Consider the following 144,179-nt stretch of genomic DNA (forward strand, 5'->3'; position numbering starts at 1 on the left):
TTTGTTTTGGTCCAGATGATACGTTTCATTAAATACATGGCTGCCATCAAACTGCATGTTGAATTTCCCCTTCCCCCTCTCCAATGTAGGGTGAAGGGAAATTTCCCCCTTCTAGGGTAATTTATCTACCTTCTATATCTGTGTTTTGCATTCTCATTCCCCTGTCCCACCAAATTGGTTACTGCTGGTCAGAGAATGGGAAATGTGCAATGCCAGGATCAGGGGTGTGACTACACTTAGGCAGGGGGAGGCCGTTGTCTCAGGGGCCCCCACCTGGGGGGGGGCCCTCAGAGGCTCTCCCCCACCCGATCTTCATTTTGAAGTCATTAAAAAAAAATTCTCCTCCTTGTTCTGGCACTATTTCCTTGTTGTTTGTCTCCGCGAGTCCACCCTTGGAGGGGCCCCTCAGAGGCTCTCCCCAAGGTGTTATCTATACCTTGCAACTAGTTGGGATAGTTAGCAGAGACATCGGGCCAGAGGAAGGAGAGGTAAGCGGTGACGGGGGGGGGCATTTAAGAATCTTGTCTCAGGGCCCACTCCAACCTAGTTACGCCCCTGGCCAGGATATTGTTGGGGCATATCCAAGAGATTATGGAAGGAAGGAGAGAAGGTTATTATTCAAGGTGTTTAACTACTTAATTACTTAAAAGCACATCTGTCTTTTAACCAATTCATCAGCTAAAATCTTAATCAATTCAGCTCAAATGTGCATATTACAAATGCTTTTTTGAAAGAGCTTATAGTTTAATAAACAAAAGCTGCTACGTGTTGGATGGAAAGGACATCTTTGGTATTATCTGTTTCATTCTCTGTTACAGTAACATGCCAGAACTGAAAAAGCCTCAGAAAAGGCAAGTGCCCTTAGTGTTGGCTGTCAAAAGGATTAAATTCTGTTCTTGACAATTAAATTTGGCCTCCATTGATTAATCAACTAAAGTTTTGATTAATCTACCAATTAAAACTTCAGCCCTAATTTGTATTATGCTCAAAGGCTTTACGATGTTATAATCAGCCTTTTAAATTAATGTATTATTTCTAGGCAGATTAATAATCCAGTGGCAGAATTTGGGACTGTATTTTAATACTCTATAAATGGTTTGAAAAACTGATGTCCACAAGATAAAGGCCTTCAATGATGGCCTAAAATCATCCATCCCATTTCCCTGTACTCTGGGAAAACTTGGGACCTCATGTACTCAAAGCATATTCTTGATGGAGCTTAGTAGCCGCTAAAAATCCCAAAGCATCCAGTAATCTCAGTCCAGGTGAGAAGAAGACGGCTGGTTTGTAGGCCTGTGTAGAAACTTGACTTGTTTTTGTCCAGGTTTACAGCATGGTCAGCGACAAAAGAAATGAGCCTGGGTTTATTTATGCCCCACAGCCATTCTAGTTTTAACGTAGCTTTTCAAGTGTCTCTTGTTGTAAAGAGAATGAGAATAATCTACCAAGGGAGTTTGATGCAAACCAAAACACTTCATAACTTTTATTGTCTTTGTCGTCCATGCCTTTTCAGCCCAGTTCATCATTGTCATCCAGAAACATTTCCCATTCAGTGAGAATAATGAAGTAACTTACTTTAATTGACATGATGCATTGTAAGTCCAGTTTTTAATTGTGTCTGCCTGTAAATCTTCCAAATATGGAAACAGAAATACCTCCGCTAAAAATGGTGAGGAACTTGGAAAAACAAAATATCCTGGAACAGAAAAGTATAAGCTGGCCTCAGGAAAAGCTTGAGGAGCAACTCTTGACTTATATTTTTTTTGGGAAAGGCACTTTTGGGAGGGGAAAATATGTTTTGGGAATTGATGATATGGGGTTATTTGGTTTTGAGAGGGAAGAAATTCAGTAATATCAAGGGGGGAACTCAAATATCTAGAAGGGAACTGCACCCCTGGTTGGCCTTATTCAATGGACAAAATAGGTTAGATCAGGCTCTGTCTCTCTGTGCGTGTAGCTTTACCAATTAAAGGAAGTAAAATTCATTAGGATGAGATAACCTTCTACTCATTTCAAGTACTTGGTGGTGTAGTGGTTAGAGTGCTGGACTAGGACCGGGGAGACCCGAGTTCAAATCCCCATTCAGCCATGAGACTTGCTGGGTGACTCTGGGCCAGTCACTTCTCTCTCAGCCTAACCTACTTCACAGGGTTGTTGTGAGGAGAAACATAAGTATGGGCTCCTTGGAGGAAGAGCAGGATATAAAATGTAACAAACAAACAAACAAACTGCAATACCAGCAAGCTATCAGGCATCTCTTTCACTTAGAGAGATGGCTTATGCAATCCAACTGGCAGTCAGGCATGGCTCTCCCCAACAAAACAATATCTCCCTTTCCCAGCAATGAAGTATTCATGGGAAAGGCAGTGAGCAACTGGAAATGTTGGATTGTGACCATTGGGTTCCAGGAATAAGGCAGAGAGAACAAATAAGGTTTTTGTTTTGAACTTCCCTTGTGTATGCGCATAAGTTAAATGCACAATGTTCCACCTTCTGAGTTTTGGGTCCATATTTTAATATTGGGTTTTACTAAACTTTTACTAAACTAAACTTTCACAACTCTGATGGTAGCTGTGAGCTTTCTGCTTAAGGCTTATTTTTTTAGGACTGCTTTACACAGTGCAAGTTATCTCCTTTTAAGTGGGAGGGTGACAATGTATAAAGGACAAAATAGAAATTGTCACAGAAGTATCTATTTTTCTCAGAGTATGCATGCTGAGAGGGAACCCACTACCTTGGTTGACTTTGCTACATGTCTGATAGACATGCCTGTTGCCTTTTCTACATTGCTACTGATGTGCTTTTCCAACTTCACATGTTGGTGCTTGTGTAACACTGCCTCCCCTCTCCCTGGAAGAAGTTGTTAATGTCAGGACCAGCTCCAGTTCTGAGGGGGCCCTTAGCAAGGTCACCTCTGGTTGCCCCTCCTACCTGAGTGTGCCCTCCTACCCATATCATGGCAGTACACATGGGTTTCTTTCACGAATACGGGAGGGGCCTCATGGGCCTCCGTGGGGTGCTGAGAGTAGTCCTTAGCTACTAATCTGGCTTTGTAGTGCTCCGTGTCTCCTGCATTGTATTTCGTTTTGAAGACCCATTTGCATCCTACTGACTTTCTTCCAGCAGGTAGTTCCACAAGTATCCAAGTTTTATTTTTGTGTATTTTTGCATCTCTTCTGCAGCTTTTCTTCAACTTTTAGCTTCATATTTCGGCAGTCCTTCAATGTCTTCCCATGTGTAGGGTCCTTGGGTCTCTTCCTTTCTGGCCATGTAGGAGAGTCCCCTGGGTGGAACCCCTTTGTTAGGTCTTTGTGAGCATTTCACTTCTGGCTCAGCTGCTGTTTCCCCTTCTGGTTCTGGTTTGCTGGTTAACTTCAGGCTTATGGGAAATTTTTCTTCTCTTGGTTCCTTTTGCAACTGGCTCTCTGGTCCAATTTCTGGCACTTCACTTGTGATTGACCTTTGTCTTCAATCAAAGTATACTACATTGCATATTCTTACTGTTCCAGTGGCCACATTAAGGATTCTGTATCCTTTCCCTCCTAGCATATATCCAGAGAGTATTCCTTCTTCACATTTGCCATTCAGTTTATTTCTTTTCTTTTTAGGAAAAGCATGTATATGCTTTTGTTCCAAACACTCTGATATGTCCTAAGTTGGGTTTGTTCCCACGCCATAATTCAAAAGGTGTTGTATCTGTCACTTTTTGGCAGTCTGCTTTCTAGGTAACTGGCAGCTGTGACTGCTTTAACCCAAAATTTGCTTGCCAGTCCTGCATCCTGCAACATGCACCTTATCATCTGTAGTAGGGAAAAATTCTTCCTTTTTCCTATGCCATTCTGTTGTGGGAAGTAAGGGACTGTTAGTTCATGTTGGATGCCTTGTTCCTTTAGGAAGCAGAGTAGAGAAAGCGTAGTCAGAGAGGTATTCCCTTGTTCACTGTCTCTAACCCTAGTGCCCCTGATTCATCAGCCAGCGTGAAATAACCCACAACAGCTTCCTGTCACAACACTCACTTCCTGTACAGTACAACCTAGCCATTTCCAAATGCCAACAAAAAAGCCATGTCTAAACATAAAGACTACCATGTAGGGCCCAAATGGACCTCCAACAGAAGGCATTCCACACTATCAGTGATGGTACCACCACTGAGAATGGCCTACTCTGTGTAGATGGTGGTTACAGTAGGTACTTCTCTTATTTCTGATGGGATGGACACCTGCAGCAGAGCCTCCAATGACAGCTGAAGTGTATTGAACAATACTCGTGATTACTTCTTTGCATGCAGTAGAGAGTTTCAAACCAGATTATCTCCAAGAAACTGAGTGTACATCTGAGCCTAAATACATGGGAGTATACATGGGAGTGTTAGGTCCCAATCTCATGATATCCCTGGTAGTGTCAGAGATGGGGCTAATGTGCCAGTGAGTGGAAAGGTAACATGTACTCTTGCTCTCCAGTGTCCCTAGGAGGATTTCCCCCAGACTTTTACTGAGCATGCCCTTTTATCCAGGTCCAGGTTGTGTGCGTGCTTGGGCTGCAGGCAGATGCCTAGAGCACCCAGCTTGAGGGGAAATCTCTCAATGCACTGAACTCCTCACACAGTGCATTGAGGGAGATCTGGAGGATGGACTTCATTTTCCTGGCCTACAGAATGCCAAGCTGCTCAGAGCAGCATGGATCATGTGGGTGCATGAGCCACATGGCACACAGAAGATTATTGATCATCTCGGGAAAGGTATGTTTGATCCTGCCTCCTTGCCCCCAAGTAATGGTTGTGTGAATGACCTTATAGAGTTATCTGATCTGGTGCTAGCACATTCAGGGAAAAGGTTTCAATCAATTAATCACTTTATTTGCTTAGCCATAGCCATAACAAAGATATTTGACTCAAAAATTAAGTAATTAAAACAATTTTAAAAAATTGCAGGACACTTAAAAACACGGGGCCTGGTATTGGTTAATAAAAAATTTGCACAGAACCCCAAAGATATCCCAGGATATCTCCATCGACATCCTCTTTCAGTTTAACATATAATATGGCTCTAGTTTTAAGCAAGAATTAGCTACGTGCATATGTGAAGGCAGTGCTTGGATTCCAGGTGGAGGAGAAGGAACTATGTGGTTAACAATTTTTTTAAAAGCCTTGATATTTTGTGTTTATAATAGAGAACACCTGTAGACAATTAATTAACGGGCATGAAGAAAGAGACAATGAGACAGTTGCCATAAAATTTCCAGCACAATAATGGTAAATGAATCACCTTTTTTCTGGCGTTAATTGAACATAAGGACATAAGAAAAGCCCTGCTGGGTCAGGCCCAAGGTCCATCTAGTCCAGCATCCTGCTTCACACAGTGGCCCACCAGATGCCTCTGGGGAACCCACAGGCAAGAGGTGAGGGCATGCCCTCTCTCCTATGGCTACTCCGCTGCAATTGGTATTTAGAGGCATCTGGCCTCTAAGGCTGGAGGTGGTCCACAGCCACCAGACCAGCAGCCACTGATAGACCTGTCCTCCATGAATTTATTGAAACCCCCTCTTAAAGCCATCCAGGCTGTTGGCTGTTGCCACATTATGTGGCAGAGATGTGGTGATTTCTCCCCTCTCATTTGTAAAGGGACAGCAAATACAACATGCATTCTGGACAAAGAGTGCATGGTAAAAAAATATGCTAATAACACTGCGCTTCATTAGCAGAGATTAGTTATGAATGTTATATACTGCAAAATGGTACTGTATACTTCTTTGAGCACTTTTTTTTTAAATTAGAGAAGCAACAGATAACCGTTTAATTCATAACATGTTTAATGCATTACATTCACGGGGCATATTATAGACAACATGGCAAATAATGGATCCTATATAGTTTTGTAGCTACCTAATGGTGCAGTGGGGAAGCAACCTGCCTAGAGAGCAGGGGGCTGTTGGTTCGAATCCCCACTGGTGTGTTTCCCAGAATATGGGAAACTCCTATATCGGGGAGCAGCAATATAGGAAGGTGCTGAAAGGCATCATCTCATACTGTGCGGGAGAAGGCAATGGTAAACCACTCCTGTATTCTACCAAGAAAACCACATGGTTCTGTGGTCACCAGGAGTCGACACTGACTTGACAGCACAATATAGTCGTGTGCAGATGACCTTAATTTTGGGGATAATCAGTGGGTGAATTGTGGCACAGGATTGTGCTTGCTAGGCCTGCCCCAGATCTCCAAATGTTTGTTTGTTTATTACATTTCTATACCGCCCTATCCATCCAAAGGCACTGGACCTTTGATTGGGTCTTCTGCACAGAGACTTCATGCCTACTAATTATGCAACTGAACACGCTCTTTATGCAATCTGGACTGTGCATTTTTGAAAGGTACAGCCTGAGCCTCTGCTTGTGTTATATGTGCGCAGGCTCTTATACAGAAGTCTAGATCAAGTACGTGGGAGTCTAGAGTGGAGCCAGTGGATGTGATTCCAATCCCCCCCCCACCCCTATTCACCTTTCAGTTAAGGCAGTCTGCACAGGGCTTGAGATGGGCACTTACAGCTATAGCAAAAGTACTGCAGTTGTATATTGGAAGTAGCACCAGCTGACGGCTGAGTTTTTGCAATCACCGGGAGAAATCTAAGCAGTAAAGGGTTGTTGTTTTTCTTCAAAGGGGTATCATTTGAGTAAAACTCCCAACAATGTCAAAAGGGATTTGATTTCCTTATCAAAAGGAACGAAGACTGTCTGTCTTTTCTATCCATACTGACTTTATAGTGTCTTTATACAGGTGAAACTCAGAAAATTAGACTATCGTGCAAAAGTCCATTAATTTCAGTAATGCAAATTAAAAGGTGAAACTGATATATGAGACAGACGCATTACATGCAAAGCGAGATAAGTCAAGCCTTAATTTGTTATAATTGTGATGATCATGGCGTACAGCTCATGAAAACCCCAAATCCACAATCTCAGAAAATTAGAATATTACATGGAACCAAGAAGACAAGGATTGAAGAATAGAACAATATCAGATCTCTGAAAAGTATACAGTGTATTGTGCTTGATTGGCCAGCAAACTCGCCTGACCTGACCCTAGAGAGAATCTATGGGGCATTGCCAAGAGAAGGATGAGAGACATGAGACCAAACAATGCAGAATTGCTGAAGGCCGCTAATGAAGCATCCTGGTCTTCCATAATACCTCATCAGTGCCACAGGCTGATAGCATCCATGCCACGCCGCATTGAGGCAGTAATTGCTGCAAAACGGGCCCAAACCAAGTACTGAATACATATGCATGCTTATACTTTTAAGAGGTCCGATATTGTTCTATTCTTCAATCCTTGTCTTCTTGGTTCCATGTAATATTCTAATTTTCTGAGATTGTGGATCTGGGGTTTTCATGAGCTGTACGCCATGATCATCACAATTATAACAAATTAAGGCTTGACTTATCTCGCTTTGCATGTAATGCGTCTGTCTCATATATCAGTTTCACCTTTTAATTGGCATTACTGAAATTAATGGACTTTTGCACGATATTCTAATTTTCCGAGTTTTACCTGTATATAGTTTCTCTCTCTATAGAGTTTCTATATATAGTTTCTCTTTATATATAGTTTCTACCCCCACCATCTATCTTCTAGGTGGCAGAAGAAGGCTATCAAGGCTTGTGTCCCCCCCACCCCCCTCTGTAAGTCCAAAGTTCAATGCCCTGCAATTTCCCAGATGCTGACTGTGACATAAGACATCCGGCTCAGAGGGTTTCATCACAGTACACACCACAGAGGGGAAAAAGAAAACAGAAAGTTCTTCCAAACTACGGGAAACCCATACAAGGCCCTGAGTGTTGGCCTTTTTTGCAAGCGTGGACTTTCATTCAGCCTCTCAGTGTTTAGAGAAACCAGGGGAGTGGGGTGGCGGGGAGAATTAATTTATGTCATTTTTAATTCACTGCCAAATTCAAATTCATTGAAACATATTGAGCTTGCAAAAGAGTTGAGTGATGTAAAAGCCTTGCCTCTGTGTTCTCTGATCAGTGATGACCATTCCACATATGCAAATAATCAATTAATATTATAATAATTACATAATAAATGTGCACATATGAATTCCTCCTAATTCTGTAGCATTTTATAAACAACAAAATGAGCTCAGTTCTGGTACCCAGAGTGAAATATTAATCATCTTTCATACACTGATGATTTATGTAAGACTTGTTCAAATTAACTGACCAGAATTCCAAACTTATTTTTAGAAACGATTAAACTGGTAATACCTTGGCATCATATATATGTTTACATTTCCACTGAAGATAAAACTACACATTATTTGAAACTCCATAATTCTTTCCTTTGCAGTCATTTTTTTTAAAAATAAAACATATAAAAGAGCAGAGGGAGGATAGGCAGGGAGAAACTGCTTAACTCTTTCCCCTCTGGTCATTTTCCTGCTCAAAATTACCCTCCCCAGTAATCTTTTGTCTTTTTCACCCATTAGGGGAAAGATATAGGGAAGCTATGGAGACCCTGTGTCTCTTCCCCAAATCGTGAAAAAGCAGTTTCAGGAAGGGTGTGTCTGAGCTAAAAAAAGGAGCAGAGGGGAGTTATTCATTCTCTTTCCATATGTCCTCCCTCATAATGGGGATATTCCAGAGCTCCACATCCCATGTAGTTTGGGCCTCAATGATTCCAGATAATTCTTACTTTGTGGTATGACTTCTTTAGAAGTTCATTCTCCTTGTTAGGTCTGGGCAAGGGCATGGCTGGGCAGGAAGGAGATCACAACCCAAATGCTATGAAGAATTACGGTGATTGCGAGCTTGCTAGGGATACCCTTGGTGCGGAACTATGCTTTACACTGGACACAAGCTGCCTCTGAAATTAGCATATCCATGTTGAATTTCTTCCCTCTGCCATGTAAGACCTCTTGTTCTTTGTTGAATCATCATTATGTTGAGAACTTTCCTACTGTCATTTCATGTTATTGCCTGGCAGGTGCAGGAAAACACATGTGAAGACAGAGGGTAAATGATCCTATGTATTCAAAGGGAGACAGGGCAAACTGGACACAGGGATGCCATTTCCAGCAGCAGACCTGTGTTGAATGCAATGTGATGGGCCTTGACTGTCGACTGTCTTCCACTGTGAGGCTACACCTAGATGGCAGCTAACTCAACAACTGTAGCTCTAAACAGGAAGTGGGGGAAAGGGTGGTAGAACAAACAAAGATAGGGAAACAAGAATACTAAAGTGACCCCATCACAACTCATAGTGCTTTAGGCAAACTGGAAGTTTGGGAGAATTTTGTTTTTCTTGTTCATCTTATGCAACTTTCTTCTCTTCTCTTCTTTGCTACTACTTTGGGTCCAGAAAAGGCATGGCCCAAGGCATTCTTGCTCAAGTCACTACCAATCAGGAAGCTGATTTTGGGGTTTGTCTGAAAAACAAATTGGCCCGATGGGAAACCCCTTTTCTAGACCTGTTTTGGTCCTCTTCCAAATGAAAATAATAATTAGGCACAACATTGCATGGGTCAAGCCAGATTAACAAGAAAAACATGCCTAGGCTGTAATAAAAAAACATCCTAACTAAAACTATATTAGTAAAAAACATTCTTTGCCCTGTCTACAAGGCTAAACAATGAAGACAATTTGACAATGGCCTCTGAGAAGGATGGTAGCTGGCTGGTTGACTTTAACATTTTTTTTTAAAGCCAGAATTTCCATTCCAGAAAAAGTTGTTACTGGGCCTGAAGGAAGACTTCTGTGTGGTGTTCTTTGTCTATCTAGGTTATTGCATTTTAACCAGTGTGGGATTATCTTTTAAAGAGATGATGGGGCTATAAGGGAGTGTTCAGAACATGTTAGAACTTTGTTCTTTGCAATGAAAGTGCCTAAGGAAGGACAAACATGCCTTGAATAATATTCATTTCTATGATCTTTATCTTGCTAAGATTCTTGTAAGGTCCTCACTGCTGCAGTCTCTGAGCACCTTAAAACTATTACCCTGTTCATTCTCACAACACCCCTTTGTATGGTAAGGAAGTGATGTCAAGCTCCCCCCAGTCCGACTGCCAATATACCGCAGATGCTGGATGAAGAAATTAGATTCCATGCCCAAAGCCACAGTGAAAATGGCACAGCAGGAAACGTGAACGGAAACTTCTCTGCCTTACATTGTTCACTGCTGCAGCCTCACTCCAATTGAACTTTGTCAGTTTGATCCACACAGAGTGTTTCAGGATCTTCCCCTGCCCTTTTTCTTTCTGTAGAATTAATAGTACATCATTAATAGTACATCAAGCTGGGTAATGAAATTATGTTTGTGATTTCCCACCCACCATTCTTTTTCTTTCCTTCTTTCTTTGGCCAATGTCCTGATGAAAGCTGTGCATGATGTGCCGCGAAAAAAGGCAGCACTAGCACATCTGCTTCAGAAGCACAAGGGCTTGAGTGCATGGGGCTGGTTTTTGCTGATCCCCCTTCTCCTGGAAGCGCTCTGGGTGACCCAAAAGTAGGTTTCTGAAGGGAGCATGACTCCCAGTGGTCAGTTCTGGGGGAAGGTGGATTAACGAATAATTCAGTGTGCGTGAATGCCTGAACTTCAGAACCAGGAACACTAGCGCTGCAGGTGTGCCTTTTTCAGCTGCACGCACACAGCATTAGCATGTTGGGCACCCTTTTACAAAAGATCTATGTTAGCTGTAGCCTATCATAGTTTTTTGCAATAGTGAATCAGGACATTTCACTGGTGGCTTTATTGCAACCAGAACAGCAAAACTGGGATATTAATATAACTGAACCCTGTTGTCATATTTGGGGTCTTGCCAGGTGCTGGTTTATTCCAATATGACCATGGATTCTTATGGGTGATTTTATAGAGGATCCAGAGACAATGTTTTGCACATCCCATACTTTCCTTGTGTGATCTGCCTACAGTGTCTTTATTATGACATTTTTTTCTAACTTGATCATGGAAAGGGGAAAATGTACAAGGTGCAGACAGACCACAGTGCAACCTGTGGTGGAGTGGCTACCTGTGTAGGTGGTGGTGTCTGGAAGGGTTGACTCCCTAGGCTCCACGCCCACACTGCTCCTCACTTCTTCAACTAAGCATGCTTTTCTCCTGGATCTCCTCCTCCTCCTCCTCCTCCATCATTTTTAACCAAGCCCAGTTGATTTATATTATGATCAGGGATCCACAAATTTAGGCATAGCTCACTAGCCAGCCATAATTTGTGGTCACCACCAGTCCCCTTTCTTTCCTCAGGTCCTTCTCTGGCACACAGGCAGAGGTCTTAGGAAAGAAGCAGGTCTTCTGTTATTTGCACTGGAAACTGAGATGGTAAGAAACACTGGGAGTCCTACTGTTTCAGAAAGAATTCCTGCTGTTTTTTTTACCTTCTGAAAATAGCAGTGGGAATGAGACCTCTGGTGAGGAGATCAGTGGTGCTGGGTGTCCTGCTTACCAGAGAGCTGGGGACACTCACCACTGATGAGCTGCCAAATGGATTTGTAGATACCTGATTATGATCTTCCAGCCCCCTTTAGTTATTTATAATTTTTAATTGCCTTTTCTGCCCCATCCCCCACCCCAATTGTGCTGGGTTTAAGCTAAAGTTGTTTATTCAGTTTTACAAGTTGATTGAACACAACTATCATGGTTGTTGATACAAAAACCATAATCCATAGAATGGTAGTTAGAGTTAAGGGCAACTGGCAGATCTCTGGCCCTACAGAACTACCGTTCAGAGGTAATGGCCATTCCTGTGAGGAGCCATGCAATTTAAACCAATTTTTTTTTTCAAATTTAGCCAAAATTATGGTTCTATGGAGAAGGGAGAAAATGAATTTCTGTGAATTTTTATTTATTCTGAGAATTTTTATTTATTTTGAGAATTTTTATTTATTGTTATATTTGTATACCACCTTTCATTAAAACAATCCCAAGGCAGTTCACATAAAAATTAAAAACAAGACTATAAAAATGACATGGTTAAAATATTAAGCTAAAATATAAAAACAAATCTGACTAAAAAGATTTAAAATACAAGCATAAGAACTGTACAAAATACAATGGCAAATTGGTTTCAAATATATTTAAATATACTAAATATAAGGCTACGGAGCTCTAACAATGGTTGTAGCTTCACAAGACTATAATTCCCACAATTCATTGGGAAGCCACAAGAATTAAAACTAGTTTCAAGCCAGTTTATATATTTGGGCTGAAACAGATGGTATATTCCCTCCACTTCCACCAAAGACTTGGAAGCAGCATGACATAGCTATTATTCTCCTGTGGAGATACTAATTTCTTTTGTCCCACTATTGTCTCTAGTCAATGGTGCTTCTCAAACTGGCAAAACTTGTTTGCACAGATACTGCCTTGGAGCAAAAGAAATGAGTATGTGAACAACATGAGCAATGATGGCTTCCACAGCATCTTTAATTCTTTGTAAAGGCCAGCCTTACAGTACAAACACAAACTATTTAGAGACAAAGTGAGATGAGCCATCTGGCTTCTTCATTTTCAAGGTACTGCCTCTGTCTCTGTGTGTGTGTATGTGTATTAAAAATACATATAGTTTCTGCTTGTTTCCCATACTCAAATGGGTTCCAGCTCTGTGAGCCTCACTCATTTGGGGAGGAATGACCCAAATTGGAATCGACATTCTAGGAGTGAGTTCACATCTACATGGACACTGCTTGCCTGAAGCATCAAGAGGTGATGTGTGTATGAAGTGGCCACCACAAATGAAAGGACCCAGACAGAGCTTCCACACAGTACCCTCAAGCACATGGCTTTTCAATAGTTTATATCAGGCATCCCCAAACTGTGGCCCTCCAGATGTTGCTGAACTACAACTTCCAGCATACCCAGCCACAAAAAATTGTGTCTAGGGATGCTAGGAGTTGTAGTTCAGCAACATCTGGAGGGCCGCAGTTTGGGGATGCCTGGTTTATATGTTCTGCTTTGAATCATCAAGTGAAAACAACAACAGAATGTCATGTTATTGAGTGACATACATGCATATGCCCAACAGGCTTAGCTAAATTGTCAATATAATGTCTGGGCTTATCTCTATTTCTCTGTTAAGCTACATGTCTAATTCCACCGGTGTGGGTTTCCCCCATTTTGATAATGCTGTTGCTCATAAGCGTCTGGTCAGCGTCTAGTTTTCTTGGAATGAAGCCAGAGCTGGAGGGCCAAGACTTCTCCAAGGGGGCTTGCTGGCAAGTCCCATTGCAGGTCACCACACTACTACTTCTGTACCACTGGCAACTCAGGGGGCCTGCCAGTATCTTTGAGGGTGGAGGTTGTGCTGTCCAGAGACCATCAGTAACTGATCCCTCTCTTAAACACTTTTAAATTTTTGAACTTACTGCAGGATGGATGGTTTGAAGTTATCCTGCAAGCTCATTCTTTAATCAAAATCTCCTCTCTGCAAATGGACACTAACAGTAGCTGCTCCAACTGAAGCAATGTGGGATGGTATTACTTAGTCAATAATTGTGCTGATATTGAGGGGGTAAAAACAGGCAGTGATTAAGAACTTCCTGGCTGAATGGGAAATACAGGTTGCACACATTACACATCTGAAGACTTCATGACCACATGGCTGTGACAGAGAATGACAGAGAAGGCTGTTCTAGTTCAAGCCGACGGAGACGTGGATGGATGCCGTCAAATCCGATGACCCTGCAAACACAAAGGTTTGTTTTTCAGTGACTGATCTTTCTAGACCACGTCTGCTCTTAATCATCTCTTGGTATGCCCAACGGACTGTTTCAGTGTCTTCGGTCAGAAACAGCCTGAGTGATTACTCTCAGGAATTTCCTGCTTCCCATTAAGAATATCCTGATGGAGTTGAGAATTTGATAACTCCAAGTAATCTCTGTCTTTGTCGTCCTGCTCAATACAAGCAAGGGTATTTTTGTTGTTGTTGTTTTGTTTTTTGCAATGCTGTATGATAAGTGTACCTAACTGAGCTCACAGTTGCTATATACCTTTTGTGGTAATCCCTGTATAAAATTAGGAGGAATTGGTTTCATTGGCTCAGATAAGCACAGTGAGGGTAGGTAAGTCTTGAACTGCAGGATCAGGATGAAAATAAGGCTTCTCCCATGGTTTAAGACAACAGCGGTGCTGGTTTAGCAAAATTCTTAACACTCTTGAATTAGCTGAATCGACTTCGTGACCTATGGGGCTGGGAATGATAAAAATACTTCAGTTCCCTTCCCTGATTCACTGGAGTACCTTGAGTTTGAATTTGCTGTTTTCAAAGCATGTGCTTTGATAAAGCAGCGCACCAAAGGTTTCCATTATTTTTCCAGGGTGAGCAGTCTGATGAGGCTTTAAAGCCTTATAAGCTTGAGAGTGTGTGGTGGGTTCCTGCACCTATCTAACACACACCAGTAATCACTGCCTGAGTGTATGCCATGCATTATACATAGAATCATAGCTGGAGGAACTTAAGAGATATTCTACGGGAATCTGCTACAGTATCCCAGATGCTGCTGAAGAGCCGTCTCTGTTCATTGCACATTGTATCCATTGTCTCTGCAATAGCTTGGCCTCCACTGGTTTCTGAGGCAGGCTGTATCAGTAATTTATTTATTTATTTATTTATTTATTTATTTATTTATTTACACAGTCAGACAGGTGTTATTGACTGGTTCGTTTTATCCAGACATCGAGTCCTTCCCAAGGACCTGGGATGCCAGGATTTTATTGTCAGTGTTGTTGTTGTTGTTATAGATATCGTCGCAGAATATAGGCTGTTCCTAGTAAAGCTGCTTTTTGTAATTGGCTGGTGGTGATTTCTGTGGCCCCCATGGTGTTGAGGTGCTCTTCAAGGTCTTTTGGGACTGCACCCAGGGCGCCAATGACCACTGGGATTATTTTGGTCTTTTTCTGCCACAGCCTTTCAATTTCAATTTGTAGATCTTTCTATTTGGTGATTTTTTTCTATTTCTTTTTCTTCTATTCTGCTATCCTGTGGTATTGCTATGTTGATTATTTTAACTTGTTTTTCTTTCTTCTCGACTACAGTTCTATCTGGTGCTTTGTGTGGCAGATGTCTTTGTGTGGCAGATGTCTATCTGGTGCTTGTGTAGTCGGAAGTCCCATAATAGTCGGAAGTCCCGTTGTTGTTGTTGTTGTTGTTGTTGTTGTTATCCTTCCTTTCACTCTGTTTCCATTTTATGAGTGTTTTAATTATTCTGTCTATCTATCTATCTATCTATCTATCTATCTATCTATCTATCTATCTATCAAATTTGTATACCTCCCCAAACTTCCATCTCTGGGCACTTTAAAGGTTAAGTTGTGTTGTCAAGTCAGTGTCGATTCCCGGCAACCACAGAGCCATGTGGTTTTCTGTGGTAATTTACAACAACTTAGAACAAGTTAAAACACAAAAGTAAAAACCTTAAAACAATTTAAAACCACAGTTGAATTAAAAAACTTGGGTGAAAAGATAAGTCTTCATTTATTTATTTATCATATTTCTATACTGCCTAATATAAAAATCGCTAGGTGGTGTACAAAATTTAAAACAATATTTAAAAATCAGCACTGATTAAAATACACAAAATAATTAAAAGAGTAGCATAAAACAGAAATAAAAAGAGGAGCATAAAACAATTAATAAAACAAATCATTAAAAATTAATTCTAATTAAAAGCCTGTGAGAACAGGTGAGCCTTGAGGGTCTTCCTGAAAACAAACAGAGAAGGACATGCTCTTATTTCAGCAGGGAGCATGTTCCAAAGCTCCAGGGCAGCTACAGAGAAAGCCCGGTCCTGGGTCTCCACCAAACGAGCCAATGGCAACCATAACCAGACCTCTCCAGAAGATCATAACAGGCAGCAGGGTTCATGGCAAAGGAGGTGCTCTCTTAAATACCCTGGATCCAAGCTGTTAAGGGCTTTATAGGTAATAACCAGCACTTTGTATTTCACCCGGAACCATATCGGCAGCCAGTGCAGTTCCCTTAAAACTGGTGTTATGTGGCCCCTTTCAGTTGTCCCAGAGACCAATCTGGCTGCTGCATTCTGTACCAATTGTAGTTTCTGGACTACATACAAAGGCAGCTCCATGTAGAATGCATTACAGTAGTCAATTCTGGAGGTTACCAGGATATGTACCACTGTTTTAAGGTAATTTTAAGGTACATCTGCTGGTAACTTCCAGACTGGATTACTGCAATGCGCTCTATTTGGGGCTGCCCTTGTATGTAGTCTGGAAACTACAGTTGGTCCAGAATGTGGTAGCCAGGTTGGTCTCTGGGTCATCTAGGAGAGACCATATTATTCCTGTGTTGAAGGAGCTACACTGGCTGCCAATACGTTTCCAGGCAAAATGCAAAGTGTTGGTTATAACCTATAAGGCCCTAAACAGCTTGGGCCCTGCGTATTTAAGAGAATGTCTTCTTCGTCATTAATTCCACCGCCCATTGAGATCATCAGGAGAGGTCTGTCTGCAGTTGTCACCGGCTCATCTGGCAGCTACACAGGGACGGGCCTTCTCCGCTGCTGCTCCGAGGCTTTGGAATGTGCTCCCTAGTGAAATAAGAGCCTCCCCACCTCTGACAGCTTTTAAAAAGTCTTTAAAGACACATCTGTTCACCCAGGCTTTTAATTAATATTGTTTTAATGGTTTTAATGCTGTTTTAAAATATCATTTTTAAAATTTAAATTGTTGTAATGTTTTAAACTTTCTGTTTTTGTTTTAATGAATATTTTACTTTTTCTGTTTTTATTTTGTTGTAAACCACCCAGAGACATAAGTTTTGGGCGGTATAAAAATATGTTAAATAAATAAATGCTTCCAGAAATGAACGTAGCTGTCATATCAGCCAAAGATGATAAAAAGTGCTCCTGGCCACTGCCTCAACCTGAGAAGCCAGGGAGAGCTTTGGGTCCAGGAGCACTCCCAAGCTACGTACTTGTTCTTTCAGGCAGAGTGGAACCCCATTCAGAACAGGCAGATGTAAACCATCGCTTGGGTCCTGGCCCCCACCAGTCAGTACCTCCGTCTTATTTGGATTCAACCAGTTTGTTATCCCTAATCCAGCCCATTACTGCCTCCAAGCTGCCATTTAGAGAAGATATGCCATTTCCTGGTGAGACTGACATGGGGAAATAGATCTGGGCATCATCAGCTTATTGATAATGCTGAGCAACAAACCTCCTGATAATTGCTCCCAGAGGTTTCATGTGTATGATAAAAAGCATTGGAGACCGTATGGAGCCTTGTGGAACTCCACACTTTAGTTCTCGCTTTGCAGAACAGCAGTCTCCAAGCAACACCATCTGGAATCTACCAGAGAGGTAAGAATGGAACCACTGTATAACAGTACCACCCAATCCCACCTCTCTCAGGACTTTTAAAAAGTTGTCTGAGATGGGGAAGCTCTTATCTTAACACGGAGTGTATTCCAGAATCTCAGGGCAGCAATGGAGAAGGCCCATCCCTGCGTAGCCACCAGATGGGCTGGTGGGAGCTGCAGACTGACCTCTCCGGATGATCTCAGTGGTCAATGGGGCTCATGGTAAAGATGTTCTCTTAAATTTTATATCTTAACCTTTGATTTTCTAAAGTACAAGAATCCAAAGGAGCTCAGGCACAAGAAAAAATGTGCAGTCTAAAAAAAGAGATTTGTATACTTTTTGACATTGCAAATGGACACTTCCAATGCATGAGTCAACTCATGCTAACTCTGGCAACTGTTGTATTCTGCTATGGATTTGAGCCAATGACAACAAAATAACAAATATCACAAGCTCCTGGGCGTCCTGATACTTCTCAGTGCAGGTGACATTAGAAAGAAACTTGTTGATGTGCCTAATGTATTTGAAAATGATTTGGGGATGTTCATGAAGTTTTCTTGCACTGTGCCAATGTCGACCCTCTTTTGTATGCAAAGGATGTTTCCTTTCAGCTACTAAAGAGAATGGTGTGATTTAAAAGGCAGAGGAAATGCAAAACATGGTAGGAAAGTCAATATTGAAAAAGCCACTGGGATTAATCTTCAAAGAATGTGATAAACAGGAGAGCAGGGTTCTTAGCAGTAACTATCATGATAGGATCTTTTCTTGTATTTTACTGTATGCTGTCACATTAAGATAATGCAGAGGTCTTTTACTGCCATAAACAAGGTGGAAGAGAATACTATTGTCGGCACTTCCTAACCAGGCAGTTTTATTCACTTCCCATATGAATATATCTCATGTTGCATTATTATGTCCTCGAGTACTGAAATGCAGTGTACACTGGGATGTCTTCAAAGAGGACTTGGAAAGAAGCTACAGCTGGAGCAGAATGGCATTTATTATCTCATGATGAATATATTCAACTAGTCCTGCGGTAACAGTAGTAGTAGGGTTGCCAATTCTGACTGAAGCTAGTGGTGTAGATTCCACCCCACTCCCTGCTCACAATATATTTCACAATATCAAGCCGTTAATATCGATATCAATCTCTCCAAGATTGCTTTCAATATTATCTGGACAGATGCTGAGGCTGTTCTCATGAGCAGCCAAGCTTGGCTAGGGCAGCTAAGCCCAAACATGGCTGCCCGTGACAACCGGTGGGAGCCAAGTGGCTCCAGCCGGTGCCACGGCAGCAAACCCACCGATGGAGCTCACCGGTTAGATGAAGTTAAGGGTGCGAGCGCACCCTTAACTTGGGCTAACAGCTTGTGTGCAAATGCTGGCTGATCTCAGCTGGTGCTGGCACAGGAGTGGGCTCCTGGCTGTCGCTGGGGGGATGCCCACAATGCACTTCACACTTATGCGGTGCACTGTGGGATTTCTGGGGACTGGGACCACACGTCCCAACCCCCACACCTCTGCACTGCCGGAGGTAGCAGCAAGATTGTGTGTACCTCTCACACAATCGTGATAAAAGGGCTCACTGAGTTTTCAGGAATCAGCATCAACCACCAGGGGGTTTTACAGACAGAGGTCCCCCCCCCCCCCCGCAATCCACTCCTGATTGGAGCATGCCAGTCTACATATATTCACTGGATTTAACCCAACCTCCCTGCAGGCTATCGGGACCAGGACAGACAGGGCTTTGTTTTCCCCTGAAGGGAGGCTGTGAATTCTGGCTTAGCCCAAGGTATGTCTGACTTAAAATAATCCTCTATTTCCAGCAGCTTTTGGAAAAAAACCTCTATGTTTCTGCTAAGCTGCGACGCTTGTCTTTGATGTTCGTAGGGGAGCAGCTGAGGGCTATGTGAATGCTCCACCTAATCCCCTGCATTCAACTGTCTCGAATCTGCTGCGAAGTAGATTCGCTTCTCGGATACCCCACAGCATAAAGCCCTGTCTGTAAAACCTCCAGGTGACTATTGAAAGTAATTTTAGAGATCTCAGTGACTTGATATTGTGAAGAGAATTGGGGACAAAGCTCTCCACAAAGAGCTTCAGTGAGAGCTGTGGAGGTTCTAGGCCAGTTCTGGAGGGTTGAAAATTCAAGCTGCCTACCTGTTAGCTTTTGGGCCCAAGGAAATGCTGGTGCTTATCTTTTAAAGCGAGGCTACACAACTTTGGCCCTCCAGCTGTTATTGGACTACAATTCACATCATCACCAGCCACATTGGCCCATAGTATGGGATTATGGGAGCTGTAGTCCAACTACAGGAGGGCTGAAATTGTGCAACCCTGTTTTAAAGCCTGAGACTGATGGAGACTGTCTTTCTTCCTGTGAGTTCTGCTCCAGTTACAATGAGCTGGTCGGGCATTGCTTTGCATACTCTTAATATGTGAGGTAAGAACTTCAACTGCAAAAAGGGGGGGGCCTTTACTAGTGCCCCAAGGCTTGGAATGACATCCTCAGTAAGGTAAGAAACTGCTCTGCTCTTTCAGAGAGGCTGTACAGTACAGCCTATGTATTTCAAAAGATTTTGGCTGGTGAGGCAATCTGTAGACTGCTCAAATGATTTGATGACCATTGCATTTTGATGAACCTTTTTGTTTCCTGGTTTTTGTTGCTGTTGTTAAAACTGTTTGTAGTAAACTGCTTTTAGCTAGGAAAAGCAGCTTCTAAATATTTAATAGACACATCACTCAGGACTAACAACGGGATTTTCTAGGTCTTTGAGACACAGCCTCCAGATAGGAACATTGGAAGCTGCCATATACGGAGTCAGACCATTGGTCTGTCTAGCTCAGTATTGTCTTCACAGACTGGCAGCGGCTGCTCCAAGGTTGCAGGCAGTCTCTCTCAGCCCTATCTTGGAGAAGCCAGGGAGGGAACTTGAAACCTTCTGCTCTTCCCAGAGTGGCTTCATCCTCTGAGGGGAATATCTTGCAGTGCTCACACATCAAGTCTCCCATTCATATGCAACCAGGGCAGACCCTGCTTAGCTAAGGGGACAAGTCATGCTTGCTACCACAAGACCAGCTCTCCTCTCAAAATAGATGAGCTATATGGCCTCTGATGAGCTATCTCATCCCTTCTCTGTGAGTATGACTGATCTCTCACTTGCTCCATAGTAGCTATGTTGCCCAAATTATCTCATGGGCACCTTCATGGCCAACTCCCGCTGTGTAACTAATGGAAATGATCTCCACCCCTTATCTGTGTGGCCTTTCCTACTTCAGAAAGATGAGACTTTTCTGGTGGAGCTTTCTTATTTTATTGTTAAATTTATATACTGCCTTTCATTAAAACAATCCCAAGGCTGTTCACAGAATTTTTTTAAAAAAGACTATAAAAATACACAATTAAAATATTAAGCTAAAATATAAAAACCTGAATCTAAAGATTTAAAATACAAGCATAAAATAACCATACAAAATATAATATAAAAGAAGCAGCAGTAGAGACAATAATTTAAAACCCTGGATAAAAAGCCAAGATTTAACACGCTTTCTAAAAACTGTGATGGAGACTGAGGAGTGAATGGCCACTGGGAAAGCATTCCAGAGTCTGGGGGCAGCAACAGAGAAGGCCCTGTCCCAAGTGCATGACAGCTGAGCCTTCCTCACTGTCGACACCCAGAGCAGAGCCCCCTCAGATGATCTTGTCAAGCAGGCAGCAACCCTTGGGAGTGTCAGTCCCTCAGGTATCCAGGGCCCAAACTGTTAAGGGCTTTAAAGGTCAAAACCAGCACCTTGAATTGGACCCAGAAACAAATTGGCAGCCAATGCAGCTCTTTCAAAATGGGTGTGATGTGATCCCAGCGGGCAGCTCCAGATAAAATCCTAGTGGCCGCATTTTGCACTGGCTGCAGTTTCTGAATATTCTTCAAAGGCCACCCCATGTAGAGCGTGTTACAGTAATCCAGCCATGACGTGACTAAGGCATGGGTAACTATGGCCAGATCTGCCTTCTCGAGAAAGGGATGCAGCTGGTGCACTAACCAAAGCTGTGCAAAGGCACCCCTGGACACTGCCTCCACCTGAGCTTCCAAAAGCAGAGTGCTTCCAAACCCATGAATGGAGCTCCCATATTTATTTAAACCTAAGTTAAAGCAGTCACGGGGCAAATTAGATCAGAGCCACAGCACGGGCAGAGAGGTGTTTGACCCTTTCTTCATGCCATTTTCTTGATTGATCTGGCTCCTATGGAGCTCCTACTTGCCTCATGGGACAAAACATGTATGGGTTTTGTATGTTTTCCCCTGTAGCACAAACCACAACTTTGTGTATGAGGAGGACAGATTTAGATTGGGGAGAATGGCATTGGGAAAGGGTTGAAAAAACTCTCCCCCCAGTACAGTGTCCTGAGTCCTATGCCCACCCCCACCCCCGCAGCGGCTGCTTTTAATTTAAAATCATTCAAAGTGGGGGAATCTGATCACAGATTTCCAACCATCCAATCTAGTTCTTTAATGAAATTTGAGCAGAAGCTGGGCTGCAAAACCCAGGATGCTTTGTTGCTCTGAGTGTCTCCTGGTAGGACAGAATAGAAAATCAGAACTGTTATTGGCCCTTCTGTTTGTTTGCATAGATATTTATGAATACTGAAACATCAATATGCTATGTCCTTCTTGTTGCAGAGTGATGCCTTGATTTATAAGGAATTAAACAAGAGGCTTAACTTCAGTTGCAGAAACAACATCTTAATTATTTATTCTGATAGGCACCATCTCACACTGTGTGGGAGGAGGCAATGGTAAACCCCTCCTCCTGTATTCTACCCAACAAAAACACATGGCTCTGTGGTTGCCAGGAGTCAACACACTGACTCGAGGGCACAACTTTATCTTTAACGCTAGCTATCAAGGTAACAGTAATTTCTCTACGAGGGGAAATTTCTCTCCTCCCACACAGTGTGAGATGGTGCCTTTCAGAAGCAAAACCAACTGAACTGATGAAACAACCAATCAACAGAATGGAAGACGGACTCCACCCCAAGGACCCAACATAGACACAAACATACAGAGGTGATTATGCCTTAGGCATGAGGAGAGAGAATACTTAGTTTCACAATAAAACTCCAACACTTCTGACTCATAAGCCTCTTTACCAATGTAAGGGGAGCACATCATTGAAATAACATTCGCTTTTTCAGGCTGAGTTTGTTCATTTAAATTGTTACCAGGGACGCACCAAGATGATTTAGGCCCCCCAAATCTCCTTTGGGGGGCCTGCCCCGCCCAACCTCCATTTTTAAAAAAAACCCCTTCCTTACCATGGCCGAGGGGTGCCTGCAGTGGGGAGCAGAGCAGGCCTTCCTTCCCCCAAGGCCCTCCGGCCATTTGGAGGCTCCCCTCAGACCTTGGAGGACTGGACCGGGTCCCCAAGGTCTAGGGGTTAGTGTGCCTCTGATTATTACCATTGTTACTTCCACTCATCTACCTCTTTTATTAAATGTCTTGGAATATAAAGAGTTTTAGTCATAACTGCTGCATGATTAGCACTTCTTGTGATTTTTTATTTTTTTTAACATTTTATATCCCGCTCTTCCTCCAAGGAGCCCAGAGCTAGGGGCAGAGCCACCATTGAGCAAAAGGGTTCAAAGAACCTAGGCCGCCAATGGGGAAAAGCCTCCGAGAGAGCCCTGCCCTGTGTGGCTTGGGCTCCATAGGAGCCCAGAGCGAACTCCCCCCTCCCACGCTGGGGCCGCCGAGAGCCCTGGCGAACACTTCACCAATTACTTCAGGCAGCTCCGACTGCCCAGTAGAATGTTTTTCCCTTCCTCTCCCTCTCTGTAGGGAGAGAAAGGGGGAAACATCCTATTAGGCAGCCAACCCTGCCTGAACTGACGCGCCGAGTGCTTGTTCGGGTTCTCGGCAGCCCAGGCCACGCCCCCTTGCACACGACAAAGTCACGTGACAAGGGGGCGTGGCCTGGGCTGCCGAGAGCCCGAACGAGCTCTCGGTGCATCATTTCAGGCAGGGGCGGCTGCCTAATAGGATGTTTTCCCCTTCTCTCCCTCCATGCTGGTGGGTCATCTCCCAGCTGCCCCCGTGCAAAGCTGGCACGGCAATGGCCTTCTGAATCATGTTTTGTGTATATCCCTACTTCTGTCTTCCTTCCTACTGTGACTTAACTCTGTGTTAAGTTGCAGAGCAGGGTCCTCAAATAGTTTTTTATAGTTCCACCTGCTGGCCAGCTCTTGCTTTCTGAGAAGAATCAGCCTTTCCCCGCAAATCCCCATTCCTCAGTTCTTCTCCTCTTTCTCATAACAGTAATCTGCACTTCTCCTCCGCCTCTTCCTTGCTGTATTCTGCCACCTGCTTGTTCAAAAGGAGGAGGGAAGTTGGAGCATCAGGATGTATCTTTCATCACTTCCTGCTGCTCCAAATTCTCTGCCTTTTGAATAGGCAGTGTGTGGGATGCAACAGGGAGGGAGGAGAGGAGGGTGGCAGTGGCAGCAGTGGCGGGCACATGTGAACATCTCCCAAATGTTTTGGGTGGCAGTAGTGGTGGAAGTCACAGGCCGGATGAATCAGTTAGAGGAGGCAGCGGTGCAAGGCAGAGGCAGGCAGTTTTCTGCCTGTGCAAATCTACTACCTAAGGGTGCCCACTTGCCCCACTTGCCCCTGACCACATCAAACTAACATGAGAATCAAGAGGTAGTGATGACTAAACTTTCACTTTTTATCGGGATGTCAGCTGTCCTAAACACTGATGGATTTTATTGCCTGTTTAAGGAAAATGCACATGACAGTGCAAGCTCAGCTCATACAGACATGCACATCACATGATTATGCAGCACTTGGTGACTTGCAGGAGAATGTGTGGACTGACTGCATTGAGAAGCATTATATTTGATATGGTGTGCTATGGCGTGAAAGTTCTCTCTTAGCTGTTAGATCTGTGATGGAGTGTTCAACTGAGTAAGTCACTCCTTGATGTGGCAGTCATCATTTGATTAATATGTTTAGATGAACTGGCCTAAGTTAATTATGGCTGTAGCCCTCCTATATTGGGACTAAGACCCACAGAACTAAAAGGCACTTCCTTCTAATTAAAGAAGCATAGACTTATACTGCATACCCATTTGTGTACAGTGAGGGTTACCACTTCCTGGCCCCCTCCTCCTAGCAAAGCTTAATGGCTTTCAGGTTATCCACATGTGAAAGGAAGGAGATCATTTCTGGAGGAGAAATCAAAGCCTTGGGGCGGGGGAGAAATCATTTTTATTTTATTTAGTATATTTGTACACCGTCCCAGACTCACATCTCTGGGCGGTTTACAACAAACTGCCCCAAACATGTGACTTGGCACTTTACAGAACAGCCTTTGCATGTTAGGCAAACAGCCTCTGAGTACAAGTAGGAGGTGTTGAAGTCACAGACTAGAAAGAGCAGGAGAGATAAATCTGTTTCTAGGGCATCAGCTGAAACTTGGGAAACAAAACATGAAGACATGTGCTAAGCTTCTCATTTGGCAGCGCATGTCAGTGGAAGTAAACCTGGGGTGAAGCAGGGATTTAGGAGCAACAGGAGATAAAACTGGGAGTGTACACCGTGTGCAGTGTAAACATAAATGCGTGCTGTAGCAACAGATGTAAATATAGGAGTGCAGCGTTCAGGAAAAGGAAGGGTTCTGGTAAGACCATGAGGTGCGTGAGTGAGAAAACAAGTGCCGCATTTCTGCTGGGAGAGCTGCTGAGGGGATGTGAATCTCCCCCGACATGGAAATCCTCCTCCCTCATCCCAGAGTGAAGTGGAGGGCTGCCTGTGAGGCCTTCCGTGGTGAGGCTGCACACGTCAAGGCCCAGCCCTGGCAGCGGAAACTTGTTCACAGGCCGAACCCTGGCACAAAACTGAAGACTTCATGATTGACAGAAAACTGTAAGAGTAGGATTGGCTCACCATGTGGCTTAATCAGAACGAACAATGGCAAAAATGAATGGCTCAGATCTATAAAAGGAAGGTTAAGTCAATTCCCCTGCCTATAAACATGGAATTATACGATGGAAATGATGGAAACTGCCTGCCTCATGGAGTTACTGGCACTGACTGTTGAAGCGAGGGCGTGTGGGACTTGAAGCAGTAGGGTTTTACTGTTGTGGGTAGGAACTGCTGCTCCCTTGGGAATGAGGTGAAACCTTTACAGAGCTCCCTTTCTTCCTCACAGTCAGTGGACAGAACAGGTCAGGTGAAGCCAAAGAAGAAACTGACAGATCATGGGCAGTGTAGAGTTGCCATCCCCCCCGCTGGAATTTTAGGTTTCACCCAGATTTTAAGCATCTCACCCAGATTGCTTAGCCCACCCAGATTTGCCTGGATTTCCAGCTTTCATTTAAAAACAAAAAGCTAAGCTCTAGCCCTCCTAGAAGGGGAGTTATGGAGCAAAATGTGCAGTCACTACTCTGCTTAAAAAAAGATTTTCAAGCCAGTTTTACATAATATGCAAGTTAGGCACCCAGATTTGGAAAGCCAGAATATGGCAACCCTAGGGCAGTGACCGCTTCAGTCTGGGCATCTGGGGTGGTGGTGCCAGCAGTGCTTTTTTTTACAAAGGGTGCAGATTTACCTTACACGCACACACACACACACACACACACACACGTTTTTGCATTTAGAAGGCTGTGGGGGCCATGATATGGGAAGAACAGGAGGGAATGAGGGTGTGGCTTGTGGATTTTATCAAGCTCCTCCTCTTTACCCCATAATTCAAGCACTGTGTGCCAAGATGGAATTTGAAGGATCAAGGATGGAGCCAGTACAGACTCTGATGGATTATGGATAATGTTTGATCAAATATTAACTTTTCAGACCATCGTACTGTTTATCTAACAGAACACAGTTGGACCAGTAGAACCAGCAGTGCAGCAAAAGGGGGGACAAATAGGAGCAGTGCAGGGGCGTAGCAAGGTTGGAGTGGGCCCAGAGACAAGATTTTAAAATGTCCCCCCCGAAGCTCAGATCATGAAGTAAAGAAAACAAAAAGCAGAGTACACACACACACACACACACACACACACACACACACACACACACACCCTTATGTGCCACAATAGAACAACATCCTAAATTATTTTTTTTAAGGTTTTGGAAATTGTGGACGATGCAAGTCATTTAATGGTACTAGAGAAAGACATGCGGTTCTGGTAGCTCCAGGTCTTAACACTCACATCAGTTTCGGAGGATAAATGCAACTGAAGGAAGCCCGGGCGGGTGCGCAGCTGGGGGAGTCAGTCATGTGACTTGCCTCTGGGGGGCCCCCCAAGGCAGTGGGCCCCCAGACAACTGTCTCCCCTTGCCCTATTATAGTTATGCCTCTGGCAAGAGGTCTTGAGACAGTTATTTAGTACTGAAGAACTACAATGATTTCTTTAAAGAAAAGATTACAGACAAATTTGGAAAAGCCTGCAGCCTATTTCAGCTGTAGCTCATGGCAGAAGAGAGAGACCAAAACAAACAGCCCTCTCTGGAGAGACAAAATGGAGACTATCACTGGAAGAACAAAGAGGGGAGGAGTCTAACACTTTTATCCATTACCCTACAGCCCCCCCCCCACCAGTGGTCACTATGAGACATTGCAGCTGAGAGCTGATGCTGCTAGGGTTTTAGCTCAACAGGTGGAACCACTGCAAAGCAGTGCCTGCCACCCCAAACCCCTCAATATCTAAATAATCTTCAAAGGCACATTACAATAATCTAATCCAATATATATATCATGGTTCCTAAATTCAAGGGACCAACAGCATATCCAGCAAAATCCATTCTGCCACAGCTTTGACACATCTATCAAGTTTGTCAAAGATCAGCCACACTTCCATCAAAACTGGGTCAATGGCCCAAGAAGTGAACCTGTTCCTTCAGCTGGAGTGTAACCCATCCAGAAGTGGCTAAGCAAAGGGTTGTTGGGGTGGTGGGACTCTCAGGCAGTTGGTAAGAGCCTAGCGCCTTCAGAGGGCATACAGCCAATCCCTGGAGTGCCCAGCTCCAGGCCTCACCCACTTTTGTGTGGCAGCAGTGCTAATGCAGCTTTCTTATTTGAGAGAAGTAATGCAATTACTCTCTCCAGCATGATGGCACTGAATGAATATGATGGTGGTGGAGAACAGTGTTCCCTCATCCAGATGTTGTTGACTACAACTCCCTGCATCCCCAACTGCAATAGCCTTTGCTTGGGGATTATGGGAGTTGTAGTCAATGACATCTGGGAATCCCTGTTAGAGGGAACACTGGTGGAGACACATGCAGTGGCACACCTAGGTGATTTTGGCGCCCAGTAAGAATGGGGGGGGGGGGGTTAAGAGCGCTTCTGACCAGTGTTCCCTCTAACAGGGATTCCCAGATGTTGTTGACTACAGGTCCCAGAATTCCCAGCTGCAATGGCTTTTGCTTGGGGTTTAAGGGGAGTTGTAGGCAACAACATCTGGGAATCTCTGTTAGAGGGAAGACTGCTTCTGACCCCCGCCCCCCAAGCATTTAACCCTTCCTCTCCCACACTGTCATCCTTGCAACACGTACAATCTTTCTGGGCACTTTACTAGGAGTCGTGAATAAACCCACTTGGACCCACTTTGGGGGTGGCTCTGCCTTGGATCCAGTCACACCTGGCGGCAATCCTGAATCCACAGTTGCCCAGGCTGAAGTGCCCATAAGTGCTCTCGCTGCTCTCCGTCTCGCCTCACCCTCCAACCCTGCATCAGTAGCCAAATCAGGAAAATGCCAGGGAGTTGAGCACGGTGGTGGAGGCGGGGATGGAGCAAGGCGGGGGGGGAGGGGAGGACCACTCTGCCATGGGCAGGGGGACCTGGGGAGGGGGGGAGGATGAGGAGATGGGCCTGGTGGAAGAGTGCCCAGGGCACGAGAAGGGGCCCAGGAAGGCCAGCCATGGCTCTCCTCCAGGACATGGGGGCAGGTGAGTGACTGGGACCCTGGTGATGAGAGCCAGGAAGAAGGGAAGGGGCTGGGAGGGAGGGAAGGAGGATGGAGCAGTGCCAGCCAGATGCAAGAAGAGCAGGAGGAGGAGAAGGTATGGGCAGGTATGGAGGGCAGCAAAGAGAGGAGGAGGAGGAGGAGGAGGAGGAGGAAAGAAAGCGGCAATGGGAACAGATGAGGAAATGCTAGAAAGAGTGCCCAGGGAGGGCTGTTGCAATGCAATTCAGTTTAATTGCATGCTCTTCCTAGCAGGGCAGTGGTGGATGGGTGCATAGCAGCGGGGCGGGGTGGTGGCAGGAGGTCCCCTAGGATACTTGGTGGCCCCCCTGGACTCAGGACGCCATGGACTGGTGCCCCAAGGTCCGGGGGTGAGAGCGCCACTGGACACATGAGGGTCTTGCCACCATCTCTGGCATCGCATAAGTTCCAAAATTATCTCTAGCCTATGTCTTTGCTCACTGCTGTTCTTCAGCAGCAAAAATACCATGAGGGCATTGTATGAAACAAAGGTTTATCCTCATCCACATTAAGACTTATTTTCCATACCTTTAACCCTGAAAAGTATTGTTCCAGGCAGCTACCTAATAGTAACATTCTTTCTGGTGATTTCATTATTGGCAAAAGTGAAAATATTGACTGATTAATGTGACTGAGTGACAGGATGATAATTAGCACACAGGAAGTCTGAAGCCATTCAAGTGAAAGGGCTACATTTCCAGATATGCTTTATTGAGCGATGTGCTCACAGTGGTTTCTCAATACTTTTGTGGGCAGATTATTTACATCTTCCTAGCACTCCAAATGCAATTGAGTAGTACTGGGGAAAATGTAACTTTGGTGTTTGTGTGTAGTGGTTGTACAAAATGAGATATAAGCTTTAAAAAAAAGGTGTAGGGGAGTGCTCCTGTACACGGGTGTAGCTATAATTGAGTGGATGGGCTCAAAGAACCCGGGGGGCCCAGCTCCACCCCTCCTTATTTTCTTTATTATCTCCCTCACTCTGAGGGGCTGCTGGGCGAACAGGTTCCCCCTCTCCCCTAGCTATGCCCCTGCTCTTGTAACAACTCCACTCATATCCAAGCCCAAATCCTACCCCGAGTTTCAGCCCTGGAGCAAACTCCTGCCATTTGGGCAATATTTCCCCTTCTTGTTCACATGTAGCAATAATTCTCACAGCCAGCAATTAAAAAATAGAAAAGAAGCCCTGCTCAGCAGGGATCAGCAGAGGCGTAACTATAGGGGGGGCAGGGGGGGCACGTGCCCCAGGCGCCATCTTTTCTGGTCACGTGGGGGGCGCCGCCATGACCAAATTCTTTTTTAAAAAAATTTAATTTTTTGTTAATACAAATGTTTCCTGCTCAGTGCAGCAGCGCTGCAGCAGTCAAGGGAGCGCGTCGGTGCCCCCTTCCCCACGAGCGGTCCCTTCTGCGCCGCCTGCGCCCCCCCCATTGCTTTGCTGGCGCCTGGCGGCCAGTCAGTGGCCTGGCTTGGCGGCGGCGGCAGGCGCTTGTGAGGAAAAACCTAAGTATAATGTAGTATGTTGGGGGGGCGGTGGGGGGGCGCCATTTCAGTGCTTGCCCCGGGCGCCGTTTTCCCTAGTTACGCCTCTGGGGATCAGGGATCACCCTCCGTGGGGCGAGGTGAGGCGGTGGCCACCAGTGGAAGGCTATTGGGATACAAGTGGATCGGCAAAATGCACCTCCCTGCTGCCATGGGAGCAGCTCTTCAGGGCCAATCTGACCCTTGCAAGCCTTGCAAGGGCTGCCTCTCCTCACACTCTTTCCAAAGCTTGCAAGAAGCACGAGGAGAGGAGAGGAGGCTGCAGGCAGCTTCCCCTCCTCTCTGCCCCCTGTGCCACTTGCAAAGCTTGCAGTGATTGGTTTTGAAAGGAAGCTGGTCCTCACCAAGGTCATGGGGCAAAGCAGCGTTTGGCACCTCATCTCAGGCGTGGGCCGTGCCTGCTGGTCAGCAAGAGAAATCCTTGCATTTATTATTTATTTGATTGATTAACATCTTTTTATACCGCCCCAAACTTGCGTCTCTGGGCGGTTTACAACAAAAAATAACAGAAAATTTAAAACATTAGTTAAAACACATAAATGACAACAACAAAAATGAAAACATTAGTTAAAATGAATGACAGCAAAAAGTTAAAGAATTGCAACAATTAAAAGTTTTACAACAATATTTTAAAACAATATTAAAACTATTAGTATGGTATTTCATTAAAAGCCTGGGTGAATAGATGTGTCTTTAATTTTAAAAAAATAATCTTTGGGAGACTGCATGTAAGTAGTCTCCCATGCATGCTGCTAATACCAATGCATATCTAGGTAAGAACATATGAAGAGCCCTTCTGGCTCATTCCATCCAGTCCAGCATCTGTTTCCAACAGTAGCAAGCAAATGCCTCCATGAAGTCCACAAGTAGGGTATGAAGGCAATAGCCCTTCTTTGGATGCATATAGACCAGTCAACATCTTTGATGCAAACGGGGATGCACATCCATCTCCAAGAACATCAGTTGCACCTGACGTGACCATCTGGTTAGGACCAAAGATTTGCAAGTATGTCCTGCTGCCCAGTCAGCAATGCTATCTCTGTTGTGCAGAATGGCTTAGCTGTCAATGGTAACTTAAGAAGAAAACCTTTTAAATGGTAAGAGGAAGAAATCCTCCTAGCTTTAAATACTTGGTTGACAATAATGTCATAGCCCAAACAGATTTGGACAGAGAGTTCCATCATACTGGACAATGGTTTTGCTTAGAGTTAGGAACTGCAACTGAAGTCTTCAAGATGAGCAAGGAGTATGATAACATGCTAATACATGGAAATAGAGTTCACAGAAATATTCATTATCCACTTAATATATTACTGTTGTAAATTTTCTTTGCCCTGTGCTGTGTAGATTTTTTAAATTTGCAATTACAGCCAATAAAGCACATTTTGGCAAAAATAGGCTGAATTAGAAATAGAGGTAAAGTTCCACCTAACAACTAGTACCCACTGCTTTGTACACTGCATTTGATACTCTTCTAAATATTTTTTTAACATTGTGTTTTACAACTTGCTCAAGAAGACTATTATACTATCGTAGTGGATTAAAGCCTGTCTCAGAGCAAGCTCACGTGAGGGGCATAAAAATGCTGGATCATCCTGGCTGAGCGTTTGGGCAAGGTTTCTCCTAAAACTTTCCTGTAAATTTTTTTGGTAGGTTCTAAAGGCTGCCAGCACCACCCGTTTATCGACAGTGCTTAACACCCACTCCCCACCCCCCTCGCCAGGCTTGGGGTGGGATCCCAGGGAAACTCTCTCTCTTGTTATTGGAAAAGTATACAAAAATCCTCCATGTTCAAGCCGACACATGGTGAGAAAACTGGTAGCTGCTGAATGTCTGAGGACGTGCTTCCACCAGAGTAAGACCCCCTTTCAACCCCCTTTTCTCCTGAGTTAAAAATCCACTCAGAGAGGCTTGTAAAAGAAAAGAACAAAAAGAAAAACAGTTTTATTCAAATGCTACAGACTGCTTCCATCTGAGGCTCTCTTAGTTTTTAGTTACAGGTAAAAATACTCAGTAGGTTACCCAGTTTCAAGGAACAGGTATGTAGGAAAATACAAAAGCACCTTTAAAAGCTTACAGAGTCTTTTGCAATGCCCTGGCAGGATGGGCAAAGGCTAGTGTTTCTTAGTTTAGTTATGTTACAGGTGAACAATCATAGAACAGTTTCAGGGATATACAAACCACACACAAAAAAAACAGAAAGTCTAACTCCAAGTCTGACTAAGCAAACTTTCTCCTAGGCTAAACTTCCCAAAGCCCAAAGCCCGGGCTTCCTTTCCTTGAACTCACCCACTCTGGTTGAGAATTCAAGCCCCTGCAGCTCTATCTTCCAAGAGCAGCAGTCATTCTCTTGCAGCCATCCTCTAATGGTCACATTTGTTCTTCTACACTTCTAGTCCACTTCTCCCAATAAAGAAACTCTTCTTCCTCCCAACGGCTCTCTAAGTCCCACCCACCTGATGTGCTGATTGGCTGAGCTCTGGAGTTCGCCAGCCTGTCAGTCAGGACAGGGTTCACTTCCAGTTAACTCTTTAGGGGAGGGGTGGCTGATCACTACAGCTACAGAAAAATGTTGCATAGAGTATAGAATAAATTTAATTTACAGTTTCAGTATGTAGAATATATTGCTAGCTTGACTTTGAAGTTAACATTATATTCTCAATGAAGTTAATATTAGGGTCTCCCTCAAATAGTACTAAACATCTAGCAGCTGCAAGATGGAGATGAGAAACCTCCACCTATACCAGACTAGTTTGAAAAAACCTGAAAAATTATGCTGCTTGACAAAATTTCAGCTCAGATTAAATGCAATAGGAATATAAAATACAGATAGGTTTTTGGGAGAAATTCCTCCCCTTTTATTAACTTCACAGATTCTCAGAAACATACATAAACTTATATATCTATCTGTCTCCAAGAATTGAGATTGCTTGTTGGTCACCTTTGAAGATAAACTATCAATAAATATTGATGAAAAAATAAAAACATAAAATAAAAAGCTTTTTATAAAATTAACAGAAGAAGAAAACAAAGCTCATAATGAATAAATAAAACTGTTTCCCAGCAGCACTGAAAATGTTAACTCCTCTAGATCAAATAAAGTACAGCTGTTATCACACTGACTACTCACTCTCCCTTGAATTCATCTGCCATTATGCGATACATGGGAATGAGAAAGTATTGAACAAGTTCTTGAATATGGTGTGTGATTTCTTCTTTCAATGTTGGCTACAAAGTTGTAGCTGAATCAGGGGACTGAACAGGAATGTAAGACACACTGGTGGGCTATTGTTTAAATACAGTACTTGTATGTATTTTCTGTGGAATGAGAGAGATGTCACAATTTCTGGAGTCAGGAAAAAACCTAAAGAGATCTGAATAAAGAGCTGTTTGTGCATTCAGGAAGGTGAAATGCTATCTGAGATTAAAAGTGGCCAAGATAACCAAAACAGACCCATCATCAGAGGTTTCCCAAATGGGCCCAAAGGAAAGATTGCAACATGTTAGATGAGTTGAAGTCTGCAAAAGGCTAAACGACTGACTGGTCATGGGGATTTTGATGGATGAGTTTGCTTTGTTTCTTCACGGATCAGAAAAACCACGCAATGTGTGAGATGTCATCTAATGACTCTTTGGGATGGGTTTCTTTAGCAACTGCTTGTGCTCTGCAAAGCATTTCAAAATAGTTTGGAATCAAATATTTGTTTCCTAAGACCTCGTTATTCAGAATGCAGTAAAGGATTTGGGGGAGAAGACACTGGGTACTTTTCGTGTAGAGAATTTTGCATCTCAAAATATATTTTGGATATTCTATATTTTTTTAATCCATTTGAAAAGCTGGCATCCTAACTAGTGAAATGCTGGCCCTTCATGAGATGGGCCGGTGCTGCTGGTGGGATCGACTAACTCAGCACTAGCACTTGTGGGTATGGGTGTTTGATGACCTCTCCTTCCTCTGGAAAGCCTCTGTGTCACCCAGATATATGTCCCTGGGGGTTGTGTAGCATTCTTTCCTTCTTTGAGCTTTTTGGATTTAGGCAAAACTGTTAGAAATGATAGGCAGATCAGGCATTGTTATGAGTGTGGCTGTACTGATTATTGAGAGTGGGCCTTTCACCGAAGCCTGGTGATAGGCCCAGGTGACCACGCAACTAATGGTGGTTGGGGACTGAACAAAAGAAAATTAACGTGCCTTCTAGCTGGAAATCTCTCTCCCCTTCCTTTGGAAGCTGACAGCCTTTAGCTTGTGGGAAGAGCAGAGAAACCTTTTGTAGCAAGCCTTAATTTGGACACCCAGAGGACTGAGAGTTTTTAGCTGGAGTTGGCTAGAACTGAAGCACTTTGGGTAAAGTTTTCTTTTGGGGGAACCTCATGCAGCATTTGCTCCCTGAATTAGGAATAGGTTTGCTCCTAAAGTGCTCTGCTTGTATATTTGTAAATGAAAAAGTATTACAGAGACACCAAGAACAAGTGTTACAAAGGACACTTTCCTTCTCCCATTGAAAAGAAGCAATGCCCTTCATGTATGCTTCCATGGCGGCAGAAGAGCAGAGAAACCTTTTGTAGCAAGCCTTAATTTGGACACCCAGAGGACTGAGAGTTTTTAGCTGGAGTTGGCTAGAACTGAAGCACTTTGGGTAAAGTTTTCTTTTGGGGGAACCTCATGCAGCATTTGCTCCCTGAATTAGGAATAGGTTTGCTCCTAAAGTGCTCTGCTTGTATATTTGTAAATGAAAAAGTATTACAGAGACACCAAGAACAAGTTTTACAAAGGACACTTTCCTTCTCCCATTGAAAAGAAGCAATGCCCTTCATGTATGCTTCCACGGTGGCCAGGAGATGGCAAAACTTACAACACTGATAAGAGACCAAAACTTAGAATGCTTTAAAGAAGATTGGAAACCATTTTTGTTGTACTTAAAGAATCATTTTCCTACTATGGATCTTACAGCAGGATTTGAAATTTAGAAAAGAAAATGCAGGTTGGGTAGACTAATTGTCTTTTTAAGGGTTTGCATTTGTGTTTTGTATTATTATTATAGCAAGGGTAAATCTTACAGTTGATGTTTCATGAAGAGAGGTGCGCGGGAAGTTCATTTTTGTCTATTATGTTTGTTATGGATACTATTGTTAAAATTAATTAAAATTGAATTTGGAAAAAAAGAAAGAAAAAAGAAAAGAAAAGAAGCAATGCCCTGTAGTGCTGCCCCAGGACTTCTCACAACTTGAGAAAGTCGGGACTTTTTAACTTAAAGAGATGCATGTTATGTCATGCAAGGTCTCCCATGAGCCTTCTTGGCTTTGTTTTGCAGAGAAGAGGTAGTGATGGCTCTTCGTCCTCTTAGTCTCTGAAGGTGCTAAAAAAGAAGAGCCAGACTGAAGGTCCACCTTCAGAAATCACATTGCTACACTTTTAGTGCTATTCACATTTCCCCTATGTCTTATCTCCAGAAGGCTCGTTCTTAAAATACATAATATGAATTATTATGGGTGGGTTGTCAAAATTCACCTTCTGTGAGTGCCAATGCTGCATTAGTCGGGAACTCATCGGCAACACTGGCGCTTCTCACAGACCACCAGCACATCTCACAGGGCACTGGAGCTTTGTTCATTAGGATGTTGGCCACAGAACCAACCTGGCACATCTTGGCACTATCGGCTTCGTAAGCTCTGGGAACTGAATCTAGACTGCTTCCCTCCACTCTCAACAGGAAATTGGCTCTGTCAAAACTAACAGCAGTGACCATCCATTCAGGATGGTGAGCATATGCACAGCCTTCTGCTTTGCTCACAGATCTGTGGATCAAGGTCATAGTGAGAAAATCGATACTGCACTTTTCAAATATTTGCAGGTATAAACCTCTCTGTGTTTTTATGGTTGTCTTTAAAGTGGGGAAAGAGGTGAGAGGGCTTACAAATGTGGTTACTCAAATCCTTTGTGACAAAGATCATATTGATCAGGCACTGAGGACCTTGAGACTCATTCCTTTTCTATAATCCAAGGTGCTATCATTGTACATGCCACAAGAAATAGAACTATGTGTGTCTGTTTGGAGAAAGTGCAAAGGGTATGTGCCAAGTATGACACCTCCCTACTATTCTGGGTCGTAGGGTTGAATTTAATCAGATTTATTGTTTTATGGGAGCTTAGAAGGGATCTTTTTTCTAACTCTTCCCCCTTCTCCCAATACCTACCACCTTTAAATAAAACAATTCTTTTATAGCCTTTAAGCTCTCTGGAGCTTATTCTATATAATATTGCAGACTTAGAGCTGTAAAAACTATTGCATAAGGGAGTAAGATCAGAGAATACTAAAGTTCATAGCTGTCCACACTATCTTGCTTTAGTTGATGGTGAATTGCTGGGGATTCTTTTAAAAATAAAGGCTAAATTACAAAAAAATGTAGGATTATAGGTATGATTCCCATAATGGCAGAGCATCTTGACAATGTGGATTGATCCCTTTAAGAGAGTAAGAGAGAGAGAGAGAGAGAGAGAGAGAGAGAGAGAGAGAGAGAGAGAGGGAGGAGGTGGGAAAACCCTACCACCTCGTAAATATAAGTTTTCTGTCTCCATCATGTATTCAGTTAATCTGGTATCAGCCAGAGAAAGAGACAGGAAAGGTCTTGTTTATTTTAACAAATTGGATTTGCACATGAATACAGGCAGTGGGTAAAATCCTTGTTTTTGTTACTGAAGTGATGTGGCTTCTTTGTTAAATTGATTCTTTACCTCTGGTGGGACTAGATGTGATGTTGATCACAGGTTGCCACCAAAATGTCATCACCATGTGTGTTTTTCCTCTCCTCTCCCTGTAAAATTTAGACCACTGATCTATGCACATATATCTGGGAGTAAGTATCATTGGTTTTGATGGTACTTAAGCATGGAGATATGTGACATGACGTATCACATGGTGTATGATGCTACTTCCAGAAGCCAATAATGTGGTGCGGGGGTAAGGTAAGTACATAACATGATGATATTGTGTCACTAATTTACCTTATTACATGTTCTGTGGAGAGAAGAGGGTCTGAACACAAGGTGGTTACTGTGATCAGCATCATGACTAGCACAGCCTTTATTTGCTCAGCCTCCAGTCTTTTCATCCTAGCAGAAATGAAATAATTTCAGGGAAACACAGCCCAAGGGTTGACTCTCACCAGTGTTCCCTCTAACAGGGATTCCCAGATGTTGTTGACTACAACTCCCAGAATCCTCAGCTATAATGGCTTTTGCTTGGGGATTCTGGGAGCTGTAGTCAACAACATCTGGGAATCCCTGTTAGAGGGAACACTGTCTCTCACATGTATGTATCTCACCCATTATCACATCACTCCTTGACAGTGCTGCTAAACTGCTCTGCTGAGAAGCATCCTCTGTCCAAGGTGATCCAAGGTGTGATGAAAATCCTTGTATGATGTGTTTGATCTGTGACATTCGGATGTGCAGATCATCACTTGGCTACTGCAGTCATCAAGTGAGCAGTATGCCACTGAGAACTTGAGCTCAAATACTGTGAGTGGAATTCCCCTTTGAAATGGAGCACTGCCCTTAAAAATATCCAAATGCTGGCAGCTTGCTTGGCCTAGGGAGGAAATATGGTACAACTTCCTGAACTTCTTCAATCCTTGAACAAACTGACAAGAACCTCTAGGAACCTCAGGCACTTCCTTTGAACACACACACTGGGGCATTGAAAGACAGAAATACTGTATCGACAGTGCATGTTACTCAACACAACTTCTTGGCTAACAGATATCACACAATAGCCCTAGAAATGGATAGAGATACATCCTTTGCAGCTCTGTTGATTTCAAAAAGCCAAAGGAAACAGCGCCATGACATTTGCAAAAAGAGTGGAGCACACCTTCAAGCGATAAGGCTATCTCTCTTTTAATCGAATGCATTACTCATGGCCCCTGCACTAACAGAGATCCTGTTGGCGGGGACTAGAGACAGGGCCTTTTTGGTTGTGGCCCCTAAGCTTTGGAATGCCTTCACTGAAGAGCTTTGCCATGCTCCCTCCCTCAGTGTTTTTAAAAAACAACTTAAAACATACTTTTTTAAGGAGGCTTTTTAATGCTTCATTTTTGGTTATATCTAGTAGGTTCTTTAGCTTTTTATAATTTTCAGATTTTAGCTTTTAAAATAACTTTTAATTTGAACCTAATAATGAGTGTGATTTTAACCTGACTTTTAACTTGTTTGTTAATTTTATTACTTTTATTGTGTCTTGTATCTATTTTATTGTTGTGAGCTGTCCCGATCACTATTGCACTGGAGGGGTGCGGTATAAATATTGTAAATAAATAATAATAAATTACTTCCAGTCCTGCTTGAGAAATCAAATAAATTCACTCTGCTGAGCAACAACCATGTATTAGGTTATGGCTGCTGCAGTCCTATACACACCTATGTAACAGGGAATGAGTCCCATTAAAATCAATGGGACTTACTTCTGAGTAAATATATAGGATTGCACTGCACAAGAGGAAAAGGGGTTCCCCCCCCCAAGGGACACACTCCTGTAACTTGGCTGTCTGATAATACATGGTGCAAACATTGTTTGCTGTTCAGATGTAACAAGTAACCACCCATTCCTCACTCAGCCGCCACCTTTCCCTGGTTGTAATGAATCTGCACCAGAAATTGACCCCAGTAACTCCATGCAGGCCCAATCTGGGGCCATTTTTCATGATGTCCAAAAGTACTGAGAGATGAAAGAAATGAACAGCAAGGAGGAGAAAATGCTGCATATATCTCATAAATACAAAGCAATAAATATCCTTGGTGTGAGATGTATTAGGGTATAGAGTAGCCTCCCAAGGGAAGATTCAAAGCTATAAATTAAGTACAAAAGCCATGACTCTACAGATGAAAATTCAGTACCATCTGAGTGGGTGAAAGCTATTTTATTGTGGTATTTAAAACAACATCAAAATAAGCAAAACTGATAATCTTTCAATAACACTCCCCTCCCCATTTAAAAACAAACAAACCCAATTTTCAAAAATAACTCAATTTCCAGCAAATATATACTCACTTTTTGGTAACTAATATGTCCAGATCATTCATCTTCCATTATCTTCCACAGCACAATTGATATTATTGATGCAGAGTTAAAAAGGAAATGAAATAAAAATGAAAAAAGGAGGAGATGCAAACAACAGAAGGAAAGAAGATGTTCTGGATGGGGTTAGACTCCTCCTTAAGGATCAAGTTTGCAGCTTGGGAATGCTATGAGATCTAGTCTTTATTTTAGATGCCCCAGTGACATCTGTGACCTGAAAATTGCTTTTCACCTGTTTAGGCTGGTGCATTGTGGACCCTCTTGGACAGAGATGCTATGCTACAGTTATCCATGCCCTTGTTAACATCCCATTTATATTACTGCAATATGCTGTGTGTGAGGCTGCTTTTGATGATTACTTGGAAACTTCCACTGGTCCAGAATACAGTATAGCAGATAGATTATTGATTGGCACTGGCCATTACTGCCTGCTTGAAACATATATCCCTCCCAGAACAGAAAAATCTTAACTGGCTTCCAAATTACTGGTCCTGAAAAATTTCCTCAGACTTCTAGTTTGCTTCTGGGTACAATTCAAAGTGTTGGTTTTCCTAGAAAGCATTGACTGACATACTGCATAAGAAAATATCAGCCTGGTAACATTGTGTTTGTGCAAATTGTTTACGTAAGCCAATGATTTCCAAAGAGCTTACGTTTATGTAATGCAATTTGTGCAAATCTTGTGTTTGAACAACTTACACACATTTTGCAAATGCAGTGTTATGAGGCTGGCATACTCTTGTGCAGTATTTCAGCCATTATATGACTTGGGACCAGAGTATCTGAAGGATCAACAGGTGCTTCAGGTGTTTCCTTCAGAGGAAGGTGGATGATGACTGAAGAAGATAGGTCCTTTGCAAGGATGGCATCCTGGCTTGGGAATACTCTCTCCAGTACTCGGAGGGCTGTGGGCCACCTCCAGCCTCAAAGGCAGGATGCCTCTGAGTACCAGTTGCAGGGAAGTAATGGCAGCTGAGAGGGCACGCCCTCAACTCCTGTCTGTGGCTTCCAGCGGCATCTGGTGGGCTACTGTGCGATATGGGATGCTGGACTAGATGGGCCTTGGGCCTGATCCAGCAGGGCTTTTCTTATGTTCTTACGTTCAGGGACACTCACAGAGCACCTCCTGTATCAGCTTTTCAGTGCCAGGTGAAGGTATTTTTGTTCTCCCATGCTTTTAATAGATGAGCGACTCGAGATGAGCGACTTGATTCTTCCTGTTTCTCTGCTTGCATTGTTGCTTTTACTGCTGTTGTGCAATGCTATTATTTTATTTACAATGGCTGACATGATACACAAGTCCGATAGAGACGGCCACTGTGCTGCAGACCTGGAAGCAATGGTGCTGCTAGTGCTACCAGTGATATTGCTGTTTTCCCATTCATGACAATGGAAGAAATACAGTAATGCTGGTAGTGTTGCCACGGGTTCTCTACACTGCCTCCTCAGCGTCGATGTCTCAAGTCCTGTCATCTCCATAGGACTTGCGTATCAGGTCAGCAAATGTTTTATTATTACCACGTTAATTGTTGAAGTATAAGACATTATTGTTACCTGCCTTGGAAACCTTTGCTGAAAGGAGACCCAGAAATATTTGAAATAAATAATAATAAAACAAAAGGGGAACCAGAATGAGGAGGGCTGAGCCCCAGGGACTGAATGATCAAACCAGTGGCCTTCTTAAGTAAGACTGGAAGTCCCTCATTTACTCTCCCCCTCATTTCATTGCATGGAATACAAACAATAACTGTAGCCAGTTGATTGACTGCCAGTTGATAGACACCCGTAACATTGTTTATGCTGTTGGGTGAATGCATTATTCAGTTTACCATCTCCTGTCAGAAAGGCACAGGCTTGGTCAGCAGTGTAGTATGATATGCCAAGGAGAAAAGTATGTGCCAAGAACTCTGGAGTTTTAATGCATTCTGAAAAGAGCGTCCCCTTTGGTCAGCTATTGATGATCTGGTTTCCTGAATAATGCCAATATATCTAACATCAAGGACAGCCATGAAAGAAACTAGATAGGGCTGTAATCCTATGAACAGGATCAAACTGCAAGGTTTGTAAAACAAAAAAGCACTTACTCTTGTTATGTTCTTTTGCAAGGAAACTTGTGCTCTTTGAGAGAAGCTATTTCACATATACATATTTATCACTCACACCTGAATATATGAACTTTACCCACTGTGCATTTGAGTTGACTTTGGGCAATATGACGCTTCTGCCTGGGGCGACTGATCAATGGCTGGTTCACACATGTAAAGCATCACTTGATTCTGCGGTCACCATGGGTAAATGTGGGGGTGGGGGTGTGGTAGATTTCATTGATCTTCTTGGGGGAGAGGGAGGCATTTTTCTGGCAGTGATGATTAGATTTGCCAACTCTGATTGAAGCTGGTCTGCCCAAGAAAATTATTGGATCCAACAGGAATTATTTATTGGAATGATAATAAACTGGATGATTTATTGGAATGATTTAGTGTTGGCTCTGCTAGTGATCCTGTTCATGCTCTGGTGGAGAATTGGAACAGCAATCTCACCAGGGGAGTAGACATGATCACTCCGAAGTATCCTCTCCAATCTGCTCCAAAACTGGCCCTTTGGTATACAGAAGAACTTTGGGGGCTGAAGCAGCAAGGAAGATGACTGGAGTGCAAGTGGAGGAAGACTCGACTCGAATCTAAAAGATTAGAACATAGAGCACATTTGAAGACCTATGCTCAGGCAATACATATGGCTAATAAGCGATTCTTATCTGCCCATATTGCATCCGCAAGCTCATGTCCAGTGGAATTGTTCAAGGTTGTGAGAGGGCTAGTACGTGCCTCTCTTCTCTTGTATCAGAATTGTGAACCATCAGTTATCTGCTGTGATGTTTTTAATGAGTTATTTGTGGATAAAATCTCTTGTATTGGGACTTATTTAGACTCATACCTCACAGTTATTGCAGTGTCTGATGTGGATGGAGGTGTCCAGCAAATCCTCTTGTGCCAGTCAGTCTTTATTGATACGGTCACAGACCAGCAAGTGCTCAATACAAGTAGGAAAAATGTGGTTAGGCTGGATCGATTTCAGTTTGTGACTCCTGAAACTGTGTTTGGAATGGTGCGGCCTACCACCTGTTCTCTTTACCCTGGTCTGACATGGCTTATACTATCTGGCAGCAGCGGCAGCTAGTGTGGGTGCTGCTGGCGGAGGGCGGTGGAAGGCACCTTGAAATTACTAGGTGCTTAGCTCTCCGCCCACTGCACCTGAAAGCTGTCTGGAGCAGCGCCATGCCACACAGGACCCACTGTGCTGGAGGATCGGCTCCGCCACTCAGCTGATCTCCACACATGTGTGGAGGCCATTTGCTGGCCATGCAAATGTCCTCCACCAGCTGAGTGGTGGAGCCAATCTTCCGCTGCAGCAGGTGCTGTGTGGTGCACCACTGCTCCAAACAACTTTCAGGTGCAGTGGGAGGAGAGGTAAGCACTTAGTAATTTACAGTTCAAGTTGCCTCCCGCTGCCACCCTTGGCAGCACCTGCACCAGCTGCTGCTGTCTGGCAGGGTTGTTGTTGTATAAGGCCTGGTATATTAATGCTTTTCTGAGGGAGGGCAGGATGCCTTCCTGTCTTAAGGAGACAATCATTAGGCCTCTTCTGAAGAAGCCTGCCTCAGATCCCTCAGAGTTAAGCAACTGTAGGCCAGTCTGACTGAGAAGGTGATGGACTCCCAGCTCCAAACAGACTTGGAGGAAACTGATTATCTAGACCCATTTCAAATTGGCTTTCAGGCGGGCTATGGGGTGGTAGAGACTATCTTGGTTGGCCTGTTGGATCATCTCCCATTAGGAATTGACAGAGGGAGTGTGACTCTGTTGGTCCTTTTGGATCTCTCAACAGCTTTTGATACTATCAACCATGGAATCTTTTTGGAACATCTGAGGGGTTGGGGGTGGGAGGCACTGCTTTGCAATGGTTCCACTCCTACCTCTTGGACAGATTCCAGATGGTGTCCCTTGGAGACTGTTGCTTTAATAGTGTCTTTAGCCTCAGGAACTTTAATAGTGTCCCTGAGGGCTCCATATTGTCTCTAATGTTTTTGAAACCTCTGGGAGAGATCATCAGGAGATTTGGTGCAGGGTGTTATCAGTATGCTGATGACACTCAAATCTATTTCTCCATGTCAGCACCATCAAGAGAAGGCATAGCCTCCCTAAATGCCTGCCTGGAGGCAGTAATTTGTTTGTTTGTTTGTTTGTTAAATTTATATCCCGCCTTTCATTAAGAAAATCCCAAGGTGGCTCACAATAAAATTTAAAAACAAGATTATAAAAAAAGACACATTAAAATATTGAGCTAATATATATATATATATATAAACAATGATTTTATCTGCTGGTTCTGAATGGGGTCATACTTCCCCAGAAGGAATAGGTACTGTTCTGGATCCAAACCTCTCCCTTTTATCCTAGGTTGTGGCGGTGACCAGAAGTGCTTTCATTCAGCTTTGGCTGATATGCCAGGCGTGTTTGTTTCTTGAGATAAATGACCTCAGAACAGTGGTACATATGCTGGTAACCTCCAGACTTGACTACTCAATGCATTCTATGTGGGGCTGCCGTTGGTACAGAATGCGACAGCCAGGTTGAACTCTGCGTCATCTTGGAGAGACCATATTACTCCTATACAGTGTTCCCTGTAAGAGGGATTCCCAGATGTTGTTGACTACAATTCCCACAATCCCCAGCCAAAGACCATTGCAGCTGGGGATTCTGGGAGTTGTAGTCAACAACCTCTTGGAATCCCTCTTACAGGGAACACTGCTCCTATACTAAAAGAGCTACACTGGCTGCCGATACGTTTCCAGGCAAAATACAGGGTGCTGGCATTGTATAAAGCCCTAAACAGCTTAGGCCCTGGGTATTTTAAGAAAACGGGCCATTGAGATCATCTGGAGAGGTTTGTCAGCAGATGCCACCAGCTCGTCTGGTAGCTATGCAGGGACAGGTCTTCTCTGTTGCTGCCCTGAGACTCTGGAATGAGCTCCCTGCTGAAATAAGAGCCTCCCCATCTCTGACAACTTTTAAAAAGTCCCTAAAGACACATTTTGAAAGACTCATTTTTTCACCGAAGCTTTTTGTTTTGACTGTGGTTTTAAATTGTTTTAAGGTTTTAATTTTAATTTATTTTATTTTGTTGTAAACTGCCCAGAGACGGAAGTTTGGGGCGGTCTACAGATTTCAGAAATCAATAAATACATTAAAACTTTTTTTTTTTTTTTTTTGGCTAGGCCTTTAGAAATATTTAAGTGGTTTTAATGGTTTTCAAAGTGTTTTATGTTAATATTTTAAATTGGGTTTTTTAGTGTTTTATTTTTGGATGGGCAATATATACATGAAATGAATAAAATAAAATAATAAAATGAGTAAGGAAATGTCTTTGCCCATGACATGAAGTTTCATATGCATATCTGACATACTGCGGAATGTCACGGCTTCTACATACATACAGAAACTATTTTGGTAATGGCCAGCTTTGCTTGGGTTCACAAGACAAATGTTGGAGATAAGAGTTCCAGTGCATTGACCTTTTGCACCAACTATCCTAATGGTTAGGGGCATTGGGAGTAGAGGTAGTTAGTGAGGGTCTCCTTACCTGTCCCTGCTTTACCTCTACTCTATGGCCCCTGCCTTGGCTCCTCAGGCATTTCCTGTGATGAGTCAGAATCCCTCCCTTTCATCTTGGAGAGCAGATGGGAACATCTCTCTCTCTCCCTACATATATTCAATATGTAGCCTATAGACAGGATTAGGGTTTTCCTATCCAAAGTGTACTTCACCAATAAATCTACCTAGTATTTTGATTATACAAGAATCTCCATGGTCTTCTCTAAATACAGTAGCTGCAACAACCAAACTCTGCATTCTACTCTGTAACTGGAGTGGCTAGCTTCTTTAGTGCTTTGCTAATTAATCACAAAACCCCTAATGGGTAAATTATATCCTCCAACAATGAAAAGTAGGACAGGACTCTGGTAACATTAATAGTTTCTGTAGAAGAAAGAATTCCAGCAGGTGCATGTTTTTCACTCCTGCATGACATTACACGGCATTGCACTTCCCTCTTCTAGCCTTGTTCATAGAGCCATCGAATTCTAGAGTTGGAAGGGACCTTGGAGGTCTTCTCATTCAATCCCCTGCTCAGTTCAGGAAGCTGCCACAACATCTCTGACCAAGGGCTGTCCAGCCTCTGCTTGAAAGCCTGCAGTGAAGGAGAGCTACCACTACAGTGCATGGGGTAGACAATTCCACTGTTTCTGACCATACACCCTGCTTTTGTGGTTTCTGGAATCCCTCACAAGCTTCAGCTTGTTCTGAGCTTTCCTAACACCACCCCTACAGGTTCGGGCCAATCTTTTGTACTCTTCTTTGGTTATATGCCTCTCTTTCCATTTCCAATATGTCTTCCAGCTGTCAGAGCGTGTTCTGCGCATCCACACTGGTTTCTTGAAATATTCTCATTTTTCCTTCCCATAGGCATTATTTACAGTTGTACTTCAGTATTCCACCTCCTAGATATCTTTGTTGAATACTGTTTTAATAATCAGTCATCAGTTGTGCTAAAACTAAGAATCTACTATTTTGATTTCCTCTAAGCACAGGAGTATCTATGGATGGAAAATCAATGAAAGCTATATTGAGCTGGTTTCAAGTTGCAAATATCTGGGAATTCTGTTCCAATGAACTCAAGTGGGAATTGCAAGGGAAGCAGGGATAGGGCAGAAGCAAGTAGTACTGCTTCTGCAATTTTTTGTTTCTGTTTCACAAAAGGCAGGTGTGTGTACCTTTTGCATAATGCCATGTCTCTTATCCAGTTGTTATCTGGAGCTGCAGTTTGGATTATAGGGTTCGATTCATCTGTTGAAGAGGCACAAGTATCCTTTCTTCATTCTATACTTGGCCTTTCCAAGTGTGTAAGAACTCCTGCTCAGTTCTTGGTGATCGGGCTGCAATAAGTCTAATCAAAGGCCTGGCTTAGCGCACTGAAAGTTTGTATCCAATTGATGTTTCTGGGTATCTCCGCCGGTTACCCAATGACTCATGTCATGACTTGGATAATTTTTTTTTAATGAAATAAGACAGGTGCACTGCATTTTGCCTCTGAGACTCTGATAATAATGAAGATGAAGGGTCTAAAGCCTTATTGTCCCAAGAGATTAGCGGCTTAGACATGGAGATAATGTGGTCCTCAGTGGGGGAAAAACAACCTTTCCTCCACTGATTTTTATATTCTCAATTTTGGGATTAGAGAGGCAAAATATCTACCACTATATCTACCACTATTGAAGGTCCCTAAGTGCAAATGAGCCGTAACATTGGATAGGTTTAATACGACTACAGGACAAATTTCAACAGGCTCCTTTCATCAGTCATTGTTGCCCTCTCACAGATTGCCATGCACATCATGTGGACCATTATGTTTTATTTTTGCTGAAAGTAGATATGTAGTCGAGCTGTTTGCCAATTTCTTTGTAATGCAATGCGAATAAAAGGAGAGGGATAATGACTGATGGCTGGTAAATGCATTTGCTGCTTGCATTTTCTGCTGGTCTTTGACTGTAATAAACATAATTCAGTTCATTTTTGGCCCCATGTGCAGAATTAAAGAGCGGGCTAGGTGGCATGGCCTGCTTCCACTTCATGCCTTCAGTCCAAGTGTGGAACTGGAAGTGAGACCAAGGCAACTATGTTTAAAGGTACAGAAGAACTGCTGTTCTTAAGATCTGGCATTCTCCTATTTCCTGTTTCTCTCTCTCTCTCTCTCTCTCTCTCTCTCTCTCTTACTGACACACATGGAAGACCACACTTTTACCCACCAATAGCTGTATGGTTATGCCTACATTGCAGCCAACTTGTCTCTCATTTCAGCACTGTAGAATGTAGTAACCAGAAAAGTGGGACGTGTCCCTTGAAAAGACAATAATCTCCCCCCCTCAAGCCTTTATGCTCAAAGTAAGAAGATAATCATCTTATGCAATCATCTTATAATTATGCAATAATTACAAATGATGATAATGATAAGCTAGGTAATTGCACGGTTCAGGTATTCAAGGTGGATCTTTGCTAAAGCTCAATATTCACAATGTTCATAGCACTCTCGTCTCTTCCTGACTCTTCTTTTCCTGTCAACCATATGTAACTCTTCCTTTCCTTAGGGCCAAACTATCTACAACAAGCATGAGCCTTGATCTTGTGTGTTTCTTTCCCCCTCTAAATAGCAGCCATGGTGAGGGGCCAGATTAGGTCAGCACTGTGAAGAGCTGCGTGGAGACTTTAACCTTTGCCTCACCATGATCCTCATTCTGGATCAGGCTCCCTGCTGCAGCTGCTGTTTGTCCCAGGAGGGAAGCTCCCATCAGCACCAATGGGAGTTTCTTTCCTGGGCGCTTTCCAGATTACAGGTTACAACTGCTGTAAAATGTTTCGGCTTGGTGGGATCGAATTGGCAATGTAATTAAAGGGTGTTGCACAAAGCCAACAGCAGAGGGAGCAGCCTTTTTTAGTTTACGCGAAACTCCCTACAACGGGAAAATAATAGCTTTTGGGTTTTTTAACAACATTGTAGGACTATAATGCAGCAATAAAACCCGAAATAAGGCATTGAAAATGTGAAGGGCACCTTGCTGACAGTGCAGGGACTGTGATGTTGGCACACAGGCAATACGCAAGGACACTTAATGGACACACAGAGACACTGTTGTCGTGTCCAATCTGGAAAGCACCCTGGTGATTAGGATCAGGATGGGGGCAGAGGTTTGAAGCCCTTCTTCCCCAATCCGAAGTCTAAATCCAGATTAGTACCTTCCATGCTATTTATTTGGGGTGGGGAAAATAAGCACACAAAGGTCAAGTATGTTTGCAGCCTTGTATAATTTTGTCCTCTGGCTCTGCCAGGTTTTTCTGCATTTCTCATTAGCAATCTCCTCAACCCTGTGTCTCCTCTTCTTCTTTTCCTCTGGTCCCTGTCCCCTTAATCTGCTATGATGGCATGAAGAAAACTCCCTCTGATCCCTAGAAAATTCCCACATCTAGGATATCTTAGGGTATACTGTTCCTTTACTGTACCCCCTGCTTTGGGCATCATCATTGTCTAAGATGATAACCATTAGAAATAAGGCTTTTTCCAGTGGTGGAATCCATGGAACAACAGTGTTTTGTCATTGGGGGAATTATATTCCCCCCCACAAGAAATTACAGTGGTGCCTATTGGTGTGATCTCCTCCTATAATCCTCATAATTCTTTGACCCTCAAAGAACTTTTAAAAACCTTCTTTAGAAGATATACACACCCTGGTCACATTCACACATAACGTGAAACCAGAGGTTGGTGAATCTGTGGTTGCAATTTTAAATGGTTTCAATTTGGTTTCAATTGTACTGCAGACTTTCATCCAACTGCAGCCTGGCAACCTCCAATTCCAGGAGAGAGGAGCCCCTCCCTGGTGCTTGGCTGCTGAGGCCAATCCCAGCAAGCTTCATGGCCAGACTGTGGGCAAATAATCAGTACATCAGCAGAACGGCCATGATCGGCCATTCTCTTGAAGGGGGCACGCTAGCTGCAATCGTGCATTTTTGGAGCAATCCTCCTGTCCTTGGCATACAGACTAAACCACACTCCTGCTCTCCTGGCAGCTTGCTGCTAATGAGCTATTCCTCTCATGAGAGGGCCAGTCTGCTGGGGAGGACCATGGGGTTGTAAACCCTAGGTCTTCTGTTGGACTGTGCGCCCACAAGTTGAGCTAACCCAACAAAGGCCCCCCACTTGCCTGGGCCCCCCACTCTCTCTCTGGTAGAACCTTTGCACTGCAATCCCATCCTCCCCGGGGAGGCCTTGCACACACCCAAATGAGATTTGGATGTGCTATGTGTCAGAGCCTGGCTGCATGTGCATATGGGTGGAACACTGGGTGTGGGGACAAATCTTTACTCCCATTCAAAATTCCTGGGTTTGGTCCAGTGTTGTGCTGTATGCAGATCTGCCGGCACCTGGATTCATGTGAGAGATGAGCCCCGATTTCTAGTGACTCCAGGAGAGCAGGGTCACTGTTTGGGGGCACAAGCAAGGGTGCACATGTCCACATGGGCATACGGGCTGGCAGGGGGCACACTTTGACAGTTACTTGGTGACAGTTGCCAAGACAGGGAGAGCAGTTGCTGGGGTACCTGTCCCTGCAGCTTTCCTCCATACAGCAACCTGGCTCTCTCTAGAGCCCCAATGGCCTGGCACTTGTGAGAGAGTGGTCCATGTGAGAAGGTTGCTTTATCATCTCACATTATTAGTGATTCTGCCCAGCAACCTTGTCCCCACAGATGGTTCTTCTTGTGAGTTGTGAGTGGGTGTTCCCATGGTCTGAGAGAGAGAGAGCTGTCCATGGGAGAGATGTCCATGTTGTTTTGTTGTCATATATTATTAGAGATTGTGGCTGACATGCCTGACCTATCCCTGCAGACTGTTCTTCTAAATCAGTTGGTGGTGTGTGTGTCCCCATGGCCTAGCATACTCTTGAGTGAGTGCAGTGCACCCTGGGTCAGCATCCATCCTCATCACATATGAGGAATCATTCCTTTCACTGGAGCAATGCTGATCCTGCTACCCTGCTACTCTTATGAGAAAGCCTAGGGACTGCACAGGTACCCCCAAGGGGAAAGGGCTGCCTCCCTTCCCCAATCTTTTTGTGGAAAAAAATTGAAATTGGCAGCTCAAGAATTCCTAGTTGGGCCTGTCTTTTAAACCCACCATGGGCAACCACCTCCCACCTGTGACATATGTTCCTATCCCAGTGCTGTGATGGGGTGCACTGCTTATGTTGCCACCTGCAGTGTTTGTGCTTGTAAGCATATATAATTGTTTTATTCTCAAAGAGTAAAGCACTTTAATGTCCTCCCTCTCATCCTGTCCCTGTTCATTCCTGCTTGCTAGGAGGGGGGAGCAAGGGACAGAATGGGAAGGGGAAATGCCCTGTGTGACTTTCCTGCTTGACAGGCTGACAAGCTTGGGATGAGACGTGGTAGCATCTCTTTTGCCGGGCTACTGCTTTGCTGGATAGGTGACAGGAGGGGCGGGGCTGGTGCTTGGAGAGGCGGCCAGTGAGAAGTGCCACACACACATGGAGCGGGTGCGATCCCAGGCGGGTCTGCACTGCCATCTCTATGACTGTGGTTTCAGAACCAGAACCAAACCAGTTATGGCGGCATCTGGTTTTGGATGGAACGCTTTGGTGGCCATACTGGAGGTATGAACTGCAAGTTCAAATGGGAGTTTGGCAAGCCAAACCACACGTAACTTTCACTGTGAAACCACAGTTGCACAAATTCAGATGTAATGGAGTTCCAACCCCTGCTCCATTCAACTCCCGTTTCATGTTACGTCTGAATTTGGCCTCTCTGTATTACTCAGACACTGGAGTATTCACCAAGCTCTTAAAAATAATAGAGAGGCTATCCCTCCCTTTGTAAGCGGTTTACAGAAATATCATAACATCTTTTTGTGTGGAATTTCTGCTTCCCCTGTTCTATTTTATTCAGTTGTGTGCTTCCTGGTATTGAAGCACACATCCCCCCCCCCTCTTTTTAAACAAGAGAACTGCTATCCTTACAACATGGCTAACCCAATACATCCATTTATTACATCGAGGGAGAAATTGTGCTGTTGGCACTGAAGAGGGGCTAGCATAAATTCAGCACTGCAGGAAAATGCCTCTCTGGACCCTGCTGCCCAAGGCAACAGCTGCCTGCTGGCTAAATGCACAGCAAGGCTGTGCCTGCATTCAAAAGGGATATTGGCCACCTACATGGTACAATATATTTCCGCAGCTGTTCAAGAAGTATTTTCCCCATTTTCTTAAGCCAAGGATGAAATAAAACAGAAATACAAGTTTAAAAACCTTCCGAGAAATATAAACTCCTGTTTGATTAAGGGAACCAAGGAAGCAATTATGTATGCTAGATTCAAAGGAATCACCTCACTCTGCACTTGCTATCTATGCCTTCTGTTAGTTTTTCCACTAATGAGACTTGAGTAAATTTCCTTTTGCTTCCAAGGTTCACTGTGTAATCAATTCCTTTGCTAATTGCTGTGTGCTATTGCAAAAAGATGATATTCCTATGGGGAAAAAAAATATTTGTTTTAAAAAAGAGCTCTGAGTTAGGAAAACCTCTGTCTCGGCTGTGTTTAGCATGGGGGCAACTGTGTCAGCTGCAGAGAGGGAAGAAATGCCAATTGGCAAGGCACATTTTGATTTTTAGGACGGTCTCAAGTCTCCTGGCTAAACTTGTCATTTTAATGAGTGTTTCTCATTTGGTCAGCAGCGAGCACTGACTGCAGGGTGGAAATGCTGCCCAGGTTTCATTACTGGAACTTACAACAGTGAAACCAAATGACACTTTCTCTCAGTTTTCTATGCCTCAGAACCTAAAGGGTCAAATTCGGGGATGATACAGAAGGCTAGTGTCCAATACAAATTAGATTCCCTTCCTCTAAGCACAAGACAGTGTCTCAGGAGAAAGTCTTAGCTGCTACAGTAGACACACTGAGGAACCAAAAGAGGGTGAATTCAATTTCAAGTTTTGTTTCTATTTTAGAATTGCCAGCTGTCCCTGTATGCTTATTCTCCTCTGTTTCTTTTATACATCTCTTCACTTAAAAAAAAAAAAAAACCCTTTTAGAATGTACATCTCATTGACTATATCTGCTGCATCCCTACATAAAATCACAGGAAATATTAGAATCTAGAGAACACTGGCCCACATTCTGCACAGCAGTAGGTCAGCTGAGAAGCACTGTGTCCTAGTGGCAAAAGGATTTTTGCACAGCTAAGCTGGGGTGGGGGAATGATTTTCATTTCTCTCCCCTCACTGCAAAAGACCTTTCTGCTTCCAGAAATACCTCCATAAGGGCTGCACCATTGGGATGCTGAAGGTTTTTTGTGAAGACACAAAGTTTCTCTTATTGGCCTACTGCTATGCAGAATGTGGGCCATGTGATATTAACCAATAATGCATATTGAAAGGCTAATGGTGACTGTCCAAATGTCTACTAATTATATCTCAAGAATTTATTTACATTGATAAACCGCCCTATTCAAAGGCTCTGGGTACAACAAATAAAAGCTTTAAAAGACATAAAAACGCACACCATTTAAAACACAGTGCTCAAAACAACAGAAACAATTTAAAAATAATTCAAAACCCTTTAAAACCAATTAAAATACTTTAAAAAATAAATTTAAAACCTTGGAAGTCCAGGCCAAACAAGTAAGTTTTTAGGGCTCTCTTAAAGGCCGACAGCGAGCCTAAACTGCGGATATCTGCTGGGAGTGCATTCCATAGGCCAGGAGCAGCTGCAGAGAAGGCTCGGTTCCGAGTCGCCAACAGATGTCCCGGTGGTAACTGAATATGGACCACTCCAGAAGACCTCAATGTGCAATGGGGATCATACAGAAGAAGGCGCTATCTAAGGTAGCCCAGATCCAAACCATGCAGGGGTTTAAAGGCAATGACCAGCACTTTGTACCGAGAAACATATCGTTGGCCAGTGCAACTGTTCTAAAACAGGCATAAGAATGACAATGGTTTTTTTGGCTAACAATAATCAGGTAGGTATCTTCCTAACTTAAGGACTGCCTGTGCCCTTATGAACCTGCCTGGACCCTAAAATGGCCTCAGGAGCCCTGCTCTCTGGTCCATCATTGTCTCAGAAATGATGGTGGTAATCAGGAATAGGAATTTTTCAGTGGTGGCACCTCACCTTAGAAATGCCCCCACCCAGGAGATCCACCGGGCTGCATCCCTGGAACTGTTCAGAAGTTCAAAGACCTTCCGCTTTTGAAAAACTTTTGATCTTTAGCTGGACTCTTTGCATCTTCTGCTCAGCTTTTATATTTCAGTCTGCTGTTTTCAGAAATCTTGCTTGCTGTCTTGTATAATTTTTTTTATTTAACTTGATGCTTGTTTTTATGTTTCTAGTTTTTTGTAAGTTTCCTTGTGAAGTATTATATTTGAAAAGTGAGATATACATTAGTTAAATAAACAATAATAAATGTCATGATGTAAACACCTATATTTACCAGCGCAGGTTGAGAAATGTCCAAAGTGGCACAGTTTGTTCTGATATTGACTGGCAGATCTGTAGAATTTAAATATGTCCTTAACAAATGGCACAATCTATCCACACAGTTTACTTGTAAAGTCAGTGGCCAATATGATGTGCAGTGTATCAGCAATGGGATGAACCCCACTGGGGCTGCTGCAGACTCCTAGGGCAGCCCCAACACTGTTGAGAAGGAATGGTTGAAGAAGCAATGCTACTGCAGTTATTCCCATTGAGGTAAATGGGAGTAACTGTGGTAATGCTGCTTGTGCAGCCACTCACTCTCAACTGCTTTGGGGTTGCCAGTCTGCAGCAGCCCCCGTGCGGTTCATACTGTCATTGGAATGCTGTGCATCATGTTGGCCAGTATCTATCAGGATATTTTATTTTACCATTTATATCTTGCTCTTTCTCCAAGGAGCCCAGAACATGGTTATGTTTATCCTCACAACAACCTTGTAAGGCAGATTAGACAGCCAGATAAATGACTGGCCCAGAATCCCCCAGTGAGTTTCATGGCTGAGCAGGGATTTGAATTTGGGTCTCCTCGGTCCTAGTCCAACACCACTAACCGCAACCTAACCACTACACCATTACCCAGCTATCAGTATTAATATCTATATATATAATTCTCCTGGGTGTGCCAGGGAAAAATGAGTCCTGGCAGCCCAGCTGATTGGCTGGGCTGCGGGGGCGCCTGATTGGCTGGAGCACCCAGGAGAATTAACGCCTGGCCCAGCTGCGGATGTTAAGGCGGTACTCGGCCTGCTGGTGGCGGCCGCACTTGGCCTTGCCAGAGACGGGGGATGGAGAGAGAGAGGTAGCCGGCCCCAAAGAGCACACAGATGCTCTGTGCGGAGTCGGCTTGTTATCATTAATATACCACATTTAAACAAAAGTTTACAAAGGTGTTTACATAGCAAATGAATGAGAAAAATGGTTTCCTGTCCTAAAAGAGTTCACAGTCCAAAAGGAAGCACAAGGGAATAGTGTGGATGATATGTGTGCAGGTCCTCTCAAAGACGCATCCGCACATATCTCCCTGCCATCTGACACGCTGTCTCACCACTGCCTAATTACATACAGTATGGGTTAGTTTGTTCAAACCACCCCTTAATGCATAGGTGAAATAATCTTAACCTATGTTATAACAATAACAACGTTGCACTTTGTCATCCCATTGAGGGGCGGTTGCAACAAACTGCTCCCACATGATTAGGTGGTGCTGAGATGGCTAGCCAGATGGAAGGGAGGCTTCCACACCCATGCGCCCCACACGCCCCATACCTTTGAGAAGGCTGGTGGTTGTATTGTCTGAACTGGATCAAAGGAAACACCAGCAACAGCCCCTGGGAAGGACACCATGCTAGTCTCAACAGGGAAAGGTTGAGTATATTCCTTGTTGAATATAAGAGAGCCACCACTAAAGATGCCTCTTTGTTAGAAATGCATACTTGTTCTACAATCTGTTATCAAGAGTTCAGCCTAAGCCTCACCAGCCTGTGAAATAGCTGCCCCCTTATTGTTCATGTAAATGCATTTATATGCATCTGTGTTAGCGAGAAGATGCACCCACTCCTGTTCTCTACTCCAGGAGTGCAGCGTGCCCTCCCGCAGATGTTGAACTACTACTCCCAGTATCCCTGACTATTCACCACCGTGGCTGGGGATTAAGGGAGCTTTCGTCCAAAAAACAGCTGGAATTGTGCGGTCCTGCTCTACTAAGAAATGTAACTTTTTAAAGGATGCTAGAGACTGACAGCTGTAGTCACACTAGCATTTTCACAAGCTATCCCCCAAAGGCGAAAATGATGGCACTGATTTACCAGAGGACTGCTATAGAAAATAAGGGTGGTTTCTTTTAAATAAAAACAGTTGAAAATTTGAGCCACTAAATCAGGGTTCTCAAACTGTGGCCCTCTAGCTGTTGAACTACAAATTCCATCACCCCTAGTCACAATGGCCAGTAGTCAGTGATGATGGGAGTTGTAGGGCAACATCTACGGGTGGGGGGCACAGTTTGAGACCCCTGCATGAAATATATAGCAATAGCCATGTTCACATGTTTTGGCAAAGCATTACATTTGCTTGTAATGCCTTAAAAACTAACACAATTATTGAAGCATAAGCTCTTGAGGACTACTGTCCACTGCATCAGATGCATGAAGTGTTATCAAGGTATCTTATCATTTTTAATAACCTTGGAGGTGACTATTTAGTCAACAGCACAATGCATTCATGAAGTTTCTGATCATTTGGATAGGGGGAAAACGGGGAAAGGTAGGAATCTTAGTTTCGTTCACGCACCATTTTTTCCATGCACAGTTGGTAAATAGACTACATCCCCTGCTAACTGAGCAAAGAGATGCCTTTTAAAAGTGGTGATTCCCTTTACTGAGCAGGGGGAGAGCAACTGGCCTTCTCCATCCTCAGCACAGCATCCCTCCAGTGGCGGTTGCTGGTGTCTATCTTATGTCTCTTTTTTAGATTGTGAGCCCTTTGGGGTCAGGGAGCCATTTTATTTATTTATTTATATCTGCATAAACAGCTTTGAGAACTTTGTTGGAAAGCAGTATATAAATATGCATCGCATTTGTATTTAGCTGCAGTATTAGAGTTGGAGGAACATAGGCCGGAGTGCTCTCACTGCTTTCAGGCTCTTTGGAACTCTAGTCAGCCTGTTACTAGGCAACAACCTCACATATCCACAGTCCACCTTTCCTAAGTGAGAAGAAGAAAGGAGAGGTGGGAAGAACAATAGAGCTCGCATTTTCTTTCCTTGTCTCCTGTCAAGAGGCTTCATAATAGAAGGAAGAAGTGTGGAATTGGCAGGGCAGTCTCCACTGCCCGCTCCCAGTCTTGTCCTCCTGCATAACCAGTTGCCAGCTAGATGCCACCATGATATTTTATATAATGTTGGGGTGAATTTTAAAAAATGCACGCATTGAAAACTTGATGTAGTGTTGCTCGTTTGCAGATCTGAGTACAACAAACCCTTTCTTCCAGGGCATGAGGTATTAGGAGGTCAGGCAAGGCAACACAGCTCAGTAAAAATTTTGTTACTGAAATTTGGAAGGGGGGCGGGTGGAAACAAAAGAGATAAATATTTAGTCAATACCTTAATATAGTTCCTCATTTCCAGAGAATTTGGGGAGGGGGGGTAGTAAGTTGAGTCTATGTGTGTTTTTCAAATGCTTTCTCACACATTTTCTTCAGTTGCTTGAATTTGGAAAAAAAAGGAATAGATTTTTCTTTCTATTTTTTATAGCAAAGCTTTTTTAAAAAAAACTATTCTCAAAATACGAATTTAACATTTCTGTTTATTTCATTTTAAAACTTTTGGAAAAATTCACAACAGTCACCGATTTGATGTGCAGCATTATGGCTCCACCACATTGAGTCCCGGGGCTGCTGCAGACTCGAATGCAGCCCCAATGCTGTTCAGAATGGGCAATTGCGCTAGCAGCGCTTCAGCAGTTTCCCATCTCCAGGACAATGGGGGAAACTTCAGGAGTGCTGCTAGTGCAACCACCCATTCTTAACAACATTAGGGCTGCCTTCCCAGTCTGCAGCAGGCCTGGAGCATAGAATTATGGAGCCATAATGCTGCACACATGGGCCAAGATTTTTCTGACCTTTTAAAAATGATGGCCACCTGGAAGTTTTCCAGTCCACACAGGGCTTTTAAAGCCCTTTAGTCCGCATCTCCTCCAGAATGGAGGGGGTGTGTTCACATATTAGGCAGATTTACCCCAAAGTCCCTGCGAGCTATTGGGGAGCAGTTCACATGCAATTCAGGTTTTTCACTGAGCGTGAGAGTGCAACCCGATTTATATCTGGAGTAAAACAATCCATTTTTTGCATCACGTTTTTGGGATAACTTTGAGTTCTCAGTAAAGTCTCCTAGAAAACTCACGGTAAAACCTTCTGTGTGGATAACTCCCTGGTGGCAGCCTCATTTCTGACTAGTTGTGTGTTGTCACGAGGAAGCAGAAGGAGAATAGTCAAAGGATTCAGCTACAGCCGACACCCAAACTAACAGACCAGTTCTGCCTACAGATTCATGACATCCTATATATGCAATCAAATATACGTGTGAGTTTTAAAGCAAACATTATTGCTAGAGAAACAAAGGCACACATTTTAATCATTTCCCTCTACTAATTTAAATTATGGGTATAGTTAGGTATTGCAATTATGACAGATGACAGGGTATGGCTTTGGAAGAGATGGGGGAACAAGAAACATAAATGGCTTATTTTTATTTATTTTTTATTTATTGTTGGATTTATATACCGCCTTTCGTTAAAATACAACCCCAAGGCGGTTTACAAAAGTTAAAACATACAATAAAAGACAATAAAAATATTAAGCTAAAAAATATATTAAAACAGACCAAATTTAAAATCTATAAAATACTAGCATAAAAACAATACAACAGGTAAAAACACACAGCAGCAGCAGTAAAAATGATTATGTAAAAGCCTAGATAAAAAGCCAAGGTTTAACAAGCTTTCTAAAAGCTGTGATGGAGTCCGAGGAGTGAATGGCCACTGGGAGAGCATTCCAAAGTCTGGGGGCAGCAACAGAGAAGGCCCTGTCCCGAGTGCACGACAACCGGGCCTCTCTTATTGTTGGCACCCGGAGCAGAGCCCCCCTCAGATGTCCTCGTTAAGATTGTGCATTTTGTTTTGTTTTCTGTTTTGTTTTTGGCCCGAATCCGAAACACCCCCATTTTGTTCTTTGTTCGAAATCAGCCAATCCAAAACACCCCAATTTTGTTCTTTGTTCAAAATTGCAAAATCTGAATCCGAAACGTTTGGGATTTAAAAAAATGGCCCCGAGGAAAAACTAGTGGGTGGGAGTGGTAATGTCCAGTGGGTGGAAACTACCACCCAAATTTCAGAGGAATTGGGCAAAGGGCTGATTTTTGGTGAATTTTTGAAGTATAGGATTTTTCCCATAGGGAAGAATGGAGGTTTCAGCAAAAATATAGTTTCATGTTGGGGGGAAAGGGGTAGCCCAGAGCAGAGTAGGGTGGGTGGTAGTGCCCAGTGGGGGCAAGGAAGCTGCCAGAATTATTTCAAAGGAATTGGGCAGAGGGCTGATTTTTAAAGATGTAATGGAGTTTGAGCGTTGGTAAAGTTCTTCCCCATAGGGAATGATGGACCTCCATAATTCTTGCCCCATAACTTCACTTGGGGGGCACCAGGGTGGCCCAGAGCGAGTGGTGGTGTAGAGCACATAGGGTGCCAACCACCCCCATGGGTTGCTAACCCATGGGGTACTGGGTTCTGTTGTTTCTGAGATGTTTTGAGTGTGGATTCATATTCTCTGGTAACATATGAGAGTGGATTCGTGGTTTGTCGTTGAAAATCTCATATGCTACCAGAGAATCTACACTCAGAACACCTCAGAAACAACAGAACCCAGCACCCCATGGGTTAGCAACCCATGGGGGTGGTTGGCACACTATGTGCACTACACCACCACTCGCTCCCGCTCACCCCAGTGCCCCCCAGGTGGAGTTATGGGTCTCCTGAAACCTCCATTATTCCCTGGGGGGGAAACCTTAAAGAAGCGTAAACTTCAACAATTCCTAAGAAATCAGCCCTTTGCCCTATTCCTTTGGAATCTGGGTTGTGGCAGGCACCCCTTGGGGCACTGCCACCCAACCCACTGTTTTTCCCCTCAGGCCCCCTTTCTGCCCCAAATCTGCCCCAAAGACATGTCAACTTCAGAAATTATTGAAAAATCAGCCCTTTTCTCAATTCCTTTGGAATCTGCATGGCAGCAGGCATCCATTGGGGCATTACCACCTGAACTACTCTTCTGCCCCCAAATCCCCCTTTCTGACCCAAATCCACCCCAAATAACATCAACATCACACATTAACAACAGCAGAGCTTTGGAAAAAATCAGGCAGATTTCCAAAGGTCATGCACATCCACATCCCCCCCGCCCGAAATGCAATTGACCTACACACAACAGTGTGAAACAACAACAGTGAAATGCACACTTCCCCACTGGGCAATGAGGGTAAATGCACACTGCCCCACTAGCCAATGAGGGTAAAATTTACCCTTAAATTTGCTTAAAAGGAATAAGGAGGCAGTTGCCAGCAGATCAGCACATGCTTTTGCTGGCCAGTCTGTGGGCTGGAAGGGCTGGAAATTCAAACAGATGTCAAAACTCAAAATGGAGACTGAAGGAGAAAGACTTTTTGCGATTGCAAAATGGAGTTTCAAAACAGCCGAAACAACAAAACGTTTTGTATCCGAAACAGGGATGTTTTGTTTTGGCTACAAAATTTTCTGTTTTGAGCATTGGGTGTTTTGTTTTGGCTACAAAACAGCGGAAATGGCCTGTTTTGTGCACAAAACGTTTTGTATCCGAAACGAAACGCACATCCCTAGTCCTCGTCAAGCGGGCAGCAACCCTTGGGAGCAGGTGGTCCCTCAAAAACCCCAGGCCCAAATCGTTAAAGGCTTTAAAGGTCAAAACCAGCACCTTGAATTGGACCCGGAAACGAACTGGCAGCCAGTGCAGCTCTTTCAGAATGGGCGTGATGTGCTCCAAACAGGCAGCTCCAATAAAACCCTAGCTGCCGCATTTTGCACTAGCTGCAGTTTCCGGATATTCTTCAAGGGCAGCCCCACGTAGAGCACGTTACAGTAATCCAGCCGCGACGTGACTAAGGCATGGGTAACCGTGGCCAGATCTGCCTTCTCGAGAAAGCTGGCACACTAGCCGAAGCCATGCAAAGGCACCCCTGGCCACTGCCTCCACCTGAGCCTCCAAAAGCAGAGCCGGGTCCAGTAGTACCCCCAAGCTGCATATGCCTTATGCCTCTTGTTCTTGCACAAACCGTTCCATTGGGGGACATATGAATTATGGAGGAGTACAGGAAAGATAGACGAGCCATGGAAGCAGGAAATATGAATTCTGCTTCCTGAGCTGGATTATCAACTTGATTCACTTGCAAGTTTTTCACACAGGGCTTTTAAAGCCCTTTAGCTCACATTCCTCCGGAATGAAGGGTATGCATTCACATATCAGGCAGATTTACCCTGAAGCCCCTGAAAGTTATTGGGGAGCACTCCACAGACGATTCAGATTTTTCACTGCTCATTAGTGTGCCGCCCAATTTATATCCAGGGTAAAAAAATCCACTTTTTCCATCAGTTTTTGGGATAACTTCACAATAAAGCCTGCTGTGTGGAGAATTCACTGTTTTGCCTTCAGGGATGTGTGTTTTCTGTAACAAGTCAACTTGAATTTGTGGTGAAGCAGGTGAAGCACGTCAAGCAACAACACCTCTGTTTTCATGGTCAAGGGGTGAAAGAGGGCCAACAAGTCTTGGGCAGTATTGAAGCTCTTGACTCACCTTCAAAAAATGATTGTGCAAATACTTTTGGTTGGTTGAGTTCATAATTCCATAGAAAAAACAGGGTGATGTGTATGAATGATTCAAAAGGGCTTGTTTATGAAATACCACAGAGTTCCTTCATACCTTCAAAAGGGCTTGCTATCACTAGATAACCCTGAATACAGCAATCTATGCACTTTCATTTTCTAAAATATGCAACTTTCTCAAGTGAATCATAAGCATTTTAGACTTCCCAAACAAGGGGACATCCACTACATAGGCCATATTTATAACTTGCATGAAGATAGGAAGGGAAAGTACAGGAACAAGCAGCCAGTGCTAGAAGGAACAAAGAGGTTTAACACCCAGACAGCAATTTCCTTATTGTAACTTTCCAAGGAAAAGCAAGGCTGTTGTGATGACAGTTAGTGTGAAGCAGCAGTGACTGATCTCTCCTTGTGGAGAGTATAGGCTGAAATGAGGTGAAAGGACATGTGCAACACATGCCTGTAATGGCTGTCTCAGCTGCGGCTTCAACAGATGCCCAGAGGCTTCCCTATACATGATGCCTTATTGACAAGGCTAATGTGTGAATAGGCTTTCAGCCTGCTTACACAAAGGGTGCTTAAATCATTTTTGCATTGAATTAGAATAGAATAGAATAGAATAGAATAGAATAGACAATTACTTTTAAAATGCCTCTCTCCTGCTTTCTGTTCCATGTTAACAACAGTCACATATGATCTGAACAATGTGGCAGAAGCTCAAAGGTCCATATAGTGTTGTCCTGTTAAAATGCCTTACCAATTGGAATGCTATTGGCCGAAGTGCACAGAAAAGGATTCTTCTTCTGTGATCCTGTGGTTGTTTTGCATATACATTCAGATTTATCCAATCATGTCCCTTCCAACAGGGCTTTGAAATCCAGTGCTTGTCAGCTAGTGACAATTCCCACTTGGGAGTGCAAATACAGATGTCAGAGGCAGCTGGGGTCATTTTGAAGGTACAGAAAATTGCATGAAGATTGGCTTCTTTCCCTCTCCCTCCCTTTTAAGCTCTTCAGCTGCTCCTGGTTACTTCGTGCATCATTATATAAAGAGTAGAGAGAGCCACCACCAGCATTACTGTTTTTCTTCAAAGCAGCAGCACTGATGTGACTAAGCATGGCGAGGAGTATATTATGAGCAGATCAGCAGTAGTCCGCATCTGATTATGACTCAGAAGCGGAGGTGAAGACATGAAAAGATCTGAACAAACTTGATTCACTTATGAGCTAAAACATGAAGTAGCTTGTTCATCTCACTAGGGATATGCATGGTATAGACTTTTTTTAAAAAAATGAATGGAGTAGAACGTTTCATGCTTCAGTGACAGGAAGGAAGGAGATATATATTTTACGGCCAAAAAGTTAAAACATTTCTTCGCCAGATTCGAACATCTTAGAAAATCTAGCCAGGATAAACTATTTTATAGAAACAGAGATATAAAGAATCCTCAGAATGCTGCCAGTGGTTTATTTTTATTTAATAATATTTTTTAATAATATCAATAATATTTTTAATAATATTTTTAATAATAATAATAATAATAATAAGAAGAAGAAGAAGAAGAAGAAGCTGCTGCTGCTGCATGGCTTTTGGTTTAAACACCTAACAAGCCTTCATAAACAACTATCAAAACAGTTCAATCACATTATGAAAGGCGGTGATATTGAACAATGGCTAACAACTGAGAAAACTCATCTCATCATGAAAGACCCAGCAAAAGGTGCAGTTCCAAGTAATTATAGACCGATAACCTGCCTGCCAACCATATTCAAATTATTAACTGAAATAATAGCAGATGAAGTGATGCAACACCTATTAACTAACAAACAGCTTCCAGTTGAACAGAAAGGAAATTGCCCGAACACCAGAGGCACAAAAGACCAGCTGCTGATTGACAAAATGATTTTAGAAAATTGCAAGAGAAGAAAAACCAATCTAAGTGTTGCATGGATTGACTACAAGAAAGCCTTCGATTCATTGCCTCACACATGGATACTAAAATGTTTAGAAACAACTGGTGTCAGCAAAAAAATCCAGATATTTATAAAAAAAGCAAAGAGCATGTGGAGTACACAGTTAACAATCAATGGCGAGACACTTGGACAGGTTAGCATTAGAAGAGGAATTTTCCAAGGGGACTCACTATCCCCTCTGTTGTTTGTAATTGCCATGACCCCACTTTCACAAATACTAAACAAAACAGGCCTCGGATACCAAACATCTAAAACATCCAGTAAAATAAACCATCTGCTGTACATGAACGATCTGAAGTTGTATGGAAAGTCCCAGTCAGAAATCGAATCACTGCTAAACACCGTCTGTATATTCAGTAGCGATATAGCAATGGAGTTTGGACTAGACAAGTGTGCTGCATTAATAATGAACAGAGGGAAAATAACAAAAACAGAAGGAATAGAACTGCCCAATGGAAGCAACATCAAGAACCTGGAAGAGAAAGAACCTTACAAATACTTGGGCATTCTCCAGGCTGATAACATGGTTATCAGTTAAAAGAAAAATTGGAAGTGAATACATCAGGAGAGTTAGAAAAATCCTCAAGTCCAAACTCAATGGCGGGAACACCATACAAGCCATAAACACCTGGGCTATACCTGTTATCAGATACACTGCAGGAATAATAGACTGGACCCAGGCAGAGCTAGAGACGCTAGATCGTAAGAGCAGGAAAATCATGACCATCAATCATGCTCTGCACTCCCGCAGTGATGTCGATAGGCTATACCTCCCTCGCAGCTCAGGCGGAAGAGGAATGCTGCAAGTCCATCAAATAGTAGAGGAGGAGAAAAGAGGCCTTGAAGAATATATCAAGGACAGTGAATAAGATGCACTTCAAATGGTCAATAATGCGAAACTATTCAAAACCAATGAAACAAAGCAGGGCTACAAGAAAGAACAAGTCAAGAACCGAACAGAAAAATGGAAAAATAAGCCTCTGCATAGTCAATGTTTGCACAATTTAAGTGGAAAATCAGACATCACCAAGACCTGGCAATGGCTTAAGAATGGCAACTTGAAGAAAGAAACAGAGGGTTTAATCCTGGCTGCGCAAGAATAGGCACTAAGAACAAATGCAATAAGAGCAAAAGTAGAAAAATCCAGAACAAACAGCAAGTGCTGCCTTTGTAAAGAAGCAGATGGAACCGTGGACCACCTAATCAGCTGTTGTAAAAAGATCGCACAGACTGACTACAAACAAAGGCATGACAAGGTAGCAGAGATGATACACTGGAACATCTGCAAAAAATACAAGCTACCTGTAGCCAAAAATTGGTGGGACCATAAAATTGAAAAAGTTGAAGAAAATGAAGATGTAAAAATATTATGGGCCTTCCGACTAGAAACAGACAAACATCTGCCACACAAGACACCAGATATAACTATAGTCGAGAAGAAAGAAAAACAAGTCAAAATAATCGACATAGCAATACCAGGGGATAGCAGAATAGAAGAAAAAGAAATAGAAAAAATAAAAAATACAAAGATCTACAAATTGAAATTGAAAGGCTGTGGCAGAAGAAGACCAAAATAATCCCAGTGGTAATTGGCGCCCTGGGTGCAGTTCCAAAAGACCTTGAAGAGCACCTCAGCACCTTAGGGGCCACAGAAATCACAATCAGCCTATTACAAAAAGCAGCTTTACTGGAAACAGCCTATATTCTGCAACAATATCTATAATAATTGACAATAAAATTCTGGCATCCCAGGTCCTTGGGAAGGACTCGATGTCTGGATAAAACAAACCAGTCAATATCACCTGTCTGAGTGTGTAAACAAGAAATAATAATAATAATAATAATAAAAATATCCCCCAGTGAGGCACTACCTTGGCGTGGTTGTGGGGCTTGTGTGCTCCGAGGAAGGTGAGAGCTATGCCAGAGGTCCAACCATACTGGACAGGTCTCACCAGAGGAGCCAGACAAAGAGTGCCTCTCCCATCAATAATATGGTGAGACGTAACTTTAATAAATCTATACCGGATCGGTCATCGCCCAGGTTAACAAGGATCGCGCCAGGTGCTGGAGTCCCTGAACATCTGGTGGCAAGTGGGCTACAGGACTCAGGATCTTCAGTTGAGCAACCGGGGCTGGAGACTACAAGGTTACTGGAAGAAACGTCGCTTAACCGAAAAAAATATATGAAAAATGCCAACAAGGAAATAATTATCTGCTATTACAAGTCTAGTCCAACTAGAAGAGGTTATTTAAAAAGAATGTATCAAATTTGGAAAGAGAAGCATCCAGATACAGAAATAACAGAACAAAGGCTAGCAGACCAGAAAAGATTCATAATAAGAAATAAAGTGTTCACAGGAGTTGAGCTGGAAGAACTGCAAAGAGCAACACAGGCTCAAGGTATGGAAGAAGAATTACCACTAACTGAAGAAGTTGCTCAGGCGCAGGTGGAGGAGGTGTTGGAAATAGAGGATGCCAGTGTTGCTGAACTGTTTCAAAATCAAAACCAGGCAACCTCCCCTTTGCCTTCACCTCAAAAACCTGAATGCCATTTAACAGAAAAGCAACAAGAACTAAAGCAAAAAATAACTGAGCATATGAACCAAACAACCACCAGGGTTCGACTTCCCACTCTAAAAACAGTTGCCAAAAAACAACTTGCTCAGGCATTAAAAGATGTCAATGCTGCACTTGCAGAAATAACAACCAATAATTTGCAAGAAACAAACCAACTAATGTACAGTGCAGCAACAATAACAACACAAGAGCTCGGATATAAGATCAGTGGACCTGTAAAAAAAGAAAGTAGTACCTAAATGGAAGATTAGATTAGAAAATAAAATCTCCAGGCTTAGATCAGATGCTAGTAAACTGAAAGATATGAAAGACAAGAAGCTGAAGAATGTAAACGCCAAACAGTATCTGATCCAAAAATACCATCTAGATTCAAGGAAAATTAGAGAAGTCCTGGAAATAATAAAGCAGCAAATAACAGCAGTGTCAAAGAAGATTAGCATTAGATACGAAGCCAGAATTACACAACCCAGGCAGAATCTCCAATTCCAGTCGAATCAGAGACGTTTCTACCAAAGCATAGAAGGAGAAACTGCAAGAAACATAGGAACACCAAATAAAGAAGAAACAGTGCAATTCTGGGGAAAATTATGGGACAATCCAATAGATTATAATAAAAAAGCAGGCTGGATGAAAGAGGTCAAAAAATGTAACCAACAAATGCAAGATCTAATAATAACACCAGAATTAATAAGAGAAAGAGCAAAGAAAATTAAAAATTGGACTATACCAGGTGACGACGAACTACATGGCTTTTGGCTTAAACACCTAACAAGCCTTCATAAAAGACTATCAAAACAGTTCAATCACATTTTGCAAGGAGGTGATATTGAACAGTGGCTAACAACTGGGAAAACTCATCTCATCATGAAAGACCCAGCAAAAGGTGCAGTTCCAAGTAATTATAGACCGATAACCTGTCTGCCAACCATGTTCAAATTATTAACTGGAATAATAGCAGATAAGTGATGCAACACTTATTAACTAACAAACAGCTTCCAGTTGAACATAAAGGAAATTGCCCGAACACCAGAGGCACAAAAGACCAGCTGCTGATTGACAAAATGATTTTAGAAAATTGCAAGAGAAGAAAAACCAATCTAAGTGTTGCATGGATTGACTACAAGAAAGCCTTCGATTCATTGCCTCACACATGGATACTAAAATGTTTAGAAACAACTGGTGACAGCAAAAAAAATCCAGATATTTATAAAAAAAGCAAAGAGCATGTGGAGTACACAGTTAACAATCAATGGCGAGACACTTGGACAGGTTAGCATTAGAAGAGGAATTTTCCAAGGGGACTCACTGTCCCCTCTGTTGTTTGTAATCGCCATGACCACACTTTCACAAATACTATACAAAACAGGCCTCGGATACCAAACATCTAAAACATCCAGTAAAATAAACCATCTGCTGTACATGAACGATCTGAAGTTGTATGGAAAGTCCCAGTCAGAAATCGAATCACTGCTAAACACTGTCCATATATTCAGTAGCGATTTAGCAATGGAGTTTGGACTAGACATGTGTGATGCGTTAATAATGAACAGAGGAAAAATAAGAAAAACAGAAGGAATAGAACTGCCCAATGGAAGCAACATCAAGAACGGAAGAGAAAGAACATTACAAGTACTTGGGCATTCTCCAGGCGGATAACATTGCACACACTGAAGTTAAAAGAAAAATTGGAAGTGAATACATCAGGAGAGTTAGAAAAATCCTCAAGTCCAAACTCAATGGCGGGAACACCATACAAGCCATAAACACTTGGGCTATACCTGTTATCAGGTACACTGCAGGAATAATAGACTGGACTCAGGCAGAGCTAGAGACGCTAGATCGTAAGAGCAGGAAAATCATGACCATCAATCATGCTCTGCACCCCTGCAGTGATGTCGATAGGCTATACCTCCCTCGCAGCTCAGGCGGAAGAGGAATGCTGCAAGTCCATCAAACAGTAGAGGAGGAGAAAAGAGGCCTTGAAGAATATATCAAGGACAGTGAATAAGATGCACTTCAAATGGTCAATAATGCGAAACTATTCAACACCAATGAAACAAAGCAGGCCTACAAGAAAGAACAAGTCAAGAACCGAACAGAAAAATGGAGAAATAAGCCACTGCATGGTCAATATTTGCATTATATAAGTGGAAAACCAGACATCACCAAGACCTGGCAATGGCTTAAGAATGGCAACTTGAAGAAAGAACCTGGGGGTTTAATGCTGGCTGCACAAGAACAGGCTCTAAGAACAAATGCAATAAGAGCAAAAGTAGAAAAATCCAGAACAAACAGCAAGTGCTGCCTTTGTAAAGAAGCAAATGGAACCATGGACCACCTAATCAGCTGTTGTAAAAAGATCGCACAGACTGACTACAAACAAAGGCATGACAAGGTAGCAGGGATGATACACTGGAACATCTGCAAAAAATACAGGCTACCTGTAGCTAAAAATTGGTGGGACCATAAAATTGAAAAAGTTGAAGAAAATGAAGATGTAAAAATATTATGGGACTTCCGACTAGAAACAGACAAACATCTGCCACACAATACACCAGATATAACTGTAGTCGAGAAGAAAGAAAAACAAGTTAAAATAATCAACATAGCAATACCAGGGGATAGTAGAATAGAAGAAAAAGAAATAGAAAAAATAAAAAATACAAAGATCTACAAATTAAAATTGAAAGGCTGTGGCAGAAGAAGACCAAAATAATCCCAGTGGTAATTGGCACCCTAGGTGCAATTCCAAAACAACTTGAACAGCACCTCAACATCATAGGGGCCACAGAAATCACCATCAGCCAATTACAAAAAGCAACTTTACTAGGAACAGCCTATATTCTGCGATGATATCTGCAACAACAGCAACAACATTGACAATAAAATTCAGCCATCCCAGGTCCTTGGGAAGGACTCGATGTCTGGATAAAGCAAACAAGTCAATAACACCTGTCTGACTGTGTAAACAATAATTATAATATAATATAATATTGCAATTTCATGTGCATACTTTCTTCAGTGACCCTGGCAGATGTTTGCGTAATGACTAATGGTAGGCTACATCCTGGTAATTTATCACATTACATTTTTAATATGTATACTTAAATTGTTTTATGTGCATGTGTTAAAAAGCAATGCAAAAGAACAAGCATGTGTCTGATAATTTGTGTATCATGCAGGTTGCCATGCCAGGGAGCAAGAATGGGCTGTTACTCCTTGCAGATGTGAAAAGCAGCACTGAACCTGTCAAGGGGGAAAAGCACTTTAATAAGTTATGTCTGAGTCCACACATATGTAAAAAGTGTAATTTATCCCCCAGTACATGTACACATCTTACATCCTAAGGATCTGGGCTGAGAGAAAAGTGATAGATAGCAGCAACAATGCAGAAATAATGGTGGTTTAACTATTAAATGGGTTTCCTTTCGGCAAGCCATGTAGCATAATTTTGCAATCTACCAAACTATTAACATGCAAATTTGCATTCCTACAATAACTCTCTAACCCCCTCATCTATTTTCCTCTGTTAGTTCTTTATGATCCTTCACATTTATTTTGTTCTTCTGGCATCTTTTCTTAAGCCTAAGCCTAATGTTTCTTCTTCTATGCCATGTCTTTAATCTTTTTCACTGTATATTCTGTGGAACACTCTGCCTCCTTCTGATATATAATTTATCTTTTATCTGCCGGTCTCAGTTTTAAAGAATACTTAGAGACTCTCTCTCTCTCTCTCTCTCTCTCTCTCTCTCTCTCTCTCTCTCTCTCTCTCTCTCGTCACTTCTGTGCTGATTCTTTTCTGTTCTCTTGCCCTTTAAAGATGTATTTTCCTAACTGTTGAGTTACACAGATGGCAGGTCCCCCCAGTTGCCTCATTCCCCAGTGCTCCCTTTTCTGTCCATTCTCTTTTCCAGACACTCGCTTACATACTGCTCATGGCAACGTGGACAACAGGGCAACATGGACAACATGGCAACGTGGACAACACCCACACTGTTGACAGTGTTGCACACCAGGACAGCTCTGCTCTGACATAAAGTTGCACAGGACGCCCATTAGAAATTAGGGATGTCTCACTGCGCAACTACATTTGCACAACTTCATACCAGAGCAGAACTGCCCTGGTGCACAATACCGCCGACAATGTTTACACAGGCGCAGCAGTGTGGCCGGTGCTCCTACCGCCCATGTTGTGTTGCCCAGTATATTAGCATCTGTCCTTGAGGAGCAAACTAAAGGTCAAGGGAGCAGCCACATATGCTCTTCATGTTTGCCCCAGTAACTTCTAAAGGTGAGGGGTGGGGAGTGGGACGTCTGCCTTTTTACAGCAAAATGTGCATATGAGTGAGGGGAACTGAACCCATCTCACCTCCCTGCTCTCAGCTGCTGCTGTCACTTTTCTCTTAGCCCATACCAGAAATGAGCAGGGCTACGTAGAAAAGTGCTTCAAGTGACAGAGAGCAGTTTTGTATGGGTGGGGTGTTCGTGTGTGAGGTTTCGATCTCACAGCATTTCTACAGAGGCATCTTCTAGTTTATGAGTATGTAACATTCTTCTGTTGTGAAGGAAAATACGGGTTTTTCACTTTTAAGCCCCTCCTCTAGCAGCAGCAACCCCCTGCCTCCCCAAATCCCCACTCCAGTGAAGTGAGAGAAGATGCCACTGGAAGGAAATATTTACTCCTGCAATGCATGCATGGAATGTCTTCTGCTCTAGTATGGGCAGGTCTGGATTCTGGACACAGAAAATGAAACCAGAGGCAGAAATCTGGACATGCAGGAATGATTCTCATGGATGCTTACACTGGAACACACTTTTTACTGATAAACTAGAGTGTCAATGTACTCCAGCAGCCTGGTTGTGTATTATCCTGAACTGGAAATATCAGTGGGGACTAAAGCCCCATATGTAGCTTTCTGCTCACAGACAGGAACTTTTCAGGCCTTTTTTCAGTAGCAACTCCCTCCCTGCCCTCTGCCATAAAATACTGCTGCCATGTTGGGCAAACGCCAGAGTGGTAGCACTCTGTGAAGCATGAGGAACTGTCACTGGAAGGAAATACCACTTCCTTCCATGCATGGATGGATGGAATCACTTTTTGCTCAGGTGGGGAGAGCCTTGGATCCTGGCCATTGAAATTAGAGAAAAGGGAAAGACGTTTAGTAACCCAGACCCCAAGAAGTGATTCTTACAGCTGCTTGTGTTTAAAAGTTACTTGCTGCATCAGAGAAACATAATGCATTCATATTGTCAGACAAAAAGGAAAACTAGAATCTGGCTAATTAGCACCAAATGCATTTGGTGCAAAGTCAAACAGTAAGCCACAGTGGACAAGTGTTTGATGACTATCCAAAGACAATTGTCTAGAAATGCCTGGGTCTTAGGAACAAAAAAGGACAACATCAAATACTTTTATATGTGAGAAGGTTTCTTTACAAATTCTCAACCTGAGAATTAAAAGAAGGTTCTGTGTGTGGAGCTGAAGCATTTGCAGGAATAGATTCCAAATGTAAAACAAGGTGTAAAGTAAGCAAAGCAAGCCATGGGAGAAGATAGGAGGACAAAGGAAAATGGTCATAAAAATGCAATTTAACATAAACTAAGTGTGCTCTGCTGGAGAGTTAAACATCTGGTTTGCTTAATTATAAGATATACACATAAGAGAGAGATGAGATAAAGACCAGAATTTCAGCAGAGCCCAAGCTCTGAAACAGACACACAGCCCTTGCCTTTGCTGACAGAAATGCTGTCACTTTCTCTTGTAACACATCCAACCTCTAGCTCTGCTTCAATGCACTGTGTACGTCAAACCCTTATGTTAAAAAAAAAATTTAAAAGCCACAACCACCACCTGAAAGGTGTGCAGAGATACAAAAGCTTGTCTGCATGTTGCTATCCTTTAAAACTGCTGAGAAGGGAACCTTACCCACAACTGGTATCTTGCTTGCTGATGGTCTAAGATATTTTCCAGTATTTCAGCACATGTTTAACTTTCTCTTTTTGATCAATACAGCCGTCTTTCTTCCCCGGTGAAGCAAACTTTCATTTTTGAGGCCAGATATGAGTGTAGCTCCCGTGACGTCCATCTGTTAAGAGTGAACAAACATCCAGTAACCATGTAAGAACAACTGCTCTGCTGGATCAAGCCAAATGTCCGTCTAGTCCAATACTCTGTCTCCTATAGCCTTCAGCCAGTTGTCCCCCCCCAGTTAACATACAGGGCATGCATGGCTGGGGTAGCTTTCCTTTAGTGGTTGATCCCTAACATTTAGATAGTCAGCAGTATTGTGCCTGTGGGCATGGGCATTCCATGGTTGTTACGGCTCACAGCTAAATCTATGGACCTAAACCTTTTCCCCTTGAAGGGATGGGCTGAAAGCTTATCCATTGGGATGCCCTCCTGAGACGCTCGTGCAGCATGTTCCTTTATCACATAGGGGAGCTGCTCATCCCAATGGCCCCTCTACATGCATTCCAAAGAAAGTGTGTGGAGAGGCCATTCGGATGAACAATCCCCCTACACCAGGGCTGCACAACTCAAATGCCCTGGTGGGCCGGAATCACCCACAACTTGGCGTACAGGGGCCGAGGTCAAATTTTTAGCACATTATTACATTAAATATTATTAGTTACTTATGCATCTATTCCCCCTGTCAATGGGCCCATAGTTTTAACCAAGGAGAGTGGCGAGAGAATTGGTCCTGTCCCTTCTCAATCAGTGAGGCCCCTAGAGTGCATGCCAGGCCCAAACAAATGCCAAGTCCTCTTCTCTCCCTAAATTGTTGTTTTCAGGCTGCAATCCTAGGCATGCTTTCATGGGAGTAAGCCTCACTGGGCACACCATGGAGCATATCTCTGAGAAAGCATGCACAGGATGGCACTATGGCAGTTTCCAGCTGCTGTGGTGCTGCAGGATACCTGGGGGCCAGTAAAATAGTCCCTGGGGGCTGAATCCGGCCCCCGGGCCTTATGTTGTACAGGCCTGCCCTACACAGTAAAGGGATGTACCAACATAGAGGATGTACCAATGGAGGCACTTTTGGCACGTGCTCTTCCTAATTTCATGGGAGGGCACAGTGTCATCTGAACTGGCCCATAGAGTATCACAGATTACAACCCCCACTTTAACAATCAGCATGCAGTGAAAAGGTTGGAAGCAACCATTCTTTTGCACCTTGATTGCAAGTAAGAATAGTTATAAGGGCTGTTCTCGTGAACACTAACTAGAAAGGACAAACATCCTACCTAGCTTCGGGAGCTGTGTGCATTTCAGATTTTCAGTTGTGCATAAGTTAAGAGCTACATTGGAGGAGGAGAAAGTGATCACATGGGAGGTGGGCACAGGCTCCTGCAACATCATCCTACCCAGCACATTTACCCAGCATATTACTGGGAGGAAACCAGTAATATGGGAGGAAACACCACCAGAACGTGCCTGCTTCCTACATGATTGCTTCCCCCCCCCCTCCAACTTAGCTTTTAACTTACACATGACTGAAAATTGGGAGCATGCACAGATCTGAAAGCTAGGCAGGACATTTGTCCTACCCAGTTAATAGTCGTGAACAGCCCTATGGGTTTTAAGTGTAACAAATGCACATTAAGTAATGTTGAGGATGAACCTGAGACGTAGGAGCATGGAGAACAGTTCTTGAAGGAAGCAGGTACAAATATACCTTGGAGAAGCTGCTGCCAGTCTGTGTAGACAATACTGAGCTAGATGGACCAATGGTCTGACTCAGTATATGGCAGCTTCCTATGTTCCTATGAGAACTTGTGCTGACATTGCTCCTTCCAGGAAGGATTTGACATGATTCAGACATTTGTAGTCTGAGGATTGTAACTTGGGAGAACTATTAGACAAGCTTTCTAAAAACAGGAACCTAAATTATAGTTCCATTCTTAGCCCTATCTACAGTAGGTCAGCATTGTCTATACTGACTGAGATCAACTCTTCAGGATTTTGGACCGGACTTTCCCCCAGCCCTACCTGGAGACACCAGGGATTGAATCTGGAACCGTCTGCACACAAAGCAGGTGCTCTGCTACTGAGCTACATTTCCTCCCCAGCAGGCAGAGGAAAAGGGATATCCTGGCCATGTTATGCATGAATTCTAGCTACAAGCATGAAACGAGCACCTACCAGAGTTCCTGGAAAATTTGCTCCAAAGAAAAGCAGGTTCAGCTGACTGTCAGATGAAGGTGTGGTGTACCTGTGTGTGCATCCATGCAGTGTTGTTCAGTACAAACTGCTTCTCACAGATTACACCAATCAAATAACATAATACTGAATCTGGGAAAGGAGCTGCCCCAAGAGCGAAGCTATTAGTGCCACTGGAATTCTCTCTCACAGAGCTTCCTGGGTAACGTTTTGAACTTTATATATATTTTTAAAAGAGCAATTAATCATAGAACAGAGATTGAAACCAGTCCAAAGGCAATAAAAGTGTCTTAGTGGAGTCTGTTCCCAGCTCTCATGAGCATGGTTTGCAGCAGCCTGACTTCAGGCCACAGGAAACTTTCTGATGTGTCAAGTTTGCTGTTCCCAGTTCCTGCAGGAATCTTAACTGCTAACATCTGTACAGAGGGGAAAGCATTAGCACAGTGACACCCCCCCCCGCTTTCATTTATATTTTACCTTTGGCTACGGAGTTTATACTGGCATCTTTCTAAGCATCTGTGGCCTCTTTCACATCAAATAATCCTTCCAGAATAAGGGTCCCCAGCTACAGCAGTAGCTAGGAATAAGCTCAAGTTAAAAGTCCAGGGAATCCCTCCTCAAATGTCAGGGTTGATCTAGACACTGGAGGGTTTCTTTGGCTTTCACACAATGAGAGACTTTGGACTAGAGACTATCAGGGTTTGTATCTAGCAACTCCTGGCAAGTCTCTCTGTATATTTGACTGGGGAGGATGAAAAGACGTAGTGAATATTTTATTTCTATTGGGAGTGGCAAAGAAACTTGTGATCTGTCTTTCCATGCTTCCCACTCTTTGTTGCTGAACAACCGGCACTGTGCTCCACCTATTGTTATTGTTGGCCGAGCTTGCCTGATTCCTGTGCCTTGTGGGAACAGAGCCAGGGCGCACGGAGCTGAACAAATCAGCCACAGTCAGAGCTCGAGTGCAACTCCCTACAGTGGAGGGTGAATATTATTGCAATGCCGACATACACAGACTTCTCTAACAGGTAAAGCTCCAGAAGTGTGGACATCAGGGGGATGTCAATGGGAGAGTGGGAAACTAGACTGAGGCATGCACAATGGAAGACCACCTAGGCTAGAGCAGCCTTCTTACTTTCGCACACCCACCAACTTCTTGTGAAAACCTAGTTATTGGACCTTGATGTTGTAGCTGTCAGAACTAACTCCAGTTTTATGTAAACCATTGGGTGCCATAGCATAAACTGAAACCCACAATGGCCACTCACTTACCTGACCTCTTCCTCTCAGCACAAACCTCCCACTGAGGCTAGTCTCACGATCAGTGAGACTCGCCTTTAGGGGGTTTGTGGGGAGAGCGGGCTTAGTCTTCTCTCCCCACAGATGATCGGAAGGGAAGCCCTGGGCGGCTGAATCAGCTGCCCACACGACTGCCGGCTCCGTCACAGAGCCGGTGGGGGCTGCGGGGGTCGGGGGCAGTGTGGCCCCCCAGAAGTTCGTGAGGCATCCTGGAGAGACCTCCAGGGTTGGCAGGCTTGTTCCAGCCTCCTGGTGGGGGTCTCCTCATGTGTTGCTGTGGTGTGGAGCCGCGGTGCGGCAATACACGATCAAAAAGACGGCGTTAGCGGGGTGCTCGCTCTGCTAACCTCAGCTAAGGGGAGGGGGAATTAGGAGGGTTTTCTGCCTCCTACACGGCTCCCACACGGCTCCCGTGGCAGCAGATGATCAGCAAAAAGCGGGCTAGGCTCCCTTCACCCGCTTTCTGCTGATCGTGAGAATCTCCTCACGATGGGATGGAAACAGTTGGCGGCACTGCAGTACAGATTCCAGGACCCCATGTCTGCCGACTCCTTTGGCTGTGTGTCTGTGTTGGCTTTACCAATATAAGCCGGATATATATTGGCGCCTTTCACCCCTGTGCTCCCCACACACACACCCTGTGACCCATTGCCAGTGCTGAGGTGTGGCTCAGGGAAATCTGAAATCATTGGTGTGGAAGGGGCTAGTTCTTTGAGGAACCTGGGCTGAAGTTCAGTGTTTCCAGGGTCTTCAGTTCTGGGGTATCCTGGCTGGCAATGCAGGCTCCAGTCTGATGTCAGGGCCTGGGATGGGGTGCAAGGTGGATCCATCCAACATGACTGCTTCCCCCACATCAAGCTCCGAGTCAGAGCTACTGCTTAGGGGAGGGGAGGGGGTCGTGATTCTGCCACAGCTGAGGTTGTGACCAGCGTTTGTTTCCACAGCTGCTATTGGACAAATGACTGCAGTTGGTCGGGCATAGGATTATAACTATATTATACTGGTGTTAGCCCTGGTGTAGTCGTGGCCCAGCATATTAGGAATATGGGATCATCCCTCCATCCATCTCAGAAGACATGATTCTGCACACTGGTTGCTGTTTTATGCATCCTACCAACTCCCACTTCTGTGCTCAAAATAATTACACTTCTAGCAGTGTTTTGAAAAAGGATAAGCAATGCAGAGACTTTTCCAGAGAATATATATATATATTACCATATGCATGTTATTTCAGTGTCAGAGTCTTGGTGCATGTTGACATTCTCCAAAACATTTTTGAGAGAATTCTGACACGTGTCAATAACCACCTCAACCACCACCAAATGCCTTTGGCTAATGACTAAATTTCACCAATACGTCCATCATTTCCAAGTAAATATCAGTATATACAAATGGCACGATCAGAAATGTGCAGAATTATGAAGAAATTGGTTGCAGTTCAGACTTTGCATCTGATCATATTTGAGACTAAGAGCCTGCCAATCATCAGATCACACTGTGGTAGCAAGCATGACTTGTCCCTTTAGCTAAGCAGGATCCACCCTGGTTGCATATGAATGGGAGACTACAAGTATGAGCACTGTAAGATATTCCCTTTAAGGGATGGAGCCACTCTGGGAAGAGCAGAAGGTTTCAAGTTCCCTCCCTGGCTTCTCCAAGATAGGGCTGAGAGAGATTCCTGCCTGCAAGCTTGGAGAAGCCACTGCCAGTCTGTGAAGACAATACTGAGCTAGATAGACCAATGGTCTGACTCAGTATATGGCAGCTTCCTATGTTCCTACTTTCGCCTTAAAATACACGGAAGCTATTCACTCATGTGTAAAACCAGGCTAAGGAAGCCCAGCCCGGTTTTGAATGCGCTTGTGTACTGTCGGGATCGTGCCAAATCCCGGCAGCACCTTGGCGGCAAACCCACCTCTGCAGCCAGCTTGTAAAATGAGGTTAAGAGAGAGAGTGCTCTCCTAACCCTGTTTCTCTGATCATCTGCAAAGCAGCCATGGCTGGCAGACTGCAGGGATCCTGGCCTGCTCCAGGGAGGGGAGGGGGGATCCCCATAATACATCACACATTTGCGCAGACATTATGGGTGCTCCAGGGGGTGGGGTGGGGCGCGTCTAGGCAACTTGACTCCCCAAGTTACTGGTAGCAGCCGTTAATCATCTGGGCAGGCGCTCCGCCCGCCAAAGATAGAGCCTTCAATCGTCTGCAGGGAGGTAAGCTTCTTGAGGCCTCCTCCCTGCTTGCCCTTTCTCACTACATTGACATCTCTAAACCTTGGCAAAACCATTTAATATGGGTTCTCTGGCTCTGGGACATTTATCTGACCCAATATAACAGGATTTCAGCCTAGACATTGAATCTGCTTTTGCTTCTTCTTTCTGCTAGTCTGAGAAGCCAACCAACTTCCCACAAAGAACCGCCCAGCCTCCATCTGCTCAGGGACACCTCGTACTACCACGTTGTTCCCCCTGGCCTTATATTCCCAACTTCAGTGGGCAGTTAACTGAGGGCCAAATCGGACATGATGTATCAGTTATGTGTCTGATTGTTCACATGTTAACTGGGGTTGGAGGCTGGGTATCAGTAGTGAACCCTTTCCCCTCCTGTACCTTACCTCCCCACATTCCATAATTGGTTGTTCCATTCATTGTTCTCATTTCTCAGTTCTTCTGAAATAAGCCAGGAATGGAGAACATCTGGAGCAATGGACTGAGAAGAGGTAAGCACAGAACAGGGGGAAGTTCAAAGTCCCCCTGAATGTTCCTTTTAGTGTTGTATTAAGAATCACTCCCATTTCCCCCTACTTTTACATGTGGACAATGTTTATAGGTGAAAAGAAACACATAGGAACATAGGAAACTGCCATATACTGAGTCAGACCACTGGTCTATCTAGCTCAGTATTGTCTTCACAGACTGGCAGCAGCTTCTCCAAGGTTACAGGCAGGAATCTCTCAGCCCTATCTTGGAGATGCCAGGGAGGGAACTTCTGCTCTTCCTGGAATGGCTCCATCCCCTGAGGGAAATATCTTACAGTGCTCACACTTCTAGTCTCCCTTTCATATGCAACCAGGGCAGACCCTGCTTAGCTAAAGGGAACAGTCATGCTGGCTACCACAAGACCAGCTTTCCTCTGTCATGTCTGCTATCAGTTAATAATTACTCCTGCTTGTCGTTGTTTTAAGAGATCCTTTGGTATTATCATAGTTAATGTTTATTTTTTGGAACATCCATCTTATTTTCCATTTTTGTTGTTCCACTTCAGATTGCTTGGCCAATATCTTAGTCTTTTTATTAAGTTAATTTGATATTTCATTGTTTGAAGCAATAGAGCATTCTCATCTGCCAGTTTCAAATAAAAATCTTTCTTTTTGTCCTTCCATTGTAACTGTAGATGCGGAAGGATTGCAATTCTATTAATCCTTTTTGTTCAGTTCCTTCAGCATATCTGAGTTATGAACATGACTATACTGCTTTAACTGTCACTACATTTCCCAAATAATCCTGAGAACTGCCATTGTATGAGGTGATGCTGATAATTTTCTAGTAGAGACACCTATTCTCCTTTCACAGATATACAGTTCCCAAGGTTTCTTGGGATAAAGGAATCACTGTCAGATTACTCCAAGGGTGTGTACAGGGTGTGCACTCATCTCGTTAGTTTAGATGCAAAATCTTCTTTCTCAGATCAAACTCAGGGGAAACCAGTTCTTTGTGTTTTTAGGAGAAGCCAGCTGTGCTCAGCACTGATTGGATGCTGGGCTCAGCACTGATCGGATGGAAACTGATGAGACCTAACCCACCTTCTTCCTGAATTAGTTTTTGATATTTTAAGAATGGATTCTGCTGTTTGATACTGCATTTTTTTGTTTTTAATACGACAAAAAGCAGGTCCCATTTTTTCTGATTTCACTTGCAGAACAACATTCCAAGCTTTAATTTTTTTGCCCTAGTGGGTTACTGTACATTTTTGTTTGCCTTTGGTCTCTCCCTCTTTCATCTTTGAACCAAATAATAAAACAAACAAACAACAACTGAAACTAAATAAGGGTTCAATAAGAGCCTTACGTTCTATTTAGAATTCTGCTGCTTGTATTATCCATGCACTACAAGGACTTGATTGTGTCACGTCTTTTTACTGTTCACTCCATGGCTCCTCATTATCTTTTGTATGCAGTCCTGAATGACCTGGCTCATCTGTATTTGCAGTCTCTGATCTCTTGCTATGTTTCATCTCCCACTCTGTGTTCTTCCCACTCTCTTCTTCTTGTTAAGCCTCAGATTGCTTGCTCTGTCTTTTATCTCTGTCCTTTTTTGTTGGCTTCTCCTTATGCTTGGAATACTGGTTAATATCTGGCATGCTTACTCATGTCTTTTAAAAAGTTCCTCAAACACCTCTTTTTTTGGCCTTTCTTCCTTAACATAATGTGCACACTTTTTAGAGATCTGCACAGTCTTGCTCCTTATTTTTCTCCATTCCTCATACTTATGTTTCTTGGCTATCTTGACTGTGAGCTGCCTCAGTAAAGACAAGGGCTGTCATGACAACAGAAGTTACTCAAAGTAGTCCCACTGACTTCTTTGAATTATATCCCTCATGTCAGCCAAGTTCTTTCTCAAAACAGCTCTTACAGAAATACCTCAAATGTTGGCCTATTATTATTATTATTATTATTATTATTATTATTATTAATAATAATAATAATAAAATGAGTGGTGTTATGCCATATGACACCTGAGTAACTAGTTCAAAGTTCTACCTCTGTCCCTCACACTTAGAGCAAGGGCATAGCGAGCGGAAGTCATGGAACTGGCTTTGGAGTGATGTGGTGGGTGGTAGTGACAGACAGTTCCCGGGAAGCAGAAGTGGCCATGAGGCAAAGTGAGGTGGTCACCTCAGGCAACAGATCATTGGGGTGCCTGTGTGGTGACACGCTGCCCTCCTGCCTGTTAAAAAAGAGGGGCAGGAGGGTGTGCACAAGGGTGGGGTGGCATTTGGTGCCCTACCTCAGGTACACAGAGATCTCGAGCTGCCACTGCCCCGAAGGGCAAAATGTGGGGAGGACCAACCATGGTTGTGGCAGGAAGGCTAAGGATGGAACATTGGGTACGAGCCTGTCAGGGCATGCCTTCCCTTCCTTCCTCCTCATCCATTTTCCCAGACCAAACATGGCAGTTCATCCATAAACACCCTCCCCTGCTAAGCAACAGCAGGGGCAGGGTTGACCTGTTCTCCCGACTCCTCCATCACCCAGCAGCAACTTCTATGGCTAGCTGGAGCTTCAGAAACTGCCTTCAGCAGACTGCCCCCTTCTTTAGTTGCCTAGCAACAGCATATTCCGAGGCCAGCCAGAGCTCCCACTAGCCATAGAAGTCACTGCTAGGACCCTCCCATTTCCTCCCCCCACCCCAAATACCTCCACTCCTGAACTTTCATGGGCCTATAACTGGCTGATAATAGGCATTGGCTTGCAGAAATGAGTAGCAGATGTGGCATAAAAGCAATGGAATTTGATTGTGTACATAGCGCTGTTCCCTTTACCACCAGTGGTATGACATTCCCCCATGCCCTTATAACTGCTAATTATAACTACTGTTACTGCTGAGCGCTGGGTGATGGGTAGAAATGCAGAATCTAAGTTTTAAAATTTTAACACACACAAGCTACAGTCGTGCTTACTCTGGTATACACTTTCAAATACAGTTTAACCACATACATCTTTGTATCTGTATTATCAACCACGTCAAGGAGAATTTTACAGTATGTAAGAGGCCTAGACAAACCAGACTCGTGTAGCCAAACCCTTACTTCACAACTGCAAATCCATGTCAACCACGGAACAATCATCCAGGAAAGCTGCTGTTGACTTATCTGGCAGATCTCCAAAAGGAAGATTTCTTTAAGTTCTGCTACAACTCGCACAAGCTGGTTGCATGGGTACATCCTCTTCCATAGGATGGGAAAACTGTGATGTTTGCCTCTTTATGAGCTAAAATGGGTGTGTTTTATAGACTGCTCCTGGCTTGTTTACCCATAAGTAAGTCTCAATTTGTTCAGCAATCTTCCACAAGGACTTAAAGCCTGTGGCTGTGATCAATTTGCACTGTTAAATGATCTATGTTAGAGTAACAGGAACGGTTCTCTCCCTTGGTGCGAAGGAAAGCTGTACTGTTTGAATTTCTGCTTCTCATGCAGCTGTTAAAGGCACAGATGTTCTTTCAGGAAGAAAAGTGGCAACCCTATCGTGTGTGCATGTTTTCCATGGGTCCCCAGGACTCTGATCTTACTCATTAAGAACTGAGGGGAAAACAAAACTGTGGCCTGACTTCTTTTCAAACGGCTGCCACTTTCTGAAGGCTGCTAACTGGAGGAAGGGGTCCGTGACTCAGCAGCAGGAAGACGCTACAATCATTGTGTCAGTCATGCTCTACCCAGTGTTTGCATATGCCCACGGGCCATGTTTTCTGAGGGGAGAGACATTCCAATGAATATATGCTCAAGGAGAGGCAGGATGTAGAGTCAGATCTCATCAACAAACAATTTCACTGAGTGAACATTATGAGATTAACCATGGCAGCCTCGGCTTTCAGGAAGTGAGGGTGCTACAAGTGCCACCAACACTAAGCTACTTCTATCACACCTTAAAAAAAAAAATTACATTTTTATCCCCGCCCTTTCCCCAAGGAACTCAGGGCAGCACAACTCTAGAAGGTAGGTTTGGCTGAGAATGAGTGGCTGGCTCATAGTCACCCAATGAGTTTCATAGCTGAGGAGGGATTTAAACATGGGTCTTCCAAGTCTTAGCCCGACATGCGAACCACTACCCCACACTCGCTCGCTCTTGACCTTCCCTTGGACCAACCCATCCAAGCTCCTCCTACCTGCTCTGCTGTACCACCATCCATGCCAGCCCCACCTATCAGCCATGGAACTTCCATGTCCAGAGGCAGAATACCTAAGAATACTTGGTGCTGCTGGGGATAAACAACAGAGGAGGGCAATTGCCCACATACTCTGTTTGCAAGTTTCCTAGAGTCTTTTGACCGACCTCTGTTAGAAACAAAATGCTAAATTAGATTAGGACAAGCCAAACAGTAGAGATGACCCAAACACCAAACGATTCCCTTGACCCAACATTTGTTGCTGTAACATCCATTCTACAGAAGGCAAAGCAGAGAGTCTGAGAGACAAGTGACTTGCCTGAGACCACAAATATGAGAGACAAGTGACTTGCCTGAGACCACAAATAGAGAACAAGGTAGAGATGAAGTCTAAAGCTCAAATATCAACCCCACAATAAATGGGTTGGAGGGGAGAGATGAGTTGCTACACACAGACACACAAGCTGCTGATCTTCCCCTTTAAAAAACACACACACAAAAAAACCACTATAGTGGGCACCAGGTACAAAAGGGGTACATTGCTTCTGTGGAGCAGAAAGTAAGAAAGCTAAAACTTGCTGGCTACTATAACAGTACCAGGAGTCGACATCAACTCAACTGCACACTTTACCTTTAATAGGAGTTTAAGCCTCAAGCCCAGCCCAGATGTGAAGTCTGGAGCCTCTTAATTTTCACACCAAGTTCAGAATTTTGTCTGTAAATACCAATCTAATAATAATAATAATAATAATAAATTTCTATACCGCCATTCCAAAAATGGCTCAGGGTGGTTTACACAGAGAAACAACAAATAAATAAGATGGATCCCTGTCCCCAAAGGGCTCACATTCTAAAAAACAACAACCACAAGATACACACCAGCAACAGTCACTGGAGGTACTGTGCTGGGGTTGGATAGGGCCAGTTACTCTCCCCCTGCTAAATAAAGAGAATTACCACAGTAAAAGGTGCCTCTTTGCCAAGTTAGATATGCTTTTCTGAGTTAGTGTGTGTGCATATTTAAACTGTTGCCAAAGACATTAATAAAAAAGCATGCAAAATTATATGTGAGTTAATCCATATAGAGGGATGAATTATATTCACCTCCTAATGTTTGCAAAAAAATGTTGTCAGAGTACAGAAATATTCCAAATTCCAAAAAGACACAGGAGAGCTGAAGACCTCTGTCAGAGACAATCAGTTACCTTACACATCCCATTACATATGTATACAATGGCTCCATCAAATCACTTGCCAAATAGCAGCCACATACAAATTGTGCATGCACAACCGGCCAATCAATTACACAACATCTCTGCTTGGAAAACTAAGCATCCTTTTTACTGCGCTGCATGAAAAACTACTGTATGCATATTCAGTAAGCTTATGAAATTTATTTTTATTTTCTTGGTAATTTGCATCATGGTGTACATGTAACCTTCCACTGTTTATCCTAGGGTCCACACTCCAGTGACCAAAAGAGAAATGAATTCGGAGGCAATGAGAAGAAATAATATGCAGTTAATATTTATAAATCAATTTGAACACAATATTCACATTTATTCATCACACACACACACACACACACACACACACACACACACACACACACACAGGCTGACATATACAGAGAACTGTCAATGGAAGAGGGAAGTGCCTGTGCTTCTGTGATGCACTCTCAAGTACTCCTGCGCTGCTGCAGAGGCAGGCTGCTCCAGCCGATTACGTGTTGCATAGTTGCAGTTGCAACACTGTTGGGAATGATGCAACTGCAACTACACAGGGCTTAGTAAGCATGGGCAGCCCGCCTCCGAAGTGGAGCCGGCTTACTTTAGAGTGCATCACAGCAGCTCAGGCACCTCTCTTCCATTAACAATTCTTTGTGTTGTATGTCAGCCACTGGATCTTCATTCCCTAAGTAGGTTGTTGTTCATGAGAGTGAAAGCAAGCCAGTTCTGAAGGAGTTTCACAAAGGTTTGTATTACCCAAAACGGATAATGAAGCAGATTCTCAGGCTTGTCTTTCTGAGGTTGTAGGTGTCAGTCTCCTAGTGCTGGCTACACAGCTGCTTGACAGCAGGAAGCTGCCATCCTCTTCTCTTCCAGTCTCTTAGCCTCGGTCTCTTCTCAGATCTTACTACTGAAACCCTTGATAAATTCCTCTTCTCTAGAAATCCAACTTCTACTGGTGGAAGAGCCCCTGGTGGCGCAGTGGTAAAACTGCCGCCCTGTAACCAGAAGGTTACAAGTTCGATCCTGACCAGGGGCTCAAGGTTGACTCAGCCTTCCATCCTTCCGAGGTCGGTAAAATGAGTACCCAGAATGTTGGGGGCAATATGCTAAATCATTGTAAACTGCTTAGAGAGCTCCGGCTATAGAGCGGTATATAAATGTAAGTGCTATTACTATTGCTATTGCTACTTGTGATCTTCTATTTTGTCTTCAAAGTCTCCCCTCAGAATTTCTCTCCTACAGCAATTCTTAAGAGCCAAAAAAGTAATTCAATTCACCCCCACCCCCTGTCCAACAGAGGGCTATAGACACACAGGGTTACATGAAGGCAGCATTCACACATAACATGGAACGGAGGGTCCAATGGACCCGTGGTTCTGCTTCCCACCCCTGCTCTTCTGTTGGACATAATTCAGGCATAACAGAGAGCACTCTCTCTGCTGTTAGCAAGACAACAGAGAAGAGGGGCAACTAGCTGTGCAGATTTCCTTCTTGCATGAAGGGCAGCCCACACAGTCAATCATGGCCAGAGAGAGAGAGGAGCTTCCTCCCTCATATCCGGTTGAAGGAAACGCAGCCTGAAATTCTGAATTTGGATGCAACACAGGCTGCATTGAACTTTGGGTTGGGGCAACAAAACTCACTACAACCCGAGGGTTCATAGTGGAGTTACAGAAACAAAACACTGGGTCGGTCGCGTCATGGAACTGGAGTTCCCTGCATTTAGATGTAACAGTATGACAATCTCTGGCCCCTTAAACTCCAGTTCCATGTTACGTGTGAATGTGGCCATACTTACATAGGAACATAGGAAGCAACCTATGTTCATTTGCAACCAGGGCAGACCCTGCTTAGCTAATGGGACAAGTCATGCTTGCTACCACCAGACCAGCCCTCCTTTCCAATCTATACTATTGCGCAGTCTGGCACTGTTCCACTCTCTCTTTCCTCCTGACTTCCCTGCCACTAATATTCTGCTTCACACAGTTCCCTCAGATTTATCTAACTGTAGCAGAAATTTCCAGTGTTTATACTTCTAATAGAGGCACATGTACCATCTTCACACAGGACAATGTACAATGGGGTTTCCTTCTTCTTCCTACATGTAGGAAAATATAGAGGCGGTCCTCACAACTGCCAAAAAGCGGGCTAAGGGAGCCTAGCCCGCTTTTTGGCGGTCGTATGCTGCCACGGGATACGAGTGGCTCCCGGCAGCAAACAGCCCTAACTACCCCTCCCCTTAGCCCAGGTTAGCGGAGCGAGTGCTCCGCTAACCGGGGTTAACGGATCGTGTGCTGCCATGGTGCGGCTCCATGCTGCAGCAACTCATAAGGAGAGACCCAACTGGGAGGCTAAAAAGCAGCCTCCCCACCTGGGGGTCTCTCCAGCATGCTCTGCGTGCTCGCGCAGAGCATGCTGGATCTTCCGGGGGCCGTGTGGCCCCCGAACTCTCAAGCCCCTGCCGGCTCCGTAATGGAGCCGGCAGTCATGTGGGCAGCCGATTCGGCCGCCCAGGACACAATGAAGGATCATCTGCGGGGAGAGCAGCCTATGGATTTATAATAGAATCCAGAGAATTTCACCTTTCATTTAGAGGCAGTTGTGCATCTGTTATATATTCTGAAGAATTTTGTTTTTGTGAAATAAAGTCATACTTCCTAGTGATTTACAGATACCAAATGTTGCATCCTGCCACTGAAATTAGCAGAATGTACTAGTTTTTACACCTGAATATGCAAAGGAAAATTTAAATAATTTTTGGTAGGTTTGTTTTGTTTTTTTGAAGAGATTCTGAATAACACACTTCTCCAGTACCTACAGATACCAAATTTTGGATGAACACTCCTGCCTCTTAAAGTAGCTGAATGCACCATTTTTCACACTGGAATATGCTTGAAGACAAGTTTAAATAATTGTGGGTTTTTAAAGGCAGAAATCCTGAATTTATAATACTATTTCAACTGTTATTGTTCTCAACAGTTTTTTTAACACTCAATGATCAGATCAGTAATTACAAAAGAACATAATGCCCAAGAAAAGCAGATCTTTCTCAGATTCCCATTTATTATGCCTCAAATTTACCATACCTGGTGGTTGTGCCCATGACCTCAGCCGCATGTGTGGGAGGGCTTAGGGGAAGGCAGGGGCTCACCTGCCTTCCCCTGCAGATGAGTGGTGGCCATTTTGGGCTCCGCTGCACTGTTTGCCCACACAAGCAGCACCATGGCGGAGCCTGAGCTGGGATCGTCAGTCCTCCCACATCCCAGTGTGCCCCAGTGTGCCATCAGTGGAGCAGCTGCTCTTAGTAGATCAGCCATTCCACTGGGTGCAACCGCTCACCCCAAATGCTGGCGTGGTGGGGGGAAGCCCAGCTACCTGGCAGCGATTGCCCAGATGATCCTCCGGTGTAGTAGAACAAACCCACATTTCGTTCTGTCTCGGTATAATGCCGGGTACAACAGATGGGCCCTGCAGGTCTGGAGCAGGCAGCTTGTGTTGCTCGGCTCCCAGCAGGAGCCCTCTGCTCCCAGCGCTCCAGACGACATGAGCTGCCTGGGCTAACCCAGGTCAATATACACAATAAAAAGCATGCTTGAAGTGATAATCCTACAAATGTCAAACTGTTCCACTTCCCTTTTGAAAGCACATTGATTAAAAATTCTATTACATATGCTTAATTTCTTGAACTTTCCCAGAAGTGTAATCTACACAAAATGACTGTGCTCAGTCAATGATGGGCCTCACCTTTTAGTTCCTAATTTTTATGTTTGTGGAGGGCTGATTTGGATGATACCATACCAGCCCATGTGATTAAAAGGGGGGGCACACAGAGAGCATGCCCATTGTGATGTCCAGCACCCTTGACATGTCCCTTTATCATGATGAGGGGAATTGTTCATCTAATTTCCACTTTACATGTGCTCCAAATATTTGTTAGACATTTGGAGGAACAGCCATTCATACAAACAGCCCCTGCCCTGCAATAAAGGGACATGCTAGGAGGATGTCAGGATGTCCTCAAAAGATAGCATGATGGGTGCACTCCTGGAGCATCCCCTTTTTTAATTGCATGGGCTGGTAAGGTATTGTCCAAACCAGTCCAAAGTGAAGTCCTGAAACAGGATATTTAGTTATTGGTGTAGAAGTCAAAGGTGATTGTACAGCAGTCACTTTTGACTTGAACCCATACAAGTCAAAGGTTATGAAACAAGACAAAGCACAAAAATAAGTTCAGATTCTTTGTTCTCCTGCTTTATTTTCTTGACTATGTTTATTTAAGACTGCCCATCAGTTTCAGCCAGGCAGGCATGTAGAGACGGATATCTCGTAGCTCATGCACATTTTCGATGTGCTTCTGCCAGAGTGTTTTCTTCCAAGGCTTCTGCTTAAAGCAGCTGTTTAATCTCATGGATCAGGTCTTCCATTGGCACAGATTAGAATATGACTACATTGTTTAATAAGCAATAAAATAAATTGTTTAACGAACATAGGCTTGCCTCAACATATTAAGTAAAGCAAAGCTTTCAATACCCTGAACACTCACTGAGAAGGCTGAAAACAGATTTGCGAAGAGATATTGTTAATTCACTTCATTTGTAAGAGGAGTGAAATATAAGCTGGAAGTCACCTTCTGTTGTACACGACTGGTTTATGGACAAGCCTACATTATTCCATTGAATGCAACAAAATGCTTACCACACAATATCCAGTCACATACCTTCCAGTTTTTCACCAATGAAAACAGGAACATGCCTGTGAATGTGTAGGTGGCATGACCAAGCAACCTGGGAGGTGCGGCATACAGTTTTGAATACCAGCATGCCACACAAATAGAAAGCAGGTAATAAAATGCACACAGAGCTCATTATTCCAGATTATCTGTGCAGACAAGACGAGCCCCTACTCTTCAACATGTTGCAGAGAAAAAAGGGGATACACTTCTCACAATCCATTTGTCCCTGCTCAGTCTCAGCACAGCGTCCCTCCAGTGGTTGTTGTTGGTATCTGTCTTATGTTTCTTTTTAGATTGAGAGCCCTTTGTGGACAGGGGACCATCTTATTTCTTTTTCTATCTAAACCACTTTTAGAACTTCTTCTTCTTCTACTTCTTCTTCTTCTTCTTCTTCTTCTTCTTCTTCTTCTTCTTCTTCTTCTTCTTCTTCTTCTTCTTCCTCTTCCTCTTCCTCTTCCTCTTCCTCTTCCTCTTCCTCTTCTTGCAAAGCAGGATATAAACAATAACAACCACCACCAATTCTCATATCAAGGATTTCCATCCAAGCCTCTCCAACCAATTATTTACATATTGCTGAAGACTGGATTCTACCTGCTATTTGCACTGCACTTAGTGCGTATATACGCATTTACATACAGGTGCACTAGATACATGATGTATCTATCCACTCACTTCAAGATACAATTTTTAGACTATGAAGAGGGAGATGAATCTTGAAGAATATCAACTCTAGTAACTCACATGGAGGAAATTGAGCAAGGCACCCGCAAGAGGCAAAAATAAGTGGGGCAGTGATTTATCAGGGACAGATTACAGAAAATAGGGACTATCCCAGATAAACCGGGACAGTTGGAACCTATGCAGTTGTACTATGTAACAATAAACAAATAAAAATGCAAATATTTCAATAAATTGTGGAATCCAGTAGAAGCTGAATATTAAGTCTAGAGCTATAATTTAACTAGGATTACAGTTCCATCCCTGTTCTGGCAATAATTTGTTTTTAAATTGACACCTCCGACTAAATAAAAGTCTGGACAAAATGAAAGTGAAATGCCTATCTGAAACTTTTCAATGGCAAATGAATTGTACTCCTGCAAATGGTTTTACAATTTCTCAAATGATAGAAAGGTCCAGGGCACTTTTACCAGTTCATTTCAGCTTAATTTAGAACATTACACTGAAGTAAGGATGAAGAGAAAGCACTGAAGATGTATAGTACTCTCCTTGTACCTGTTCAGCTGTTATGTAAACTGGGGACACTAGTTTTGTACAACTTCCTCAAGAGCGCACCAGTAAGTTCCACCCCTGTAGTGATGCACTCTGACCTCCCCCCTACTCTCCACAGGTACAGACCAATGCTGCACTTATGGAGAGATCCTCCCTGTAATGTGGAATGCTAGTGGAACCATAGTGCTCTGACCACGGAAAAAATCTCTCCATGATCATAGTGGCCAGGCCACAATAGCACATAATGGGAAACCAGAGGTGAAGGAGCCTGAGGTTGACTTTCTTGTATGTCTAAATTTGTGAAATCCTGGTCCCATCAGAAAAGCAACTCAGGTTTCCCTTCCCAAACTCCAATTTGAAATGGAGTGAGTTTTGCTGCTCATACCCAAGTTTTCCAGCAGCTTGCTGTACGTCTGAATGCAGAACCTTAGGCTGTGCTGGCTGTAACTGGAGTTGAGGGAGGAAGCTGTGATTGGCTGTTGGGGCTGTCCTTCATGCCAGAAGGAAGCCCATGCAGTCAGTTCCCCCTCCTCTCTGCAGTCTTGGTTCCTGTCCATTTCGTCCAAATGCGGACAGGTAAGCATGCACAGGGGGAGGGGGAGGGACCTGCCCTACAGAAATTACCACCTGTATGCCACAGCTGGCTACATCATATTTTAGAAAAGCCTCTTCCTGAATCCAAGTTCTAGATTTTTTTAAAAAAATATTATTGCCATGTAGGATAATGTTATCCACTTGGATGCATTCCTAAACTCACAATTAAATTTCTTCCATTGTCAACACATTTCAGAAGCTGATCACTCACGCTCACTAAGAACAGGCCCCAACAGCAAATACCCACTTGTTTAGAGATACTTTAAAGATTATTCACAGTTGAGAGGTTTGGTAGCATGGGGAATTGCTGCCAGTATTTTTTCTCCTTCCAGTGATAAATTATTGCAAGAGGCCTCTCCCTTGTCTGCAAAAATAAAATAAATAAATCTACATAATACCAACTGATGAATTAAGCAATAAATAATATGTTCAGACTCCCATAACCCCAGGGGCTGCAAGAGAGGAAGGAGGTTAAAATTACTGAAGTTACCTTTCATCTGATTCTTTCATAGCAAGGCCTTTCTTTTTTTCAGTTTTTCTATGTTTAGGAGATATGTGACTAAAAAGAATTAGAAGAATCACTAATAATGTGTGATGATAGCCCTTCTCCTATGGACCGCTCTCTCACAAGACTGTTAGACCATGGAGACACGCATGCGAGTCAGATGGCAGATGCCACCCAGCCTGGTTACACGGCACAAACAAGCCGCAACAACAGGTACACCGGCAACACCTCGCCCTGTCTTGGTGACTGCCAGGAAGAAGCAATCAAAGCAGGCCCTCTGCCAGTCTGGCTGCTCACTAGAACAGATCTATATTTATTTTTGCCCAGAACGGTGACCCGACTCTCCTGGGGTCGCTGATAATCGGGGCTCCCCTCTCCTGTGATTTGCCACAGCAGCCGATCTGCATATGCTGCAATGCAGATCCAATCCTGGGAAATTTAAGAGTGTCCTGGTGTTTCCGTAGTCTGCCCATCTGGGACCACCCGATGGAGCGGCAAATTACCATTTGGGTGCATGAAAGGGTTGCCTATAGAAGAGGGGGTTACTGTGTAAAAGTTCTATTATTAACCAAAGAAAATGGGGGGCCCCTTTATTGGGGTGGCATACCTCATGAGAGCACAGTCTGATGGAGGACTGAAGGTCTAGGAGTCTCAGTTCCTCCCCAGAGCACTGACTTCCTTGTGAGAGGGCTAATCTCTGAACTCCTTGGAGGAACAGTGCAAAACAAATTAAAAAGAAAAAAGCAGAGGAGAAGGAGAACTGAATTAATATATCCAAATCCACCGTGGTTTCCCCCCCTCTCTGTTGAAGGGGAAATGTCCAAGATTGTTCTCCTGTGATCCTCGGCCTGATGACATGGCACTCTCTTATGAATCATTCTGCATGAAACGTCAGCCAGGATTAAACAGAAAGGCCTTTCAGATAATATAAATTGCTTCCAAATCTCTACACTAAGATAACAAAGCAAAGAATAAAGCAGTTGCTTTAAGGCTCTGAATGGTTCATCGTCTTTCCATGAACATTTCATACACTATTAACTACTTCATATAATGCCATGGCAAGGTTATTAGACTTTCAGAACAAGAGAAACTGGAAACAAACTTGTTTTACCATTTATTTGTACAAAGTATCAGCTGTTTCCAGGTTTTTTGGCTGGCATTCTTATTAACCCATCCATGCCTATCTTCTTAGGAAACATTGGAAAGTTCCTTACACTAAGTCAAATCACTTGTTCATCTAGCTCAGTGTTGTCTACACTGACTGGCAGCAGAACTCCAGAGTTTCAACAGGGGTTAGGAGTATGCACAAAACCGGAAAACCCAGTTTGGTTTGAGTTGAACTGGACTCAAACTGAACTGGGTTCGGTCTGGTTTTGAGTTCACATTAGAGCCAAGCCCAGTCCGGCTTGAGTCCAAATCAGTTCGGGCCCAGCTCGGGGGGGGGGGGGTTTAATGGCAGCCTTACCGCCATTGCAGGGGTGCTGCTGTGGCCAACCTGCTGGCATAGCTCCTCTATGGCACACAGTTGGGTCCCCCTAATAGCTTTGCCCCCTTGAAACAAGCTGCCCTCCAAGTCCCATGAGGTGTATCGAATACCACCCTGCGACTAGAGACAGGAATGATGAAAGTGGAGGCTAGAGTATGGCTGGCCACCCTTATCTATGGGGTTAAACTAGCTCTCCTCCGTCATGAACTGGTCCCCCTGACTCTACAGGACTCCTTCCTATCTTATTGGAAAAGAGCTAGCCAGAGCAAACTGTCATGCTTGGGACTCTCCCTCCCCCCTTTTACTAGCTATGGGATATGACCAGGCCAAATCTGTGCTAAAACAAAGGATAACAGACATAGAGCGGCGAGCAGACCTAGGCAGGCCCCAAACTTCCACACCCTGGAAAGTTTGAGATACCTCCTGTCTCCTGCTGCATATCTGTCATTGCTGGAGGTCCCAGTCCATAGGAAGGCCTTCACTTTGGCGTGCTGCCACACCCTCCCCTCAGCTGTCCTAGAAGGCAGGTTCTGGAAAATTTCACCCGCGGAGAGACTGTCCTTGTGACGCAGCGCAGGTCGAAACGACAGCGAAAGTTCTCCTTTCCCCCCCCTTTTGCAGAGATAGTTGTGCCAACCTTATTTTGCCAGTACTCCTCAAGTATCCTGGTTGCTGAAATAAATTTTATACCTTACTGCTGCTCTCAGATGAAGACCCCACCATTACGCAGAAGACTGCAAAGTTCTGTGCCGCAGCATGCAGAATCTGCAGGGCCAAAATAACTCCTGCCTAGAGGGATCATGGGCTGAGCCTACAAAAGCCAGTCTTAGCCTCAGCTTTCACTTAACCTATTGAGGCCTGTAAAGCTATTGAAATAGGATACTTTTAATTTTTTTCTATGTAACTTTATTTATTCATTTATTCATTTATTTAATACATTTATATACCGCCCCAAACCAAAGTCTCGGGGTGGTTAAGAACCAGTAGCACTTTAAATACCCTTAACTCTTCTTAAAGTACTTTTAAGTAACCGGTCTGGTCTACTGTTTACCAGGATGTAGACTTTTCTCTCATAGACAATCTTAGCTCTATTTTATATTTTATATTTTAAATTTACATTTTCTTCTACCTTGTTATTATTCCATACTTTTAGAGTTTTGTAAAAGTAGTTTTATATTTTATCTCCAATTTCCTGCTTGCATCTCATGTATTTTATTGTTCTTATGCTGGTCTAAGACCGAATAAAGGTGATTGGTTGATTATATAACACTAGTATTTTTAAGCCCGTTATGATAACGGGCGCTAGCTTTCTATCCCGTCTTTTCTGTCTCTCTCTCTCTCTTTCTGTCTCTTTTTCCCCCCCTTGTCCCCTCTCTCTTTTTGTTTTTTGTTTTGTTGTTGTCTCTGTTTTTGTTCTTCCTTATTTTGCTTTTACTTTTTTTTGGGGGGGGGGGTGGATGAATAACGGCCAAAATGGCCCATGAGAAGGTGGCCGCCCCCGCCTATCGCCTTCCCGCGCACCCAGCTGCCGGAGCCCACCTTACCCGCTCCAGCCCGAAGGAGAAGAGAGGAACTCGGAAACAGAGCTATTCTCTGTGTTAAGCTGCTGCCTATACTGTCGCAATAGGTGTCCTTTGCGTCCATAGCGGCAGTTTGAGCAGTGACTTAGCACAGAGAGGAGCTCTGCTCGTGAGCTCCTCTCTTTTCCCTCGGGCTGGAGCGGGTAAGGTGGTCTTCAACAGCTGGGAGGGCGATAGGCGGGGGCGGCGACCTTCTCATGGGCCATTTTGGCCCTTAATCTTTTTTGGGGGGGGAGCGGGGAAGGTGATTTTGGGCAGCTGGGAGGGCGGGTGAGCAGGCGGCGGCGGCGGCTGTGAGCGGGCGGGGGCCTCGTTGGCGGCTTCGCCGCCACCTCGCCCAGCTTCATTTTGGGCAGCTGGGAGGGCGGGTGAGCAGGCGGCGGCGACGGCTGTGAGCGGGCGGGGGCCTCGTTGGCGGCTTTGCCGCCACCTCGCCCAGCTTCCCTGTCCCCCGTCTCGGTCTTCCCCCGCCGCCACTGCCCTCGCCTTTTTCAGGGCGGCCGCTTCTGGTTGCCTCGGCCTCCTCTCGCCGTGCCGCAGCTCATGGCTGAGGCGGCGGCTCTGCCGCCGCCTCGGCCACTTTCCCCCGCCGCCACACACCGGCTAATGGCCGCCCGTGGCTGTGGGACACTGGTGTCTGAGGTCCTGTGTCCCTTGGGCTCTTCTGGGCCTGCACTTCGCGCAGGCCCAGAACAGCCCAGGGAGGCAGGGACGCAGATCCCCAACATTCCAAAGCCACGGCCACTCACTTAGCCTTTTATTATATAGGATACAACAACAGATAGCCTCACTGGAGATTTTCAAGCAGAGCCTGGACCAGGAGTGGCCGGCATGGGCACTGCTGGGGGTGGGGGTGGCAAGAGGCACCTTTAAGCACAAAGTAATAGGTGCTTACCTCCGCTCTGGCTGCAGCTGCAGTGCCAACTCCTCCGAGCAGCAGCGCACTGCCCGGCACTCCCTGCAGCAGTGAATTGGTCCCGCCACTCACCTGGCTTCCGTCTAGCCCATTCCCCACTGATGGCCAGGTGAGTGGCAGAGCTGATCCGTCACTGCAGGGAGAGCCGGGCAGTGCACTGCTGCTCAGAGTAGTTTGCAGCTGCAGCCGGAGCAGAGGTAAGCACCTATTACTTTGTGCTTAAAGGTGCCTTCACTGCCCCCCCTCTCACTGCCCGCCCTGCCTAGCGTCATCTACACCAGCTGCTCCTGGGCTGGATAGCCATCAGCTGGGGATGCTCTGGCTCTGGATACCCTGTATCAAGCAGGGGGCTGGACTATATGGCCTAGAAGGACCCCTCCAACTCTCTAATTCTATGCAAGCTTATATGGGTTGATTTTTTGGTTGCTAAAAGGTTCTCTTTTGTTTTTGCTGGGACAGACTAAAACAACTACTCTCCACAAGATGCAATAGACTGAGGGCCAAACCAGATATTCTGCAGATTGCATGACTAGGCCCAGGTGTTTGTTTAAAATAATAACTGTGCAGGTCCCGAGTATGGATTAAGACCTTGGTGGGAGGGTGGAGTTTCTAATCCTCTGATTTTTTTGGCTTGTTTTTTATTTTGTTTTGTTGTTGTTGTTGTTTTTTACATTGTATATCCTGCTCTTCCTCCAAGGACCCCAGAGCAGTGTACTACATACTTAAGTTTCTCCTCACAACAACCCTGTGAAGTAGGTTAGGCTGAGAGAGAAGTGACTGGCCCAGAGTCACCCAGCTAGTATCATGGCTGAATGGGGATTTCAACTCGGGTTTCCCCGGTCCTAGTCCAGCACTCTAACCACTACACCACGCTGGCTCTGCCCCCACTAAGGTCCAAGTCAGGATCACACTCTCATAGCTGCTCTTTGCCTTAGAAGGAAAACTCCCTTTGCAGTGATATTTAGGTAAGTTAGGATAAGATAAAAGGTTTAGTCTCTATAAGATTTAGAATGAGATTGAAACTGAGCATGACATCCGAGGACCGAAAGATAGGCCTGCTGGACTGAAAAGCAGAATTGCAAAGATAAGCAAGTCAATAATGCTGACAATAAGAAAGAATCAGAAAAGTGGCTAAGATGGACAGTGGTAAGTGAAATGAGACAGAAAAGAGGGAAATGAGATGCCAGTCACCCCTAAAATAGGTCTGGGGTGGGGGAAGCTAGTAAGGAAATGGAGATACAGGACTAAGATGAGGAAATGACGATAGTACCATAAGTAACTTCTGAGGAGTCAGCAAGAATGAAATAAAGCTGACCCTAACAGAAATACCTGGATTCAGTGAATTTGGGTGATTTAGGGGAGCTAGCAAAGGGCATGGAGAATGGCAGTAAATCCATCCCCGGTCCCTGAGTGGATGAAACTTTAGATCTGAAGATAAACAAGTGAGTTTAAGAAGAAGAGAAGAAAGGGAGGAAGAGGAAAAAGCGGGAGAGAGAGTTTCAAGGAGGGAGTTAGAACTGAGGAGTTTTAGGTTTAAGTAGTGTGGAGGGCAGGGGTTCATCCTGAAGAAGGGAGAAGAAATCACAAGCCAGTATAGAAACAGTGCCCTTTGTTGAGAGAGGATAGGTAAGTTACACAGAATATGGAATGCAGGAACAAAGCAGGGGGTTGGACACCACCACTGTTGTGATGCGGACATGGAGGCCAGTGTTTTGCGATTCCACCCCACTCACCCACCCAAATCTACACCGGTCCCCACAACATAGGTTGGAGAAGTGGAGCAGAATGTCAGCTATAGCAAGTAATGTGCCACACTGTTGCTATGTGCCAGTGAAGCAGATTAGAGAACCCACAACAGAGTGGAATGTAACAGAAAACATTATAGGAAGTAGACAGAATGTTTGTGGTGAGGGGGGATGAGGACATGTGGCAGTACACCTCTTTTGGAGCTGGTTTTTCCTACCCTTGTCACTGCCCTTGGGAAATGTCAAAATGGCGCCGAAATAGTGACAGTCTTCTTTTCCTGCCCCAAAGGACTTTAAATGGCAGATACCCCCCTTTCCCCATTCTGGTACAAAGGAAATGTAAACCATTATAGTGAATGGGTGATGCCCCCTTTCAATTCCCAATGTCCACTCCATTAAAGAACAACTTTTAAAGGCAGAAAGAGTGCTAAAACAACATGCCAAGCAGAGGAAATACAAAAGGTGGACATTTGTATCTTTCTGTAAGCACTGAGGAAAACCGTACATCTCAGGAGGACCATTTGTTCTGGAGGTGTGCTTTATGATAGAATTTCCCTTGCTGTGGAGTGATCTACCCCAAATTGGTGCCCACGCTCCTTGTAGGAGCTGATGGGGCCAGCCACCAAACAGTACTTGCCACACATTTCAGCAGGGCTATCAGATGCCACATGATTGTGTGTTATCTCTCCAGCTGGGGTCAAAGTGCCTTCGTGATCTCAAGGAGGAACATCTGGTCATCTGGAAACCCTCCAGCTACTTCTCATCACTCCACACAAAGAATTGTATTCTCCCACCAGGCCCAATTATTGGGGAAGACCCACCACTGCTGTGTGTGAGAATCAACTAGGTTTAAGCCATGGAATGTGACCCATTGCCTCCTCTTTTATCTACAAACTCTCTTCATTGGAGAGCACTGGGATGCACCATTCTCATCTTCCTGTGCTGTTCAAACAACTAGAAGGTTATGGACAGGTACTTGGAGCCAAGCTGACCAATGCCCTCCAGCAAAGCAGACAAAGCACATGCAAGTGCAATATGCAGAGTGACTGTGAAACCTGTACAGCTTCAGGGTGGATCTAAAGTTGAACAAAAGTGTGCAATGAACTCAGACCACCACTAGGGGCAGCCACACCCGAATTTCTGATTTAAATAATAATTTCCCCTTAGGGATCAATGGGAAACTCAAAAATATTAATAACTCCCAAATGGCTGGGAAGAAAGCTCTGAAATTTCACATGGTGTTCCTACATCTTTATAGCATTAAATGTGTGGATGCTCAAGGAGATCCGTCCAGCTGTTGATTTTTAATGAATTTTAGATTTTAAAAAATGTAAAACATGCATTAAAAATCTTCCACACATTTAATGAGTAGCATCATGTGCTACTCCCATATGAATTTTGAGAACTTCATGCCCAACCATTCTGGAGTTAGAATATGAGGTGCAGAAATTGGGCTACTATTTCTTTCATATCAAGACAAGGAGCAATTTCCTCCAAATGTTAATGGAACTGCCCTGGGGTGATTGGTGAACACCCCAAAATTTGATTCGGGCTTTGTGTGATGAAATTAGCTCAGAGTGGAGCAGTTCCACATCAGAATAAATTTAATGCAAAGCGCTGGTTACAGGAAAATGACTGATAGAGAGTTCAAAAACAGAGAAGGTTTTATTTGAGGGTGAGGGGTACAATAGAGTAAGAGAGTCACTAAAACCAATATTATTACTAAAAATATGTTACAAGGTTAACCATACAACTGCTAAGAGGAAATTTAGCTTAGTGTCCAAATTAGAGTAGCTTCTAGGCTGGCCAGAGAAAGGAGGCTCAGAGAAACAGGCTCTCAGATTTGAGAGAGAAGAAAACAGAGATAGAGGGAGCCAAGATTGGGGTACAGCAGTTATCATACAACCTCGTTCCTTCTGTTATTGGTGAGTGAACCCTTGTAGCTCAGGAGCAACTGAAGGACCTCCTTCCTCAGGGATGGACCGGGAAGCAGCAAATGGCAACAAAGAATCAAGGGGATTAGTTTACAGGGATAGAGCCAAAGGGCATCTGTTATTGTGAAGCCCATTCCAGATGGTGGCGAGGAAGGCTGTACATATCGGATCTGGCAAGAAAGCTGATCTAGGGCCTGGAATCAAGGGTGACCCTCGGAGCAAAACATAGCCAAGTGGTATCGCAAGTCCGCTGCTGCAGCATGCAATAACAGGTGACTCCAAAATATGGAAATCAAGTGGGGCAAGTGGAGACCAAGGGGAGCACACTGGCTCAAGAAACCAGGGGCAGTTAAAGCTAAAATCATGTCCTGAGGACATTCCAGTTGCTCTTCTTTTCTGGGTAGGGAAGTTCCGGGGAATCTCAAGAGATCTCATTGTTTGTCTGTTGTGCTGCGCTACAACACAATGCTTAAATAGGTCGATGCAAATGGAGTGACTGGACGTGCAAACATGGAACTCTTTTAGGCCAGAAATACTTAGCAAACTAATCAGAGTTTTAATGGGTACATCTCTGAATTCCAATTGTCCACTTTAGCCTTCTTTTGATAAGGAGGGAATGAGCATTTGTGGAGCCTTATTTGACTTCCCTCCAGAGGTAATTGGTTTTTAGCTCATTTGAAGCATCTATGGAGGGGAGGTAAGCCAAAGGAGGGTCAATCATGCAGAGAGACCTTGAACTGAGAGTGAACAGTTGCAAGTTAACTTCGGGAGTCTACTTAGATGTCCCAGCATGAGGAAGGTGCAACGCAAGCTCCCTTTCAATTTGGCTCTTCTGCAGCTGTTAAATCTTGGGGTAACTGTCCCACTGCCTACTAAGTGACTGATCCCCAATATGCCAAAAAACCAGAGAACTCACTATGTGTGAGTCTCCTGTCAAACGTGAGACCCATACGCTAGGGATATGCAAGAACTGGTGCTTGGCTGGTTCGGCGGTGGTGGGGTTACCTTTAAGGAGCAGGGAGGGTGCTCATCCCCCCCACATTTCTTCCACCAGCACTGTCTCCAAAACTGCTGGTTCAGGGCTGGTTCATGTCCTTGCCACCTCGGTCAGCGTTGAGCAAGAAGTGGCCGGTGCCCGTGCGCATGGTCACTTCTGATCCAACACTGTTTGGGGTGGCAAGGAGGCGCACTGACACCCCTGCACCAGCTGTTTTGGAGACAGTGCTGGTAGGAGAAATGCGGTGGTGGGGATGAGCACCCTCCCTGCTCCTTAAAGGTAACCCCCTGCCACCGAACAAGCCTGAACTCCAGAACGCTGAACCAGTTAATGCACATCTCTACCATAATCCTGCATGTTTCTTACCATGTTCCTTACCTTGCATCACAATTTTGTTATGAGTTAATTCTCTTAAACTTGGCAGAATCTCCTTGTTTTTAGCTTTTCCAGATGATGCCCAAAACAAAGATGGTCTCATTGTTGCAAATTGGTAGTTTTCCTATTCAAGTTGGTCTATTTCCAGGGTGAAGACACTTCTCCAGGCAATGTCATATCTTTTCCCCTACCATCTCTAGAATTAAGACTTGGCAAAGATTATTTACAGAGCCAAAGAAAGGAAGTAAAAGAACTGGGCATCTAGAGTTGCTGAAATAATTGACTAATTTGCCACCGGTGGAGGCGGTGGCCAGGGGCTCCTTTGCACGGCTTCGGCTAGTGCGCCAGCTGCGTCCCTTTCTCGAGAAGGCAGATCTGGCCACGGTTACCAATGCCTTAGTCACGTCATGGCTGGATTACTGTAACGCGCTCTACGTGGGGCTACCCTTGAAGAATATTCGGAAACTGCAGCTAGTGCAAAATGCAGCAGCTAGGGTTTTATCTGGAGCTGCCCGGTGGGAACACATCACACCCATCCTGAAAAAGCTGCACTGGCTGCCAGTTCATTTCCTGGTCCAATTCAAGGTGCTGGTTTTGACCTTTAAAGCCCTTAATGGTTTAGGCCCGGAGTACTTGAGGGACCGCCTGCTCCCAAGGCTTGCTGCCCGCTTGACAAGGTCATCTGAGGGGGCCCTGCTCCGGGTGCCGACAATGAAGGAGGCTCGGCTGCCGTGCACTCGGGACAGGGCCTTCTCTGTTGCTGCCCCCAGACTTTGGAATGCTCTCCCGGTGGCCATTCACTCCTCGGACTCCATCACAGTTTTTAGAAAGCTTCTTAAATCTTGGCTTTTTATCCAGGCTTTTACATGACTGTTTCTATTGCTGCTTCTATGTGTTTTTATCCATTTATAGTTTTTATGCATGTATTTTATAGTTTTTACATTAGATTTGTTTTATATTTTTAGCTTAATGTTTTTACTGTTATTTTATTGTATGTTTTTAACTTTTGTAAACCGCCTTGGGGTTGTTTTTAATGAAAGGCGGTATATAAATTCAACAATTAAAAAAAATTGCTGGGTTGCTTGGTTTCAAACTGCCTCCATCAATTACAAATCCCTGTTCTAGAACAGAAAGATACTTCTTACTTGACAACCTTACCACTCATTTGTTTATTTAAAAGGAGCACAACTGCTTTGCCATGATTATCTCATGGCAGGGTATAAATATTTTAAATAAATAAAATAAAATAAATCTATCTCATCTATTCTTGGGATAGGAGGAGGAGAACCAAGCTGCTCCTGTGAGATGCTGCTTCTTCTCCTGCATCCTCCACAACACTGAGCCTGACCTTTGAGCTTCAGCCATCAACAATGAGCACTTCATAATGGAAAAACCACCGCTGATGTCATAATTGCCACTGCGGGGGGTGGTGGTGGTGGTGTAAAGTGTCATCCTACAACACTGAAGGGAGATGTAGCTGATGGGCACCTTCCTACACTACAAATATGTACGTGTTTTATACCAGTTCTGTCCTGGAAGTTGTAACTTTCTGACCATCCATGCAGTAGTTATTAATCTTTTTGAGTTTCCCGTTGATCCCTATGGGGAAATTATCTGAGGGGGCCCACGTTCAATTCTTGCACACAGGCCCCGTCAGAGTTTGTTATGCCATTCTACAGGCTCCACATTTGCAAATCTTCCTCTTACAGAAATCCACAGATACTTGTTGCTGACAACTCAGTGGAAAGCCCCATTGCACAAAAATGTCGATAAATTTTAAAAAGCTAAGCACAACTTATTTGTGGACTAGCTAGTTCCCAGTCCTTCTAGGTCTAGGATTGTTCAGTCCTCTGAGGAGAGACTACATTCTCAACCACTCACACAGCTCCTACACAAAAGGAAACTGCAGCTTAAAGAGGCAGGACACAACCAAAAAAATCACATGTATCATAGGGGTGTGCATGTAACTGGCAAGGGTGGTTCGGTTTGAATTCAAACCGAGCCACCTGGTCTGCAAACTGGTTCGTTAGAACTGGCGGTGGTTCAGTTTGTGTTGTTGAACTGGGTCAAACTGGCTCGGCCTGCTTTGAGTGATTTGCTTGTAGAGGGGAATCTGGGAAGGATTCCCCTTTACAAGCAAAGGGGGACTCCCGATCTAAAAAGGGGTTTGGGGATGGGTGAGAGGGCTCCTTCCTGGCTGCTGTGGTGGTGGTTGTGGTGGCGGCTCCCCATGCGAGTGGCTCTGCAGCGGCTTCTCTTGGCCTCACTGGTGCTCCCCCCCCCCACTGTGGGCTGGTGGGCAGTCTGGTTACAGCCTCCGTGCATGTGAGGCAGCCGGAACCGAGCCACCCCCTGGCTCGCATTGTGGAGGGGAGCACTGGTGGGGCAGAGAGGGGCCTCTGCTGCAGAGCTGCCACTGTGGGGAGTCTCCGCTACAACAGCTGGCGAAGTGCCCTCTCGCCCACCCCCCTCCGAACCCCATTTTAGATAGGGAATCCTCCTTTGTTTGTAAAAGGGAATCCTTACCAGATTCCTCTTTACAAGCAAGGCAATCAAACCAGTCAAACCAGGTCGAATCAGTTCGATTCTAAATGGGCCCAGTTCAATACAAACTTGGACTGGCCCCCTCTTTTGTGGGCCAGCCATCCAGTGTGAGCTCGAGCCAGTCAAACCGGGCTGGTTTGAATTGAAACAGTTCTGCCCACCCTTAATGTACAAACCTGATTTAAATCTTGCAAAGATCCTGCCACCCACTGTATATAAAATGGCACCACAGGGTTATAATTCGAAAGACCAGCTTTGCCTAGCCATCTGGCAAAGGTTTCAGACATATCTACTGTGGAAGAATCTACAGCTTGCCTTTTGGACAAAGAAACCCATGAATACTGAGTCACTAAATGAGACATGCTGTTTAACAGCTGGGCCACCCTTATAGCAAGAGCACCTAGAAATCTGATGATATTGACATCATTACTTCCCACAAGCAAAGGACTAATCAAGGTATGTATACGTGCAACTGCTTCCCAGGACTGCATGAGTTAAATAGATAAAAGCATTACAATTTAGAACATCAGTTTCTGAGGTACAGGGCAATTGATGCCTCTGAAGTTTCACTGGGCGCTCACCTTTGCATACACAATGGGTGAAACGCAGATTTATATGAAACAGGAAACACATACTTTAAAAGAAAGAAGCAAACTAAGAAAGGCCTATTGTTTGCTATTTTGCCTAATATGCAAGCTGAGGATATGCCTGGGTTTCATTATGACAAGGCTGGTGAAGGATTAAAAGAACTAATTTAAGAGTACAACATATAATTTTGAACAGGGCACAATAGTTGCGACCATTATTCTCCTGCGTCAAAATCCTTCCAGGTAAGTAACTTGTTACAGCTCTCCTTGCTTGCCTTGTAGAGGCCCATTTAAGCCTTGAGTTTTAGTTTATTGTCATTGGCTGATATACTGCACAAAGGTATGTCAGCCCAGTGACAAAGCATGCAGACAAGCAATGCCTCTGCAAAGATTGCGCAAATGTGGAAATGATGTTACACAAGAGCAAGCCAATTGGAAATAATGGGCATCATCTTGTGTGATGTCATTTGTACAATTTCCATGTTTTGTGCAATTTTTGCAGTACTGCTATTTGACTGTTTGCAATGTTACTGGGCTGATGTACTATTGTGCAGTATGCCAGACACGGGGTTTTCCCCACAACCACAGAGATGCTGAACTTCCATGGAGATTTCCGTGGCTTACCAAACTTTGTCATCTTGCCCTTCATTGTGTGTGTGTGTGTGTGTGTGTGTGTGTTGTGTGTGTGTAAAACTCAAAATGTGGCTTTCCTGTCTGACCTATTTTTGGCTCTAAATCACATGTGATGCAAGAAGACCTTTCCCCCCAGCGGTGGGGTTTTGTTTACAGCAAGAGGATTTATTGTTGTGACATGGAGGAAGAAAGCCTACAGCAGAGGTAGGGAACCTGGGCACTCTAGCTGTGGTTGAATGACAATGCCTATCATTCCCAGCCTGGGATTGCTCCCCAGCAGGTGCCCTTGATCTAAGAAGTTTTAATCCCTCCAGCTTGCTAATTGGCTACGATATGGGTGGTATAAGAGGCCAAGCTCCAGAGACCAGCTTTTGGAAAACCAGTTTGAGACAGACAGACAGACACCTTGTACTCACAAGTCCTTAGAAAAACTTAATATTTTTTTAAAATACTAGTAAGTGGGAAATATGTATATTTTAAAAAGCAGGCTTGAATATAATTCCTGTCATCATATGGGAACGGCAGGGATTACTGGTGCCCCCAGCTCTGCCAAGCCACTCGCAACCACATCGTCCTTCAACCATTTCTACCTCAAACTCCTCCAGCCTTCTCCACCCTCTTATTAGCCCTGATAGCTTAATGGAATCATCATGTTCAGAGGCACTAGGCCTCAGGATACCAAAATACATTCCAAGCTGTGGGAACAGGCAACAGGAGAATGCTATTGCTTTCATGCCCTGCCCTGCATTTCGTTGACCATTGTTAAAAACAGCATCAGACTAGATGGAAAAACATGATTGACCCAAAGCAGCAAATGGAGTACAACAGGACAGAGATGTATTCCAAACTACACATCGAATGGCCTTTCCTTTGCCTGAACATTTTCTTCAGACCTACGGTATGCCATGCTTTGAACTGCTCCTATGCCCGCCCGCCCACACCTACCGCTTCTTACATTTGCATAGACAAAGTAAATACAAATTCAGGTAGCCTTACAAGTTATGCTGCAAACATTACTTCTGTGTACAATGCATAATATAATTAAGTGTATGGAATTCACTGCCACAAGGTGTGGTGGTGAGCGCTGGATTAGTCAGCTTTAGGAAGGATTGGACGGAGGAGAAATCTCTCAGTGGCTGTTACCCATGATAGCTGAACTGAACATCCATGTTCAAAGGCAGCATACTTCTAAACACCAGATACCAGCGAGAAATCTCACAAACTGTGGAGAAGCACTGTTAATACTGAACAGGAGGAATCCAAAAGAATGTGTATTAGCATTATTTCTCAGAATGTAAAGATGCTTTGAGGGCGTTTCCAATCAAAAACCTTTGCTTTCAAAAGTGAATGTTTGGTAATGGAAGATCCATCAGGTCTCTTTACATTCTAAGAATTTAGAGCCTCTCTTTAGGTGCCGGTTTGTGCTCAAGGGGTGTGTGTGGGTGTGGGTGTCGTATTCTATCTAGTAATCTTTTGTGTTTTGTTGTTTGGATGTTTGTGCCAGTGGACATCCTTTAGAGAGCATGAGGGGTTGAGTGAGAAAAAGGGAGGGAAAGGGGAAGGAGAAAAATGGACTTGTTTCTGGAATAAAGCCTTAGTAAATCCACATAAGATTCTTTTATGTTTATGAGGAAAACAGTTATAAAAGGGTGAATTTATAGCAGCTGCTAAAGCCTGTGCCACAACAGAAATAGCAGAGATTATCTGTAAGGCTTGAGGAGAACATTTTTAAAAATGTTATAATTGGGTACTTATGCAATTTTATTTCTTTCAGCAAGTGAAAGAAATTGCAGGTTGTTCAAAGATAGTGAAGTAATTTTTAATAAAGTCAGTAGAATGTAGGATAAACCTCATGAAAGAATTTAGTTTAATGTTAGCTTGGTTTAGCAGAAATTTTTTATGTATTATTATTTATCACATTTTAATACCACCCTATTCAAAGGCTCTGGGTGGTGCACAACAACAAAACAAATAACTAACAAATGATCATTTAAAACAATCAACTTAAAACATTTTTTTAAAAAAACAGTTTATAAATGAAACAAACAAACAAATAAATAAATAAATAAAACAGTTAAAATCATTCCAGACATTCCACAGTCCAGGAGCAGCTACAGAGAAGGCCCAGTTCTGAGTCGACACCAGATGTGCCAGTGGTAAGTGGAGACGGACCTGTCCAGATGTCCTTAATGTGCGGTGGGGATCATGCAGAAGAAGGTGCTTTAAGGTAACCTGGACCTAAGCCATTCAGGGTTTTAAAGGTAATAACCAGCACTTTATATTTTGCTGGGAAACATATCGGCAGCCAGTGCAACTGTTTAATAAGTACAGCCATAATATGGTCTCTCCAGGTTACCGCAAAGACCAATCTGGCTGCCGCATTTTGTATTAACTGAAGTTTTTGAACTACCTAGCACATTGCAATAGTCAGTCCTGGAGGTAACCAGCTGATGCACCACTGTTTTGAGATCATTCTCTTCAAGGAATGGATACAGCTGTCGAATTAGCCAAACTGATGGAAGGCACTCCTGGCCATAGCCTCTACTTGAGATATCAGGGTGAGGCCTGTATCCAAGAGCACTCCCTAGGTGTATACCTGTTCCTTCTGGGGGAGTGTAACCCCATCCAGCACAGGAAGATCTAACTCATCCCTCAAATTCCAGTCCCCTACAATGAACACCTCTGTCTTGCTTAGATTCACCGTAATTTGTTATCCCACATCCAGTCCATTACTGCCTGTAGGCAGGCATTTAGGGGATGGATGCCCTTTCCGGAGGAGGAAATGGCAACTCAGTGCTTTCATGTAGATACTAAAAAGCTTTGGTAACAGAATGGAGCCCTAAGAGACTCTATATAATAGTTCCTGTTTCGAAGAGCAACAGTTACCAAGCTCTACCATCTGGAATCTATCTGAGAGATAGGAGCGGAATTCACTGCAAAGCAGTGCCTCCAATCCCCAACTCCTCCAGGCAATCCAGAAGGACACTATGGTCAATGGTATCAAACACTGCTAAGAGATAAAAAAGAACCAGCAGAGTCACATTCCTTCTGTCAATTCTCTGGTTAAGGTCATCCATCAGGCCAGCCAAGGCTGTCTCTCAACCCCATAGCCAGGTCTAAAGCCAGTTTGAAATGGGTCTAGAGGGTTTCCTCCCAAACTCTCTGGAGCTGGTTAGCCATCACTCTCTCAATCACCTTGCCCAACCATGGGAGACTGGAGACTGGCCTATAACTATCCATTGCTAAGGGATCTAGGGATGGCTTTGTAAGAAGAAATCTAACCATTGCCTCCCTTGCTAACTTGGCAAAGAGGCACCTTTTTAACATGGTGATTCTCTTTATTTAGCAGGGGGAGAATAACTGCCCCTATCCATCCCCAGCACAGTACTTTCAGTGACAGTTGCTGGCGCCTTTCTTATGTTTCTTTTTAGACTGTGAGCCCTTTGGGGACAATGATCCATTTTATTTATTTATTTTCTATGTAAACCGCTCTGGAAATTTTTGCTGCAAAGCGGTATATAAATAATTGTTGTTTTTATTGTTCAAAGAAGGAACAACATTACCTCCCTCAGTGATGCATTAATGATATTAACCAGGCTACCGCCAACAATCTCCCTGCTAGATAAAAGCAGCCAAGTTGGGCAAGGATACAGAGAACAGGTGGTAGGCCACACCACTCTAAGCAGCTTGTCTTCATCCTCAGGAGTTACAGATTGAAAGTGATCCAATCTAATACCGCAAGAGCGATTGCTGGACATCCCCTTAATAGACTTTGCAGAAACAATGATCCAAGTTGTTGTTGTTGTTGTTGTTGTTATTATTATTATTATTAGCCTGAATACAAGAAATATTATCCACAAAAAACCCATTCAAAGTGTTACAGCAGAACACAGTCTCCACGGGTTGATTTGAAACAAAAGGAGCATGAATCAAATTCCTCATGACCCAGGATAACTCTGCTGAGCACGAACCTGCAGGCGCAATGAGCACCGACTGGGCTAGAAAGTAATGGGATTTCACAATATCATTCTGTACATGACACCCATATCATTTTATCCAATATTGGGCTGACCCAACGTTTGCCACACTCTCAGGATTACACATATCATTAAAGGCAATGTTTTATAGTTGCTTCTCTCACAAATACAAAGTAATCTTATATAGATTTAACTAAGAGTTTATTCAGAAACCACTCCATTTTCTCCTCCTCCTTTCCCTCCCCTTTCCTTTCTGATCACCCGCCACACTCTCTACAGGATCCCCACCGGGACCAACTTCTAAACAACAAAACAGAAAAGCTACTGAGGCGCTTCACACAACATGTGCGATGCGCCTGACAGGGTTCTGCGGGGAGAGCGGGCCACCCACACGACTGCCGGCTCCGTCATGGAGCTGGCAGGGGCTGAGGGGATTGGGGGCGGTGCGGCCCCCGGAAGTTCCAGGGTTCCCCGCACAAGTGCACTGGGCATCCTGGAGAGACCCCTGAGGCCGGGAGGCTGCTTGCACCCTCCCAGTCGGGGCTCTACTCATGTTTCACCACGCACCACGGCAACACACGAGCAGAAAAGCAAGGTTAACAGAGTGATCGCTCCATTAACCTCGTTTAAGGGGAGGGGGGATTTAACGTGGCTAGCTGCTGGGAGCCGCGTGGCTCCTGTTGCAGCACACAATCACCCAAGAGTGGGCTGGGCTCCCTTAGCCCACTTTTGGACGATCGTGGGAATAACCTCACTGAATAGAATACAATAGGCAATAGTTGTAACCCAGTTACTGCACCTAACTGTATTGAAATCAACATGGCTTAAACACAGCATGAAGCATTTCCCATTTACTTTTCCCCCAGTGGGCCTTCAGTGTGATGTAGTGAAGTGTATGTATGTGTGTGAGAGAGATTCTTACATCTTCATTGCTTTCTAGGGCCCTAAAAATGTGAGTCTCAAACAATCAGAGAACTACTTCATAACAATTTGGATGGTATATTGCTCAGTGAGGTCTCCAGGTGCCTTAATTATTATTCATATAGTAAATAAGCAAGGAAAAGAGCTATGGCTTTCTGAATAAGAAATCACCTCCCTTCTTTTCCCCATGGCTGTGAAAATGTTGATTTGTAACAATTAGTTCCAAATGTTTTCATTTTGGTCATAAAATATTAAGATTTGGGTAATGTATAGACAGTATATTACATGTATAACATGCACAAGCACCCACATACCCTGCTCCGTGTACACACTGTAATTCTACACTACTGGAGGTCACTTGTGTGTTTGTGTGTGTGTTGTTCTTTTAGATGAGCATCTTTTTAGAAGATGCAGAGTTGACCATGTATATATGATGACATGGTATGCTAAGGAAAAGGTGGATATCCAGTAAACAGAAACTTAATTTACGTTGTTATATCTGGCGCTTAGGTTTTGACGCTTAGTGAATGCACAGTGGCGCACTCATCCTCTCAATGTCAGCTGTGCAGTACCTATGAACGACTGGGTGACTCACTTTAGTGATCTTTATAATCTCAGGGAGTTCCCTTCAGCTTCTGGGAAGTTGGACTTTAGTTCTGTCCTGGAATGGCCACCAGTTACGGTATTGGAGGTGGAAAAATTAATAGGTGAAATGATAACTGGTAAGGCCCCAGGATTTGATGGTATTAACCCTGAGGCTATCCAATTGGATATTGAATGGTGGGCCCCTTGCTGGCCAGGCTTTTCACCTATATAGACTCCACTGGACAAATTCCAAAAGAGTGGAGTATGGCTGTTATAGTGCCAATTTATAAGAAAGGGGAAAGAAATCTCCCCTCAAACTATAGGCCTATTTCACTGTTAAGTGTAGTCAGCAAGCTGTATGCCAGGCACCTCTTAGCCAAACTTCATGCCTGGATGGAGGATGAGAGTGTTTTGGGGGATGAGCAGGCCGGGTTTAGAACTGGACGATCTACCACTGATCAGGTCTTTATCCTCCGTCATCTGATCGGAAAATACGGAGATAAGCGCTTTGTATGTGGTCTTCATTGATTTTAAATTGGCATTTGACTCTATATCTAGAGGATTGCTTTGAGAGAAGCTAGCTCAAACAAACATCAGCAAGCGGCTTTTTTTTTTAAATGTAAGCTTCATGCAGGCTTGAACATCAGGGTTAGATGTCATCCTAAAGGTGAGCTTTAAAAACCTATACCTACCTATAAAGGAGTGAGGCAGGGATGTATCCTTGCCCCCTCGCTTTTTAATTTATATCTCAATGACTTGGCCCCTTGTTTAACCAATTCCAGCCTACATTCGCCATCTGCAACAGGTGTGTGCATTCCTCGTCTTCTTTATTTATTTTATTTATTTATGCAGACAATGCTGCTATTTTAGCTAGGACTCCAGTGGGCCTGAGGTGAGCATTGAAAAGATTGGCCCTCTACTGTAGAGCCAATCATCTTCTGATCAATTACTCAAAATCCAAAGTAATGATTTTTGTAAGGAGACCTAGGCAGTTAAGATGGTCGATTGAGGATCAACAGTTAGAACAGGTCTATACATATAGATATCTAGGTGTGACCCTGCAAGCAAGGGGTTCATGGAAGGCACATATAGATCAAGTTATTCTTATGGCACGGAGAAGTTCTCTGGCTATCCAGAGATTTTTCTATTCTAAAGGAGGTGAGATAGGGTTGTGCATTTTGTTTTGTTTTTCTGTTTTGTTTTTGGCCTGAATCCGAAACACCCTCGTTTTGTTCTTTGTTTGAAATCAGCCAATCCGAAACACCCCAATTTTGTTCTTTGTTCAAAATTGCAAAATCCGAATCTGAAACGTTTGGGATTTTGAAAAATGGCCCCAGGGAAAAACTAGTGGGTGGGAGTGGTAGTGCCCAATGGGTGGAAACTACCACCCAAATTTCAGAGGAATTGGGCAAAGGGCTGATTTTTGGTGAATTTTTGAAGTATAGGATTTTTCCCATAGGGAAGAATGGAGGTTTCAGCAAAAGTATAGCTTCATGTTGGGGGGAAAGGGGTGGTCCAGAGCACAGTAGGGTGTGTGGTAGTGCCCAGTGGGGGCAAGGAAGCTGCCAGAATTATTTCAAAGGAATTGGGCAGAGGGCTGATTTTTAAAGATGTAATGGAGTTTGCGTGTCTGTAAAGTTCTTCCCCTTAGGGAATGATGGACCTCCATAATTCCTGCCCCATAACTTCACTTGGGGGGCACCAGGGTGGCCCAGTGCGAGTGGTGGTGTAGAGCACATAGGGTGCCAACCACCCCCATGGGTTGCTAACCCATGGGGTACTGGGTTCTATTGTTTCTGAGATGTTTTGAGTGTAGATTCAGATTCTCTGGTAGCAAATGAGAGTGGATACATGGTTTGTCATTGAAAATCTCATATGCTACCAGAGAATCTATACTCAGAACACCTCAGAAACAACAGAACCCAGCAGCCCATGGGTTAGCAACCCATGGGGGTGGTTGGCACCCTGTGTGCACTACACCACCACTCACTCCTGGCTACCCCAGTGACCCCCAGGTAGAGTTAAGGGTCTTCTGAAACCTCCTTTATTCCCTGGGGAGGGGAACCTTAAAGAAGCGTAAACTTCAACAATTCCTAAGAAATCAGCCCTTTGCCCCATTCCTTTGGAATAGGGCAAGTGGCAGGCACCCCTTGGGGCACTGCCACCCAACCCACTTTTTTGCCCCTCAGGCCCCCTTTCTGCCCCAAATCTGCCCCAAAGACATGTCAACTTCAGAAATTCTTTAAAAATAAGCCCTTTCCCCAATTCCTTTGGAATCTGGGTGGCAGCAGGCATCTATTGGGGCACTACCACCTGAACCACTCTTCTTCCCCAAAGCCCACTTTCTGCCCCCAATCCACCTCAAATAACATCAACATCACACATCAACAGCAGCAGAGCTTTGGAAAAAAATCAGGCAGATTGCCAAAGGTCATGCACATCCACATCCCTCCCACCCAAAATGCAATTGATCTATACACAACAGTGTAAAACAACAACAATGAAATGCACACTTCCCCACTGGGCAATGAGGGTAAATGCACACTGCCCCACTAGCCAATGAGGGTAAAATTTACCCTTAAATTTGCTTAAAAGGAATAAGGAGGCAGTTGCCAGCTGATCAGCCCATGCTTTCGCTGGCCAGTCTGCAGGCTGGAAGGGCTGGAAATTCAAACAGATGTCAAAACTAAAAATGGAGACTGAAGGAGAAAGACTTTTTGCGATTGCAAAATGGAGTTCCAAAACAGCCGAAACAACAAAACATTTTGTATCTGAAACAGGGATGTTTTGTTTTGGCTACAAAATTTTCTGTTTTGAGCATTGGGTGTTTAGTTTTGGCTACAAAACAGCCGAAATGGCCTGTTTTGTGCACAAAACATTTTGTATCCGAAACGAAACGCACATCCCTAAGGTGAGATCATTTCAGCCGCCTTGAAATTATTTGCGGCCAAAGTTAGGAGCCAGCTATTATATGGGGCGCAACTTGGTCCTTTTCCTTCATACAAGTCTATGGATGTGGTTCAAAATGACTTCCTTAGGGCTCTACTTAAGAGTACCTAGTACCCAATGTATTATTAAGGTTTGAGTTGGGTGTTCTGAAGATCGAGGTCTGGGCCTGCTTGTCTATTTTGACCTATTGGCTCAAAGTCAGATTTTCCCCTCGAGGATGGATTTCTCTTAACTTGGCTGATGTATTCCAGCCCACTTGGGCCCAGGCTATTCAGGACAAAATTGTGTCCTCGGGTCTGTCTATGGACTACCTGGTCCTGTTAAGTCACGACCAGGCTAGGCAGATCCTGAAACAAAGACTCTTGGATTTTGAAATCCAACAAGTATTCTCCTGAATCCCTGATTGTACTAAAAGCAGGCTGGGTTTGAGCAGTTCTAGTTGGGGCCCTGCTGCTTATTTGAATGCCATGAGCATGATGTGTTACCAGAGGGCCTTTTTCAGAGCAAGACATGATATGTTACCTTCAGCGGTGCTCTCAGGGAGGTTTATGGGGATTCCTCGGGAGGATAGATTATGCCCATGTGGTATGGGGGAAGTTGAATCCATCCAATATGTTTTGTTGTGCTGTCCATTATATAGAGATTTAAGATGTTCCTTATTAACTCCTCTTCTGACACCCTTCCCACGTTGCTCAGGAGATTTTTATGTTTCCTATCTTCTTGTGGATAGTACTTTAGATGTCACCTTTAAGGTGACCAAATTCTGTTCTATTGCAGTATTGTTATGACAGCGAGCTTGTCTTTGATTAATTTTAAAATTTTACTGATTATTTATTCATGGATATTTATCTATATATTTACATATTTCTTTTTTCCAATTGTATCTTTCTATGTTATGAGATGTTTTGTTTGCGTTATGTTATGCTGACCTTGGGCCGCAAATAAAGAACCTTGTACCTTGTTGTTATATCCTCTTTACTTATCCATTAAAAAAAAAAATCATATCCAGGAAAATGAATATTGCCAGAATAGCCTGAAATGTGCATGTGTGACAATTTCAAGATGGGTCATTTTGTAATAGTACAAAAATGCTTTACAACACTTTTCTTCAACTTCACAACAATACTACAAGGCAGGCATGCATGTGTGTGCATACACAAGCCCGTTTTAGAGAATGGCAGAGCAGAAGTGATTTGTCAAAGACACATAGTGAAGTTACATCTCTGATGCTCACATTGACACCACGTCCACAATTTTACATAGGTTACACACCTTATACACATTGCTCTGCCAAGGAGAAGTGGCAAGGTAGGGGACTGGAGCGCAAGTGGAGAAAGACTTGACTCAAATCCGACAGATTGCGACATAGAGCACATTTAAAGATCTATGCTCAGGCAATACATGCGGCAAAGAGGTGGTTCTTTTGTGCCTGTATTGCCTCTGCGAGTTCACATCCAGCGAAATTGTTAAGGGTTGTGAGGGAACTAGTATCTGCTCCCCCTCCCTTGAAGCAGAATTTGGAGTCATCAGTTACCCGCTGTGATGTGTTTAAAGAGTTTTTCACAAATAAAATCTCTTGGATTCGGGCCGACCTAGATAGAGACTCCACAATTAATTTGATGTCGAGCTGGAGGTGCCCAACAACTCCTCTTATGTGATTTAGGGTTGCACATTTTGTATTTTTTCTGTTTTGATTTGTATTAAATCTGAATCAACCCCATTTTGTATTTTGACCGAAATTAAGCCTTCCGAATCACCCCAGTTTTGTTTTGTATCCGAATTAATCCAAATCCAAATCTGAATTAATTCAGATTTAAAAATCGGTCACATGGTCAAAAGAGTGGGTGGGGGTTGTAGTGCCCAATGAGTGGAAGCTACTACAAAAATTTCAAAGGAATTGGGCAAACTGCTGATATTTTGTGAATTTTTGAAGTTTGCACGTCTTTCAGATTTCCCCCATAAGGTATGATGGAGGTTTTAGGGAAAGTATAGCTTCACGCGGGGGAGTGGGAGTGGCCCAGAGTGGAGTGTGGTTGGTGGTAGTGCCCAGTTGGTACAAGGAAGCTACCACAATTTTTTCAGAGGAATTTGGCAAAGGGCTGATTTCTAAAGAATTAATGAAGTTACGCGACTTTCAGATTTTCCCCGTAGGGTATAATGGAGGTTTCTGCAGTCCCATAACTCCACTTGAGGGGCACTGGGGTGACCCAGAGCAAGTGGCGGTGTAGTGCACATAGGGTGCCAACCACCCACATGGGTTGCCAACCCATGAAGTACAGGGTTTTGTTGTTCTAGAGGTGTTCTGAGAGTAGATTCTCTAGTAGCATATGAGAGTGGATTCATGGTTTTTCATTAAAAATCTCATTTGCTACCAGAGAATCTAAACTCAACACCTCAGAAACAACAAAGCCCAGTACCCCAATGGGTTAGCAATCCAGGGGGGTGGTTGGCACCCTCTGTGCATTACACCACCACTTGTGTCAGGCCATCCCAGTGCCCCCCAGGTGGAGTTATGGGCTGCTGAAACCTCCATTATTTCCTATGGGGAAAAATCTTAAAGACACGTAAACCTCAAAAATGCCATAGAAATCAGCCCTTTGCCCTATTTGGAATCTGGGTGCACCACCCTTGGGGCACTGCCACCTAACTCGCTGTTTGGCCCCTGAAGCCCCACATAAACAAGTTGAAAGAAGGAAGAGAATGATGAACAACAATGACACTTAATTTTTTGGCACAGTTATTTGAGAATTTTGCAGCGGGTGTGAGCCTGTCCCTGTGGCACTAGCACAGCAGCACAACCCATTTGTGGATTTAAGCAATCTTTCAATAAAAACACTCCCTCCCCATGGAATAGTGACCACAGGTCATTTGAGATAGCAAGATCGACCAATGAACTGACTTGGTACTATGGAACATCTTCAAATGTTCATTTAACTGAAGTGGAGTGAGCCGTAGCCCAAACAAATCAGCCTACTGTTCAGAATTGTTGAGATTTATCATCACTGCATTTAAGAAAGTGCAAAACCATGGATCATGGCTACAAGAAAGAGAGAAGCAACTAAGATTCCTGGGGATGTCAATAGATTGACAGGGGTATTCCCCACCCCCCTCCTTTTGTCTCCTGTAGTCCCATGTGGATGACCTGTCCCTGCAATGGCAAAAGTTGTGAACCACTGGCTTAGACATCATGTCCCACCAAATTACATTGTGGCCTAAATTACATTAGACTGCTCAACTTGGGCAACAAAACTTAGACACCACTATAACTCATAAAAATCAGAAGAAAAACAAAATAGCTCTTCAAAAGACCCCTGAACAAGTCAAGATATTCTTTCTAAACCTTTGGAAAGAAAAACCTGTGTTATGTCAGAACTTTCCTAACCAGCTTCTCGAAAAGCTTCTCCACACAATTTATACCATGGCTTTTAGCAAGAGCTTTGGAATTGCATTGAGCTCACAAAGATATCTGGGTATTTCTGTCTCAAAATGCTGTCTTCCAAATCCTTTTGCAAGGTCAGTTTGCATTTCAATCACACTGAATCCAACACATACTTAACTAAACCATTCATGCTCAACAGCTTTTTGCATATCTTAACTTCTGCTAATCACTCAGTGCCTCTGCTGGAGTGGAGAGAGTCCAAGAAGTCAATTTCAATTGCAATGTTTTTCCGAAGAAAAAAGCATTCTGTTCGAAACACAGTCATTTAGATTTGGAAACAAAAATCTCTCTTTTTTAATTCTTGATTTTGTTTTGGTTACAAAACCACCAAAACTGCCATTTTCAGGCACAAAACATTTTGTACCCAAATCGAAATGCACAAGCCTACTGTGATTCCACTGCATTGGTTTCAGTTTGTGACTCCTGAGGATGTTGACAAGCTGCTTGGAGCGGTGAGGCCTACCACTTGTTCTCTTGACCCTTGTCCAACATGGCTTGTTCTATCTAGCAGGGAGGCTGTTGTAGACAGCCTAGTGAAAATCATAAATGCTTCTCTGAGGGAGGGCAGGATGCCTCCTTGTCTTAAGGAGACAATCATTAGACCTCTTCTAAAGAAGCCTGCGTTAGATCCCTCAGAGTTGAGCAATTATAGGCCTGTTTCCAATCTCCCATGGCTGGGCAACGTAATTGAGAGGGTGGTGGCCTCTCAGCTCCAGGTGGCCTTGGAGGAAACAGATTATCTAGACCCATTTCAAACTGGTTTTTGGGTGGGCTATGGGGTGGAGACCGCCTTGGTCAGCCTGATGGATGATCTCCAGTTGGGAATTGACAGAGGAAGTGTGACTCTGTTGGTCCTTTTGGATCTCTCGGCAGCTTTCGATACTATCTACCATAGTATCCTTCTGGAATGTCTGAGGGTGTTGGGTGGTGGGAGGCACTGTTTTGCAGTGGTTCCGCTCCTACCTCTTGGATAGATTCCAGATGGTGTCTATTGGAGACTGTTGCTCTTCAAAATCTGAGCTTAAGTATGGTGTCCCTCAAGGCTCTGTACTTTCTCCAATGCTTTTTAACATCTACATGAAACCACTGGGAGAGATCATCAGGGAATTTGGAGCTGGGTGTTACCAGTACGCTGATGACACCCAGATCTACTTCTCCATGTCAACTTCTTCAGGAGCTTGCATATCCTCCCTAAATGCCTGCCAGGATGCAGTAATGGGCTGGATGAGGGCGAATAAACTGAAGCTGAATCCAGATAAGACGGAGGTACTTATTGTGCGGGGTCAGAACTCTAGAGATGATTTTAATCTACCTGTTCTAGATGTGGTCACACTTCCCCAAAAGGAACAGGTTTGCAGTCTGGGAGTACTTCTGGATTCACACCTCTCCCTGGTTTCTCAGGTTGAGGCGGTGCCCAGGGGTGCTTTCTATCAGCTTTGGCTGATACTCCAGCTTCGCCCTTTTCTCGTGATCAGTGACCTCAAAACAGTGGTACATATGTTGGTAACCTCCAGACTTGACTTGTGTAATGCACTCTATGTGGAGCTGCCTTTGTATGTAGTCTGGAAACTTTATTTGGTTCAGAATGCGGCAGCCAGGTTGGTCTCTGGGTCATCTCGGAGAGACCATGTTAATCCTTTACTGATAGAGCTACACTGGCTGCCAACAGGCTTCCAGACAAAATACAAAGTGCTAGTTATAACTTACAAAGCCCTAAATGGCTTAGGCCATGGGTATCTAAGAGAGCGTCTTCTTCACTATGAGCCCCATCACCCATTGAGGTCATCTGAGGAGGTCCATCTCCAGTTACCGCCAACTCATTTGGTGGCTTCACAGAGATGGGCCTTCTTGGTCGCTGCCTTTGTGGAATGAGTGCTCCCTGTTGAGATACAATCCTCCCCATCTATGGCAATTTTCAAAAAACACCTGAAAACCCATCTTTTCATCCAAGCTTTCTCAGCTTCCTAATTTGGGGGGGTTTCATCTCTGATTTATTTTTAAATTGTTAAATTGTTTTAAGTTTTTTGTTTATGTTTTAAACTGGTTTTATGCTATTGTAAACCACCCAGAGATGAAAGTTTGGAGCAGTGTACAAATTTGATACATACATACATACATACATACATACATACATACATACATACCAAGTCGGACCATTGGCCCATCTCAGTCTACACTGACTGTCAAGTGGTCTACCAGCTCATAATGAAGTTCCCATTGTTGTTGTGTTGTTAAATGAATTGCCCTTCCATTCTCCAGAAATGACACTTCTGCAGAAGTGGCCTTAACTGGACAAAAGTCTTCAGAATTATTTATTTATTTATTATTGTTTATTTATTTATTTATTTATTTACACAGTCAGACAGGTGTTATTGACTTGTTTGCTTTATCCAGACATCGAGTCCTCGTATAAGTATAAGCATGCATATGTATTCAGTACTTGGTTTGGGCCCTTTTTGCAGCAATTACTGCCTCAATGCGGCGTGGCATGGACGCTATCAGCCTGTGGCACTGATGAGGTGTTATGGAAGACCAGGATGCTTCATTAGGGGCCTTCAGCTCTTCTGCATTGTTTGGTCTCATGTCTCTCATCCTTCTCTTGGCAATGCCCCATAGATTCTCTATGGGGTCAGATCAGGCGAGTTTGCTGGCCAATCAAGCACAGTACACTGTATACTTTTCGGAGGTCCGATATTGTTCTATTCTACAATCCTTGTCTTCTTGGTTCCATGTAATATTCTAATTTTCTGGGATTGTGGATTTGGGGTTTTCATGAGCTGTACGCCATGATCATCACAATTATAACAAATTAAGGCTTGACTTATCTTGCTTTGCATGTAATGCGTCTGTCTCATATATCAGTTTCACCTTTTAATTTGCATTACTGAAATTAATGGACTTTTGCACGATATTCTAATTTTCCAAGTTTCACCTGTACACTCAAAGTGAAAGCTACCGAAGCAACTAGCACCCACATTCCAAGAAAACAACTTAGACACGTTGTGGCTGTAGCTAACGGAATGTTGAGCAACTGAAGTGGGTGTTCATTCTTGTGTAGGTGTGCATTTATGCACATACTCCAATAAAATATTATTTTAAAATGGGGGAGGGGGGAAGAAGGCAGGCATCCCCAGGGAAAAACACAGAGGCAAAGCCACTAGGGGTGTGCATGGAACTGCAGAGCTGCGGTCCAGCACTGTGGGGTGGGTTCCTTTAAGGGCGGGGGGGGGTTTACTTATCCCTCCTGCCGCTTTCCCCCCTCCAGCACGCATATTCTTTGTAGTAATTGGGGCGGCAGGATGCCTCCCTGCTGCCCCTTCTCCCTCTTGAGTGCAAAAGGCTTGCTGGAGCCTTTTGCGTATGCGCACGTTGTGCGCAAGCTTCACGTCTCTCCGACGTACGCGCGTAGACGTAGGGAGACGTGAAGCTCGTGCGTGACGTGCGTGTGCACAAAAGACTCCGGCAAGCCTTTTGCACTCAAGTGGGAGAAGGGGCGGCAGGGAGGCATCCTGCCGCCCCAATTACTACAAAGAATATGCGTGCCGGAGGGGGAAAAGCGGCAGGAGGGGTAAGTAAACCCTCCCCCGCCCTTAAAGGAACCCACCCCACCCGAACCGAACCGGCCAGGTCCGAACCGGTCTGGACAGTCTGGAGGCCTTTAGAATGGCCTCCGGACCGGTCCAGACCCATCCCTAAAAGCCACACCCAATCCACTGCAGATGTTATGGCTGTGCAGGTAGAATTAAGTGAATATAGAGCATGAAAACTTTTTTTAAATAAAGGAAAAGTGTGGGGAAAGGCGAGTGTGAGAGAAAACAGCAGTGCGATACTGTAGCTAGACAACCAGAAGTGGATTGCACATCACAGGAAAAGGACTGACTGTAGAGGTGTGTCCAGCTACAAAACTGAGGGACATGCCTGCCGAAGCTGACACTTCCAAAGGCAACCTGCAGGTAGGTAGCCACACCTCCAGCTCATGCTTGATTTCTACAAAGCTGCTCCTAATTTAATATATTGAAGGGCCAATCCTCAGGAAAAACGTCGGGAAGGGACCTTCGTCATCTGAATACCCTGTAATTCTCATGAAGCATCTATAAATTGCTGCCTGGAAAACTTCTCAGTGCACTAATAAGCCATGGCTCCTGAAAAAAAAATTGATTTCTGTGAGGGATGCCTCTTCCATTCTGGAGAGGTCTGCCTTATCTACTGAAAACCACCACAAAATTGTGACTGATGACTTTTGCACCTACTTTCAAAGTCCTGGTATGTGTGGTTTGAATTTAATAGGTGGTGGTTTCGCTTTTCTGGTGACACTGAAATTGAGGGAAGCTAATTATGTTGCTGAGGTGCTTGCCCTCAGTGCAATGCAGTTCCATTAGCAGGGAGAATCTTGTCTACTGCATAATGGCTTTCCCTGAGGAGGAGCTGTCAACAGCTGCGTGGGCCAATTAAATAATGGCTTCTCATGAGGAGGAACTGTTCTAACTTGGCAGAGAAAGCAAGTAAACTCATTGTACCTGTGAGTCTTGACCTGGGCAGAAAAATCAGTATTGTCAGCTTGTTCGTATATTCTCTTCGCAAGAGTAACCAAGTGTATGTTGCTCATTATATTACCCATATATGAGAGTGCACTGTGTGAGACTAGCAACAAGGGGTCAAAAAAACAGAAGACCACTCTTTCCACCACAAAAAATATGAGAAAAACAACACCACTCCCCTACCCAAGAGACCAGCTTTAAAATCTTCTTGGCTATGTATATGCTGGAATGTAGGTTTTCTGAATAACACAGAGGCATCTAATAATTGATCCCAAATGTTTTATTAAAAGAAGTCATTCATTTGCATGACATCACTTGGTCAGTTTGAGAACCTTCAAATCATAGCAGTTTAGAGCAAACTTATTATCTTCCAGAAACAGAAATGAAAGCGAAATAGGAATTACTGCCTTTTAATCTGTATTCTTCCAAATGTAAATTTTGGCCAGTTGGTCCCCCCGCCCCCAGCAATGTCCTGAAAGTCAACCCTGCATTTTGGAATCACTGATGTAAGATGTTTAATATCTGGCTATCCAATTAAAGGCAAACTCTATTTAGAGCCGCCTAATGGCGCAGCGGGGAAGTAACTTACCTAGAGAGCAAGATGTTGCTGGTTCAAATCCCCGCTGGTATGGAACGACAGGTTGCTTACCTGTAACTTGGGTTCTTCTAGTGGTCATCTGTGCTCTTACACGAATGGGCTTTGCGCCTGTGCAGAGACCACATCGGAGCTTCCAAGCTAGGATTCTTAACTTTCGGCGGTAACCCCGCCCCCTTGGTATATAGGTGGCTGCGCTGGCTTCCCTCTCCAGTCTTCTGAGTCTGCAATCTGAAAGAGATTAGCAGAAAAGACATAAGAAGAGGGGAGGATGGGTGGGCGTGTAAGAGCACAGATGACCACTAGAAGAACCCAAGATACAGGTAAGCAACCTGTCATTCTTCGACGTGGTCTCTGTGCTTTACACGAATGGGTGCATAGCAAGCTGCACCCGTTCCATGCTCACCTGGAGGAGGGATCAGGCGAAGATGGATTGTAGCACCGCCCTGCCAAACGCCATGTCTTTTCTGGCTTGGACATCCAGGGCATAGTGTTGTACAAATGAGTGTTTTGATGCCCACGTAGCCGCCTGGCAGATGACGTCCAAAGGAATGGACCTGTCAAAGGCAGTGGAAGACGCGACCGCTCTCATTGAATGTGCCTTGACGGAGGGCGGGAGAGGCTTCTTGGAAATTTGGTATGCTAGGGAGATGGTGCGGACCACCCATCTGGATATAGTCTGCATAGAAGCCTGCTTGCCTCTGTTAGGTCCAGAATGGAGTACAAAGAGAGAGTTGGAGGTGCGAAGGGCAGAGGTGCGGTTGACATAGAAAGCGAACGCCCTGCGAACATCTAGGGTATGGAGACGTCGTTCGGCCTCAGTCGACGGCTCGGAGAAGAATGCAGGTAAGGAGATTGGCTAGGAGTGGTGAAACAAGGTGACCACCTTCGGTAGGAAGGTAATGTCCGGTCTAAGGACAGCTTTTTCTTTGTGGAAAATTAAGTACGGTGGGTACTCTAAGTGCCCTGAGTTCACTGACCCACCTGGCCGGGGTGATGGCCGTGAGGAAGGCTACTTTACAGGAAAGGAGATCGAGAGAAATCGTAGCCATGGGTTCAAAGGGAAGGTACATGAGGGAGGAGAGCACCAAGGTCAGGTATAGAGGTGAGTGAGGATAGAGGTGAGTGAGTCCTTTAAGGAAACGCTTGACAGTAGGGTGCTGGAACCATGATGGTGTGGAGGGCGGAGAGCTAGCCACTATGGCTGTGAGATGAACGTGCAAGGAAGGCATCTTAAGTCCAGCCTCCTTGAGGGACAGCAGATATGAACAAACATGTTTTACAGAAACAGCATGTATGGGAATCTCCCTGTCTTTTAGAAAGTTCTGAAAGTGTGTCTACTTGTGGGAATAGGTGGTGACAGTAGAGGATTTACGCGAGGCCTGGACTACCGTATTTTACGGACTATAAGACGCTACAGAATATAAGACGCACCTTAATTTTAATCCAGTTTTTCAGAGTTTTAACATATTAAACTGTTAAAACATAAGACGCTCCTGAATTTTGGCGGATAATTTTCAAGGAAAAAAGTGAGTCTTATAGTCCATAAAATACGGTATTCTTTGCAGGTCTGCAGGCAGGTTGGGACTATGTGCCAAGCTGTGAGATGGAGGCGCTGTAGATCTGGATGGAGAAGGTGACCCCCTTTGTAGGGAGAGGAGGTGAGGCGTGTGCGGGAAGTGGTAGTAGCGGTGTTTGGATAGGCGGAGGAGTTGGGGGAACTAGGGCCTCCTGGGCCACCACGGGACAAAGAGTATGCAATGTGTGCGGTCCTGGGAGATCTTCTGAAGGACTTGAGGAAGTAGAGGAACTGGAGGGAAGGCATAGACTATGAGTCCTGTCCAGGTCATGGCAAATGCGTCCCCCAATGAATTGAGTCCGATCCCGGACCTGGAGCAATATTGGTGGTATTGTGCATTTGCCTCTGACACGAAGAAGTCTATTTCTGGGCGGAACCAGCGGCGGAAGAGGGAGTGGAGCATGGGGGGATGTAGTTGCCATTCGTTTTGAATCCTGCTTAGCCTGTCCACCGTGATGTTGTCTTGGCCCTGTATATGGACTGCCAGGGGGGTGACGCCGTGGTGAATGCACCAGATCCACATTTTCATGGCCAGGAACAGGAGGGAGCCGGAGGAGGTGCTGCTCTGTCTGTTCAGGTAAGCTTTGGCGGTAGTATTGTCTGTTTGGATGAGAATGTGAGAGCCCCGTATCAGGGGGAGGAAGGCTCTTAGGGCCTTGAAGATGGCTAACAGTTTGAGATAATTGATGTGGTGGGCAGCTTCGGTTGGGGACCAGATGCCATGGATGTTGTGATTGTTGGCGTGGGCACCCCAACCTTCCATGGATGCTTCCGTGGTGAGTAGGAGGTCAGGATGTGGGAGCTGGAAGGGGGAGCTGACTCTGAGGTTGACAGGGTCCGTCACCCACCGCAGGGAGTATAGGACCTGAGGCAGGATCCTTAGGGTGTTGGCGAGAGAGTCCTTGTGTGGAGAGAACACTGAAAGGAACCAATGTTGAAGAGTCCTGGCCCCTAGACGGGCATGAGGGAGGATGTAGGTGGTGGAAGCCATGTGGCCTAATAGGCACTGAATTGTTTCTGCTGACTGACATGGGTGATAGAGGAGGTGGGATGACAAGTCCAGTATAGCCTGAATTCTGCACTGAGGCAAGAAATTTTTTGACTGAATGGAGTCAAAGAGGATTCCCAGGAATTCTATCATTCTGGAAGGGTTGAGCTTCAACTTCTCGTAGTTCACCTGGAGGCCCAGGTTGGAAAGGAGGTTGATGACCATGTGAAAGTCTCTGAGTAGAGACTGTGGGTTGTCGGCTACTACAAGCCAATCGTTGAGATACAGAAACATTTGAATGTTCTGTTGTTGCAGGGCTGCCACCACTGGGGCCATGCATTTGGTGAACACCCGGGGTGCGGATGCTAGTCCGAAGGGGAGGGCGCGAAATTGGTAAGTGTTGTCCACTATTTGGAAGCGGAGGAAACAACGGTGCTGGGCTCTGATGGTAATGTGATAATATGCATCCTTGAGGTCTATAGAGACGAACCACTGATTTTTGTGCAGAAGGGAGATGATAGTGGGAATAGTGACCAGCCGAAACCTGTGGTACATGATGTAGGAGTTCAGCTCCTGGAGATCCAGGATGGGCCGAAGGAAGCAATCCAGCTTGAGGACCATGGTGTAATGGGAGTGGAAACCCGGGGGACTGTGGATTGTGAACAAGTTCTATTGCAGATTTGGAGAGTAGAGAGTCGACTTCCGCCAAGAGAGCCGGGGTGGGCGGAGTGGGTAACGGAGGGTTGTATGGAGGGGTGGATGCAAATTCTGTAGCATAACCAACCCTCACGATGGTAAGAGCCCAGGAGTCCATGGTGATATTTTCCTAGGTGGGAATGAAAGGGGAGAGTCTGGTGCCCCAGCAGGGAGGAGGATGCGAGTCATTGTCTTTTGGCTGGGGGCTGAGATCCTTTGGATTGTTGCTGTAGTTTGGATCCAGTGAAGTGTGCACGCTTTCTGTAAGGCTGGTACCTGGCAGAATGAAAGGACTTGTCTTGAGGTTGATAGTATCAATGTTTGGAGGAGTATGGTTGATGCTGCCATTTTTGTGGTTTATAATGACAGGATGTGGACTGTTGGAAACCCATGGAATGGGCCGTGTTACGAAGTTTCTGCACTTTTTGAAGAGTATCATCCGTTTTCTCTCCAAATAGGGAGGAGCCATCAAAAGGAAGATCTTCCACCCTAGATCTAGCGTCAGGCGTGAGGCCAGAAGATTGGAGCCAGGCATGGCGATGGAGGGCAACAGAGGTCACCATCACCTTAGCGGCCCCTTCTGTGGAGTGGCAAATTGCATGGAGCTCTTGTTTGGAGACCTGCGTGGCCTCATGGAGGAAAAACTTGGCGGGGCCCTGCTGTTCTTCAGGGAGATGGTCCAGAAAGGGGGCAATATGGTCCCAAAGAAAAGACTGAAACCTGGCATAGTAGGCCTGGTAATTTGTAATTCTTGTTAATAAAGAAGCAATTGAATACAAACACCTTCCAAACATATTCAATTTCTTTCCTTCCTTGTCGGGTGGGGTGGAGGAGGAATACCCCTGGAATTTAGAGAGGGAAGACTCCACAACAATAGAATCAGTAGACGGGTGTTGTTTCAGGAAGGAGTCGTCCTGATCTGTTGAGGCGTGAACCTTGTAGAAGGAGTCAAGCTGCTTAGATGTTTGGGGAAGGGAGGAAGGCTTGGTCCAAGAGGCCTTGGCCACCTTGAGAATGGACGGATTCAATGGGAGTGATACCGATGGATGGGCATCATCTTCGATCAGCTGTAATAGGGGGTCGGGTTCAGGTTTATCCCCGAGAGAGTTGGACTCCCAAGGAAGCCGCCATACGTGAGACAAAGTCTGTGTAAATTCAGAAATCTTACGATGGAGAATTGGGCCTAGTATCCAATAGCAGAGAAGGAGGCGAGGAGCCCAATTATATTCTGTTGGATAAGGATAACTCTGGGCCCTCCTCATCCGAGGACGAATCTGATGAGTCGGACGAAATCGGAGGTGGAAGCGGCCAAATTCGGAGCCAAGGAGCTGGTCTGGAGCTGGGCAATGCCTGTACAGGCGAATTTCTAGGTGGAACCCGGGGTGGTAAAAGGGATGTAGTTCGGGGTGGAGGTGGAGGAGGGAGAGGTGTCAGTCCCAAAGGTGGATTAGGGATCGAAGCCAAAGTCAAGTAAGCCGGGCAAGGAGATGCAGGACACTGAAGTGGCTGCTCCACGACAGTCGAGGCCCGATGGCGTTGGCGAATGTCCTGATGAGCATAGAAATAGTCTGCTTCTTCCTCCACTTGCCTGGCGTAGCGCTCGTCCAGAGCAGTTTAGAGGTCCTGATTGGCCCAGCGGCATGGCAGCTCCGGAGGGAGTTCCTCGGGTTCAGAGTCATGCTCAGACTCGTATACAGGATCGTGAGGACTAGAACCATAGGCCACCTCGGTATCTAAAACAGTCTCCGTTTGTAAAGTACGGGATCAACGTTCGGTATCGTGCCTCGACTTCTGTTTCTTTGTTGGTGTTTCGGAGGCAGCGTGATGGTCCTTCTTTCTCTTTTTCTTTTTGGCTGGCTGGACAGAGCGTGGCTCAATCAATGCCGCCGTCAAAATCGACACTGCCACCCAACTCCTTGGTACCAACGTCGAAGCCCGAGCCACGGGATCGACCGGTATATGCACCTCTGGGGTGGTTGCTGAGACTCCCGGAGGGGACGAAACGGGCTGAAAGCCCTGGGCCGCAGGAGAGGCACTGGACAAAGCCTGCATAGTGGACAGTCTGTCCGAGCCTGTACCCTTGAACGCTTGTTCCCAAAGCCGAGAGGCCCAATTTTTGAACACCTCTTTGGTAAAGGCCGCACAACGCAGACAAGAATCAACTTTATGGGTTTCACCCAGGCAGAGTTTGTGGCCGCCGGTCGAAGGGATTTTAGATTTGCAGCGACCACACTGCTTAAATTTTGTAGTCTTCGCTACAGGCCGAAGAAGGTACCGGTACTGAAGACAAAATGGAGGGAAATAAGCCATAGCACGCCAGGCCCGAAGGCCACAATGGAACAGAAAACAAACTTTGAGGGAAGGAGGGGGGGGATACTGGGGAGAAATAAAAATGCTAATGAAGGGGGGTACTGAACAGAAATATAGGGGGAAAGGTGATAAAGCAGTACTTAGCAAAGATTCTAGCAAGGAGTTGCTCAACAATGTGTGTTTGATCGCAGACGAAGAAAGACTGGAGAGGGAAGCCTGCGCAGCCATCTGTATACCGAGGGGGCGGGGTTATCGCCAAAAGTTAAGAACTCTAGTTTGGAAGCTCCAATGTGGTCTCTGCGCAGGCGCAAAGCCCATTCGTGTAAAGCACAGAGGCCACATCGAAGAAACACCTATTTCAGGCAGCAGCTATTTAGGAAGATGCTGAAAGGCATCATCTCATACTGTGTGGGAGATGGCAATGATAAACCTTTCCTGTATTCTACTAAAGAAAACCACAGGGCTCTGTGGGCACCAGGAGTCGAAATCAACTTGACATCACAACTATTTAGAGCTTGATTTTATTTTATTAGGGTTATATGAGGGATGTACAATGAATCAAGGAGTTTCAAATAAACTGCATTAGCAAGAATTCTTCTATAAAATGATCATTAATAATGTTTGGACTTTTAGGAAACACAAGATCCCTAATTTGAATCCCTAATGTTCACACTTGTGCTCTCTGTGAGAGTCTAAGGCTTTACAATGAAAACTGAAGGTCTTAAGGCTTACACCATGCATTTCCCAAATGATTATTTCCATGACACCTTAAAACCATGAGCCATGTTTAGTAGTGCATAGGTAATCTTTATTTATTCAAAGATTTTTTTTTTATTCTGCCTTTCAGGCCATAAGGTCTCACAAATCAGCTTACAAATTCAACATTTATCCAATTTAAAAGAACAAATATGATGTCAAACAAACTAAACATCTACAAAAAACACCTTCAAAAATCTCAGCAAAGTAGGTTATTGTCCACAAAGTCAGTGAGAGACAGCTAAAAGTCCCTAGCAAACACTTGGCAAAACAAAAATGTGTCTACCATTCTCTTAAATCATGCAAGTGAGGGAGCCTGATGTCAGGGTGGATTTGATTTAAATCAAACTGATTTAAATCACGATTTAAATCACGATTTAAATCACTAGCAGGGTGGATAAAAATAAAAAAAATCCGATTTAAATCAAAAAAATCCAATTTTTTTATTTAAATCAGATTTTTTTATTTAAATCGGATTTTTTAAAATTTTTATCCACCCTGCTAGTGATTTAAATCGTGATTTAAATCAGTTTGATTTAAATCAAATCCACCCTGCCTGATGTACTCCCGTGCATTGTGGAGCCATTGCAAAAAAGACCTCATTCCTGAGCACTACCAAACAAGTCTGAGGCAACAGTGGGCCTGAGAACAGGGCCTATAAGCCTGATCTCAAAGCCCAAGTAAGCCTATATAGGCCTTTATCAAGAAATATGATAGAACTCTGGGCAATGAAAGTGATTTCGGGATGTATAAGATGTCCTCTGGTCATAAACTTGGGATTTTCTTAATGAAAGGCGGGGTATAAATTTAACAATAAATAAAATAAATAAACTGACAGAGAATTAGATATGTTTAAGCCTATTTATTTCAATCAGCCTAAGGCATCTAGGTTAGTGCTGGACTGTGGCCTCTCTCTACAAAATCCAAATCTGCATATATGGCAAAACAAAACAAAAACAACAACAACAAAACCCAAACTACAACATATAGTTCAAACTGGTGGTTTTAACTAGACAAAACATCTTTCTCTCATTTCATGTAACTCAGTTCTCTTTTCTGCTTCACTTCAGAAAGGACAGCAACATGCAGCAGCAAGTCTGACTGCAGAAGGTTTCAGGGAGGGTGAATATGTGGGTGTAATTATGTCACTCAGTATACCCAAGAATCCGAAAAGAAGCTCCGGTAACTCCACAAGGTGTTTTCTCCTGAAAAGCAGGAAAGAGCGCGGCGGGGGGGGGGGGGGTAATGCGGCAGATCATCATTTGATGTGTGAATTGTGTTCTTCCATTAAAGTCAGTGGAGAAATGCTCTTACCATCTGTCCCATTGTGCTTAGGGAAATCTGTGCGTTTTCAATAGTAGAACTCAAAATCCTTGGGAATTCGGAAAAAAACTGGGATCTAACATTTACTGATATATTAGTAAATATATGGGACTGGAGCTATTTCCAGCTTTTTTTCAGTAGCCCCCATTGTGCAATATAGATGGAGAGTTTATCTTTCAGGGCTGGTGGATGGTTCTGCTTTGGACAAGCAATTGGCTTATGAAGCTTTTGGTTTCTAACTTTCAGATTTCAAGCCTGATTTTATCCAAACAATAATGATTTTCTGGCTATTAAAAAAAGGGATGTTTCTCTCCTAGCCAAATGCTGGTAAGTTTGGTATTTTGCAGTGGTTTGTTTGTTTGTTTTTTTGAACTCCTTGCCCTGTGGAAGCTAAGGTGTTCTGGTAAGAAGCAAGAGCAAGGTTTTAGCAGCTGGGTGGGAAGAGGGAAGTTCTTGGTCCTCCAGCACAGCACTAGGAGACAGCAAACTGCAACTACTGAAATGTTCTTCACTACACAACTATTAAAGGTGCAAGCATCCTGTCATCTATTGCACCAGCACTCAATCTCTGCCAACTTGTCCCCACTGCCCATGCTTTAGGCTATGCAAATGGATTGGGGAATTCCACTTTGTTTCCTGCTTGTTGAACTGTAGCTTCCTGAAACATGATCAGGCAAGCAGGAGCCATTTTCATTCCTTTTTCTGTGGAACTACTTGACAGGAAAGAAAAATGGAGGGCTCTGGGTGCATGAGCTGTACCGTAATGTAATGTACGGAGCTATAACATAGGCCAGGATTGGAAAAGGAAAGCAGGATAGAAAGGGTTGGATAAAATATTTATTTACTTACAAGGCTTGAATCACGGTGGAAAGGGCAAGACTTAACAGCTCAACCAGCATTGCAATTTGCTGGCATTATGTCTACCATTAACTAAATGTAAAGAAGACTAAACTAATGACAACAGGTACAGCAACCAGCCTCAGAATTAATAATGAAGACATTGACATGGTGGTTAGCTTCTGCTTTTTAGAATAAACTATCAACAGTAACAGTATCAACTATAAACAGTAACAGTATGTGCCCTAGAACAGTTGGTCATGGAACCAACCAGAGAGAAGGCAACCTTGGATCTAATTCTGAGTGACACCCAGGACCTGGTGCGTGATGTCAGTGTCATCGACTCTTTAGGGAACAGTGACCACAGTGCCATCAAATTCAGCATACATGTGGGGAGAGAATCACCAATGATGTCTAACACAGACATTTTGAATTTCAGAAGAGGAAACTTCTCCAAAATGAGGAGTATGGTGAAAAGAAAGCTGAGGGGGGAAATCAGGAGAGTCACTTCACTCCAGAGTGCATGGAGTTTACTCAAAACCACAATACTAGAAGCCCAGTTAGATTGTATACCCAAAAGGAGGAAAGGTACCACTAAGTCCAGGAGGATGCCAGCATGGCTAACGGGTACCGTCAAGGAAGCCATAAAAGGGAAGAAGACTTCCTTCCGAAACTGGAAGGCCTGTCCAAACGAAGAGAACAGAAAGGAACACAAACTTTGGCAAAAGAAATGCAAGGTGACAATAAGGTAGGCAAAAAGAGAGTTTGAGGAACATTTAGCCAAAAGTATCAAGGGGAATAACAAAAACTTCTTTAAGTACATCAGAAGCAGGAAACTTGCCAGGGAGGCAGTTGGATCATTAGACAATGAGGGAGTGAAAGGGGTTATTAAAGAGGATATGGAAGTTGCAGAGAAGCTGAATGAGTTCTTTGCATCTGTCTTCACGGCAGAGGATACTGAGCATATACCTGTTCCTGAACCAGGCTTTTTAGGGATGGAGGCTAGAGAGCTGAGTCAGATAGAAGTGACAAGGGATGATGTTCTAAACTGTCTGGAAAAACTGAAAGCTAACAAATCACCAGGGACGGATGGCATCCATCCAAGAGTCCTCAAAGAATTCAAATGTGAAATTGCCGACCTCCTTGCTAAAATATTTAACTTATCCCTGAAATCGGGCTCTGTACCAGAGGACTGGAGAGTAGCAAATGTAACACCGATTTTCAAGAAGGGATCCAGGGGCGATCCGGGAAATTACAGGCCGGTTAGCCTAACATCCATTCCAGGCAAATTGATGGAAAGCATCCTCAAGGATAAAATTGTAAAGCACCTAGAAGAACAGGCCCTGCTGGGAGTGAGCAAGCATGGCCTCCGCAAAGGTAAATCTTGCCTCACCAACCTTTTGGACTTCTTTGAGAGTGTCAACAAGTGTGTGGATCAAGGTGATCCAGTTGACATAGTCTACCTGTACTTCCAAAAAGCTTTTGACAAAGTTCCTCATCAACCTGGACTTCCAAAAAGCTTTTGACAAAGTTCCTCATCAAAGACTCCTGAGGAAACTTAGCGGTCATGGGATAAGGGGACAAGTACATGTGTGGATTGCTAACTGGTTGAAAGACAGGAAACAGAGGTTAGGTATAAATGGAGAGTTTTCACAATGGAGGGAAGTAAGAAGTGGGGTCCCCCAGGAATCTGTACTGGGACTAGTGCTTTTTAATTTACTCATAAATGATCTAGAAGCAGGGGTAAGCAGCGAGGTGGCCAAATTTGCAGATGATACCAAACTCTTCCGGGTAGTGAAATCCAAAACGGATTGTGAGCAGCTCCAAAAGGATCTCTCCGAACTGGGTGAGTGGGCGACAAAATGGCAAATGCGGTTCAATATTAGCAAGTGTAAGGTGATGCACATTGGGATGAAAAACCCCAACTTCAAGTATATGCTGATGGGATCCGAGCTGTCGGTGACGGACCAGGAGAGGGATCTTGGGGTTGTGGTGGACAGCTCGCTGAAAGTGTCGACTCAATGTGCGGCAGCTGTGAAAAAGGCAAATTCAATGCTAGGGATCATTAGAAAGGGGATTGAAAATAAAACGGCTAACATTATAATGCCCTTATACAAAACTATGCTGCGACCACACTTGGAGTACTGCGTACAATTCTAGTCACCACATCTTAAAAAGGACATTGTTGAACTGGAGAAGGTACAGAAGAGGGCAACCAAGATGATCAGGGGCTTACAACACCTGGGGCTTTTTAGTTTAGAAAAAAGACAACTGCGGGGAGACATGATAGAGGTCTATAAAATCATGCATGGTGTGGAGAAAGTGGAGAGAGAGAAATTCTTTTCCCTCTCACACAACACTACAAGCAGGGGTCACTCCATGAAATTGATTGCCAGGAGGTCTAGGACCAACAAACGGAAGTACTTTTTCACACAATGCGTGATCTACTTGTGGAACTCTCTGCCACAGGATGTGGTGACAGCCAACAACCTGGATGGCTTTAAGAGGGGTTTGGATGACTTCATGGAGGAGAGGTCTATCAATGGCTACTAGTCGGAGGGCTGTGGGCCACCTCCAGCCTCAAAGGCAGGATGCCTCTGAGTACCCAGTTGCAGGGGAGTACTGGCAGGTGAGAGGGCACGCCCTCAATTCCTGTCTGTGGCTTCCAGCGGCATCTGGTGGGCCACTGTGCAAAACAAGATGCTGGACTAGATGGGTCTTCGGCCTGATCCAGCAGGGCTGTTCTTATGTTTATTATGTTTCTTAAGGATCCAGCAGTCAAGAAATATGCCGCAGACGAGCACTTGGTAGGGTTGCAATGAAGGCCTTGGAAAGGATATTTAGATTGTGTGACGTGTCTACACCTACAAAGATTAGAATCATTCTGATCATGGTTTTTCCCGTGACACTCTATGGATGCGAAAGCTGGACTTTGAAGCAGCAAGATAGTAAAAGTATTGATGCTTTTGAACTTTGGTGCGGGAGAAGAATTTTGAGGATACCATGGACAGCCAGGAAAACAAACAACCAGGCTCAAAATTATGCAAAAACCCAGCTCCCTTGAGAAGTCCATAATGCTGGGGAAAGTTGAAGGAAAGAGAAGAAGAGGACGGCCAGCAGCAAGGTGGATGGACTCGATTACGACAGCAATGAATGCACCACTGAGGGACCTTAAAGGCCAAGTTGAAGACAGACCATCCTGGAGAGAATCTATCTATGTGGTCGCTAAGAGTCGACACTGACTTGACAGCACTTAATCAATCAATCAATGTCTATCATTTAAACTGCAAAGCTAAAGAAAGCCTGACCCACACTGTGGCTGAGCTATCTGCTGTGGAGTTTCTTTTAGTATTACACCTGCCTTCTTCACCCTAAGGAGCTGTAGTAGTAATTTATAAAGCAGGAGAAGGCAACTGTGAAAGATTTTTCTAGTACCATTCCAACAGCACATTGCAACCAATGTTAGCTTCTTGCCAGATTAGATAACAATCAGTAATATTCTACACGGTAACAACCTCAGCGTGAGTTGTTTTAAAAAAAGGAAAGAAAGAACAGCTTCTGCTTTGTCTGTGAACAACCTATATCAGGTTTTCCCACAGGGTAGCACAGTTTATTGCTAACCTGTCACGAAGATAGTTGCAATGAGGTTGACAGAAGAATCCACACTTGACCTATGTTATATTCTGTTAGTGCACAGTAGGGTGTGTGAAGCCTATAGTATTTTTGAATGCAGGTTTCAGCTGAATCTCAAATGTTCACATTATTTTATACATTGCTATTTGCAACAACTAAAAATAATTCAGTTTCCTGAACAAAAATAGTGGGGGAAGGAATTACAATTGAGTGGAGGATGCTTTCACAAACTCAGTGGAAACATGTCTCAAGGAGACATGTGCTCTGAGACAGTTTATTTTTAATCTATTGGTGGCAGCAGTACTGGAAACAGAGACATGCAAGCCAATCCTATGCATGTCTGCTCAGATGTCTCAGTAGGAATATATTCCCACGTGTGCATAGGATCACTGTGAAAGTCTTACTGTTAGACTTCGATTAAATAAAATATAGGAAATCGTATCTATGTTAAAGCCTATATCTATTATCTAAAACCGAGGGGTTTAATAAATATAATTTAAAATATATTTAGTCTTTCATGGAGAAATATAATGATGGCAATTTATTTGACACACTGGTTATGCTGATTTGAGCTAAATCTGTGGTTCTATGTACAGAGAACCAGTGTGGTCCAATGATGAGAATGCTGGATTTGGACTGGGCAGATCTGGGTGGCTACAGATCAGTGGCTCCCAAAAAGGACAGGAGGACATTCAAGCACAGTCTAAGAGAGACAAGTGTGAGCCTGGATGAGTGGAGCACCTAATCATTCTACAGGCATTCTTTGGTTTCCTTCTTCACTCTCCTAGTAGCTGGCCAAGGCTAGGCAAGGAAAGAGCAGGATCTCAGAAAGCCAATCTAGAGCAGATGTTACACCAGCAATTATCTAAGTGCAATTTAAGACTTAAGTAGTCTACAAAAATAAAAAAATAAAAGCAGTCACTCTGTCCAGGTTACATTAGGTCAGGGGTTCCCAACCTGTGGGTTCTCCAGATGTGACTGAAGTACAACTCCCATCATGATTACTCCCTGCTTTAGGTCATGACTCTGCTGGAACATTATCTCCTCCTGGTTCATCCAGAGAGTAGTGTTGCCTAGATGGTAGAGCTCAGGCTGCTAGCCTTACACTCCTGCATAGTACCATCTTTGTCTGGGTTCACCAACACCATTGATCCTGGGAATCTGGAGGAGATTCAAGTGGATCACTGGCTTCAAGAGGTGCAGTCACCAGCAACTGTGACCAGGAAGTTGTCTGAACTGTCAAACAAGTCCCTGTATTAAACTTATCTGTTGTGGCCTCGGGACGATAATAGGAAACAGGATCTTTCAGTTGTCATCAGAGAAGGAAGAGTCTGTTCCCAAATCCTGGTCCTGCCCAGGCCTGACAAGTCTCATGGACTAATTTTAGCACATTGCTTAATGCTGAATGACTCATTTGGGTCACTTGGTTTAATGAATCATAAAAATGCAGAGTGAGAACATGAGTGGAATCGCTGAAGAAGCTACAGAAAGATATACAATGAAGTCTCCAAAACGTGTGGAGACTCCTACTGTGAGGGAGTGGGCATAGGCAGCATCCTTGATTAAGCAGTGCAGCAGCAAATTCTCAGCTTGCAAGAGCCTGCCTGCCTGATTCCAACAGCTGGTGGCAAGGGAGGGTGCTCCTATAGGAATCCATAAAACTCCTGGCAAATTCAGACTTGGCTCATTCACATATTGCACAGGTGGTCATTTTTGTGTGGCAGAGCAGCAGGTGCATGCCCCTCCCCTCTATTGTGGACACTGTATTCATTCATTCAGTGGCAGCTGTTGCCTCTTGGGGCTGGGGGGCGGGCGGAGGAGAGGGAGAGGATCCAGGGATAACTATTGGCAGGGCTAACAGTAGGCAGGTCCAACCCTAAGTTAAAAAGAAGTGAAGGGGTAATCACCAACCCTCGGTTTTCTCCACCTGTAAAGATGTTTACTTGGCTCAACCAAAATCTCCACCATTCACACCAGAACTTGGCAGCTGGCTATTTAGTGCTAATTAAGTGCTGAATCCACAGTTGGCTGTGAGGAAAGGAATCCTTAGACTGGTGAACTGTAGGTGTCAGTGTGGAAAATAACAAGGCCCTCTCTTTTTCCTCTAAAGTCCCCATGCTTCTTCCCCTCTGTAGCGCCATCTCATCTTCTGTCAGCATTGCCTCCATTTCTCCCTTTCCTTGCCATCTCAGCCCTCTCCTCCTCATCCCATGCAGGACTAGGCTAAAAACATCAACAAAGTGTGGGCTTGGAGTCTTGAGCACCTATTTGCAGGTAACACTTGCATACATACGTTTCACACCACTTGGAAATATCGCAGTGTATTTGGCCACACACAGAGCCCACTAGTTTCCTTTCTTCTCACAAATATGCACACACAGTACACACTTAAATTTTAAAAAAGGCTGTGCTGGTCTAGGACAGCAATAAAGATTGATGATGATGAATGAGAAAAACCAAGCCTTATTTCTCCCAATATAAAAATTTCTGGGATATGTCCTTGGGCTGCAATCCTATCTACACAGCAGTTACTAGGGAGTAAGTCCCATGACAATGATCTAACAAGAGCCAGCATGGCGTAGTGCTTAGTGTTGGACTAGGACCAGGAAGACTTGAGTTCAAATCCCCATTCAGTCATGAAGCTCGCTTAGTGACTCTGGGCCAGTCATATATCTCTCAGCCTAACCTACCTCACAGGGTTGTTGTGAGGATAAACATAACCATGTGCTCCACTCTGGGTTTCTTGGAGGAAGAGCGAGATATAAATATTTTTTTAAAAAAAAGTTCATTAATGCTTTACAGGCAAACCTAATCATGGCTCTGACACCCACGGTTCTGCAATTGACATCCGAACTCAGCTTATGTGGTGAATAAATGATTAAAAACCGTGTATCCGTGGTTCCGGGAGGTTGCAAATTACCTCCAAGGTCATTTTGGCCACCATTTTGAGGGAAAGGAGCCATTTTGTGGCTTATTTGTTTTTTCTTTAATTCCACAATTTCTCCCAGAAAAATTGGGGATTTGAGACTTTTGGGAGGCATTGCTGGAGACCTGTGGAACACAGTACGGCACTTAGTTTTGATTACATCTGCCATTTTTCATTGTTTTCTGCCCCTTTTTCAAGCCTCCAGGAACCTAACCCTCCCCCTCCCACCGCTGATTCCCATTGCCCCACTATTCATGGTTTCGTTACCTGTAGAAATATGTGGGAACGGAACACCCATGGATAATGGGGTCCACCTGTACTTGGAATAAACTGTATAGAATTGGCTTCAGCTCTATGCAACATTTACTTGAGATAGTCCTTTATCAGATTTAAAAATTAAGCCATATTAATCACAGACCTGTCCAACAAACTTATGCTGCGGACCTTGCCTTTCAATACTACTACCACTCACCCCAAAAAGAAGAAAATAAAAGGTAACACACAAAATAATCAATCAACAGCAAACAAAAACGGGCATAAAACTGGAGAGCCAGTGTGGTGTAGTGGTTAGAGTGCTGGACTAGGACCGGGGAGACCCGAGTTGAAATCCCCATTCAGCCATGATACTAGCTGGGTTACTCTGGGCCAGTCACTTCTCTCTCAGCCTAACCTACTTCACAGGGTTGTTGTGAGGATAAACTCAAGTATGTAGTACACTGCTCTGGGCTCCTTGGAGGAAGAGCGGGATATAAATGTAATAATAATAACAACAACAACAACAACTATAGAGTGGTGGAGCTACTTGACTATTTTGGACTGGCCTGGTTTCCAAGCTGTGCCTGCTAGGTTCCCCATAAAGAGAAGGCAATAATCTCAGAATTCTTAAAAAATAAAAACAAATATTTCTGCATTAAAGAAACACACATTTCAGACAGGATAAGTTTGAAGTTGTCCAATTAGTAATTTCAGTTAAAATGCTTAAAAAAATAAAAATTGGAAGCTATAACCCTGCCCTCAGTCGCCCTCAAGAGAGGTGAGAGAGTAAGAGAAAGAGAAGGGAGCTAGCAAGAGGCTTTGCTTAAAGTTCCAAAACAAGAGGGAAGGCAGGTTGCTGCTTGTTTGTTTGTTAGTAAAAGAACTACCCAGAGGAAGTGCCCAGGGTTGCCATATTCAAGCTTTCCAAATACTGCCAGCCACCCTAACTTGCATTTTATGCAAATTAGCTTGTGTATAATTTGCATATTGTGTGAATTAATGGATGCACTGCCCAGTTTTCTTGTATTTGCCCTGGATATCTACCAGCAATAGTGGGGGAGCATCTTTTTAACTGACCATTTACCTGAACATTAAACACCCAGCACTTTCTAATATACAAGTTCAGTTTTTAACCTTGTCTAATTAGCTGCGTGTAGTGCTGCCATGGATTCTTCACCAACGGCAAACTACCACCTCACACCATTTTCCAGTATCCGAATATGCTTTTTATTGGTGAATAAAAATGCTATTTATTTGTTTAAATATGCTATTTATGGGTGAAGGTGGAAATACCAGTCAAGATTGCTAAAGATACCCAATCAAAGCTCATGCTACTGAGTGCATTTTCATCGCCACTAAATCCTACAGTTGACCTACAAAACTGGCACTAGGGATTAAGGCTTTCATGCTTTGTCACACTCACCATTTACATCCTGAGAGAAGTACATAAAATGTAACAACAAAATTACTCTTTTTGATTTAGAATACTACTAAAGGCTGGAAAAGAGCAAGGGGCAGGGAGAATTCATGGAGGCTTAAAGCAAAATTACACAAAAAACCAAAATTATATATAGAGAAAAAACTGAAATGATTTTGAGATATTAATAGCAGCAACAGAACAAAAAAAATACACTGAGTTTTTCAGTTAAGGCTTCAATCCTATACACACTTACTTGGGACAAAATCTTATTTGAACCAATAGTACTTACTTCTAAGTAGGCATGCACAGAATGGATTTCACTATAAAGCTAAAAACTGTTTTAAAAAATACAATACACAGGTAGGCAGTGATTTATAGCAAAATCAAGCTATCCTCTCAACTGCCCTCTAGGGATCCCCTGCTGATAAAAGAAAAACAAAGGCAACATTCCCCAGGGAGATTACTTATTGAGCGAGATATAAATGTAATAATAATAATTATTATCATTATTATTATTATTGTGAACCTCTCCCAGTCCAGGCTTCTGTGCGTCACCTGCCTTTCTCTAAGTCCAGCAGTTGAACAGAATAGTGACGGCAGGTTTTGCTCCTTAACTCCACTTCCACAAGGGCTAGGGCTTAGCTTTTTTTTTTTTAAGGGAAAAAAAAGCTTTTTAGAAAGAAAGGAAGGAAGGAAGGAAGGAAGGAAGAGCTGGGAATCTGGGCAAGTTAATGGGCTAACTGGGTGCCAGGGAACATGCTTAAAATCTGGAAAATACACAGAAATCCAGGGGAGATGGCAACTTTAGGCCCAGTCCACCATACTTCCCTTTCCCCTCCCCATTCTCTAGATCTCTGAATGTTGCCAAGATTTGCTAGGGCATTTAAAAAATATATTTTAAAGAAAAGAGCTCCCAGCACATGCTAGAGAAATCTAATGCCTCCTGAGGGTTTGTTTGGGGTGCTGAGAAAAGGCCTGGTTTCCCACTGGAGAGGAGGAGGCTGGAGAAAGGTAGCCAGGCTCCAACCCGTTCTGAATTTCATTTGCTTGCAGACTGAGTTCCCATTTTGCACACAGTAACAGTTCTCCAGAGAATCTGCTCAGCCTGCTAGAAGGACCCTGCGAAATCAAAGGATTTGGTTGGTTTTGTTTGCTGGCTATTGGTCAGAATAGATGCCTGTAAGCTATTCTGGTTTCTGATTGGTTGGGAGCAGGGCTAGTTCCTGCCCACCCTTAGAGGAAAAAAATAATAAAGGCACATCCTGATTGGTGCTGGGGCACTAAATATGCAATTTGGGTAGTGACTACATATGGTAATTACTTCATTGTGGGGCAAGAGATTCCACTGAACACACTAAGGAGAAGGATATGGCTTTACAAAGGAATTTAGAAAAATGACCAAGAGCAAGTGCCATCTACTGGCAAGCAGTGGAAATGCAAGAGCAACATTCAAACAACAGAGACAGACACACAGAGGTTGGGTTCAGATGAAATAAGAAATCGGAGGTCTCTTCACCTCTGGTTTTGCTAACCAAACAGCCGAACCCGGGGAACTACAGTTAAAGGAAAAAATGGATCCATGGTTTCCCTCCCTAAACTTGACTTGTCACCTTTGGTTATCTTTAAGTTTTGTTATCCAAACCTCTGGTTTGCCTGTGGCAGTGGTATGTCCAAACGCGGCACTGCTGTTAGCCTTCTCCCAAACTTCAGGAAGGAAGCTCCTCCCTCATTCTGCACATTGGCTGTGCGGGCTGTCCTTCAGGAAAGAAGGAAATCTGCACAGCCATCTCCCCCACCTCTCTGCAGTCTTGGTGACTGCACAGAGGCCCCTCTCCCCAACGTCCAAATGCAGAGGGAAGAGTGGGGGGTGAAGAACCATGGGTCCATTGGATCGGTGGTTCTGCATTATATCTGAACTGGCCAGAGGGAAAGACAGAGGACGTTATGGTGCATTTGGTGAGAGAATCGGGGGCTGGCAAGGATCTGCCCCATATGAGGAGCCTCTTCGGCATTCATTCATTCATTCAGTTTATAACCCACCTTTCTTCCATCAAGAAAATCAGGGCAGCACATGTGACAAGGCTTCCCATCAAGGCACTAACCAGACAAAGACCTGCTTAGCTTCAGCAAGTGGGCTGCATCATATGCCCTCAGACCAGATCGCAGAGCATAAGGAGGGGCAAGCATTCTAGGCAGGGGTCTACCACAGTGGTCCAATTTGTCCAATTTCACTCTGTGGCTGGTATCTCCAGGTAGGGTTGGGAGAGACTCCAGCCTGAAACCTTGGAGAGTCACTGCTAGTCAGCATAGACAGTACTGATGTAGATGAACCAATGGTCTGACTCAGTATAAGGCAGTTTCCTGTAAGCCTGATTATTTTCCTCTCCCTGCACACACACAAAAACCCAACAACCACAAGGAAAAGGTTTTGCAAATCCAGCTTATGTGCATTGACCTCCTGCCTCACATTGTTTGTACTGACAGAAGAAGGGAGAAGAAGACATTGTTCTCTTCCACGTGAAGTGGACCCTGGCCCTGCCAGTCTGAAGCAGGCCGTAGTGCTTCCTCTCCATACCTGTCTCCAAGAGGCTCCAAGCTCCAAGAGGACTGGACAGGCTTTGCATAGTTGAAAGGGAGTGGTAGGTCCTGGTGATAACGTAACTGGTATTAGGTAAGGTAAAGTGTGTGTGGAGTCGGTGTTGATTCCTGGTGCCCACAGAGCCCTGTGGTTTTCTTTGTTAGAATACAGGAAGGGTTGACCATTGCCATCTCCCACACAGTATGAAATGATGCCTTTTAGCATCTTCCTTTATCACTGCTGCCCAATATAGGTGTTTCCCATAGTCTGGGAAACATACCAGCAGGGATTTGAACAGGCAACCTCTGGCTTGCTACTTTCCTATTTTTAAGGTGCCTGGAATAAGCCACTGCCACTGGGTCTCCCAACTGTTACTTCCTACCTGGGCTTCTGTTCTGATTGCATTTCCTCTGCTCCTGCCTCCTTCCAAGTGCTGTAAGTCTGAGTGCCTGGTAATTGACCGTACAGTGTTTCCCCCTCCACTTTTGCCTCTAGAGCCATTCTCTCTCCACAGGATTTCCCCTCAAGTGTTTCTCTTCACTAAGTGGCAAATTCCTTTACTGCACAAATGACCTTAACAGCGATCAGCTGTGATGCTGCTCCTGCCCCCCCCCCCCCCCGCAACTGTGGAAGTTGCTTAGATTTCGTCTGCAGTTGCCACTGGCTCATCTGGTGGCTCTTCAGGGATGGGCCTTCTCTGTGGCTGCCCTGAGGCTTTGGAACACACTTCCTGCTGAAATAAGAGCCTCCCCATCTCTTACAACTTTGAAAAAGGCAGTCAAGATGCATTTGTACACCCAGGTTTTTAATTAGATATTGTTTTAATTGTGTTTTAAGAGTTTTAACATTTTAAATTTTAATTGTTGTGATGTTTTAATCTTTTTATCTGTTTTTGTTGTTTTGTTGTGAACCGCCTGGAAACACATTTTGGGTGGTATATAAATGTTTTGAATAAATAAATAATTTAAGGGGGAACTTTTTCATCTTACAGAAGAGTGGGGGGGAGGGAGTTTTGCCCTAAATGTTTGTCTTTCAGCCCTGAACAAATCTCCATAACCCCAGTAGGGGTCTTATCATTTTGTCCTCACACAGCCTTCTGTCACCATAGGAACATAGGAAGCTGCCATATACTGAGTCAGACCATTGGTCCATCTAGCTCAGTACTGTCTACACAGACTGGCAGCGGCTTCTCCATGGTTGCAGGCAGGAATCTCTCTCAGCCCTATCTTGGAGATGCCGGGGGGAAACTTGGAACCTAGATGCTCTTCCCAGAGCAGCTCTGTCCCCTAAGGGGACTATCTTATGGTGTTTACACATCAAGTCTCCCATTCATATGCAACCAGGATGGACCCTGCTTAGCTAAGGGGACAACTCATGCTTGCTACCACAAGACCAGTTCTCCTCTCATCAGGGTTTCATCATTAGAAGATAGATAAATTCAAGCACTTCCGCAAGCTGAATTGCTGAATTGAAAATATCATTTAAAGGCTAAAAAGTACTTGATTTAACCAGGTTTACACAATGCCCATTCTCTGTATCTCTATCCATTAATCTGTTTTTCTCTGAATTTGTAATTTGACTGGAACGTTGTATTTGTGATGACTCTTCGCTAGAACAAAAAACTGAATTGACTCACCTAGTGAGAAGAAGAGTGACCCTGATGATGTACAGAGTGTCCTCCTTCCTCTCCTCACTGAGTCACCACCAGAGCCCATCCCTCATGCAGCTGGGCTACAGGCCAGGACTTCAGCGTGGGAAGGCTTGCTTCCAGGAAGGCTTCAGCCATTGCCCCTCTCGTTCTTCAAATGCAGTGCTGGACCCTCTGCTTATTCAGGCTTCTTGCTGAGGTTGCCAGTCCTGCCAATTGCTAACATGAGCCAAGGTGTAAAATGGTTTCATCTTAGAATCTTTTTTCCAATGCCAGGCTCAGCCTTGGAGGACGTGAAGCAGACAAGGATTGCTTATCTTGATCATTATTATCCTTTGCCACATATAGGTCACTTGTTATGGGAAATTCCCCCAGAGATATCTGTAGGAATGCCACACGTCTGTTCCTATAGAAGCTTTGTGCCTTTAAATCTTTCATCTCTTAAAGGGTAAAAAGGCAAAGGTTAAAATTGTGCCGTTGAGTCGGTGTCAACTCCTAGCGACCACAGAGCCATGTGGTTTGCTTTGGTAGAGTACAGGAGGGGTTTACCATTGCCATCTCCCTCACAGTGTGAGAGTATGCCTTTCAGCATCTTCCTATATCGCTGCTGCTACTACTACTATGACAACAAAGGATATTTCAATACCGCTCTTCAACCAAAGTTCTCAAAGCAGTTTACACAGAACAATTAAAAATACATAAATAAGATGGTCCCTGATATAGGTGTTTCTCACCAGGGGTGATTCGAACCAGCAACCTCTTGCTCCCTAGGCAAGTTACTTCCCCACTGCACCATTAGGTGGCTCTCCTAAAAGAGAGACAGAAGAAAATCAAGAAGTTCATCTTTTCCCCCTTCAGTAGGGCCCCATAGCAGTAAAATAAATTCACACTTGGCAAATTTCTGACTGTCAAAGCCACAAGAGCATTGCCGGGGGGGAAGTGACAAATGAATAGGTCTGTGTGTCATCTGGGAATAACTCTGAGATGGTATGAACCTAGTTTAATATTAAGGATAAAATGCTATGTAGTCTACTGATCCTATCTATGTTTACTTGGAGGTAAGTCTCACTGTGTTCTCATGTAAGGGTTAAGGTTATGGTTAGGGTACAGCTTTAGATTGAGCAAGACCTGGGCTCCGCTGAGTTGAATCATATCAATGAGTCAGTTGTCCAAGATCAGACTACTGCAGGTAGTATTGCTTTAGCTGGAGACACAATGGCTTATGGAAATGTAAACAGGCAAAACGTTCATTCAGTGAATTGGGTGTGACTTTAAGAATATGCCCTCTTGTGGTTTGAGAGCACATGGTTTGAGTTTGGGGCTATATAGTAAAGTGCTTTGCTGATGGATTGCTTCACTGTGCCCTCACATTCTGGTTCATTTCCACTTGGACTGACATTTTAACTTCGTGTTGCAAAGCCTTCTGAGACCAGTCCAGGAGTTGGTCAGTGGAGGCTCTTGACCTTCTTCCCTTCAGTATTGGCCATGTTTGAGGATGTGTAAAGAGGACCTGAGAGTCCAGACAGCCTTTTGATGTCTGGGTAGTCTGTCGTCATTTTTCTGAGTTTTCTGCTATCATATTAATACCCAGAAAGTTTCTCCCCCTACCCGCCCCTATCACCAATTTTTAAAAGTATGTTGCTGGTAGAGAAGAAGCTGGTATCTATATAGGCACACAATTCTTCTGCTGAGTCATTAAGATGAAAATTGCAAACAAAATGCTGAAACCCAGCCAAAATCTATCCCGAGGCAATTTTAGTCTTCTGGCAGCTTTCTTGCCTTCTGGCAGCTTTCTTTTCAATTCAGCCACAGCTGTAGGGAACAGGCCATTTCAAATGGATATTCATATTTAAATAGTCCAGCATTTGGAACTGGACTTTGGCATTTTTCCTTTTGGGACACAGGTGGTAGTCTTTGGGGTGGTGGGCACATTCATGATCCACGGAGGGGCACTTCCCCCTAGCAACTCCTCACAATCCCTTCTAATATGGCCAGCTGTGGATGGTCACATCGTGCCAGCTACATGGCAAGTGTTTATGCCTGTGCCAGAGGCCACCTTGAACGGTTATTGGTAGGAAGGTGGGACATTGTCCATCACAAGCATGGAACTTCTACACACTGGAAGGCTCCATGGGGCAAACTGTGCTAGACAAAAAGGGAGGAGTCACATGTGAAACAGGTAGCACACACAACTGTTCTTAGGTGATGTTTGTGTGTGTGAGAGAGAGATGCAAACTGGCTTCTGTAGCCTATGCAAGGGACTCTGTGCAGCCCAGTCTTACACGTGTTTACACAGCAGTAACCTCCATTGATGTCAATGGTACTTATTCCCAAAGATCTGTGAATGGGATTACAGCTTTAATCACTGTTGATTTCCCTGAGCATGCATCTCTCTCTCTCTCTCTCTCTCTCTCTCTCTCTCTCTCTCATATTTATATACCGACTGATATATACATCATATATCATCATATAAATACTTCATATAAATTATGAACTGATATATACATCATATAAATTTTACACACACACACACACACACACACACACACACACACACACAGAGGAACCTGCCTTTTACTGAGATGGTCCATCTAGCTCAGTATGTTCTATGCTGACTAGGCATCAGCTGCTTTCTAGGGTTTCAAACGAGGTCTTTCCTAGGCCTACCTGGAGCTGCTAAGGACTGGACCTGGACCTTTGGCATGCAACACATGAGCCCTATAACTGAGCCACAGCCTCTCCCCATAGTCAGTGAATTGGGTTCCGTATCTATCAGGCTGAAGATTCCCATCATTTGTTAAGCTGAGCCATTCAAAATGTCATTAATTTTCATTCTAGCAGAACTGTAAAGAAAGCAGTTCGAACTCTAGCCCTCGCCTTTGCCCTCCCCTGAAGTGGCTCCCCCCAAAGGGGCAACCCCCTTTGGTGTCACCCCTTTGATGGCGACCCCACCAGTGGAGACCTGCCACCACAGGCAGCGTTCCTATAAAGCCCAAAGCTGAGCAGGTGACCTGCCAGAAGGTGACCTGAGGAACTGCTGAGTCACTCAGGAGCTGGCCCCAATCCTGCCTACACTTCCCACAGATGTTAACCTGAGGCTGCAGCCCCACAGGGGATGCAGAAGCACGCAGGCAACAGCAGAAGGAACCCCAGCACCTACCTGGTCTCTCACCCCAGGCAGCACCGGGTGGGGAACAGATGGACTCTCCCTCTCCCTCTCCCTCTCTGCTGGGCTCTGAAGCCACACATGCCCTCTGCATGCACACAATACAATTGTGTATAACTTCCATCATTCATATAACCAATCAAGAAACATCCTTTGCAGAGGTTAAATCCATCACATTTTGACTGTACATTTCAAAATTTGAAGAATTGGTAAATTTTGAAAATGTTGAATTTTATTTCAGATCCACCATGAATTCATTTGTGAATCTTATCAGCATTAGTTTATTGGCTGCAGATTTGCCAGTCCAGCTGTTGACCCATTTCTGTTTACAAACTTCAGTGCAATGCCAAACACACCACAGATTATTACCCATTTTTAAAAAAAGAATGGATAAGGTTTTATGTCTATTGGGCTTAAAATATTCAGTAGCTCTAAGATTTTTATGAGACAAAAGGTTTTTGTTGAAAATACAGGTTGGACTGGCTACTATTTCATTTCTGTTTTTCCCTGATGGTAAGTAAGCATTGATGGTACCTATGTCAACGTGTGTTTACTTGTTTTTCAACAGTTTTTCCAGCCTGTCAAGCTATTATGCATGTCGGGTGGA

This window comes from Hemicordylus capensis, chromosome 1, assembly GCF_027244095.1.
Source record: "Hemicordylus capensis ecotype Gifberg chromosome 1, rHemCap1.1.pri, whole genome shotgun sequence".
Lineage (NCBI taxonomy): Eukaryota > Metazoa > Chordata > Lepidosauria > Squamata > Cordylidae > Hemicordylus > Hemicordylus capensis.